Genomic DNA, 144,179 nt, shown 5'->3' on the forward strand with positions numbered 1-144,179 from the left:
CTTTAAAAAAGGAAAGAAAAAAGTGATGCGTGTTTGCGTGAGTGAGTAGTTACATCCAAGTTTATATAGATTGAATATAATTGTTCATACACATTAAGATTTTTTGGTTCTCAAATCGAAATTGTAAACTGTATAACTATGTTGTTTCATCGTGTTGTTCACGTCTTACAAGCTTTAGGGGATCACTCTTTTCCATTATACGTTCTGCATTAATACTTTTCTTATCATTCATTATACAATGAAAGTATGCGTTTTCGTATCATGTTTAAACTCACAACTCACTGGTAATAGTACGTTTTCATTATTTTGTATTATTAGTGTTATCATTTATATTGTACTGAGCTGAAAATAAATTTCATTTGCACGAATAATAAAAATGTATTCTTTGTGTTTTTATTTTGATCGAAATCTATAGATACACTTAAAAATAATTAAATGCCTATCCAGCTTCCGCAGAGCGAATGTGCACATTATGGCTTCCTCACTTCAGAGAGTGGGCGTGGCACACGGACCCCTGCGCTGCCGGTAGGTCTACGTATGTTGACTACCATTTTCAAACGTGTAGGCGTTGGTGTTGGACGACAGACCCGACACCTGTTGCACTTGTGCGAACGTCGGCAATAGGCAAAAGAAAAGAAGGAAGAAAATGGCTCCACTCGATAGAAACTTCGTTACACGGGTGGCATTGGTGAGTAAACAGTGAACAGTGACATTTGATTGTTTCTGAATTGTGAAATGGTGATGTTTTGATTGTGTGAAGGATATCTCTTGGTGATGGTCGAACAGGCAAACAGCGTGATAATCCTCTACTAGAGAGTGCGTATACAAAAGAAGAGTGCCCGTAGTGAGCACATCTTATTTTTTTTGGCTCTCGAAAATTTAAAAATTCGCACCCCCCCAAAAAAAAAAAAATAGGTAAAAAATCACGTGTTTTTACACGTTTTGTTCCCTGGGGATCCACCACTGATACAAAGCACTCTGTAACACATTAAAAACAAAGTTTACTTAACAGGTGTCAATCCTGTTGATTATTCCCATAGTCGTCATCCAGGTACTGAAGTAGTTTATCCGCAAATGAAACCATTGAAGTGGTGTTTTTGATAGGCTATTGGTGGGCATTACAATACATTTTCTTACCATGGACCCTACGGCAGGGTCCAATGTCTTACTAAGGACTAAATAAATAAATATCAAGGGTTTTCAATTGTATAGTAGGCTTATACAATGTACATGTATGAGTTTATAATATTTACCAAGCTAACAGTACATATAAATTCAAAGCATTTACGTGTATTCCCCCCTCTAATCCCCTTCACATACAGATCGGTGTGTTGATAGGCATATTTATGACTGATTCTACTATTGCTTGCAATAATGATGTCAAAACAGTAAGTATTTCTGTATATGAGACTATGCGACAAAATACGATGCTTGAGTAAACTTACAGATTGGTTAGAGACACCAGTCATTTCGATGGCGTGGGTTCGAATCCCACCGCTGCCACCAGTGTAAACTTATAACATTTTCTTTTCTCAAACTCTGCTCTTATACTGTACTCCTGTTTAAATCAATGTATAAACTATTGCTCTCCAGAAATAAACAGCTTAGTCTAATTATTAGGAGACGAACAAAAAATGATGTCTTGACTAGATCAGACCCCGAGTTTCACTGGCTATAATACTAACAGAAACTCAATTTAAACAGCTGAGAACATAGGTTACAATCAGAAACATAAAAATATGATAGTGCAACATAATAGAAGAACCCAGGGAGAAGGAAGAACCAATAGACAGTATGAAAGGGTGATCGTGAGGTATCCCGAATATAATTGCATGTAAATCAAATTTTTATGTGAAGATAATCTCTTGAGGATAGCAAGAAAAGTTCAATGTAACTTTCTGTGATGCATAATATGGAGCCATTGTGAAATATTATCCAGTAAATGTGAGTCTGGACTCTGAATTTGGGAATGGAAGTCTACAGCTTTCGGTTGTTCAGTGAAAATTATGAACTTGTGTAACTAGATGTATATATGTTGAGGGTGTTATTAAAATATTCAGGGCAATAGTAAAGCTAGTTTTTATCAATACGGTAAGCATTTAGAAAACAACCAGAGTGAAGGACATTACATAAACATACGTTGCAATATTAGACTTCTCTGAGTAAAATAATACACGTATATTGAATGTACATGCACCGTCCATACTGTGGTTGTATTTTTTCTTCTGATTTTTAAAACATGTAATGGTCAACTTTTTGTATCGTATGTTATATATGAGTTTGTATAAATTTGTCAATAGGGTGAGCATTACAAAATAAAATCAGAGTGACATTACGTAAACATACTTTGCCATATTAAAGTTCTCTGAGTAAAATAATAAAAATATATTGAATGTACATGCACCGTCCATACTGTTTTTTTTAAATATTTAAAAAAAACATGTTACGTTCATCTTTTTGTATCATAATATGTTATATATGTGTTTGTATGATTTTGTAAACCAACTGAATACTACTCTCATTCACATAGAGCTAGTGAACATAGGAGACACCCATTTTCAGTATATAATATCTTGAGATGTCTAGGATTATTCCAAGTTATTGTAAATTATGATAATTCTATGAAATATAATTGTAATTCTTCAACAGTGTCGGTACGATTGTCCGGCTGAAGTGGTACAAGAGCATTGCACATCAGAAAATGAGATACATTGCACTGTAGATGGGAAATGCTGCCCAGGCTACTTTAGGACGAAAAATAGGTATGATACTGTTAATTAAACGTACTATGTCCCATTTGCAGGCCAAAAAAAAAATGAAAAAGTTAAATTCCAACTGCATTTGAAAGATAATACTAATTTAGAACTTCCCTAAAAAAGGTAGGGCTTGAAAATGTCTTCGAGTGGGAAAATAACGACTTTCAGTTTTCAAATCGACTTCAGGGCTATAGAGCCCAAAAGTAATAGTCTTGATTTTCAGACAATTGTACCGAATGGTCATACGTTTTATGCTGCGCAAAGATTCAATCAGTTTAATCTTGGCCATCACAAGAAGTGGGTTATTGATGTAGACAAATGTTCATGTAATTTACAACTCTTTTCATGTATGTTATTACCAAAGAAGAAAAAAAGCCAGTCAGTCACTCAATAGTGTCTGACAGTGAAGTCTAGCAAGGAAACGGATTTCCTTGCATAATTTGAATATGAGGACACTGCTTACGTTTAAATTTCACAAATAGGACGTACATGACATATTCATAATTCCTGCAAAGTTCTACAGAATTTGAGGTTGGCTGCAAAAGGGACATAGTACCTTCAAGAGCCATAACTTTCTCATACTAATTCTATTTTGTCTCAAACTTAAAGAGTATGCTGTAAATTATATAGCAGCATGATTTTTACTTGCACGCCACTGTTTTATTGTATAAAAAAATTGTACACCTTTGTGCATGTTGTAGCTATATATATGTTGCAGTTATAGCTTGGAAAAGCTGATTCAGGGTCATGGCTATCTTTCTGTGGCCGTAGATCCATCGTACGTCGTGCCTAACCCAATCCCAACCCTTTTAGTCATATAGATACTTTAATATATGCCCTTTTAAGCAAACGAAAAATATATTCCCCACCACTGACCGACTTTGCGAAAATTGCTGTCATATTCATATTCTTGTAATCAAACAGAAATAAATAAATATATATATAAATACATTTGTACAATGATAGTTGTACAATGATAGAAGAAGCGATAAAAAAACGCAACTGATCTTTCCTTCTTTCCCCCTTTTCTTTTCTTTTTCCTTTTTCTTTCTCTCTCTCTCTCGCTCTCTCTCTCTCTTTCTCTTTCTCTTTCTCTCTCTCGCTGTCTTTTGCTGAGGGGGGAGGCAAGAAAATTTCGCCGATCCACACCTTTTTGACGGGAAAAGTTGCAAGTGATCCCCCCTACCTTTCATCTTCCTCTCTTATTTTCTTACCTCTCCTCTCCTCTTTCCCTTTTCTTCCCTTCCTTCCTTCTCTCTCTTTTAAATTTGCGGGGGGGGGGGCAAGGCCCTCGGCCCCTTGATCCGCGCCTGCTCATCTCCACTATCCTAGATGCTACAGACTTCTGAAAAAATGTTCCATTTAGATAGTCTGAGAGATATTCTTTCTTCTGTCACGTGAAAACACGGTCGTCAATTCATGCATATTGCTCCAATACGATTGCAGTAATTGTTATTATTATTATTATCATTATTACTATTATTATTATTATTATTATTATTGTTATTATTATTTTTATTATTATCATATTATTGTTATTATTATTAATATTATTATTATTATTATTATTATTATTATTCCATATTTGACTTTATCTTTATTCTGCAAACCTCTCAGTTGCCAAGTCTGCCCCGATGTTCATTTCATGCCTGATGTGAACGACTGCTGTGAATGCCTACCGTGCGTAGAATGTGATGGTATAAAGAATAACACTGAAGTGGTCCCCTGCTACATTACCAGCGATACCGTCTGTAAAATACAGGATGATCCGACACCCCGAGGAACTTCTGCTTGCCCATGGATAGGGTCTACTTCTACCCCTACTACACAGGTTCCAACTACAGATACTGAAGAATCCACAGTTAACACTCCAAGTAAGTCTATTTAGTATGGCTAGAGCCTAGAGTGTCAATGTCTGGAGTGCGCATGTACGTTCAACTGCGCAATTCTGACTAAACAAAATATGCAACCAACTCAAATACTTGTCTCTATTTTATTGATCTGTATTCATTCCCAAAACGAGTAAAGGGAGTGAGAAATGCCTAATGTTAAGTATCTTTTATCCACAAGCCTAAAAGGGCTATATTTCATGCAAAAAAATCCTTTGAATGCACTAATGTTTGTTAGTGCATTGGTGAGTGTGCACTGCATGTTAAGTCATAATCGGATAATAAACGAGACTTGTCGAGTTCTTTATACGGCTCAGGTAGCTTGGTGAAATGAAGTGGATATAGGAATGTACCGTATGTATGTAATATTAAGCGTAATCCAGATAGGATATGTATTTATTGTTATATTTTCTGTTATAATTTATGTTCATCATCAATTTGAACTGAAATTTTTGAACACATCTTTATTTCAATTGATAATTTCTGTTCCTTGTCAATTTTCATGAATATATTGTAATCTTTTATGTAATTCTGAGTTACTATGTAACCTTTGGATGTATCAGTCTTTGCACTGTTTTACAGTGATTTTTTTAATCAATTGTGTGTGTGTAAATGTACTCAGAAGAAAGTCCATTCTGTTCACAATTTGTTACATTTTCCATGCCAGGTGATCCACTGGAGAGTAAATCTGACTGGACATCACTTGAAATAGGTTTTTTTACGATTGTGGGACCATTCATCGTTGTGTTTTTAGTGATCCTAATGTGCTATAAATCAGGTAGGAGTGTAAAGTTATTATGTGTTTATTACATACTTAAAGGGAAAGACCACCTTGATATTAGGTTTATTTTAAAAGAAGCAGAACAATGACAGTAACAGGTCAGTGAAAGCTTGAGGGAATTCTGATTTTAAAAATAAGGTTTGATTTTTAAGTTGCGATCAAATTGGCAACTCTGTGACGTATCTTGGGAGGTCCCCTCAGTGGGAGATCCCCTCAGGTCCCTTCCCATCTGCTCTGTTCTGAATAAAATCAGAAATTGCTATTTTCCCTCAAGATTTTCAATCATACATGCACCCTAAGTATAATTATTGCAAATAATGTTCCTACACAACCCTATCATCAAAAGTTAAGAAATTGATTCTTTACACAGAACAAAATTGGAGATGATCTCGCAAGATACGTCACAGTGTTACCATTTTGTGTTTCACGGATGTTGTTTATTGCATACTTCAACATTTCATAACTCTCTACTTTTCTTTAACCGTATATGGCTCAAACTTTCACTTAATTTATTTCTCTTGTTTTCTGCTTTTAATACCAGCTACATTTATTAATAATGATAATGATGGTGGCTTTTTATAAAGCGCACCAGGTCCGTCAGGCATGACGCTCAGGGTGGACTTCCCCTTTAAGTGTACCAAGCACCAAAACATATTTTTGTTCTGTATGTTTTAACAGAGGCAACATGTGCCTTTACTATTTTTTTAATGCCATTCTTTATTATCTCCATATTTATCAACTGGTCCTTAAGTCCAGTTATTTTTTTTATATATTGATTTATATATTCTAGCTGCAAAAATTATTTGGAGGTGATTGGTTCACTTTCAGCTAATCTGAAGATCTGGTATTAGAATACGATTTTAAGAGAAAATGAAAGAGATTGTTTGGCCCATCAGAATAAATATGGCTTCTCATATAGCACCTCATTAGCCATCGTGCTGTGACGCTCATGTCCCTTTAACATCCTCCTGTTTATGACCAGATTTTTGCCTAGAATCAGGTTTCTCAAACGTCTTTCAGGCAAATTTTGAAGGTGATAAACGCAAAGCCTTTTTAAACGTCTTTAGATATGGGCATATCTAAAAACGCAAAAAGGTGTGTTTTGAATGTGACATACAGCCAGAATCACGATTCTGAGACATGATAAACGCAAAGCTGTTTTGAACCCCACATACAAATCGGACCTTCTCCGGCTAATTTCCGGTTCAGCGAAATAGTGCGCACCTTGTGCTATGCCTTAGTTGACCTCCGAGCAACTCTCTGCTTCCTAGCCTTTAAACAAGACGCAAATTTTCAAATAGACGCCGAGCGACTAAAAAGAGACTAATCGCGAAAACCTGAATGAACGCACGGTGCGAATTGTCCAGACCTGTGGCCTTTATCAATCTGGTTTGGATTTCTTATGTTAACCCTTGTTTCCGACTGGAACTCGCTTCAGAAAACGTAGTGTCCAATCAGCGAACGTATCCTCGCACGACGTCAGCATATAGTATCCATCACACACACACACACACAGTAAACTCTACGCAGTGCGAACATGGACCTACATACCTACTATACGTACGTGCTAAGACCACTGACCTCTACATGGAACGAACGAAGCCAACTGGGAGATCGCCGTTCTGATAGGTCAATAAATCCAAAGTAGGCGTATTGGCATGCTAATATGTATCTATGAATAATTCATGCGGAGCAGTGAAACCCACTTTGCAAAAGGCCTCGTGACATTCGTCACTCGGTCGCGCGTTCACCCGGGGTATCTAGACTCATCTCAGCCGCTTAGCCAGAGTCACGAGGCCTTGTCAAAAGGCTATTTTTGCATTCTCGCAAACAATTCCTCCTGTTCCTCCAAGCGTGAACACATACCACACAAAAGTGATACCAAATGATTTGGGATAACACACTCTTTCATAAGATGTATAATAATTTACTGTTCATAGAAGGATTTTTTTTAAAGCAATTTTCTAGGTGTAAACTTTTTTTGGGCGCACACGGTCGTGGGGTTCGATAGTGGGGTTCGATATGTACATATCTAGTGACAAGACCCGATAAACGCACCATTCGTGCGTCACTCGGTCGCGCGTTCACCCGGGGTATCTAGACTCATCTCAGCCGCTTAGCCAGAGTCACGAGGCCTTGTCAAAAGGCTATCTGCTTCCCGGCTCAAACGGCGCAAAGGAGCTGCGCAGAGACAAGGCCTTTATTTTGAATCGTGAAGAGACGATAAACGCGACATCCCGAAAATCACATTCGTATACAGTGTGAGTCCAAAAAAAAGTTTACACGTAGAAAATTGCTACTATATTTTAAAAATCATCTATAAACAGTAAATTATTATACATCTTATGAAAGAGTGTTTTATCCCGAATCATTTGGTATCATTTTTGTGGGGTATGTGTTCACGCTTAGATGAACAGGAGGCATTGTTTGCGTGAGTGCAAAATTCGACTTGCGCCAAAGTTGCTTATGTGATGTTAATTGGGATTTCGGTATTAATTCGGTCTTTGCAGATACAAATAACATCCCTAACAAAATGAATCATATCACACATATCAAATATCAAATATCAACAAACATGTTGTGCGTGTGTGTGTGTGTGACTTTGCTTCTGCAAAAAGCATATGCAATGCATTTCATTTGATACATTCAATTCATTATCTCACCCCGCTAATCCAAACATAATACATACTGTATGCATCACTTTGGCGCAAGTCGATTTTTGCATTCTCGCAAACAATTCCTCCTGTTTCTCCAAGCGTGAACACATACCACACAAAAGTGATACCAAATGATTTGGGATAACACAGTCTTTTATAAGATGTATAATAATTTACTGTTCATAGAAGGATTTTTTTTAAAGCAATTTTCTAGGTGTAAACTTTTTTTGGGCGCACACGGTCGTGGGGTTCGATAGTGGGGTTCGATATGTACATATCTAGTGACAAGACCCGATAAACGCACCCATAGTAACTAACATTCGAGCACATGAGGAACCTGTATTCTGGGCGAAGAGTGGCAAATGTAGATTAACGTCTTGACAAATGATGTAAGACCCGGGCTGCATGTGATGTGAATCCCCAACCATAATGATCGCAAATCAATTGAATGAACTATTCCTACCACCTCTGTAACATCAACAAAATGTTAGCATATAATGAAGAATTGCTGGAGATTCACAGAAATCACAAATACTTTAATGCAGACATTCATCTTTAGTTATCTAATATTACAGTGAAAAATGCAAGTCATGGCATATATTGTATGTAACTGCACTTGAGTAAAAAGTACTTTGTTTGATTTTTTGTGTGTAACATTGTGAATGCTCTTGTATTTTTCACTTAACTGCACGCGACCTTTGTACCGTTTGAGTTATTATCATCACAGATGGTGTAGATCACAGTGGTGAAGTGGTAGTTATGTGCCCCCCTAAAAAAAGAACAGTAAAGAGAACAAGTGGGGAGGTTCTAGAAAAGAAGATGACAGGACCCCTCCCTCAGACTCTACCTTTAACCATGCTCCCCCTCCTCTAGCTCCCCTTCTCTCCCCTCCTCCCCATGTTTACAAGGATAGAGGTGTCGTTATGCAATGGTTTTTAAGCTCTTGACTTGAAAAACAAAGGTCGTGGGTCTACTTCCCCACACAGCACTAATGTCCTTTGCCAAGGCATTAAAATCTACATTTTCCACGCCCTAGATCCGCCATCACTGGCCCAGGGGGCAAAGCAGGTTTTTCAGACACAGAATGCTACAAAAGGTTGTTCAGTACCGATGTGTCAAATTAAGGGGACCTCGCTGCTCAAATTCTAGCTGGGTTACCTTGAAAATATGCTGTTGACAAAAAATGATGGCTATTTTATCAAAAACGAAAAAATCACTGTCCATATTAAACAATCATACCAGGTAGATCCATTTTAGTACAAAATATGCCATTTGTAATTTTGTACCCCCCCCCCCCCAACAACAGTATCTCCACTATGATGATGGTATTACAAAAGCACACAAAATGATCTCGGTTGGTTTTAAAGGAATAAGTGAATTCTTGTTTCAGACCGCAAACACATGGGCCCGAATTCACAAAGGAGGTTTGTCGACAAACCTTGGTTTTCGTACGTCATATGACGCGTTTTTACGCGTTTTTTAAAAACCTGGTTTGTAAAAACGCGTCGAAACGCGTCATATGACGCACGAAAACCCAAGGTTTGTCAAAAAACCTCCTTTGTGAATTCGGCCCATGTTCTTTCAAGTTTGACACTCGGTTGTCATTATCTCACAAAAAATATTTTGTGTAGCGCCCTCTGCAACAAAACCATTTAAAGTTTGTGTTACCTTCAGGTCATGTGTTGTTGTACAACTTGTACGTGTTCGTGTTATGATCCAAACATTTCCATGATTTTACCAAAATCTAGCAAAAATGGATTTTGACATGACATTTTGAATACAATGTTGCTTTAAAGTGAATCATGTAGTTATTAATGTTATAATTTGAAACCATATATTCCTTCTATTTCATGCAAAGCAAGGAAGTATGTTCAAGCAGCTCATAGTTTGTTCACTATAATCCTTTCTTTTGGGGCTTCATTTTTTTCTTCTTGGATGCGCTATACATTGGCATAATTCTACAGAAAAAATACGTCGGACATGTGCTGCATGTCTACCAGGAGGTCAACCTGCAACTGCACCTGGAGGTCAACCTGCAACTGCACCTGGAGGTCAACCTGCAACTGCACCTGGAGGTCAACCTGCACCTAGAGGTCAACCTGCATCTGGAGGTCAACCTGCAACTACACCTGGAGGTCAACCTGCAACTACACCTGGAGGTCAACCTGCAACTACACCTGGAGGTCAACCTGCAACTACACCTGAAGGTCTACCTGTAACTACACCGGGTAGTCAATCAGCAACTCCAACGGGTAGTCAACCAAATGATATTGGGTTAGAGAATGTACATTTTTTTTGTAATTTGTAATCCCATGAAATCGTATCAGGACAATTACCCCCTGGGCAATCACCCCCCGGAAAATTACCCCCCGGAAAACTACCCCCCAAGGACAATTACCCCCTGGAAATTTACCCCCCGGAGAATTACCCCCCGAGGACAATTACCCCCCAAGGACAATTACCCCCGGAAAATTACCCCCCGGAGAATTACCCCCCGAGGACAATTATCCCCCAAGGACAATTACCCCCCGGAAAATTACCCCCCGAGGACAACTACCCCCGAGGACAGTTACCCCCCGAGGACAATTACCCCCCGAGGACAATTACCCCCGAGGACAACTACCCCCGAGGACAATTACCACCTGAGGACAACTACCCCCGAGGACAATTACCCCCCCCCCCCCCTCGAAACACCATTACCGCGGCCCGAGGACAATCACACCCAGGGAATTTGTAACACAGTGACGTATAATACGAGCTCCTCTTCAAATTGCTATTTAGAGAAAATGTCATGAACTTTCATTTTCTTAGTTATTTATGACGGAATAGATTTGTTTCGTACAGGGGTTGTGTATAAATTATATTTATATTCGTAGCTCACATTCAAAGCCCTCGTACCCATCTGCCAAATCTTTTTGCTTGACGTACATGTATCCTCCTAGGAGGAGATTTCACCCACCCCTCTCGCTCTGTATCCATTCCACCTTTGTGAAGTTTGACTTAATATGCCACGTGTATTGAATCAAATTCAATTGCCAGAAGATGCATGTATCAAATCGAATTCAATTGCCAGAAGACGCATGTATCAAATCAAAGTACGGAATTTACATTTCTTAGAAATTTAACAATACATTGCGCGCAGATGAGTACGCGTTAATACAGCTAGTCTCCCCAAAAATGGCCCAACAAAGAAATTAGGATGTAAGATATCATTATTTATGCATCCTCTGTAACTTTTCTAATCAGCTGATCGTATATTTGTCTTTGTATGTATAATGGGCCCTCATCCATGATCTATTCCAAAATTAAGGTTCTCTTCATGTTTATAAATGTAATGTTATATATATATATATATATATATATATATATATATATATATATATTTCTGTTGTCATGGTGAACTAAAATATGTTTTCTTGTACCGTAATTTATTTTGAAATAAAAATTGCCTTCAAGTTAAATATATGGTATGAACGGTGCCATATTAAAAGAAAATAAGTATCCGCACTTGGGTACATTCATCTCAATGATTTTGTAATTCCAGAGCAGCGTTTTTTCAACTGGGGTGCCGCAAGAGAATGTTAGTTACATGACAATTTTTTTTGGCAAACGTTGATTTTGTGAAAAACAAATATCAGAAACGGGTAGAGTATTTATTTTCATGAGAAAATAAAATGTAAACAAATAATAAAATGTCTTTCTTCCTCGCTCGCTGACAATATTTTGCGAATATATATCTTTTATTTCGACATTATATTGTTACCACACTCATCACAATTATAAACATGATGAATCAAGGCAACGAGAGGCCCGAATATCCTCATATTCGTGTATCAAGGTCATGACCGAATATTTCACTTTATATTCGTGTACATTCGGTGGTGAGGCGCCCGCATACCTTAAATCTGTGCTAGTGTGTTGAATACAACATTATGTTTTACCATTTTGAAAATGTCTTGTCCTTGTTTTTCTTGCTCGTTCACTAAATCAAGAAACAAATGTGCCCATACGTGTGTACATAGCACTTGACGAGTGCCAGAGTGATGCAAAATAAATAGTTTGTGAAGAATTTAAGATTGGGCGAAACTTTTCATTTCTTAAGAGGGCATCATGTCGAACAAAAAGTTGAAATAACGCTGCACAAGAGAAATCCTTCGTAGAAAACAGCAACCACAGTGTTGTTGCATACATTATAGTTAAAGAAAAATGTGTAGTAATGAGGAAGATCACGCGCAAGTATTTGAACGAATGTGGGTTCATGCACGGGATTTTATGGGCTCGTAGCCTTCACAGCATCTCTCAACGTGTCAGATCGTCTTTTGCTATTGAATCCTGATTGTCCCGGGGGGGGGGGGGGGAATTGTCCTCGGGGGCGGGTAATTGTCCTCGTGGGGTGATTCCTCAAGGGGTAGTTTTCCGGGGGGTAATGTCCTCGGGGGTAGTTGTCCTCGGGGGGTAATTTTCCGGGGGTAGTTTTCCGGGGGGGTAATTATCCTTGGGGGGTAATTGTCCTCGGGGGGTAATTCTCCGGGGGGTAATTTTCCGGGGGGTAATTGTCCTTGGGGGGTAATTGTCCTCGGGGGGTAATTCTCCGGGGGGTAATTTTCCGGGGGGTAATTGTCCTTAGGGGTTATTGTCCTCGGGGGGTAATTCTCCGGGGGGTAATTCTCCGGGGGGTAATTGTCCTTGGGGGGTAGTTTTCCGGGGGGTAACTTTCCGGGGGGTGATTGCCCAGGGGGTAATTGTCCTAGAACCCCATGAAATGACTGTTATTAAGGGTAGATACTTGACATTGTAAAACAAAATTCAAATGAGCGTTTATGAATGTGTGCCTGTTTAATTTTAAAGTAAACCGATCACCTGAAGAGAAAAAATTGTGTAAGGCTAGAATATATATATTCAACCCCAAAAATACTTTACCCTGCATTCTATACTTGTAGGCAAAGATATAAGAAGTATGAATAAAAGAAATGATAATATAAAACCCATTTTTTAGGCCTGACACAGAACCAAAGATGGAGTTGGGTTCCTTGCGTGCCGTTAATAATGTTAGTGCCTACGTAGTCTGCTCAACCAGACATTTTATTGTTCATCGAGAGTTTATTCAAACTGCAATTATCTCTTTGTAGAAGTAATATTGGAAGCTTATATTTTGAATACAGTAGAGCAAAACACACTTTGGTGATTGGTACACTTTAAAGCAACAATGGATTAGAAATTGTCACGTTCTTCATCTTGTGTGTCAAAAAAAAGTTTAAAACCAAGATCATTTAATTTTGATGAATCCCAAAATAGAGAAATAGGAATCCCCAAAGGAGAAGAGTTACATGTATGTCTGTATTGATTTAAAGCAACTGATATTGTTGCAATTTTGTTGCTCTTTTGTTGAACAATGATAACAATTATATTATAATAACTGCCTCCTATGGCCCGCCATTTGCCCAATAATTTTGTTTATTGCCGAATTGATTAAATGGCGCGCCCTAGCCTCCTCCCACCGAAGGTGGTTTTTGAGGCATTATGTTTTCGGGTTGTCCGTCTGTCCGTCCTGCTTTTTCGCTATCACAATATATGAAGAACCATTTTATGAACTGAAAACTTTATGATAGTATGTACCACCATAAGAAGACAATCTGATTAGATTATGGAGTAATTTAACTGGGCCAAAGGTCACAGAGATCAACCTCAACAAATTCCAACAATTAGCCTCATTACCACAATAGATATGTGGCTCAAAATATAGAAAGATTATCCTATTACATTTTGAGGCTAGGCTAGTAAGTCAAGATCTTAGTCTTCTGTTGACATTTCATTATAGATAATTTTTGTTTTCATCGTGATATGTCATGAATAATTTCATACATTTCCTATACTGAATTTAAGGCAGAGGCATACAAGAGACGCAGTCGCATTTGTCTTATTATTTGGTGCTTTACCAGTTACAACGTAAATGACCAAAGCGCTTATAATTGAAGTGTTTAATATTAACCCAGTCATCGCATTCAATTGCAATTCTGCAAATGGCAGTGAACATTCTACACTGGGTTAATTGGAGCATTTCCGCCAGTCGCCTGTTTAATACAAGTGTGCACATGCTAACTAAACCACAATGACGTTTACATCGCTACCAGGTACCCATTTAACACATGGGTTTGAAGAAGCAATGTAGATTAAATGCTTTCTCAAGGGCATACATGCCATGCGGGGGAGGGGGGGGGGGTCAAAACCATGACCTATTTCCAGTCAAGTGATTATACCACTACGATATCTCCCTGCTGTTGTTGTTTTATTGTTGTTGTGGTAATTATTCCAAAATATTTGCCAATTATTCTGTAATAATAAGATCAGATTTGTTTTTCTTTCTCTGCGCAGGGATAGTAAGGAAGTTGATGATCCGGATGAGCATGGTGAGCCTAATGAGCATGACCATTTGAATGCAGGTGATGCTCAGTCTTGACATTTCCCATTATCACTTTTATAGTCGATTATATCAAAACCTGATACACGGCTGCAAGATACATGTGTAGACTTTAGAAACCATTATCTTTCACCTCTTCTGAGTTTGCAAATATTTACCAAAGGATATATTTGTGAAGCAGACTTTTTAATCATACCTATGAAACAAACACATCCAGCATTTCTGAGAAATAGTTTCTGTACTTAACCTGAAAAAAACCTTCTAAAATTCTTAATTTGTCCTTAGACTATAAAGAAATAATCCAAGTATCCTCTGGAAAAAGTACTATATAAATCCAGTAAAAGTAAATCGTAGTAGTAGACGGAGTTGTAGTAGTAGTAGTAGTAGTAGTAGTAATACAATTAGTAGTAGTAGTGGAGGGTTCTAGGACAATTCCCCCTTGGAAATCACCCCTGGCCAATTACCAACGGGACTATTACCCCCAAGGACACGTACTCCTTGGTAGATATCCACCAAGGGCAACCACCCCCTTCCAGGAAAATTTACCCTCTCCCCCGAGGACAATAACCCCCCCCCCCCCCCCCCGAGAAAATTTAATACCAGGTTGGACTGCCACATTAATGAACAGGGGTAACTTTCTGGGAGGAGAGGGCGAAAAATACGAAGTGGAGTATTGTTTTATTTCTAATGTATTCTTTTGTTCCGGAATACATCAAGTTACTTTGAGAAACATATAAAATCAATTTGATATCAATTCATATCTCCCACTTAGGAAGAAATACATCTAAACCTGCATTCACATTTCTGCTTGTAAATGAATATATGAATTATAGCATTTTCTTGATGACATGAGCATACTAATTGTTATGTAACACCTTACAGGTATATCCGATTTCGACGTAAATGGTATCAAACTGTGCGTAAGACTTGAGGGAAAAAAGTCATGAAACAACAATTCAAAATTCCAAGCGGTTGCGGCGCAATCTTCAAAAAATGTCGAGAGGGGGGGGGGGGGGGCCTCCCAGCCCCCCCCCCCCCCCCCCCCCCCCAGTACAGTAAGGAGGTTTATGGCTCTCAGCAGTCACTTTCTCTTATATCTAATTCCTTTTCTTTTTGTCTCGTCTTTACAGGTGGAACTGGTAAGTAAGCAATTGCTATTTTTCAGAATCATTAAAAACATGTCTTTGATATACATGTTTTACCAGTGCATAGTTAGTAGAGAAAAGATATTTACATCATTGGAAGTTATTAGTTAACTTGTTCATTAATGGAACATATGGTGCTGCATTTATGAATCTTAAACAAACATGTTTTTGATAAAGATGCAGTCATGTTTTCATTGTTTATATTTAGATCAAACTGACGATGAAAATGATAGAACCCGGAAAGAGGTTGCGAATATCGTAGCATGTAAGTAATTTTACCACCTGTGAACACCCAACTGCCTATAAAGCAATACAAGATGGGATGGCACTTATTTTTTCTATTTTTTTTCTCCGTTTCCATTGTCATACAGTAGACTTACTTCTCATTTCTGTCTGCCCCGTTAGAAGCACATTGCATCAAAATTTCAGAGGTTAAGAACCTGGTTACTACTGCTGTTGACAAGTCTTGCCATTTCCCATCATCACCTTTATAGTCGATTATATCAAAACCTGATAAATGGCTGCAAGATACATGTGTAGACTTTAGATACCATTATCTTTCACCCCTTCTGAGTTTGCAAATATTTACCAAAGGATATATTTGTGAAGCAGACTTTTCAATCATACCTATAAAACAATCACTCCCAGCCTTTCTGAGAAATAGTTTCTGTACTTAACCTGAAAAAATACCTCTACAATTCTTAATTTGTCCTTAGACTATAAAGAAATAATCCAGGTATTCTCTGGAAAAAGTGCTATATAAATCCAGTAAAAGTAAATCGTAGTAGTAGACGGAGTTGTAGTAGTAGTAGTAGTAGTAGTAGTAGTAGTAGTAGTAGTAGTAATACAATTAGTAGTAGTAGTGGATGGTTCTAGGACAATTACCCCCTTGACAATCACCCCTGGCCAATTACCAACGGGACAATTACCCCCACGTACCCCTTGGTAGATATCCACCGAGGGCAACCACCCCCTCCCAGGAAATCCCCCCCCCGAGGACAATACCCCCCCTCCCCCGATTTTTTTTTTACCAGGGTGGACTGCCACATTAATGAACAGAGGTAGCTTTCCGGGGGAGGGGGCGAAAAATGAGTTTGCCCCCCCCCCCCTGCCCACTTTTTCAATGGGGGAGGGGGGGGGGCGACCACCCCGGCCCTCCGCTTCCGGTGCCTATGCTTTAACTTATTAATTCACTGTACCCAGGTAAAGCAGGTTTTTGAGACATGTATCAACGTGTGAAGGGGACCTCACTGTTCAATTTCTAGCTGGGTTTACCTTGGAAATATGCTGTTGAAAAAAATGGTGGCTATATTCTCAAAAATGCAAAAATCAATGTTTAGAACAATCGAAGACCTATTTTATTACAATTTTTTGTATTGAATGATGTTTTTATCTATGTCATCAGTTTATCATCTGAAAGCAAATTACTTCTACCTTATGCAAAGCAAGAATCATACAAAGCTCATAGTGTGCATACACTAAGTGTTTCTTTGGGGTTTCTATTTTTTCTTTCTGGGATGCGCTGTACATTGGCATATTTCTACAGATAGTAAACGAAGGACTGTATGCGATAAATGTCGGCAAGTGATAGATCAAGAAGATGACTCTATTATAAATGGGTAAGAGAATATCAGCTTTTTGTAATTTTCCATACAATTAATGTTATCATGTTTTAAAAAAAGTTATTAAGGTTAAATACTGGTCATATTCAAAAGAAATTGAAAAGATCGTTTATGAATTTAAATTTTTAAAGTGTACCAATCAATCATCTGAAAAAATGATTTGTGTAAGGCTAACAAATATAAAAAATCAACCCCTAAATAATTTGCGTGGCATTCTATACTTGTACGTAAATAGATAAACTGAATGGCGCGCCGTAGCCTCCTCCCACCGAAGGTGGTTTTGGAGGCATTATGTTTTCGGGTTGTCCGTCTGTCCGTCCTGCTTTTTCGCTATCACAATATCTTAAGAACCATGTTATGAACTGAAAACTTTATGATAGTATGTATCACCATAAGAAGACAATCTGGTTAGATAATAGAGTAATTTAACTGGGCCAAAGGTCACAGAGATCAACTTCAACAAATTCCAACAATTAGCCTCGTTACCACAATAGATATGTGGCTCAAACTATAGGAAGATTATCCTATTACATTTTGAGGCTAGTAAGCCAAGATCTTAGTCTTCTGTTGACATTTCATTATAGATAATTGTTGTTTCCATCGTTGTCATGAATAATTTCATACATTTCCTATACTGAATTTAAGGCAGAGGCATATAAGAGACGCAGTCGCATTTGTCTTATTATTTAGTGCTTTACCAGTTACAACGTAAATGACCAAAAGCGCTTGAAGTGTTTAATATTAACCCAGTCATCACATTCAATTGCAATTCTGAGAATGGCAGTGAACATTCTACACTGGGTTAATTCAAGGAGGATATTACAAAGCTTGTATCTCTTTGGTTAATTGGAGCATTTCAGCCACTCGCCCGAGTAAGTGTGCACATTAAACTCAACCACAATGACGTTAACATCGCTACCAGGTATCCATTTAACACATGGGTTTAAAGGAGCAATGTAGATTAAATGCTTTCTCAAGGGCATACATGCCATGCGGGGGGGGGGGGGGGTGTCAAATCCATGTCCTATTTCCAGTCAAGTGCACCACCCTACTACGATACCTCCCTTACTCCAAAATATTTGCCAATTATTTTGTAATAATAAGATCAGATTTGTTTTTCTTTCTCTGCGCAGGGATCATAAGGAAGTTGATGATGTGGATGAGCCTGGTAAGTCTAATGAGACTGATCCTTTGATGCAGTAGACAACGAGACATCAGGCTACTTTTAAATTCAAAATATCACATCCAGGTGGTGGGGAGTTTAAATCTAACTTGGTTGCTCAAAAGAGGTAATGTGAATACCGGTAAGAAAGAGCTTGAATCCTGAAATAATGATGTTCGCCCTTCCTTGAGCTATGATTTAAATCTGTCTTCTTGCTTTAAAAAAATTCTTCTTCATTTTAAAGTATCTTTATCCTTGGAAGAAGTCTGTGTGTATAGTATCGAATCGTAACAGATTGTTAAACAATTTATATATCGTATGTGGCCTTTTTATAAGGGATATATGCAAACTGATCCTAATCAAAGTTTTTTGCTAGTTTGTAAATGGTTAAATAAAACCAATGATTATAGAACAATAAACAAAATATATTAGAATTCTATGTTAAAACTCCATGTTATATTTTCAAGTATGTTTGCAGACATTTTCCTGATTTCTTGCCCTTATGCACTTACCTAATTTTAGATTTAATATAAATTAAATGCATTCAATTATTGATATCTCATTCGTCATAAATTAACTTTTCAGTGAAGGGTATAGTATGTCCTTTGAATAATGTACATATCAAAAAACAATTTAATGTAAAGACAGATGAATTCTATTTTTGAGACATGTTTGTTGAAAAAAAGTGTATTGTATTCTAAAATTGAATTATTCATACAAAATGTAAATTTGATGTGACGTGTTGCTGTTGTCGTGTTTTTTATAACTAAAAATGAAATGGGTATTGCTTGTTGATGAAAGCTTTGTGTGTCACATTCTCAAGAAACATGAATTGGGACAAATCAATTATTGACATACTTAAAAAATTGCAAAACATGGTATTAAGGTATGAATAATGTATTTGTTACCTTTAATGCATTGTAATTAGAGTGTTCCTTCAAATCCATCCTAGGTGCCTTATGCATTGGTGATATTTGTACTTATTCTCTTATTCACTTAGTTTAACTTACTTTTGCCAACATGCGCTTTGTTCACCGTGTATTGTATTAGCTGCCCGTAAATATTTCCTAGCTAAAATATAGGGAATTATATGTGTCTGAAATTGTATCTCAAAGAATAAGCAGGCATCCACAGTACTAATGGATAAATGGTGTGTGATGTATATTAATAAGTTCTAATGAATATTATTTCTTTTAAAGATTTCTGTTATTATTATATATCTTATTAAAGATTGAGTTCAGAAGTATCATTTAATATTGATTTGTTCAATATTAAACAACAAGAGGTTGAATTTTGTCCTTATCCGGCAACAAATGCTGCATTTTTGAAAATCTATAATCATGTGTGGATTAGATTTAGATGTAATCAAATATCAATGATTATAAACGTCTTCCATATGACTAATAATGAGATAAAGATCAATTGCGACATTCCCATTATTCATGATTGCTTTTTCTTTATTTTTTTTAAAAATTCCTTTGATTTCTTGATAGTTAAAAATAGTAAAATATATTATCAGGGAATTCGATACAAAAAGAGTTTTTAAAATGTTTAATTGAAAAACAAATCATGCTATACAAGGATGCATTGTAGTCTCATTGAAGTGATACCTGTGATATATCTTGCTCATATGGAGGATGGTTGTGTGTACAGTTGACGAAGGGATTAATAAAAGAGTAAACGATATGGATAGTGTCAATGTTTACAATATTTTCTGTCTTGTATATTTTTGCATCTTTTCAAGTTCTTGTCTATCTTTTTTCATTAGTTATTATTATTACAACTTTGTTTATATTTTTTTGCTGATAAGGTTCCACACATCTATTCTCTATCTGATGGATCTGAATTCTTTGCAACACGACGGAGCAATGTTTCTGTAACATACTGGTCTAGAATACCAAGTTATGATGAAAGTCTTTTAGTATATGATATGGTGTAAAACGTGAAAGGGGAAATCGAAATAGAGAGGGAATGCGGGACAGAGAGAGAGAGAGAGAGAGAGAGAAAGGAAATGTGCGTGGGGGGGGGGGGGGGTGAGCGAGAGAGAGAGAGGGAGAAAGGAAGTATGTGTGAGGGGGGGGGTACGTGAGCGAGAGAGTGATAAAGAGAAAGGAAATGTGGGGGAGGGGGTGAGCGAGGGAGAGATAAAAAATAGAGAAAGAAATTGTGTGTGTGTCTGTGTGTGTGTAGGGGGGGGGGGATGAGAGAGAGAGAGAGAGAGAGAGAGAGAGAGAGAGAGAGAGAGAGAGAGAGAAAGGAAGTATGTTTGTGTGTTCGGGGGGGGGGGGTGAGTAAGACAGAGAAAAAGGAAGTGTGGGGGAGCAAGAGGACTAGGCGAAGATAAGTTCTGTACCTAGCTAGCTAGGAGCAAGTTGATTTTACATTTTATTAATTAAAGATATTGTCTATATCTTATAATATGATAATAGAAACATCATTGATTAATCTAACACCTTATCTATCACTGATCTTTCTCTGCACCGTCCAATGCTAATGGTGTTGACTTGCTACACATTTCCCTTCTCTCGCTCAATTCTATTTCAGTCACAAAATATCAACTGCACCCTCTACGGTCACGGTGTCTGTCCAAAACAGATATTGCAGCTTTTTCTTTTTTTTTTTTTTTTCTTTTTTTTTCTTTTTTTATTTTTTTTTTTAAATAAAACCATATCACTATTAATTTCATTTCACCAAGGAAAGTCGCTCGTGGGCTTGATTTCCGAAGCCCACGCCAAAGCTATACACGAAATTGACTGGCGCAAATAATCTTTGAGATTGAAGAGCGCCATCTAAACGAAGAACCAACCAACCAACCAAGAGGTTAAACGTCACACGCACTCTATATGAAAAGCGTTGACATGTCAGACTGATATCAAATATATAATAAAATACGAAATAATAACATTATTTTGATCATTTTAATTGAAACGAAAAAATCAATTTGCAGTTACATGAATACATACAAAATGAATACACAATGGCATAACAAAAACTGTCACATTAATGAAGCATCCTGTATTTACACATAAGCATCACAAACGAGCACAAAATAGCGACAGGACTTCAAGCTAGAAAAATGCTAGATTTGAGATTGGAATGGTATTATCTTGTAATCAATTTTGTAATACCCTCTTTCTTTCTTAATACCTTAATACCTTAATTTTATAGTGCGCCTCAGAATAGTTTCATGGCGCAATATACATGTAAGTGCGTTATATTATTATCAATATTAATTATTGTTATTATTATCATTATTATTAAATCATATATATGGTGCTATAGGTTAATACAGCTATTAATGATTTTGCACTGAATTCCTGTTACTTTTTTTTTTCTTCCTGCTAATCCATTTTCTTCTTCCCTATTTGTTTTGGTCTTTTTCCTTTTGTTGTTGTCTTTTTCCTTTTGTTGTTGTCTTCTTCTTCGTCTTCTTCTTCACCTTCTTATCTACCTCCTTCTCTCATTTCTTTCTCTCTTTCTTCTTCTCCACCTTTTCCTTCTCTCTTCATCTCTCTTCTTCTTCTTTTTTCTTCTTCTTCTTCTTCTTCTTCTTCTTCTTCTTCTTCTTCTTCTTCTTCTTCTTCTTCTTCTCTCCTTTCTTTCTTAGTTACCATTGTACTAAATTCCATAATCTAATGTTTCCTTAATTTCTTTAATTGCTTTTTCTCGTATGACCTCTCGTTCGTTATACCATTAAAAAATAAAGTATTATTAAAAGAAGTAATCGAATATCACAACAGTTTTTATTTCAAAATGCTGCCGCCGAATCCCATTAAAGCAATTAAACAACAAGGTCTCTCAAATTAAAACGAGACATAAATTGAAATAAAGTAAGAGAAGGAATAATTAAAATGGGCATGAATTTGACCAAAAGTCTTTACCTTAACTTGTTGATCTGTTAAAGAGAACGAGAATAATTTTTACTAGAAATTATTGCAAAACAACCCTATAATAATTTACAATGGAATTCAAGACACGCCTCCTATTATTATTATCTCTTCTAAAATTTCATGTCCAAAACATTTTAAGAATTTATTTATATCATTTTCACAAATTCTCCCCTGAAATTGAACTAAATTTCCAAATTAAATTCAAGGTCAAATCACCTAATAGACCTTTACTTGTCTGCATTTGTTTTGACGGACTATTGGTAAACAATGAACAAAATAATCCAAATTAATACATTTCTCAACGAAAACATATTGACTTTCTTCGCTATTCCCGATGAAGACAGGGTAAAGCATAAGTTGCTGTGAATCTGAATACATTTGCAATGCTGCACTATATTTTGGCAAGAGAGGCATAATTCATTATATAATCTAAGATGACAACATCAATAGTAGTTGAGGAATGTCACGCTTTTTCATTTTTCTACGCAGCTATATGTTGTTAGTGGATTTATATAACGCCTTTTCCAGAGGATACAGAGCGCTGTCCCTTGGTCGTAGGAAAAAATAATTGCGGAAGTCCGAGTCAGTGTTCAGATGCTTTTGGAAGAAGTCAAATGAAGAAGGGGGTTTGTACCGATTATTAGTATTATAAACGATTAAAATATTCCAAATTCATGGGCAACAATGTGCTTTGAAGTCGCCAGGCTTAATGATCTTGAAATAACAAACAGAACAAAGACTCACTTGGACTCGGTCCAAAATATCGAAGTGACTACATACTTGTTCTGTGTCTTCAATACTTTACGTTTGAATACATTGCTTGCAGTGTTAGATAGAATTAGTATAATATTTTAAGTTACGAGCATGGATAACAAACTGATCAAATACATTTGCAAATGTAGCATCCGCCCTTAGCTTGGCTGCATAGTAGGGAGGGGGTGGGAGGGGGAAGGGGCGTAAAGCATGTGAGCTAACTAGCAGTATGTGTTTCACGAAAAGAACTAACTGGGGGGAGGGGCTCTGGTATGATGAAAAGTATGCCGACATATTTTGCTAATCAATGAAGATCAACTACATATTAGTTTGCTTAATTTGATTAAGAAAATGTCAGGGCAATTTAATTTGCTTTGCTCTCCAATTCAATTAAAATGCTTTCAAGAAGATTAATGTCGCGTATATCATTATTTCCTTCTCTATGACGTTGTGACTATCAAATGTTTAAAACTTGTGTTTATAAATGCAATGGGTACTGCAGGCAAATAGAAAAGGTATCCTGGCATAGTTCATGATGAATGATTTTTCAACCCACATACATACATTATTCCAGCAATCATTGGCTTCATATAGAATGATGTTTCCCGATCAAGTACAGCGAAACCTGTCTATTAAGACCACCCAAGGGAGACTAAAAGTGGTCTTTAAAGGCAGGTGGTCTTTATGTACAGGTTCCTTTAGTACATGTTTCAATGAGAAACCATTTCAAGGGAAACAAAAAATGTGGTCTTTGTAGACAGGTGGTCTTTTTATACAGGTGGTCAATGAAGCAGGTTGCACTGTATATACAGAACTATAGTTACTCCATTTCTGGCCTCAAGAATGAACTACTGGCGCCAAGGAGAATGAAGATAGCACCTTTCTGGGAGAGAAGATGCCAGTCTCTTATTAATCGATGTCCACTTTACAAACTTCTTCCAGAAATACTCCCTTTTACCTCCACTCTCCGGCCATGTCAAGTACGGCATATGTTTGTCCACGTAATACTTGACCCCGTACGGTAGGGCTATGTCTCCGGGAGGGTCGAGGAAGAGCAGGAGCACCTTCTTGAGTTTCACTCGGTTAATGTGATGAAACGATTGCCGCACCATGGATACGAAGTCGATGTCGGCAAGGGATGATTTACTGATGACGAACACGGTCTTGAAGCTTTCTTCGAGATCGTCTTTGAAATGATCGAAGACGAAGGCGTCCCGGTGCAGTGTTTGTCGCCATAGGTGACAGCGTGGAAGAAGGACAATCGCTCCTGCACCACCGGCTGAAGATGACGCTCCACCCACTCTCGATCGTCGTCATGGAAACGGATGTTGAGCGTACGGTGCTGCGGCGATTCGTCTTCGAGTTCTTTGTAACCACCGATGCGCATGCTCAGTACGGTGAAGGTATAGTCTAGCCAATCAGTGAAGGGGAAACAACAAGCTGACTGATCACGTGACATGGTGATTGAAGCCGATTCGGTGGATGTTTGTGGTTTCGGAGGTGATATGCGGGATAAAGGTGGTTCCACTTGACCTGAAAGTGGCGGCTTGCTTTTAGATGTTAGGTCACATATTGTTGCCAACGTAGGATGATGAAATTTGCAGAATTTTCTATAAAAGATGAAAACAAGGAGAGAAAGGAGGTTACGAAGAGTACATATACGAACACAAATGCGATCGGGGTGAGGCATCCACCCTTGTGAAAGGTAGAGAATGAAAATAAAATGAGGAACATGGATACATATAGAGATGCAACGTGTGAATATTAATGATCTCTGCCTCATCCTTTCCTAATAGACCGGTTTACTAAACAAAGGTTGTTCTTGACAACTTGAAGGCGCCTGATAAATGCCTGACATATCAACACAAAATGTAGGCAGGTTAATGGAACACCTCGTCACTAGGTCCCTAGGAAAGAATGATCCATAAATTTAAATTTCGATAGCTTTGAATTACAACCATCCCATGACTAAACCCCTCATTATGCCAATGTATATAATGTATCTCCCACATGTCTTCATATATACATATATAAATACTGCATGACTTCCATCAGATGACTGTTATGTATAGTTTTGATAAAAGACAGTGAGAGATCGGGGGGGGGGGGGTACGTGTCCCCTACCGTGCACTTGCTTGCTCGTCCGATATTTCATTTTCATTTGGGGGATGCAATATAATGACGATGAAATTTTAAAAGCCCTGTACGTCACCTTTTGACTACGTTCGAACATTAGAATGATATTATGTTATGTTACGTTTATTGAAATTACCCTCGAGTTGATTTCTTTAAAGGCCCACTGCACTACTTGCGCCCTCTATATAACAAACAATGACTAATCGGTGACCATTGGTCCCCCATGATCCTCTTTTTCTTATGTTAACTGAGAGCTGAGTTGATGAGATAACCACTGTCCAGTGACCTTGCAGGGCAGTCTAATCCCTCCTATAAACTACGGCAGATAAGCTTTAAAGCTTTTGCAATGGTGTTTCTATTGATTTCAGTCATATCGACAAGGCTGTAGTTCTCTCCAAACTCAACTCACTCCAACTACCAAAACCACAGCTATTAATATATTAATCTAATCTTGAAATCAAACAAAGCTTTTTGTCCGTTACAAAATATTCGTAAAGCCTAAATTATTTTACATTCACTGTTGAACATGGCAGAATAAAAGCGCAATAATCTAGTAGTCATAATTCATCACCAAATGCGAGTTAACCCTTTATAATCCAACCCACAACATGTGCAGTAAATCCTCCTCCACATAGACTTTGCTGGATCAAACAAAACATGCCCTTAATAGACTTGATTATAAATCAACTAATTACCACCATTCGTGTCTAGTATGAATCTATGATCAGAGATTCAATTAGAACATAAGCTTCGAATGGGCAACCATCGTTTTTTTCTCCAACCCTATCCAAATATCCCCAATTTATAAACAATAAACCGATCTGGCGTGTTCATCGAGTCATATCAAATTAAAAGCCCGTTTTCCAATTACGACCCTACGATCCTCGTGCGTCGCGGAAACAATGGAATAAATATTGAAGGAAACATCGACATAATTAATAGGATTATCTTCCCTCATACGCCTGTACATTAATCGTAATAGGATCAGTCCATCCTTGCCCTTTTCTGCGATCGCTTTAAATACCGGAATATTAATCTGGTTTATATTGGTCTTTGTTCCCCCTATGCTTATTATATTGGTTACGTAGAAAACGATTTAATGCGGTTTCTCTCTTTCTCTCTCTCTCTCTCTCTCTCTCTTGTCTTTGGCCATGATAGTCCAATATAATAGTCGCAGTCCCACATCGACGCTAAAATGTTAATGAAAAGATTAACTGTATCACAGCAAAAGTACAATCATTATTTCTTTGTTTGGGAGGTTGAGGGGGGCGGGGGGGGGGGGGTAATAATGCAAAATTGTAAAAGACCGTGCTTGTATAAAATATGAATTACAAGCATTTACCAGGTCTTCGCGATCCCCATCCAATATCAGTAAACATGTCATGTTAGCGATTTTAAAGGTACTGGTTGACTTTTGAGAATGGGCTTATGATGAAAACTTAAATCGAAAATTGATGATTTGAGAACACTATATAATTATAATGGCGATTGAATAATGTTACTCTGATCTTACACTTTATCGTTATGATATCAATTATGGTTGATTTTAGAAATAATGATATCATGGCATGAATAGATTGTTCTTGATAATCTCATCGAAAACCAATTCAATTTTTCTGTAGGCTACTAAACGTTTTAACATTTTTTGTTTAAACTGTCAGGTCAATGTTTATCTTTCATTCTAAGGGAAAGTCAGACAAACCTAAATAGTAATTGAGCTAAATTTACGAAGATGTGAAATATGTTGTAAGTAATGTCAATACATTATCAAATCTATACGAATTAGTCTAGTCACATGACCATCATATCTACCAAACAACATCACCAATAACATTTAAAACAACGTGTATATTGAATAAAGACAAGTGTGCTGCCAAATCTGAATTGGATCTAAATTCAAAGAAATCAACCGTGCAATAATCCATCGAAGTGCACACGGCACGGTACACTCTCTAATTAAATTCTTAAACCCGACATTTACTCGCATCGGCGACATTAGAGGGGGGGGGGGGGGGGGGAGGGGGCACAACCACTAAACCAGAATGGTGTTCACCCCGTGGCGGTGATGCAAATTTATATAAAATTGCCGAGAGAAAGCCCTCCCTTTTGAGTCTCTGAAATTCTTTCTAATTGGCTTTGGACAATTTAATCGAGAATACAGAGACACATTAATAACAGGGTGGCTGATTGATGATGGTATAATACAATCATGAAGATAAATAACGATAATGGTTATTTCAAATTGATGTCGCTTCAATATATTCAATGGCTAATATTCCATGAATAAATTGCCACTATTAGACTATATCCTTGCAGTCATAATGCCTATGACAATGAATGAATTCAGTAGTTAATAGGTTAAAACTGCCATGATGATGACAAACAAGTTGATTGATGAAAATAGTTATTTTTATGACTTTCAAAGTCATCAGGATATTTATTTATTCAATTATACAAGAGTAGAAAATAACCTGTATAAAGTTGTATACAAAACAATGTCATGCATGGTATCATTCGAATTGTCTTGTTCAATGTTGTTTCAATATATAATATTTTAACATGTTACTCTCTTAAAAAGAAAGAGTGAATTTTCACTCTATTTTCACTTTCTTGGGAGTGACGTCCGTGATCACTTGTTTAGGAGTGAAAATCGATTTATTTTAGAGTGCTCTCTAAGAAGAAAAGAGTGAATGTTCACTCTATTTTCACTACATTTTCACTCTCCAGAGGAGTGACGTCCGTGATCACTCGATTTTTTTTGGAGAGTATAATTTAAAGTAATCACCCGAAGAAAAGTCACGACAACTGATAATCATGGACAAATTATATGTAGATGGAAAGATTTTGTCTTGAAAAACACGAATAATTTGCTGGAAAATTATATAGATTTCATGTAAAGGCGAAGAAAAAAAAAAGAAAAAAAAAGATTTTGTGGGTAGCTGTGTCTCGCATTTGATGTCGCGAATCTTGACACTCTTCGAAGGCTAGGACCGCTGAAGGCAGAAAATGTGGATCTCAAATTAAAACAATTGAGAGATGATTACTGCGAGCCCCAAACATATTTTGAAGTGGGAAAATTGTTATATTGAATCAGTAAGACATTCCCTTCGCAATGATAGGAATTTATATTACGTCATATTATCTGTGAATCAAAATCATGATACTTTAAATCAAAGTCAGATTCACTAGATGATTCATCTTTAATGTACCAATTATTATTCCTGTTGAAGGAACTCACCTAACATATTACATGAGTTGCGGGTAAAGCGTAACTCACTGCAAAGCTCTCGGATCGGAGAGAGCAACCAATGGTTTCGAAATGTACAGGTGGAATTAATTGGCCAATCACATCTATTTCTTCTTCTTGGAAATGTGCAATAACTCAATAACTGTATATCGATTCGTTTTAAAGTCTAGGACTGGTCATCATTGATGACGCAGAAAGAACGAATTATCATGAATCACCGACAGTACAATGGAAACAAACGGTATATGGCACGAAATGATATAAAAACTGCGATGTTTGTACGTTATGATTATATATACATGTACGTTATGATTTAAATATCATGTCGATCGTATCAATTTGAAGAATAATACAAATTAAGTAGTCTAACCTGCTTTTAGCAACCACTTGCGCAGAGGGAACCTGTCTATAAAGACCGCATTGTTTTGTTTCCCTACCTGCAAAAAAGCCACGGTTTATTTTCTCTCCTTTACAAAGCTAACACGGCTATACATTTATCAGGCAGCCTTATCTTTTTTGTTAATGTAGTTGATAACCTTGATTTTATCATGGGCCATACATGTTCGCTGTGGCGTACCTTCGTGCCCTTCAGATTAATTGGGGAGAAAAGGGTTTAAACAAAAAGAGAAAGAGAAAGAGAGAGGGGGGAGAGGGAGGAGGAGAGAGAGAGAGAGAGAGAGAGAGAGAGTGAGAGAGAGAGAGAGAGAGAGAGAGTGAGAGAGAGAGAGAGAGAGAGAGTGAGAGAGAGAGAGAGAGAAGGGGAAGGGCGGGGTGAGGGGGAGAGGGGAAAAAGAAGACACTACAACCTAGGTCACTTCCACACCCTCCAATCTAATAATATCCCGAATAATAATCTGTGCATTTTTTTCATCGAGTAGTTATAACGACTGTTGTCCGGACCCCCAAATGCATATTTTTGAAGGAATATTTGTGTGGACGACGAACTATGGAATTGCTAGCTAAATAAAATAAACGCACAACCTGACATGGACAAAGAAAATAAATTGATTATGCTGTTAAATTTGCCATGGATCCGAAGCCACTCACTTTATAGATGGGAAGATGAAAAGCATGTTAGTTTAAAAATAAACCCGCACAACTATTACCTTAGCGGTTATATATAGTGAACTGCAAATTGTATATGGCATAGGTTCGAACCCTTAATTTCATAGCGATAACGACACAATTTTTTCTTTACAGTTAAATGTATTCATTGACATTGTAACTTGGAATCGTCTTTCCTTTGAAAATGAACGAAAAGTTGAAATGCCCATAATTATGATGGGTGCGAAAAATACAAACCTGACAAAGCATTTTGTTACTAAACATATCTATCAACATTACTGTTTAATCAATCGAATTAAGTAATTAGTCAAGTGGTCTAGCAATTATAATCACTCAGTCAGTAATGGCAACAAGTCAGAGATATAGATGATGACCACTTTTTGACTAGGATATACACATTTCCTTCTTTCTTCATATGCTCGTTGTGTAGATCATGGTGTGTTTTAACATTTTCCTGGAGCATTTTATCGAACTCCACAAAGCTGATATTTTCATTAAAACAAGTATGTAAATGCAGATATGAGCCGCTAAATGGTACATCTTTATGTTGAAAAATTCCAAACAACAACAACTTTTTAAAAATATAGTTTAACAGGAATTACGTGAAGATAAATATCACCATTCATTACTCAGCCTTTCCTCTCATCCACAATTAATAAACAACCGCGATTGAAGTATATCTACCGTTGAATTGTATTTCTGTACAGGAAGAATATAATGATAATACAGCATACTTACGAGTAATGTTCAGGCATGGAGGCCTCCTTCTGAGATGAAATAAGATGTCAAAATATATTCCGGCCTGCCTGCAACCCGTTCGGCCCCTCGAGGAGTCACCCAGATGAAAATATGAGGCCGCGCGCGTCTTTTGTTCGCTGCCTGCAGTCGTCTGCTAGCTGTCTTCAATACAAAAACACCCTGCTGAAAATACCCGGAGCTCATGGACGTGGCAAAGGTGGTATTATAATGGCGTAATATAAAGCGACCACTTCCTCATGCGTTCCACAGCTTGGGTTTAACGGTGAAATGCTACTTGATAGCGATGAAAACAAAAGTCGCTGGAACGAGAGCTTCAAAGTAACAACTAAAGGGGAATAAAACGATTCTGTCACTTATAAACACATTCGAAGTTTTGCCATGGCGCCCGGTTTTCAATTGAAATTCTAACGCGTGTCAAGCTTCGTCCATAGTAATCAACCCGTATGTGACTCTGGTTCAACTCCATTTCAATTTTTTTCTTCTTCTCTCTCTCTCTCTCTCTCTCTCTCTCTCTCTCTCTCTCTCTCTCTGTGTCTCTATCTTTCTCTCTCTTTCTCTCTCTAGCACTCACACAGTGGATTTCGTTTATTAATATGATTATGCGCGTGGTGGTCTGTGTAATAAGCAGAGTATTGTATTCAGTTTCACCCTCGGGCCGCTTGGCTGTGCTTTAGCTTTGACAAGTAGGTCTGGAGGTAATAATGGAAGAATGGAAGTCGAGGCATTGAATGATGGTGTCATAATATATAGTTCTGAAATCCGAAGGGCAAGATAATAAACATCTGAAAAGGATTTCTTTTTTCTTCTGCAGAGTGCGAAATCGAGACTTACACCAAACGATCTTTGCTTTTTGTATGTGCTTGTAAACATGGTCAATACAAAAAAAATCATTGCGACGGGCCAGAGCACAAACACACACACACACACACACACACACACACCCCAAATAAATACTAATACAAAAAATACAAAAAATACAATAAAAGAAAACATTGACATAATCTACTAAAGCCCTCGGTCTACATTCAGTCTCTCGGCCCTTCTATTGAAGAGTCTTCCCTTTTCGTTTTTTCACTTCTATTTTGATCCGTATACCTTTTTCCTTCTCTTCTCAATGAATTCTAGGGAGAAAACTAGAGGAAGATGGGGGGGGGAGAGGGGGTAGGGACCTTTGCTTTTGCTTCTTTCTTTTTATTCGGACGGAAAATTAGCCAATTGGATTAGCCTATATTAACTATATGTTAGTTATGATTCACATTTACCATGCCGAATCGCGTAGGGCCTACCATCATTTTAGTTCTGATTATGTTGTTGGTAAAGTATTATGTAACTGTCCTATGCATTTTAGTTTTTGTTTGTTTAAAATTGTTTATACAACTACTAAGCGTATATAGGCTGTGAGGCAGATTTTTGAATAAATATACCATTAAATAATTATCTATACTTGGAATTAGTTTGGCTGAAAAGAGTAGAAGAGAGAGAGAGAGAGAGAGAGAGAGAGAGAGAGAGAGGGGGGGGGGGGGAAGAGAAGGGACAGGGATCCGATACATTTACAAATTCCCCTCTCTAGTCCTTTTATCCTTGCTAATAAAGTACTACATGAACTTTAAAAAATGGAAAAGCTATAACATAGGAACGCATATTGCTTCCTTGTTAAAGCTGGACAAAAATGTCGGCAATTGTGTTATAAAATATAAATAAATAGATAGCGATAAGGAAAGAGGGAAACAATCGTTATAGGACTGTTTTTTTGTTCCCACCAGGGTATTTATGCCTAAGACACATAACATTATAATTAAATACTTTTTGGCTCAGCAGTTTTTACGAAACGTGTCAGGTAATAAAAATTTGTCAATCAGTAACTTTACTCAATTTGGCTCTAAAATATGGTGCGGTTTTCACGGTGGATAACTGTAAATATATCCGGGTTGTATTTAATGGATCATTTCAACTTGTCCATGATGTCAAGTTGCTATAGATACGTAGGTAGTTATGTATATTTTTTTAAAGATTGGGACAGTGTATGTGCGTGAGAGATAGAGATAGGAGGGACAGACTGAGAGAGAAAGAGAGAGAAGAGTAAGAGAGAGAGATAGAGAGAGAGAGAGAGGGGGGGGGGGGGTTATTTAGAATGAGACATACCTTTGGAAAAGATTTACATAGGATAAATAGAGAGAGAGAGATAGAAAGATAGATAGACTGAGAAAGAGAGAGAGAGAGAGAGACTGAGAGGAAAATGAAGAGATAGGGATATTTAATATAGAAAGAGAAAGAGAGACCAAGAGATAGTCGTGGTGGAAGGGGGGGGGGTGAGAAGAAAGAAAATATCAAAATGTAAAGAAATAAAGTACTGAAAAAAGGACTGATAACAAGGAAGTGAAAGAAAGTACTGAATAAAGTACTGAATAATGCACACACACAAAAGATTAAGTGAAGCGATGGAACGGTATGATGAAACCATGCCATCCTACGCATCATGCCATTTACAATTTTTGAAGAAAATCATTCTGGGTCCTCTTTATCCCTGAACTCGTATTTTCAGTCAAAACACTATTCATGTGGTGCCTTGAGTAAACATCTCTTTCATGTACTCCAGACAAGCTTAACAATACTTCTCTGTATTATTAAAGTTGCTGTGTCCATTGTGGAGGCCAAAAATATTGTATAAATACATTGGTATATCATAGGAGAAAATTCCATTTAATCAATAGTAAGTACCCCCTCAAAATAATCAGAGAAACTGGAAAATGATTTTTGGTGTGATAATCAAGCATAAGATTCTAAAATGAATTTCAGGTGGGTTGCGAAATAATTTGGTTATGTAGTAGTGCAAAACTCAACACTAGGGATCTATAACAATATCAATCTTATAAATGATTTTCCCTCAAATTGGTCTTGGGACTATTAATTATAATGCAGAATGTTATTCAAGCTGCCCTGAAGCACTGAAAGCAGTCATGAAATCACTTCTTGCTACATACCCATTCACTACAGTCTACACCTGGGTGGAGAGCGGCAAATGTAGATTAATGCTGAGCTGTGAACCACTTGATCCACAGTCCAGCCACGCCTCAACTAGACCATGATACCCTCTATATGATGTTTGAAATTTGTGCAACAATCATACACTCCCTTTAACATCACAGTCTGGTGAACAAGATCTATGTTTTTCTCTTTTATTTAATCTCACATTCACACAATGTGACTTCCGCATTGAAAAACACATTCATTCTTATCTACAAATCATACAAGTATCACACAATGAAACATTACAGCTCTTCATTTGTGCACAACAGTAGTTACTATGACAAAGCATAATATTTTGTTCTGTGTCAATACCATTTTGGAATGCTGGAGATTGTTATCAATGTATTGTTGTAGTTCATGTACATGTAATTCAACATGAATTCATTAAGAGAGGGTTAAATTCAATTGCAATCATCCAATTTAAATGCCATACTACATGTACTGCAATTCCATTTCCACACATTGATCAATTGTGGAGGAGGGGGGGGGGGGGGGGGTGGAGGGGAAAACAATCAAGGTTTTTTTTCTTCATTGAGAAACACAAATCAAGGTGATGTTTAAGTTAGACGATGAAACATGAGCATTCAACAATATGTTATACTATATAAAATAAATGATATACATAGAGACCAGCAGTGAACTGTAAAATCAAGGTGATTTTTATAATCCATCGGGTAAAAACCCATGTCTGAAGTCGGTATCCTTCTGGATTCACACAAATACATGAGTAAGTTAGCAATTTATATAATACTGTATTAGATAAACCTAAAAAGACAGGAAGGGGGGGGGGGGGTGGGTGGCTGATATGATGGCTATCCCCCCCCCCCCCTTCAGATCTCGACCATGGATGGACTGATCTTTGAGCATACTTCAACATTTTGTAATGATCAAGACTGCAACATCAGACTACAGTCTACAGTCTTTCGGTTTTTAACATTTTTATGTCAAATCAATACCAGCTAGTTTACATACGGTAGTCATTTTAGAGTTAAAGATAAAGTTGAGTACTGGTCATGTGATTGTATTGTGAAAGTAATGGTGTGGAATCGATCAGAAAAAGTTGATCATGTAGCATATTAAGTATTGCTGTGTACTGCAAGGTTACGGAATCATCAAAATGATAAAAATTTGGCCCAGTCTTGGCGAAGTAACAAGCCTTAACACACAAAGATGTATATGGGACTACACAAACATGTGGCATACAAATCGTGCCTCAATTTTAAGCAGCTACTAGGCATATTTATAATATTTATAATATGAAGGCATTTGAAGAGCCATGCTTTTCATGGAACATTTTTCTCTAATGTTCTTCCACACTTGCATAATAACAATGGAAACGCTCACAAATAATTGTTCACCTCTCCCCATAACTCAACCTTCTCTTTAAGAGTAGTCACAAACTTGCTTCACATAGGAACCTCATTACTAAGAGCTCTGCTATCACAAGGTATCTGTTATTTATTACAAGGTGATTTTTACCGGTCTCAGCTGTTTGTATATTTTAGGTCTTTTACCCTGATATAACAAGATTCCTGATATACAAGGTGATTTCTATGCTCCCAAGAACCTCGTTATAACAAGGTTCCACTGTGCTTGTTATAAAGATGTGTTCTGACAAAGAGAGAATCATAACATTAAAGGAAGTGCTCAAAAATAGGAATCATTTTTCCCAAATAGGAATGGTTGGCAGCTATGCTATTTAGACTTTTTTTTTTTTTACAGGAACCTATAATATACAAGCACTGCTTTTTAATAGGTTCCTCACATTATGAATTGAGAATCATTGAGACGTGCTTATTTATACTACAATTGTATTGTATAATTTTTATTTAATAACCGTACTTACTTACCGTAAAGAATATACTGTAGAGTTAACAACTAAATTATTCATACCCTTACCAAATTTTGAATTAGATAAGAATGTGAAAAATTGATTTGTATCAACGTATGTTTCTTGAGAATGTGACATATCAAAGCTTAAATCTAAAAGTATTTCACAATGGCCCTAGTTACAAAAAACATCAAATTTACAAGGGATATGAATACATTAGTTGTTAACTGTATATAACTGAATTTGCACTTTGCGAATTTGACGAATGTATAATCTTTCTGAAACACATTACTGACATTTATTCAAACAACAATTCATTTAAAATGACATGACTTTGAGATGAGTCTATAACATCACACACCAGCCAAAATGTATTAAACCCATCCCTGGCCTTCCCTTTAAAGTACATGAAATTCTGCATCGATGTTGAGTGTACACAGGAGATGCAGAAGTCTGTGACTCATTTCAACAATTCTTCTTGGTTTACCAAATAATTTCTATGGATGAATACCTCTTTGAAAGAGCTTAGTTTAAACCCACCAGACTGCAGTTCTGTCATTAAACAATCACTTCAAACATTGAGATCAGAAGCAAAATAGAACAAGATGATGAGAGGATTGCTACACTGGTTGCCATGGGTACAGGTCAACAGGGGCTGCCGGTAGATGGTAGTCACTGAAAGTGTCTCTTTTGTCTTGCAATTTGCATAATAATAGAAGATGCTACCATTTCTTTTTCTTTTACCTATGTATTGTGCAATTGAGAACAATAACCACTTTAGGTATCAACAAATAATAGTTGAGGGCGGGTCACACCAACAGTCCCTGTAAGGAGAGTCCCAAATGGGACAATTAAAATCGGTTCGCTGCTGCTCGGGGTCAGATGGTGCTCTTTGTGCGGTAACAAATCAGAGGTCACGAGCAGATGGCAGTGAGTCACTCCATTCTTATCAAATCCTAATTGTTGATGAACATGCTATTATATGCTTGCTATGGAAACAGGTCAACAGGGGTCTCAGCGCAACTCTTCATTCTGAGTATCCTCGTTGGGATTACTAGTTGCTAAGGTAAGAGATCAATGTGGCAGTTGAATCGAACCACTCTTAGTTTTTGCTATCCTCGTTGCTATTACTGGTTGCTATGGTAATAGGTCGGACCAAGGTCACGAGTACTTGGTAGTCACTTGTAATGTCCCTTCAATGTTATCATCCTCACTGCTACTACCGGTCATGAACATATGGCAGACACTCTCTTCTTGTTGCATTATCGGTTGCTAAGGTCAGAGGTTAGCAGGGGTCATGAGTAGATGGCAGTAACTTGGAATGTCTCTTCATTCTTATCATCTTCATTGTTGATGAAGATGAGGATCTCAGCGGTGCCAGGTTGGTGGCAAGGTGCAAAGCGTAGTCCAAGCGGATAGGCTTCTCCTCCACCGATCTAAAGATTAAACAGATGCATGGTTAATAAGTATGATTGTAGGGAATCTGTGGGATTTGTATGACCTTCCGACATTGCACTATACAGTCTAACCTGCTTTAGTGACCACCTGTCTATACAGACCACCTGATTACAAAGACCACAATTTTTGTTTCCCTTGAAACATGTACTAATGAGACCTGTCTTCAAAGACCACTTTTTCCCTTAGGCGGTCGCTATAGACAGGTTCAACTGTATTTGGGTAGTTGAAACTAGATATAGGTAACACATAATGTAAATATGCATGCAGATCTTCAGAGGTCATCTAGCAAATATGGATTTCCATGTGTTTACTACTTTTACTCCCTCTGCCACTCCTATAAAACTACTTAAAAGCTACTATAACTACAGCTAATATTCCTCTATACCTGTATAAGTACCTACTTCGAACACTCCCATTACTTGCTACTTCTACTCCTAATTAGTACTGTAACATATAAATGTAATACATATATTACGTGTATATTTGAATATGAAGGAAAAAAAGAAAGAACCCCCCCCCCCCCCCCCCCCCCATTGATCTATTCTTTTAGGGATGCAACCCAAGCTTCTCATCTTAAACAAAAACTAAAAAAATGCTGATTTGTTTTTACCTCTGATCTTCATGTACATGTGTATCATTACTTTTATTATTATTTGTTTTGATTTTGATTTTGATTTTTTAAAATAGATTTTCAATAGATTTTGCACTCTTAATCCTGACATAGTAAACTAAAGGAGTTATTTACCTCTATTCTGGTTTCCTTGAATTGTAACAAGTCATCTCTATTACATCTGACGAAGAAGACTTTCCTTTGAGGATAGCGGTGGTGTAGCTGATACGCTGTGACATAGGAAGGAAAGTGATGGAAGAAGTAATGCGTTATCATCTCAGTTACTCATTCTATCATAGGAGTGAGATGGGCGTTCATTTGTTCAGAATTAGGGCGTGGTCCGCTTTGGTTTTATCAGAAGTTTATAATGGACTTTGCTATAACTACCATCCTCACTGCTACCTCTACCAATATCATCATCAATTACTGTAACCATGATCATCATAACAATGATGATGATGATCATCATCATCAAATACTTGTTATCCTCCTTCTTCTCATCCTCTTCTCCCTCCTCCTCCTCATCACCGCCACCACCATCATCATCATCATCACTAACATTACCCGAATAGTGATTCTCCTATAATCATCACCATCATCATCATCATCATCATCATCATCATCACCATCATCATCATCATCACCATCGTCATCATCATCATCACCATCACCTCCACCACACCACCCCCCACCACCCCTACCACCACCACCACCACCACCACCACCACCACCACCACCACCACCACCACCACCACCACCACCACCACCACCCCCCCCACCACCACCACCACCACCACCCCCCCCCCCACCACCACCACCACCACCACCACCACCATCTCAACCATCTTACCTTATTTGATCCCTTGCCTCCTCCCACCGGTAGCTGGAGCTCAAATGACTTGGTGATGTAAGGTGCTCTGCATATCACTGATACCAACCAAGATCTAACCAACACATGGTACTCTATGTCTGGACACAGGACGGGTGTGTCAAGGAAATATAAAGGCATCAAAACCAAGCCATCGTTAGTAAGGTATGACATTACACTAGTGACATTTGACATGAAGATTAATGAGTACAAAATTTTAAAGATATGAACGAGAACGTGAAGAATAGTCAGCTCTGTCAGTTGAACTTCAAAACTTAGTGTTTATCAATGTATGCTCTTAAACATTTAAATACCCACCATGGTTAAAAAGAACTTCGTAATGATAAGAACTCCAATACACCATAGTTGAAACCTAAATTGAAGACATTTCAATGAAACTGAATTCAAGCATGGAGAGCTAAATATGACATGTTCAACCCTGAGGAAATGTTTCTGTGCTATCGCATTGTGCGATGCTCCGACACAGGCGCAATCCCCAGTACACACAGACAATAATACTGCTGCAGAGGGCATTTAAGTAATTATACTTGAAGCCCAATATCAAGGTAAAACAAGGTAAAAACATTCTTTAAAAAAAAATACAACTTGACACATAATAGTAAAGGATACCGACAACATTGATGAACATGAACTTGTTTCCCTTCACACGGGGGCGCACTCCAAGATTGAGTTCATGGACTGAGTTGGCTAGCAGCATGAAGGGATCACCAGGAGCAACCTAGGAAACAAATTACATTAAACATTTCAATTTAGAAACCTACAAGGATAGTTAATCGCCAATCTTTAGTTTTTCTGTCTCTAATATATAGTATCTTCATCCAGTTCTTGAGGTTTTGTTATTGTTGCATCCGTCCCCCATGTGTCTCTTCTCCTAAATTAGATCTTTTTGCTTGGCTATTTCTTCCTTGCAGTTGTAAACCTTCACCTTTTGGTCTGTCTCCTCTGTTACTCTCTCCCTCTCTTTCTTTCTCTCTCTCTCTCTCTCTATTTCTTTCTCACCCCACCCCCCTCTCTCTCTCTTTCTTTCTCACCCTACCCCCCCTCTCTCTCTCTCTTTTTTTCTCTATCTCTCTCTCCTTACATACCTTAATCTCATCAGGATGAAAGGTGAAGCACTGCACCTGTCTGGTGGAGCTAGCACCCTTTAGGACCAGTGTGATGTGTGCTGTCTGACCCTCTGCCACTCCCCCCCCCCCCCTTTCCCCTTCCTCTCTCTCTCTCTCTCTCTTTCTCTCTCGTTACATACCTTAATCTCATCAGGATGAGAGGTGAAGCATTGCACCTGTCTGGTGGAGCTAGCACCCTTTAGGACCAGTGTGATGTGTGCTGTCTGACCCTCTACACACGTAACATCTACTCTCTGTAGAGTGTGGATGAAGAATTCCCATGTCTGTAGCGGTCTGGACAAGTACTGGCTCCTACAAGGACATTGACGAAAGTATGGTACACTTTGACTTAATTTGTTTTGATTTATTTACCGACAGCAATACATTAATATATATCATACAATGATATTTACATATAAAAGAAGAGAAACTATTGGTTGGTAAAGGGGGCCAGATAATACCACATGTGCTAGTCGAGCCAAACCCTTAGAGCTAAACAAAGTATGTTGGTACAAGTAAGTTCAGAAACCGAAAAGCAACACTAAAGTAATGAATTTACCATTACACTATACAAAGTGATAACATAGAATAGAATAGAATTTTGTTTTGATTTTACATTTATGATTTCCTCTTATTAATCATGAAATACATGAACAGACAATTATGAAACATTATGTCTAATCAGTATGTGTAAGGCTTTAATACCAAGGCAACATAATCATTGCATACATCAAGAAAACAGATTAGAAGATTGAACTCACGAGTAGATGAGAAGATAGAACTTTCTGATAGAGGGCGACGCACCACACGCTGCTTTGAGAAAGATCTCATGAGGTTCTCCTGGCGGCTATACAGGCACAAACAAAGATAAAAACAACTAGATTTATACTTCAAAAAACTGTTCTTTCCTTCCAAAGTCAAATACAATTGAATATGAAAAATAGTATTAACAAAATTAGCTACAGAAATTATATATAAATTGTATCAATCCCATGGGATGCTCAAGGCGTCTAAAAAGTAGTTTTAACCTGGTTTAGCCCAGCTGCCTTAAGGAAATACAGGCATTCAAGTGCAAAAAATCCTACCTGGAGGGTGTTTCACAAAGACTAAGATTGACTTAACTATAGCAGGTTGTTCATGCCACTGTTTGCTCTCACCATTTACTGGCATTGGTCTCTCCAGGGACGTACAAATCATGGTCATATATCTACAGAATTTAGCTTTTTTGGTAGTTCATTATTGAAGGAAAAAATATTATCTAAAGATCATAATTGAGAGACCAATGGTGAGAGCAACCGGTGACATGAATAGCCTGTCATATTTAAGTCCAACTTAAAGTCAATCTTAGTCTTGCCAAAGGACGTTAGTGCCCCAGTGGGACTCAAACAGTGAACCACATGTTTCAAAGTCCGGTGACATATTCAAGTTTCAAGTTTCAAGTATTATTTCAATTCAAATCCATAAAAAACATACATGTATAAGATACAGATTATAGAAAACACAGAACACACACAAAATGGAAACATGTCTACAAGTATACCGGAATTATACAAAGTTAATCAGCAATATAAATGAATTGGGGAAACTTCATTAGACCATGACACCTCTACATCTAGAATTATGGCATATTCACGCTGAGCCTTTTAAGCATACATACTTATTAAGCATGCTGCATTTCCAATGTTTGTATCGTATAACATACAGATAAGTAAGTTTGTTTACATAGGACCATCATGGTGTTCTGCTACATGTATTTTCCTCATCCAAACTCGCCAGTAATTTTAAAGCTCAACGCCCACTTCTGCGATCCGATTTTCAAAGAAACAGCAATTACATTAGATATGAAATTGCAAATAAAAAAACTAGACTTACCGTTTTTTTAGTGTCACATATGACATTTGAATCACTGCACCTCACGTAGATACTAGTTACACTTGAAGCACCTAAGAGATGACAAACAGAAAATTATAAACTATCAACAGTGAGACAATAGAAGAGTTGAAGAAATACTTCCAAGTTCCAATTCTGTACTGATCAGCTTTTTTCTCCAACTTTTTAAAACTAAATTTGTTTTTGTAGCTATAATGTTTTTAATTAATTCACGGACATTAGTTGTGTTATCGCTAAAAATAATGTACATAGACAAAACGATTTGTTTAAATATCAATAAAATTTCCAAGGAAAAGCAAGAATTTTGAAGCTCTAAATATGTTGCCAATTCAAAGAGAAGCTGGAGTTCTGGTAATGGTAAAAATAACTTGTGGGAATTCTTATTCATTTTGTGTTAGTTTAGAAGAATGTAAAAGAATGTCCTGTAAAAAGATTGTTATTCAAATGACCTTATCTTAGAAATATGAACAATAACTGAAAATTTGGACCAAAGATTCATGCCACTCGAGTGTGTAGTCCCATATACCCAAATTCTGTGTGCAGAGCATTTAAATTTTTTTTAAAAAATCATTTTCATAATTCCACAAGATCACTTAACACAAGATCACTTAATTCACTCAAGTAACTGTAATTTATTATAAAGTGTAAGCAACTTTTCCCAATTGCTTCTAGAAAAATTCTTTCATACCATAACAGCATGATCAAAATTCAACTTTATCTTTAAGAATTTGAATGATTATTTTCCCTTTTCTAGCGTCTCACGTGTGACGTTCATTCGATGTACAGGCAAACCTGTCTATAGCGACCAACCAAGGGAAACACAAAAAGTAGTCTTTGTAGACAGGTGGCCTTTAGTACATGTTCAATTAGAAAACCATTTTCAAGGGAAACAAAAATGTGGTCTTTGTAGACAGGTTCCTTTAGTACATGTTTCAATGAGAAACCATTTTCAAGGGAAACAAAAAATGCGGTCTCTGTAGACAGGTGGTCACTAAAGCAGGTTTGACTGTACTAGCCCTAGTTACCTGAGGTAGGATGGAACGATGGAAGACGAATGGACTTTCTAAGGAAGGAATGTTCTGGCTGTTGGAGCCTGAAGGTTTGATCGATGACGTGGGGCTGGGGGTCTACGTTGAGGGATAGCACGGCTATCGACTTGTTATCTTGAGTCTTGAAGTAAACCTGAAACAGATCATATTATTTCATTATCAATGATCACGCTTGGTTTATTTATAATGAAAATGATGAATTGAATTCATCAAGTACCCATTTTTTGGAAGGTAGCGCAAATACATGAAGTAATAATACAATCTGGGCAGAATCTAAAAAAGAAATAAAAAAAGATTAAGAAGGAAAATTACATGTAGGGTGTACCTAAAGGTAATCTTGAATTTGTTTGAAATTACAAGAAAAAGTTGAAAATACAAAATAAATGAAATTTGCTAGACACAAGTTTTGTAGAAAATAAAGATAACCGAGTTTAAGAGCTACAGTACATGTACGAAAGATGAGGGACCTGTTTCACAAACCTTTTTTTTCAATGACAAATGACGAAAATCAGTGAGAAACCTGTTGTTGATCACCAATCATACGCAAGAATTTCACTATCTTTTAACAAAAACTGTCATTTGTCACTGATGACAAGTTTTGTGAAATGGGGCCCTGAAGACCTAGTCATTGATTGGTTATCACTCACTTTTATGAGCTGTGATTCCAGCGCTGAGTCTATCTTGTTATCCTTCCCTCGTAGCTGGAATTGAGATTTTGGTCCAACGTATGGAGTCTGAAAGGAACAGAAGTTGAATTTTCATAATATGATGTGACATGTTCAATATAAATAGTCAGTTCCGTCTACAATTCATTTATTTCATAAAATTACACAAGTGTATACATCAAGAAATGTGTACGCTTTATCTTTATCACTGACTCAACTACCATGAAAATGTATTTCATAATCATCACCATCACCCCCACAATTACCTTTATCGTTATCATTACCATACTTATCACCCTCATCATCATCATCATCACCAAAAATTCCAATATCAACATGACCATCACCCCCATCATTACCATTATCATCACCACCATCATCACCACCACCACCACCACCACCACCACCACCACCACCACCACCACCATCACCATCACCACCATCATCACCACAATCATCACCACCATCATCACCACCACAATCATCACCACCATCATCACCACCACCACCACTACCATCACCATCACCACCATCATCACCACCACCATCATCACCACCATCATCACCACCATCATCACCACAATCATCACCACCATCATCACCACCACAATCATCACCACCATCATCACCACCACCACCACCCCCATCATCACCATCACCACCATCATCACCACCACCATCATCACCACCATCTCACCATCATCATCACCATCATCATCACCATCATCATCATCACCATCATCATCATTATCATCACCATCATCACCATCATCATCATCATCACCATCATCATCACCATCATCATCATCATCACCATCATCATCACCATCATCATCACCATCATCATCATCACCATCATCATCACACCATCATCTCCATCATCATCATCATCATCATCATCATCATCATCATCATCATCATCACCATCATCATCATCATCATCACCATCATCATCATCATCACCCTCATCATCATTCTTCTCCTACTTACCATCAAACAAATAATTATCATTTTTAAGAACGGCAACAAATAAAGACATACTGAAGGTCAACTTACTTTTGTAGTACCATTCATTTTCTAATTATCATATTCCTACTTTTAAACTTGAATTTGAACTTTATTCGATACTTTCAAAGAAATATCATTATCTCTACCAAACTCACATTTGCAGTGATGGAGTCATCAGCAGTGAAACTCTGGAACTTGAAGGGTACATTGACCTCTTCCTTGGGTCTGAGGAACACCTTGATACCCGGTACGTCCCCCTTACCGGTAGAAGACCCTCCCTGGTTCACATCAAATAGACCCTCTTCTACCGGTGTGTTGTACATCTCAAAGAACGTCTTGAAGTGTCGCCATTCCTTGGGTTTGTGATCACGCTGAGGCATGGAATGACAATAAAATAAAATGAAAGTTGGATACTTTAAAGCTTAACTGTACTAGATTATAGGAGGGATTAGACCACCCTGCAAGGTCACTGGATATGTGGTTATCTCATCAACTCAGCTCTTAATTAACATAAGAAAAAGAGGAACATGGGGGACCAATGGCCACCGATTAGACATTGTTTTCTATATAGAGGGAGCAAGTAGCTACAAGTAGGACAGTGTGGCTTTAATTAAAACCTGTGTTGAAAAGGAATAAAGACATTTTAAGTGAACATACATGCTGCTTGGGACATGCAGATCTACAGTCCTCATAGACAGACTTAACCATTGAAATTGTTTGATGCTGTGCCCAAGGGACCTTGGCACAACAAACTTACTTGATAAAAGCCTAAAATTTCATAAGATCACTCGATACTGCTCTTCTTGGTCTCCTCATCTTTTTTATTCTATATTGTACTGTTATGATTATAATCTATTATATTTTGTTACATGTGATTTCTGGAATACAAATAAACTTGATACTTGATACTTTAAAAAATGAGAATAATAAAGCATTCTTGATCACCATGATATTATGGAGATGTTTCATGAAGATAATTAATCGTATGAACCCCCCCCCCCCCCCCCCATCAAACCCCCTCAATGCCCCTATTAAAACTCACCTGAGATTATCATGCTCCCATTGTATAGAGATGGTATGAGAAGCATTGTAGGGGTTCTTCAGTACAAACTCAAAGAACTCTGCCCTTCCAAACGCTGGATTGATGGTGTGTTCTGTCGTGATCACAGACTGTAGCATGCTCATTATGCCATCTTTCTTCGATCTTTCCCTGAAGATAAAAAAAAAGAAAGGATAAATAAAGCAAATTGATAACATCAAGTTGGAAGTTTTCCCATCGGTTGCTGCAAAACTGTGGAACCAGCTACCTACTGCTGTGCAGACGGCCTCATCTGTTGATCACTTCAAGAAACTACTCAAGTCACATCTATTCTGCTAGAAATTACTTTATTACCAGCCTACATATACTCTATACTTGGCTGATCTTTGAGAAGTGTCTAACTTTTGTTTTTAAGTGGCCCAAACATTGTGGAGAGTGTGTGCAGCGCTTTGTAACTGCAAGGAAAAGGCGCTATATCAAATATATTTTGGATTGGATTGGATTGGAAGTAAATTTTAAGATGTATACTGGTTAATAACTTAGATATTGCACTTTTTTTGCATCTTCTCTTGGAAGATATTGAAAAGAAGCATACAATGTAGATTAATGCCTTGTCAAAGGACATTGGTGCAGTGTCAGGGATTGAACCCACGACCTTTGCATTTGCGTTTGAACCTCTATGAACATTTTTCAAACCTGTATAACTCTATCGTCTTCAAGTCTCTTATTCTCTGTGTCTTCTCCTCTTTCTTCATCTGCAAGAACAAAGAGAGATCAGAAGATGGATGGATAGATAGAGAGATATATAAATATATATACATATATATACAGAGAGAGAGAGAGAGAGAGAGAGAGGCAGACAGAAAGAATTGCATTACAAATAAATGTGTTATTTTTCTCAAGGATTCATAACACAAATTTTGTCATTTTTTATAGAATTAGGTTGGTTTTATAAAGACCTCCTAAAATTTCTCTCATTGGTAAGATGAGTGATGCATATTTTCATTCCCAAGAAAGGTTGTATCCTTGCCCCCCCCCCCCACACACAAAAAAAAAAAAAAATGGGCTTAGAAGAAAAACTTGCAATTAAAAGCATGACCCAAAAGAGTGAGTTTCAATTGCCAAGTAATAGTTGCTTTAATTTCCAAGAAAGCTAAGTCCCCACCACCACCAAACAATGACTGCAACAAAATGACCCTTACGTGGCCACCAATTAGAGCATTTACACGTTACCGGTTATGGTGGCTCAGTGGTTAGAGCGCCCGCCTCATGAACGGGAGGTCGTGGGTTCGAACCCCGGCCGAGTCATACCAAGAATTATAACAATGGGACCTTCTGCCTTCTAGCTAGGCGCTCAGCATATTAGATTGGAGAAAGGTAGTAATAACATTATGTTATGCAGGGCCTGATGGAAGAGCAGTTTCATAACTGAGTGGCTACCCTGGGTAAATAAAACGTTATTATTATTATTATCACTAACTTTGAAATGCCTACCAGTAAGCTATTAGTTAGTCCATTATTCTCTCTCCCCTGGGCCTGTCGTAGTGCTTCCATACGGGCCAGCTTGCGTTGCTTTACATGGTCTCCTTCCCGATTCGATTCCTTGAGAGCCACGGTGGTCTTATCACGACGAGAGAAGAGAGCTGTAGCTAGCTCCTGGTCTGCCTCTGCCATGTGGGAGGCTAGGTAGCTACGCTTCTGCTTCAGGCTGGCCAAGCTCGCATCTGTTCAATGAGGGCATATATGATTTGGGGGGTGTTCACAAAGATACTAAGTTGAACTTATCTCTAAGTTAGACTTAACAATTATGGAAAGCCATTAGTATCCTTGAAAATGTTTTGTAAAAGTTATTTAAAAGGCATAAAATGTTGATTCAAATCATTCATATTTTCTATTATCATGGGAGATTTCATGTTCTTGATGTGGAATTTATGTAAAGTCTGAAATACTTGAATTTTGATTTTGAATATCTTATAAGGCTACAAATGGCTCTCCATAATATTTAAGTCCAACTTAGAGTTAAGTTCGACTTAGAATCTTTGTGAAACACCCCCCTGGTGTTTATAAGTAAAATGAAAGTCATCATTGAAAAGATTTGGTTCCATACATTCAGGCGTTTTATGAAATAGTTATATTCAAAGTTCTCTGCATATTTACATGTATAAGGCTGTTCATGTTTGAAGCCTGCTCAGCTGTTTGGCCAGCAATGCTCTGCAATTTTCCTTCACATCTAGATTTTTATTCCCAATGTCTAAATTTCATCTTAAATCTGATTGCAGTCTATAACTTCTTTCCATTAGATCAATTCATGCAAATACAGATGTATTTGGTGTTTATATTAAAGTAAAATGAATGCATGCTCCAGTGACAATTTCTCAGCAGTCAATGTCCCACAAGAACTAAACTTCCACATATCATGATCTCCTTCATTTCTTGAGAAACTAGATGGAACTTCGACTGCACGCAGTTGAATATGATGCCTCCGCCATAGAGCAATTTTACAAACCAAAACAGAAACAATTTTTAAAATTCAAGTTTGATTGTAATCCATCTGTCGGTTTTAATGATAATGCATGCACAAGCTATTTATAGGCATACTTAATGAGCCCCATGACCTTTGACCTGATGACCCTAAAACCTAATCAGTTGATTGCCTCTGCGAGATACATATACATGTCTTGAGTTCGATAGTATTCTGTCTATTGGTTCTCATGATAATGCGATCGCAAGCTATTTGTGGATACATGAGCCCTGTGACCTTTGACCTTCGACCTTCTGACCCCAAAATCTAATCAGTTCATTGGCTCTGCAAGATACATACATGACCCAAGTCTGGTAGGAATCCATCAATCGGTTCTTGAGATAACGCGATCACGAGCTATTTTTGCATACATAATGGTTACTCTACCTCTATCCCTCTATCTTTGAGGAAATAAAGCCCTGGGAAATTGTCACCTGAAAAAATATCGGAGCTAAAAAAATATATTGTTAAAATAGAAAATCTTATCTGTCCAGTGTTGTTCACTCACTTGTCTGTTTGGTGCCTGCATGAAGACTGCCCCCTAGGAACGCCCCGCTACCATCCTCCTGAACTATGACCTTGGTATCCTGGAGAGGCAGGGTCGTTGCCTTGATGACCTTAGCATCGACCTCTTGACCTACGTTTGCCAGTCGTAAGTGAAGGCGCCCTCTTGTGACGTTCCTTGATCCTACGGGTCGGATGCTTCCACCTCTATGCTGTGAATGGTACGGTGAAAGAGAGCACAGAAAATTATTGTAAAACGCCCCCCTCTCAAAAAATGAAATGAAAGCTCTTATTACCAATCATGTGAAAGAAAATATGTGATGATACAAATTTTGCCAGGAAACCGCCTACTAATTGATATATTTGGTAAACTAACATAACTATCTGGCCTGGATAGATATCGCATGGTCCCATATACATCTTACTCTATACAGTGCTTGTAACTTTGCCAAGACTGGGCCAAATTTCTTATCATTTTGATGATTCCAGAGACCTTGCAGTACACACCAATACTTATATGCTAGATGATCAACCTTTTTTGATCGATTCCACGTTTCTTTCACAAAGCAATCACATGACCAGAACTCAACTTTATCTTTAAATCATCAATGCAGAAGGAGCTGAACTTACAATATCACCAGTGAGTACGTAATCCTCGTCACTATGCTCTGTGGTCAAGATGTCCACTTCATTGGTCACTTGAACTGCCTCTCTACCTCCTCGAAGAAGATGCTGAAAGGATTCACAATATAATTACAACACATTCTTTAAAAATTACTTTCAAATTCTTATAAGTCCCCCTTTTGCAGAGTTGTGCAAACTCCAGGGAGTATTTTAATATATCCTTCAGATTTTGAGTGTGAAATTTAACAGTCATAGGTTCTGAAACTTCTGTGTGAAAAATGAAAATCTAGCGCTATTTTCAAACTGCTACAGAGGAGCTTCTTTTTAAATCAACAGATATAACGGTCAAATTAACTTTGAATATCTATTTACACCACGTCTGGTGTCACCAAATTCCTTTTGCACGTGGAAACTGACGACACTCTCCCTTAAGTACATGTATTGCGTTGAATACGGGTCAATGGCCTGGGTTCATGTTTACCTTAAGATCAACAGCCAAAGATCCAAGGAGGAGCAGAGAATCACCATCCCAGACATCTATGTGGAATGTCTGCTTCTCAAGGTAGTGCAGGAATAGTCTCGCTTCACCAGGCTTCAGGAAAGATGGATCAACATTGTAGCGTACCTGCATGCAGATAGAGAAAGACCGTCAGCATCCTCATCATCAATACTAACATCATCAAATACCATCCTTATTATCATCCTCCAACACCCAACACCATCTCCTCCTAATCATCATCATCATATCATCATTATCATCATCATCAACATCATCAACATCATCATAGCCATTTATTATTAATATCATCACCACAATTATCATAATCTCATCATCATCATCATTATCATTATTATCACCCCAACCACCACCACCACCACCACCACCACCACCACCACCACCACCACCACCACCATCATCATCATCATCATCATCACCACCATCATCATCATCATCATCATCATCATCATCACCACCACCACCACCACCACCACCACCACCATCACCATCATCATCATCATCACCATCATCATCATCATCATCATCATCATCATCATCATCATCATAATCATCGTCGTCGTCGTCGTCGCCGCCATCATCATCATCATCATCATCATCATCATCATCATCATCATCATCATCATCATCATCATCATCATCATCATCATCATCATCATCATCATCATCATCATCATCATCATCATCATCGTCATCATCATTATCTCACCATCCATCCAGGAGGACCATCACCCGGCTCATTACTGTCTTTCTTCAGCCTCTTCAAGATGAAGGGAAGACTTTGTGGATCAGCCGACAACTTTCCTTCAATTTCACCAAGTAATAACCTGAAGTTAGAAAGAAGAACAAAATGAAATAAAAATTAACTTTCTACTTTACCACGGTCACAACTTTCACCCTTTTGCAGAACGAAACACAGCCTGAAAAAAAAAATGGTTTCCAATACATCATCCTCCTATGTAGTGTCATAGAGAAACATGTGTATGGTTGGAATACTGAAAACTGAGAAGTTAATAGTATAAACATATTTGAATACATTCAATGCCCATTTATACTCAAATTCTAATTCTATACAAACTGGAAAGACAATTATAGGCTAAAAAATAATCTACATGTAAACTATGCATCAAGGAAGAAGAAGAAGAGAACAAGTTCTAGCATTAAGCGACATATGGTAGTGCAAGAACAGTGGGAAAAGGTTTTTACACCAACTATGCTCTTCTGTTCATACATCATGATTCACAGGCCTAACCACAAATAAGGAGTTGCCTCGAATGGATTGAAGAAAAAACTTGAAATGGTTGTGCTAAGATATTCAAATTACATACCTGCCAACATTTGCAAATGAGAATTAGGAATTTTTAGCACGGTATGCCTTTGAAAATAAGAAATCTGTACCCTTAACAGGCAATGGCACATGCAGCGGCAGTGTAACTGGCAATACGCGATAAAAAAAGCGAATACATATTCGTTGCTCAATCATGCAGCCCTTCAAAGCACGCGATACGTGAACTGTCACATAAAACAAGCTTAATTTGGCATAAGCAACAAAAAAAAAGCGGAATATTCCGGATTTTGGGGTCCTAAAATTCCAGAAAAACAGAATATTCTGGATCATTCATAAGGGTTGGCAGGTATGCAATTACATGTACCTTTCTGTTGTCACTGGTGGGTATCTGTAGAATTGGAATGTGAAGAAGACAGTCTTTGGCATCTGCTTCTGATTCACTTCAAATGAAAGGATTCTGTATCAAATATGAAAGAAAGAATACAAAAAGGGATTAAACAGAGTTATTAGTATATAAATAAAATCAAAATTAAAGCCCTGTCACCTGGCAATATGTACAATTTACATGCCTGATATAAAGTTATTTAGACATTGTTTAAGCAAACTTTTCCATATAGTTCAAGATTTTTTAAACATAAAAGATGACATTTTGAAGCTTAGGATACATGATCTGGAGGGAATTACTCTGAAGTGAATAACAGTAACCACTCACTTAAACCCTGAACCACACACCACATCTAAACCTAACCTGAAACCCACCTGCAACCCTAATCAGGGCTTGACCATCACAGGTGCCCGGTGAAAATGGACCTCACAAAAATCTACATGTAACTCTGAACCCCCTAAATTTCAGAACTGTTAAACAACAAGGTTCATGACCACAGGCCATACAAATTTCAATCTAAACCCCCTGTGAAAAAAGTAAGGAGCCCTTCTTAACCCCACACCTCGATGTTTTGATGAAAGAAAGCTGGAGCATAAGTAGCCAGGACAAATAACAGCTAGGTCATCTGGGCCCCATTTCACAAAACTTGTCATCAGTGACAAATGACAAATTTTATTATAAGTTAGTGAAGTCCTTGCTTCTGATTAGTTATCAGCAGATTTGTCACTGATTTTTGTCAATTGTCATTGAAAAAGGGCTTTGTGAAACGGGTCCCAGGACATTTAGCCATATGCTTTCGGAACTGCCAAAGTTGACTTTATGGTTTAAAACGTGTGCCCTCTCTCAATGTGCTTAAAACAAATTATATTCATTTTAGAGGTAGAAAATTTAATGACAACCTACATGTAGCTCTTAATATTAAACTAGATGATATTTCTATAGAGAGAAAGACATGTACAAAGTTCCTTGGTGTCTATATCAATGAAAAACTTGAAAATGATTTGTTATATTATATTCTTTTTCATGTGATGTTAACTCCAATGAATTGTGAACATGAATTGTGAACCTTGACATAGCCAGGAACTGGACGACGATCTCATTGCTCTGTAGTGGATCATTAATCTCCCGTTGAGGATTAAGCCGGGCATGGTCATTAGGATCAACAACCTCTGGGGCTTCCCCTCTCCTGTCTGTGATCTCTGGGAACCCCGCCTGGAAGAGTCTGGCGTACGCTGCTCGGCTGAGACCAGAACCCCTAGGGGCAAGGGAAGGAGAGCAACATCTTTAGAATACAACGGTCACACAGCAAAATGACTAAAAGACAACGGCTAATTGACATGATTCTCGCTATTTCGGGCAATTTAATTTTTTGTTTTGACGAGATGTCAGTTTGATATCAATGGTCTAGTTGGTGTGACTGGAATATTAGAACCCAAACAGATTTAGTTTCTTTGTATGAACTGATAATTTTGATGTGGTGAAGAAGGAAAGAAAGCAGTAATTGGTGTAAATGACTTACCCTTGCTGCACAGGACCAGTGGTGATGATGGGGGCGTGCACAGGGGTGAACGGAATCTCATCAAGAGGGTCACCGTGCCCTACAGGAGCCTAAAAACAACAATACAAAAGGAAAACAAGCATTTCAGAAACTGAAAAGAATAATCATATTGATCTGCTCTTCAAAATGATCTTTACATTTGAAATCTTTCTCATTTTTACACTCTTTTAGACTTTTAAATTGATTTTTTAATCCTACTGGACCCATCTGCAAACTTTTCTGGAATTAAAGAGAAAATCTTGCAATTTTGAAAAATAACATCCACATGTGTATCTCCGATATTAAGGCAGATCATCTCAGAGTTCCCTATAAAGTGCTGGGTGGTGGAACTGGGATCGAAACAACAGAACAATCAGATCCCTTGCCCCCCCCCCTCTTAAAATACCCACCTCCATATGCATGATATCATAGGGTGTCCTAGCCGCCATGGGTTGTGGTTGTATGGGAGGGTACTGTCCCCTCATACCAGGGGGACCCATATAGGGCTGGGTGGAGGGGCCGGTGGCGTACATCTGAGGCATGTGGTAGTGCTGTTGGGCGGGGCCCCGGTCAGGGGCGGTGGAGTGAGGCTGGAGATTGTTGAATGTGGAGTGGCTTGCTCCTATTGGTAACCTGCGGAAAATATAGACAGAAATCAACAATTAAACATTGAGTTTCTTTCAAATGAAACAATTAAAAGGCGGTAAAAAGAGAAATAGAGAGAATTAGAGAGGGGGGGGGGGGAGAAAGGGTGATAGAGATGGGAGGGAGGGGCAGAGACAGAGACAGAGACAGAGAGAGAGAGAGAGAGAGAGAAGGGGAGGGGGACAGAGGGAGAAAAGGGGAGGGAGGGAAGAGAGAAGGAGAGACAGAGACAGAGGGAGAAAGAAAATGAGGGACAGAGAGAGAGAGAGAGAAAGAGAGAGAGAGAGTGAGAAGGAAGGGAAAGAGAGATAGAGAGAGAAAGAGAGACATACAGGTAAAGACATATAGATAGCTTATTATACCACAACTTAATTATTACATCTTCTGTGAGGTGAAAAACAAATTTCTTCCAAGAAACTGAATGCTGACATTGGGTTTGGATTAAGTATGGCTGGTTTTTAAGTCTTTACACATGAGAGATACATATTGCTCAATCTAAAAATAATAGATCTACAAGGCGTAAAAAATTAGAATTCCACTAAGAAAAGTTCATAGAATGAACAATTTGTGATCAAAGAACTTGATGTAGGAAATAAAAACTAAATTTCTAAAAAAATAAAGACTAAATTTCTACCATACCTTGGAGATCTTGGTATGGGAGGTTTGCCCATGATTGAAGGAGGGAGCTCGTTCATCATCGATGCTTCTGTTCCGCTCGTCTGGGATGGCAGAGACTGCATGGATGGATACTGCCCTCTAGAGTTGGGTCTCAAGTCCTTTGGGAATGAACATAAAGATTTGATGAATGTATTGTATTGTATTTATTAAACTTCATTGATGTACATCAATATTCTGTTTATAAACATATAAATCAATTCACAGTGCAATGTAACATATTAATGAATGAAAGTAAAAAGAAAATTTGATATAAATGAAGAATTACCAAAGAATTACCAATACTGAATGCCATGGCTTCTTTCTTTGAGTTTCTCAAAAAATATCTTTGATGTACCGGTAGTGAAAGGACAGCAACAAGTTCAGATTGGATCTTTCTAATAATTTAGAGTCACCAAAATCCCCACTATCTATGCCATTTGCTTTCTGGATGTGGATTTATTTGTGCCACTTGGTTTCATAGAGCTACTCTTTATTATCTCATCAATTACAGTGTTTGTACTTTGCACAATGTTTAGGAATGCAGCCAATGTAGCAATGTAGATCACACAGAATGACAGAAATTTGTCTGTTCAGAAGTAGAAGGGTAAAGTCACCATTGTTTAGTTTAGTTTATGAGTTAAGGTTATTCTGGCTCCAAACAAGCAAAATAGCATGTTCTTTAATAACCTGGGGGGTGTTTCACAAAGATCCTAAGTTGAACTTACATGTATCTCTAAGTTGTACTTATCAATTATGAAAAGCCATTAGCATTTTGAAAATATTTTGTAAAAGTTATTTTAAAAGGCATAAAATGTTGATTTAAATCATACATATTTTCTATTACAGTATCAAGTAAATATCATGTTCATGATGTGGAATTTATGAAAAGTCTAAAAGACTTGAATATTTGCTTTTGTATATATATGTTTTTTAAGGCTACAAATGGCTCTCCATAATGTTTAAGTCCAACTTAGAGTTAAGTTTGACTTAGTATCTTTGTGAAACACTCCCAGGTCAACTGACGCACATTAGATTGATATTGGTCAAGTTACCAGAAATCATTGCTCATACCATTTATAACCAGTGCCGAAAACCACACAAGATTAGTTTACATAAACACCGGAACGATAGTACAGTATATATTACATGTGGATACATATAGAAGGTATTAACATCTTTTAATTTGCTACAAACATCAGGGCCCCATTTCACAAAAACTTGTCATCAGTGACAAATGACAATTTTTGTTATAAGCTAATGAAATCGTTGCTTCTGATTGGTTATCAGCAGATGTGTCACAGAGTTTTGTCATTTGTCATTGGAAAAAGGCTTTGTGAAACAGGTCCCAGTTAAAAAGGAGAAAAGATACAGGAAGCAAATTATGCCGTCTTTAAGAGTTTGTCAGACATTAATTGCTTTATGAAATGTGCTGAACTTACATTACCCCACAAGTAAAGAAAATACAGCATAATCTAAATCTTTTAATTAGATGGTTTAGCTCCACCAATGCACAGTGCATGTATTCAATATTCAGAACAGATCAGATAGAACAGAAGACAGAAAGAGGAGAAAGAGAGAGAGAGAGAGAGAGAGAGAGAGAGAGAGAGAGAGAGAGAGAGAGAAATGAGAAAGAGGGACAGAGAGAGGGAGGTAGATTGAGAGAGAAAGAGAGAGAGAGAGAAAGAAAGAGAGAGAGAGAAAGAAAGAGAGAGAGAGGGAAAGAGAGAAAGAAAGAGAGAGAAAGAAAGAAAGAAGAGAGAGAGAGAGAAAGAGAGAGAAAGAGAGAGGGAGAGAGAAAGAAAGGAAGAGAGAGAAAGAGAGAGAGAGAGAGAGAGAGAGAAAAAAAAAAGGAAGAAAGAAAGAGAGAGAGAGAGAGAGAGACAGGGGAGAGAGAAACTTAGATGCAGCAGAAAGGAACATTGTCAGTTATCATTTAACTCTTGTATAGTGTTACAGGAGCAGTGCTTTAGGAAAGTACACAAAGTTACAAATTGACTGGGTGTTTACATGAGTGGACATACATGATACATGTAATACATTAATATCACAATATTGTTACTTTACAGTGATAGTTGATAAAACAAGAGTGCCAAAAACGTTATCATGAGATACTTTACCTCAGTATCCAGCTATGGAAAAAGGCAAGTCAATATCAAGAAGGTACAATTAAATGAGATTCAGTCACAAAACTTATACATGTAAACTGACATTTGCAGACTTATTAAATAATTTATAACATTTGCATGAAAATGGAATATTAAAATCATTGTACGACAGATGAAAATGTCAATAAAAAGGGTAGTTGGGACTATTTCAAATGTGAATCTTCCATGATTTATATGCAATATTGATGATTTATACATTGTAGAATAAAAAATAAAATACTCTATCTGGTTTCTGAATCACTTTTCAACTGCTTAATATTGTATCTTTGTATTTAGTAATAATATTAATAACAATAATAAAATTGCTATTTGTTTAGCACTTATGGTTGGTGCTTTACTTGTAATAGGTCATTGGATTCATTGCTAATCTGCACATTATAGTGCACACTCTCCGCTCCCTGGGGAGTATTCCGGCGAGGCGCCATTTTACAAGCACACACATCATAATTCAACCACATTAATTTTCGCATCCTACCAGGTACCCATTAAACACCCAGGTGGAGAGTGGCAAATGCAGATAAATGTCTTGCCAAAGGACATGAGTGCCATGGTTGGACTCAAACCGTATTCATGTGATCCACGGTCCAATGATGTATCCACCAGACCAACACACCTCTACCGACAACCTTACAGATTGATCTTACAAAAGCAAATTCAAGTATAGGTCTCTTTTACATGTACTCAGCGACTGAATGAGTAACTTTTATTCAGCCATGTTTTAAAGATAAAGTTGAGTTCTGGTCATGCAATTGCAATTGTGAAAAAAAACGTTGTGGAATCGATCAGAAAAGGTTCTAAAGTATTGGTGTGTGCTGCAAGGTTCTGGAACCATCAAAATGATAAGAAATTTGGCCCAGTTTTGGTAAAGTTACGAGCACTGTACACAGAAAGATATGGGACTACATATATGGGACTACACAAACATGTGGCGTAAAAATCCGTCCCGATTTTTAAGATGTTACATGCCATATTTCAAATAGTAAGGCATTTGAAGAGCCATGCTTTTCAGGGAACACTTTGTATCTGATGTTCTTTCTCACTTGCATAATACAATGATAACGCTCACAAATTATTTTTCACCTCTTCCCAGAGCCCAGCTTTCTCTAACTCAAGAACACTGCAAAAGGATAAGGGATGGAGGACCGAACTGAGAGCTTACCGATGGCCTGTGTAACCTGGTAGCCTCTGACGGCACAGATGTAGACTGTGGACTGAGAGGTCGCCGTGATTCATCCTTCTGCAATCAAAATAAAACGATAAGGTTGTTGATATATTGAAAGCAGCAGATAATTGCAGGGAAAGTCCATCGGCAATTTTCGCAATGTAAATAGAATGTGAGAAAGATAATTGCCTAACATGAATATTATGATAAATGTACCAACAAAAACTGATGTTACTGATATCTGATTAAACCATGTTTGTGTCATTAGTGATTTCTATGGCATTTCCAGGCTTGCCAACATACATTGTTGTTTCCATATTTATATAACCGTAAAATCACAGCTTTATGAATAATTATGTTCTATCTGAATCATATTCAATGTACAAGTGATGTATAAATGATTCAGTTTAGGCTGGCTAGAAAAATGAGTGTTATTTGTCAGCTGAGACCCAGAGGAGCATTCAAGGTAATATCTAACAAATCAACATGGTCTCCAAAACAGTTACAAGTAAATTTGTTTATGTACAAATATATGACCCCCCAAAAAATAAGTCATTTATTAAACTCCAAGCAGGCACCATTTTACAGATGTTTACAATGACTTTCACATCCTACCAGGTACCTAGGTAGAGAGTGGCAAAAGTGGATCAATTATCATGCCACAGGACGCAAGTGCAATTATCTGGGATTTGAACCCTACATCCTTAGCTTGAGAGTCAAGTGAATGAACCACTATACAATCAAACCTGTCTACAGCAACTGCCCGAGGGAAACACAAAAAGTGGTCTTCATAGGCAGGTGGTCTGTGTAGACAGGTTCCTTTAGTACATGTTTCAATGAGAAACCATTTTCAAGGACAACAAAAAATGTGGTCTTTGTAGACAGGTGGTCTTTCTATACAGGTGGTCATTAAAGCTGGTTTGGCTGTACCATGACACCTCCACCATGGAGAATCACTCACCTTAATCTTGAAGACAAACTGAAGCTTTCCAGCCACCATCTTGTTCATCTCATCAGCGGACGGATCACTGCACTTATAGAACAGGATTCCATCAGGGTTTGGGACTGGTCCTCCACTAAACGTCAGGGTGACCTCAGACAAGGAGTCCTTGAACTTCGGGCACCAGGCAGCCCAGCGGACAGCGATGTTACGGGTCTGGTGGCGATTCATGCTTGCACTCAGCTGGTGGGTATTTCAAAGAACACAAAGACTTTTTGTTACCAATAATCACATATACTAGTAGTTGTCTTTTAATATCAAGATATCATTTGCATTGCAATAGTGTAACAAACAACTATTTATAAATACAGTATATTTCCTCATAATGGCTTTACACACAATGTTAAAAACAACTGGCATCAGCACACTACAACAATATCTAATTCACCTATCTATGGATGATTCCTGTGCTACTCCAAAGAAAATTGTGTTTTTAGAATCTAAATTACAGTCAAACCTGTCTATTAAGGCCATTCAAGGGAAACACCCCCCCCCCCCATGGACCCGTATACAGGTGGCCTTTCTAGAGAGGTCTTTCAAGACAGATGGCCACTAAGACAGGTTTGACTGTATCTTAAATGATCAGACACACGCAAAGAAATGAAAATGTAGCCCCTTCCCATGCGGTGGTAAATCATCAGACAAATACAATGTGTGAGGCTGCATTTTTACATTTTCAAATGTTGTAAACATACAGATCATTGATAACACGTATGGTGTAGCTACATATATGATTTGTTTTATCCCCCTTAAATTGCTTCTTGCCATTGCCAAACAAGAGATTTTGAGGCGGTTGACTGCATTAGTTACGTTTAAAAATAAGTTAAAACTGACCTTCTTATCACTCATGGAGTTTGGTATGGTGACGATGTACTCCATCATGAAGACGATGCTAAAGAGAGGGTCGTTGACCACTTCTGATAGCTTGATACTGCCCTTCACATGAAGTACAGATGTACCTTGAAGACTCTCCCTGAATGCAAATACACACAAATAACCAATATGCTAATCAAAAGTGTAATTCACTTGATATCCATGATTATGACTTTGTAATATACATGTATGCCAAAAATGCCAAAATTATGTTTTTGTTTTAAAACCGATGATTCAACTAAATAACAATCATCATCTTTACTATAGTCATCATCACTTGCCACCACCACCCCCTGCTACCACCACCAGCACCTGCTACCACCACCACCACCACCTGCTACCACCACCACCACCACCTGCTACCACCACCACCACCACCTGCTACCACCACCACCACCTGCTACCACCACCACCACCTGCTACCACCACCACCAATTGCTACCACCACCACCTGCTACCACCACCACTACCTGCTACCAGCACCACCTGCTACCACCACCTGCTACCACCACCACCACCTGCTACCACCACCACCACCTGCTACCACCACCACCTGCTACCACCACCACCCCTGCTACCACCACCACCACCTGCTACCACCACCACCTGCTACCACCACCACCACCACCACCACCTGCTACCATCACCACCAGCTACCACCACCACCTGCTACCACCACCATTTTCCACAAGTGACGCTGATGAGGTAAGCGAGTACTGGAAAGATGATTGAGAACCTTATTGTGTGCACTTACATGAACAGCACAACACAAGTATAACACAGCTTCCAGTATCATCAGAATTCATCACCACCATCATCATCAACACCACCACCACCATCATTGTCACCATCATCATTATCCTAATCATTGCCATGATCATCATCATCATATTCATCATCAAAGTCACCATAACTGTCATCATCATCATCAAAATCCCTTACCTGGAACCAGAGATGCCTTTTTTGCCCATCCTCTTGCTACCCCTATTACCCCCTCTGCTCAGCTTATCAGCATCCAGCATCATGATCTGGGGGGAGTCGACATACCCCCATCCATTGTGGATACCAACATGTAATCTCCTCTCAGCCACTTGGACCACTCCTTTATCCGATGTCACTTCCTCCTATGTGAAATGAAAACGTTTGCGTAAAAATAAAAAAATGTATAGGGAGTGTGATTTCTATTTTTTAACCATTGAGAAGAAACAAAAAACATTTCTTGTGTGTAATTTTTAAAAGATACACTTAAGTTTTCAAGAATAGTATAGGTCCAATGGAGTATCCTTGTGGCACACTTAATATACAGTATAGGACCAATCCCTGTCTCTCTCTCTCTCTCTCTCTCTCTCTCACACTCTCTCTCCCTCTTTCTCTCCCTATCTCACCGCTCCCACTCTATTATCTCACTCTTATTCTCACCCTAATATTTCTGATGACGGGTTTGCAGGCCTTCACTGACATCTTTCAGACATTTCCCTCGTCGTTTCTTGTATGTCTTTCTCTTCATGACATACTCATCAATCAACACAAACACATATTTTCATCTGAAGTTCCACATGTATAAATATATCTTTCTGTGTACATGTTTTTTCCAAACATCCTATCCTATCCTATTGTACAAATACCTTAATGGTTATTACATAACTCTAGCACAAAGATTCTTCTCCCACCCAGAACACAACTGGCTGGCCACTTTTATTCTAACAGAGTGGTCCAACCTTGGAATAATCTACCAGAAAAAGTAGTGTCTGCACCTACATTGGCGACTTTTAAGGGTTAATTGAGAGCCCTTCCCTCTGGAAAAGAGGGCTAATCTACCAATTCCCTTTGTTTTAATTCCCTAAAATTCCTTACCCTTAGAATCCTGTCAGAGTTGATGAGTTTACAAAGCTCCTCCTCAAACCTCTCGACATTAGGATGTAGTGTGACTTGAAGTTTATCAATGGTACACGAGACCTTCTTCACTGGCTTGGGCTTCCTCAAACTATCTCCTCCTTCACAAAGAAAAGCAAGAGTAAAAAAGGAAAGGGTCAAACACAACCATGAGGAATCTATATCTCGAGGGTTCAGTGACACACAGACGTAACTCCACTCAACCATTGAAGTTAATGGCTAGTGAAGCATAGACTTAATTCCTTAAGGCCCAAGTGCTCAGTGATACATAAACCACTTTTTATCAAAATGGCCACATAAAAAATGGCCTCGATATAATGCCATAAAAATTTGGGGGCTTGCCTTGAAATCTAAACAAGATGGACAAGTTTGACTTAATTGATCTTTACAAGTGTTTAAAAAAAGACTGATAATAATTGTTCATTTAAAAATAAGGATGTTTCCTACATTATCTCAGTCTCAGGGCTACAATAACAAAAGAGTTGCTCCCTTCAATTATTCTCTCCTAAGATGTCTTCAAATTCTGACTTGGACAGACTATTTGGTTAAGAAATACTCCAGAAGAACAAAAGCGATTACAAATAAAAAGATGACTGATTAAACATGATCTTTGATCAAGAGACAAGAGGCAGGCAGGCAGGCAATACACCAGTTTACAGTTGTATCAGTGCGCATGCGCAGACAGTTGACCTCGGGTCATTGGCCCCAAAATTGGGGCCAATAACCTCTGACCTCTGGTATTTATGCGTAAATTAAAATTGCGCCCATGCAAATGATGATGTGCGCGCACAACGCAGCGCGCAGGCAGTGATGTCATCATTATTTGCATGGGCGCAATCTTAATTTACGCATAAATACATGACTCCTAGGTCATTAGCTTTGTTTAAAATGGCGCACACAACTGTAAACTGGTGTATTGAACTCATTCTGCCAAGGCCTATGGTACAAGCACATGTTCTATGGCTCTGCAATTTGAATCAAACATTACAAAGTTACAGAGCCAAACCACAAAATGTGGGCAAATGTCATGAATATTTTTTTTAATATAAATGTAACGCTTCCTGGGAGAAATTTCAATTATTCAGTTGAACATATTTGTGGCTATCAAGAGAGCTTGGGTATTTGTTTATAGTTCATTGTGACTGTGCCATGGACCAGTGATGGCCTGGTGGTAGAGTCGCTACCCGGCAAGTAGATGCAGGTTCAAGTCCCGCTGGTCCCAAGATTTTTTCTGACTTGTTTTTCAATACAGATCGATCAATCAATTTTATTTACTGGGTGTAAGCCACATATATATGTTTAAATAAATGTCATGAATAGTTGAATAAAGCTACAGTTGTAAGTCATTCTTATTCATTTGGCGTCACCTGTGCCTGGAAGGCGAAAAGCGAACTGAATCACTATAACCCTTGGGTCTCTAGTCCTTGTATAACTGATTGGGATGTATAGGTGGACCTCTACACAGGAGTTTCCCTCTACTCTAATATGAATAGTACAGTGGGTTCTTAACATGCAAGGTGGTGACTCTTCTCTACACAGGGCCTCCATTTAACGTCCTATCCGAGGGATTACTTGTGTCCATGGTCTATCCCTTACCTGAGTTAGCATCCACTATGGTAACACCAGGGATGATGTCATTGCCAAGAGCCAGGATGTTCTCTGGGAGTAGGTGGAAGATCTTCTCCAGGTAGCGATGGGTCTTGATGGTAAAACACAGCTGACAGTCAGATACAAATGTGATGTTTGGATTGCCTGTGTGAAGGACAGTTGGAGAGTTGTGTGAATACATGTAGTATTGTTGAAAGGGGCAAGCTTAGATCTTTTTAAAGCACTCATGAATAACAAAGGTATTAGGCGAGGCAGAAGAGTTGATGCAGGAGTGTGAGCTCTCCCCTCTCCCCCCCCCCCCCCCCCCCTCCATGAAGTCACTGCCAGAATATACCGGTACTCACATAGCACGTTGTTCTTTTATTTTCATACAAAGTCAAAAGGGAAGGGGGATGGAGAAAGGAAAGCTGACCATGCAAAGAAAAGGTGGACAAATTGCTTAAAAGACGGAAGACCTTTGACCTTTGTTCTTTACCTTCAATATCATCATCCTGCAGATAGAGTAGAGCTCTAGGGGAACCATGGTAAACATCCACCCTCCTCACAGGGGCGGGCGTGGCTTGAGACGTGTCTGGTATATCACCTACAAAAAAAATATTTAAAAAATAAGGTAGGCTACATGTTGAGAGTTCAGTGACACAAAGACGTAACTCCATATTTTGCCAAAATGATGTATTTGATATCAAAATGTTCAGAAAAATGTGGGCTTTCCAGGAAACACAAAGATTTAACTCCACCCAAAACCCCTTTGAAGTCAATGGCTAGTGAAATGTAGACTGAACTCCTTAAGGCCCAATTAGTGCTCAGTGACACATAAACCCCTTTTTTCAAAATGGCCAAAATGGAGTTACGTCTTTGTGTCACTGACCCCTCGATGTATCAAAAACATATATTTTCATCAGGATACAATATCTGAGGGTGCAGGTGTGCTGTACAAGGTATACACCTGTACATAACAACCAATAAACAACATCAACAGCAATACAACAAGCATTTCATCATTCTTACTGTAATGTGCACAGCAGAAGGAGGAAAAAAAAGAAGAAGACATTTGGCAATTTCTTTCTTTCCATTTTTTGAAATTATGAGAAGACAGAATTAAGAAACAAAGTGAGAGAAGTGACATTGTGAGATGGATTTACATGTACGATTTAAGAGTAAAATGTACAATGTAGATGTAGTAAAAAAATTCGAAACTATAAATATTTCAATGTACATTTTAATACTGGCTGTGCATTTATATGTTTGAGCCCTTCTAGGAGACACAAGATGATATTTACATGTACACTGTAGACATACACAATGTCTCCAAAAAAAAAACTCTTTATAAAATGGTTGAGCTCTGTCTTGAACAAACACTGTACATTTATATATTTGGACGGCGCCAAGAGATTGAGTTACATTCTTAAAATCAATAATCAATACTACAGAATGCAGACAAATCATTGGCTGAACCATACTGTAGGCAAACATGCCAAGTGTAAAAATAATTCAGAGAGCCCATGCACTAAAGCGCAAGTTAAACTTGTACAGAGTATTGTATAGATCGATCGTGTCTGATGAGAGAAACAGAGTGTCAATGCTAAAGCCTATAATACATGTACAGGTTTGTAAGTTAACTGCCTTTTCAGCTCTCAGCATTAAGCATATTTTATGTACAGTCAAACCTGTCTAAAGCGACCGCCTATTAAAGGGAAACAAAAAATTTGGTCTTTGTAGACAGGTGGTCACTATGCAGGTTTGACTGTATATCTTTACATGTGCAGGTACTATAAAGCTAATGTCTGTACTAGTTAAGCCAGGGGGGGGGGAGGGGGATGGGAGGTAGACCTCTCTGCAAGGTCACTGGCAGGTGGTTATCTCATCAAATCAGCTCTCAATTAACATAAGAAAAGGGGGATCATGGGGGACCATCAGGCACCGATTAGGCTTGTTTGCTATATAGAGGGTGCAAGTAGCTATAGGTATAGTGCAGTGGGGCTTTAAATCAATATTTCCATGATATTTTAGAAGAATGAAATCATGAACTGATAATCAAAATCATCTTGATGAGGATACCTTCTTGGGTCATGTTATTTGAAAGAATGGTTTGGAAAATATTACACTGACTGGAAGAATCGAGGGGAGGAGGAGTAGGGGTACATAGAAAGAGGATTCTGTAGATGAGTAGCCTAAGGAGTGAGATTTCTGAAAGTGGAATTGATCTGAGGGAGAATGAATTACTTCATAGAATATGGGATAGAGAGTTGTGGCACTCCATGATCGCCTACGTCTCAGGACATGGCACGTAAAGAAGAAGAATAGGATACCTTGTTGGAACAGTCTAAGGAGACCCCATCCACATGCCATCTGACGAGGCCCTGTCTTGGCATCAGAGATGACTGCGATGATTTCCACAATCAATACAATATTAGGGTCTGCCAACGATGTGTGGAAGTAAACAGGCTGGAAAAGAGAAAGAAAGTCAATAATGACATGATTTAATGTACCTTGTAGTATGCCTTAAAGGGGAAGTCCCCCTTCTTCCCCTTTAAGGCGTATTCACATAATGTACACTGCCATAAACTGTGATGGTTTACTGCAGTGTTTTATTTTAGTGCGTACTGAATGATTGGCAAATGGGGAATAAATAAGTAGCTGTGCGCATTATATGTGTGTTATAAGATACACAAATGTGAAGTGCAGTACGCTATGCTTTACAAAAAAAAAAAAAACCTACTGTAAATGACTACGGTTTGGATGAGAAAGTCTTTAAAATCACTCTATTATCTACCAGGCATAAAACTATAAACTTTATTTCTTTTGCAAATTGGCTTAAATTTGAATCCACAAGTATAACAAATATACATGTACAGTACAGTTTTGTATACAGTAGACAACTACCGTAAATAATTTATACCGATGGTAAATTTAATGGGTTTTTGTATCCCCTTAACTCAAGAATGATAGGTATATTGGTTGAATTAGGGCCTGTGTTGAATACTTTTAAATGTACAATACTGTAAGCTGTTACACATGTTTATCACAAAAAGAAACATACATGTACCTGTAAATTGAGGCAAATTATTTTTCACATACCGGAAGTCCGGTACTTTCATTGTTTTGTAAAAACTAAGGGTATGAATAATTTGGTTGTTACATTGTAGCTGGCATGGCAACATCCTAACAAATATCAATATTCCATAAAAAGCAATTTAATAAAAAAAGCAAACCTAAGAGTATTCAATTTAAGTGCTCAACCAAGTACATGACCTTTATATTTATGATTCAATAAAATATCGCTTTCACTTTTCACAGGCCTAACCTTGATAAGTCAGTAATAATTTATTGGCTGTGTGAATTTACTGACAGTAATTGTAATTTCAAACATGTTGACGATACAATGCACAGCGAATGTAAAATGTCTATTTTCTGTATTCCTTTCGAAAGGATGTAGATACAGCATCTGTACCTTGCATCTACAGTGAATATGAAAGTCAGGTAACCTTTTTTTCAGTTCAAAACTTCAATCAAAACAGTTTCAGGTCTTCATGATCCATGTGCAAATGAATGATGTAGTTTCATACATAGTGTACAGACAACTATACAAACCCATTACATCCATATTCTTGTTCGTTATCCACCTGTGAAACAGGTTTTATGAAAACTGATATCAAGCAAACTCTTACAGTCCAGAAAAAATTATCATAAACAAATATTATTTGTAGTACAAGCAAACATTTAACTGATTGTTCAAAGTTACATGTACAGCACACATACATGTATGGGTGGTAAATAAAAGGAAAATCTTTGGAACCCCTTAAGCTAATCAATTTGTTTACATTTCTTCAAATTTCTCCCCAGCTGCCTCTCTCTCTCTCTCTCTAGCTGTTTGTCTATCTGTACATGTCTGTCTCTCTGTCTCTCTCTCTATGCTCTTTGTCTGTCTGTCTCTCTCTCTCTCTCTTTCTCTCTCTACATGTATGCTCTTTGTTTCTGTCTGTCTGTCTCTGTCTCCGTCCGTCCGTCTGTCTCTCTCTCTCTCTCTCTCTCTGTCACATCCCTAACACACTCCCTTGGTACCTCTTTCTATGCAAAGTATCTTCCTCTACCTCGATATCCTCCCCTTCTTCTCTCTAGATAAATATCTTTTAAAATCCTTCCTCTTGTATTCTCTCTTAATCATTGGCCTAATAATAACTTATTTCCATTCCTTACAAGGATGTGTATCACTACCACCTCAAAAGAGACCCATTTATAATATCTATTTTCTGCATTTTCTACAACTTCCTCTTTTACTTCTTTAGAGTGCCATAATTTGTTTTGTTTTTTATGTCATTTTTCTAAGCAATAATACAAATACTTGCAATATCAATCTTCAACAATGTTATGAAAAGAATATGTTCTTTTCTATTTTTTATATTTGTATATTGTCTTAATGACTCTTTAAACATATATGTATGCAATTTATATTTGTTGATGTACATGCATTTTCTCCAACTTCCTCTTTTACTTCTTTTCTTCATGTTTCTCCTCTCCGTTTTCCTGTTGACAAATCAATTGTAACTGTATTTTATGTTTGAAATATGCAATGAGTGTTTTATTTGTACACATGACCAATTCAGCCATTGGGCTGCAACACATGTTTTTTAATAAATCTTGAAATTGAATTGAATTGAATCTATGAATACACAATACAGTTTATACCATGTACTGTATGTTGATGCACATTATAATAAAATATTGAAATTTGTTGCATTTTTTTTCTTTCAGTCGTTCCCTGATACTTTGTACCCACATTGAGCTGCATACCATATCTTTAAATGGATCAATAAAACTGCCTGACTTCCAAACAACCACCTCGTCGTCGCTGGCAGAAAAAAAAATATATGCAAATATGAAGAGGCCAAACATGTTGCTTTCCCGTGTCTATTGACACTTTTAACGACAGGAACTTTGGACATGTTTAGCTTCCCTATCGTCAAGGAAACAGTCAATAACGTGACTTTGTTTGAATTGATTTGGCTTAATGAACGTTAACAGATGCATGTACATGAAGGCAATATGTACTAGCTAATCAAGATTGAATCGAAGGTTATTACTTTTTATTCATTACTTGAGTCAAATTATGTGCAAGTGCATTCATTAGGATAGAATCTGAAGAAGAAAAAAAACCATCCATTTAATCACATCATACCACTGCTCCTAATCATGGTATGCAATGTACATGCGCTGTAGTACAAAATATACATGTACCTTGGAATTCAATTATGACTTCCTGAATTTTGCCTGAACACAAAACCTATTGAAGGTAAAGACCAGTATTGGAAACGCCCCAATTTCTAAAAATGAAATGGAAGCTCTTATTACCATTCATGTTAAAGAATATGTTTTGACTAATACATGATGATACAAATTTTGCCAGGAAACCGCCTACTAATTGATATATTTGGTAAATTAGTATATCTATTGGTGTGTGAGAGATATAACGCACGTGTGTGTAGTCCCATATACATCTTTCTGTGTACAGTGATTGTAACTTTACAAAGACTTGGCCAAATTTCTTATCATTTTGATGATTCCAGAACCTTGCAGTACACACAAATACTTATATGCTAGATGATCAACCTTTTCTGATCGATTCCACAACGTTTCTTTCACAATGCAATCACATGACCATAACTGGTCTTTACCTTTAAAAGGAGCTGGAGGAGCAGAGCAATGTTGGAAAAGTGGATACAGAAAAATTGGATGAGTTTGAGAAGAATCCAGAGGTATCTTACCAGATTGCACTGTAGCCTTGGAGCATGGTTGGCGCTCTGTTTGCAAGCCTTCCTTGGCCCAACTAGGGTCCTACCAAAGAATCTCTTGAAAGTTATGTCAAAGAGACTGAAACGGAGTTGGTACTGCGTCTGCTTCTTGGCTTTTTCCTGAAAAAAGAAAGAACGACAAATATGATTTCAGTGATGATTTTCCACCAATACCTTAGTGATTCAACAAATTCAATTCACCCAAAAATATCAATGTGTTCAACTCGAGCAGTACATGTACATGTACCTCAAACTACATCCAACTTAACTATATCTCAGATATTAAATCAATAATTTTGATGAATGTATGTTTCCTACAGTTTAATGCAGTTCTGTGTTTTCATATATTTTCTACTTGTGTATATCACACTTTACAATGTACATAATACTATACAAGTATCTGAAGGCCTACCAAATTGACATGTACAGTACATGTACACTAGAGCTGCAAACAGAATCTACCTTGAATGAAATAATAATTGCCTAGTGCTTCCATCTCTAGGCAAGCTCTGAGGTCAAGATCAAAATATATTCCTAGTTTGTGATTAAAATCGGAATACCGTACTCTGATTTTATATTGTGTATTCCAGATTTGGATGACCCCTCTACTCCCTGTTCATGTACATGTAGGTTGTACCTGAGCTTCTACATCATGCGCTACATTCTCCACCGAGTGAACCAAGATGAAGAAAGGAACCCAGTTCTTATGGTCCACCGTCTCATCACCGTGGTAACGGACAGCAGTCCTACGGTAGTCTGCAGGAATAACTCGCTTCACAAGCAGCTCCTGCTTGATGCTTTCTATCTCCTCACAAGGCTGTAGGTGCTTTGTCAGAGGCGTTGCCTCACTAGCAGACAGTCTGAAGTGACGCGGAAGCGTGGAGAATTGACTGAAACTTGTTGAGCGCTGTGGATGGTGATTACTTGACTGAGTTAACAACCTGCTCTTATCCAACCAGACATTTGGAGTGCTTTTCCACAGGGCAAGTGTGGATTCTGGAGTGAGCAGCAACTGTGGAGGTTGTGATGGCAGAGCACTGGGTGTCCATGTTGAAGATTGATTATGCCTGGAGGTCGTCTGGCCCTGATGATGTCCAGTCTCACGTAGAGATTCTTCGCTTTCATCTTCCATTGTTCACAAGGGCAGACTTGGACACAAAGACATTGCTTCAAGAGACGGAGCACTTTGAACTGATCTTCAGTAGATGTGAACAGATGACACACACCCAGATACATTGGTAGCACGGTCTCATAATGTCAAAGGAGTTTACATGATTAAGAAGTCTGTAGTCACACAATTGAAGACACGTACATCATTGTAAGAAGTGACAATAAATGCTGCATCTAATGTATTGTAATCCCCCCAAAATCGATTGCTGAAGCCAAATTTTCATCTGATTCTTCAAAGTGAATACAAAAGCAAACAGATAACAAAAACTGCAAAAATGTATAAATTCTGATCATTAGAAAGCACAAATGATGACTAGAAATGGAAGAATTTAAGACCTGTATCATGACTACATGTACATGTAGCGTCAAGTGATGGATAAATGATCTCATGCAGATGTAAACGTAGAACTTCCAACTGCACGCAAACAAACAAGTTCTCATAAATCATTCCTCAGTGGTTGAAACACACAAGACGCCCATAAAGTTTATGGAGGTCCATAAAGATCCATAGCCATCTATTTATATACCGGTAACATGTCTGTGGAAATAATTGCCACACACGTGTATAAAATGCTAGTCAGAAGCCTACTGCCAATCTCCGTTTGAATGCACACAGATACATTCTCAGCTCCTTTTAAAATCCCACCACATGCTGGAGGCCCTACTCGAGGACTGAACAAACTTGATCGAAAATGCAGGCTGTTCTCACATGTTTACACAATGTATGTGTTTATCCCAGACTTCTCTTAAATGAGAGATGAGAGAAACCGTCTCAACTGCATCTGTCTTTATTTCCTACATGTACAGTACATAAGGTTTACTCTATTCGTGCCTCTCTCTGCTGTGTTTGATATCTAAGCTCAGTTCTAATAATCCAAGACTTCAGCTCTTCATGGATTTACCACTGATCTTCATATTATCGAAGGAAGCAACACAAGAAGAAGAAGAAGGTAGATCACCATTATGGTAAATCGATCATTGACGCTATCACAACCAGTTCTGCAAATACAAGTACTGTATTTCCTAAAACAAGTTCTTCCACCACATGTGTACTTAACCCAAATAGTCACAGCTGAATCGAACACTGATATCAACCAACAATGGAAGCAACTTAGGAGCAGATCAGGGACCCGTTTCACAAAGCCTTTTTTCAATGACAAATAACAAATATCAGTGACAAATCTGCTGATAACCAATCAGAAGCAAGGATTTCAGGAGCTTATAACAACAAATGTCATTTGTCACTGATGACAAGTTCTGTGAAACACCCCCCAGAAGACAACTATCATCCATTGAGAGCAAGAATGGATATTTAAACTGTATTTCAAGTACACATGCACATGGTCCTTCATGTACAAGTCAAAACCCTTTTGGCGCTCGACAGACGCAGCATGATCATTCCCTCCCTCATGGTCACCTCTTACATGCCAATCGATATCAGATTACGATCCGCCCCGCTCTCCAAAGGAACAACAGATTCACTACATTACACGCCTCATTGGGGCAAAAAGCTCGAAACACGTTTCTTCTTGCTGCTTCTCTGGTTGCCACGACAACCGAAATGCAACGGTTGGACTTGTTTACAAATGAAGATATTGAGATCTAGGCCATGCCGAGCACCGCCAAAATCAATAGAAGCAGTGCCACTGGCTGCATGAAAAGGAAATTTTAGTTGTAAAGGATGCCACTGTTCCACTGAATAAGGCTTGGCTGTCTCTTGACCGTCCCGTTATTTGGGTGAGCATCTTATTACTGTATTGTTACTACCACTGTAAAAGAGGTACCAGTACATGTACATCAATGTACAGTAGATTCTTTTCTTCTTTTTCAATTTGTTTAATTCAACAATAAGTTTGAATACAAAAAATAAGGCATGATTGCAGATATTACTGGTACTTAATTTTGTCAACATTATCAAAAATACAGTATCTACAATAAAATGTACTACTTTTGAATCTGTTTAGAAACCCTCATTCTACATTTAATACCAGAGAACCCTTTTTCTCTCCTTTTTATCAAAAGCTTCCAACCTTACTTTGTTAAATGTCTATAAATGGCATGGCACAGTTGTGCGTCTTAACCTGATATGAATACTCAACTCAAAGAATTATTCCCATTTCTCAGGTATACAAAGTTTGAACCAATTTGAACCAAATGTGGCTGCTGTATTCATGAACAACAATTCTCTTTGACATCGACAGCTTCGGGCGAGTGAAAAAAGATCAAGTACAAGTATCAATGCAGAAAGGATTGGCCTATTTACATGCAGCTATTAAAGTTACCTAATGACGTAATTGCCTGACAGATGATTGATAGAATGACCTGTTGTCATCAAATATTCAGTCAACGATTTTCCAATCAGTTGATTGCCTGAAAACATGCTGTTTGAGACTCCGTCTACATGTACATGTATGTACATGCTGTATTTTCATTATTAAAAAGCAATCTGTTGTATGTAGAATGAAGGGAATTCAGTATTATGACGAATTAGTTTTTATTACTGATAAAAGTAAATAATAGTCAGTATGAAAATTGTGAGGAAAGTCTGAAATACCTACAGTTTGTATATTACATGTATGTACATGTACAGTACATGTCGGGTAAGAAAATTATGGTTTTACAGATACAGGAATTGGCAACTTTAAGATTTCCACTGCGAGCATGTCGAGCATATATGTCTAATTAATCTGTATCCTTATATCTCTCTTCTTCATTCTTTGAAATGTTCTACATGTACTATGCATGTCAAAGTTTTGAGGTTTTTTTTTAGTTTTATTGATTTCACATTTCACATGCAGAAATAATAAAGTGAAGTTGAGATAGAAAGAAAAAAAGAATAAGTCCAATGATGGACAAGTACGTTTATAAAGAGCACAAATTATGCATTATTTTATATACAAATTTCTCTATTTCCTTGTGTTTTAAATTCTCCCTCTAAATTACTTCTTTCTCTCCTGCTACATTTGTTTTCATCTAAAATACTTATTTTTCCAGGAACCTATAATAAACGAGCACTGCTTTTTAATAGGTTCCTCACATTCTACTTAATCTATTAAGTATTATATGAATTGAGAATCATTGAGACGTGCTCATTTATACTAAACGTATTGTATACATGTGTAAGTATAATTTACCTGTACATGTATGTCTATATTTTGTGTAAAATGTGGAACAATCAAAAACTTGAAAACTTGAATAATGAAATGTTTTGCTTTGGAGAAAAATGGAGATCCGCTTGTGAGGGACATCACAACACTTCATTTAAAACATATCATTTTCGTATCTTATTTGGTTTTTCTCAACTTTTCAGTGATCCAATTCAATCATTTGTCTGCTATTATTGGGAATCTTGGTTGCTTCAAGCATACTCCTGCTTTCTTTAATAGCAGTCAGGTAAAGAAATCATCAAACTAAACCAAATGAAACCACCTTGATGCCAGGAGGGACTTTCCCTTTATCACAGAATTAAAGGTAAAGACCAGTTTTGGAAACGCCTCTATTTTAAAAATGAAATGGAAGCTCTTATTACCAATCATGACATGTGAAAGAATATGTTTTGACTAATACATGATGATACAAATTTTGCTGGGAAACCGCCTACTAATTGATATAATTGGTAAATTATTATATCTATCTAGACTGAATAGATAAAGGGTAGTACCATATACATCTTTTTGTGTACAGTGCTTGTAACTTTACTGAGACTGGGCCAAATTTCTTATCATTTTGATGATTCCAGAACCCTGCAGTACACACCAATACTTAAATGGTAGACGATCAACCTTTTCTGATCGATTCCACAACGTTTCTTTAACAATGCAATCGCATGACCAGAAGTGGTCTATACCTTTAACATTAACAACATTCCTTGCTTGTCTTCAAATGAGATGAAACAGGAGTCCTCAACCCTGTCTAAAACAGGTCAATACCTATACACTCTGATAGACCTCTAATTATCAATTGCTGCAGGATTAAAAATGAAACTCCAAATGAAATCCAGACAGAATGCTTCACACAGTAATTAGTCACGACAACACACCAAAGATTCTAAGATTCCACCATCAGACCCACTCCTAACATGCCTTGCAATCATACCAATGCCTGTAATTCACTAAAGGTACAAAATACTGTTACATGAATACAGTAGCAACTTCAATGTGATGTATCCTCATTTAGAGATCCTTGAAAAGCATTTACACGAATCAAACTGAAACTACTGTAGCAGTAGCACTGGAAATGAGTCACAGATTCCCTGCATAAATCACAATGAAAAAAAGCAATGCATGAGATACAAATATGTTCATGAACTTCCAACATTCACTGCATCAAACTTGAGACCAGCATTGGACATGAAATAAGATTGTCTTTCACTTTATAGCCTTGACTGTTAAGGAATGGAGCTTTGAGCTCATAAAAGGCCTGTTTCCATCAGCTCGAGATTGCCAAATATCCTGCAATTTCTGATTTGGGAAATAATCCCGATTCGCGTCTTCATCAGCTTTGGAGCTTTGGGCTCATAAAAGGCCTGTTTCCATCAGCTGGAGATTGCCAAATATCCTGCTATTTCTGATTTGGGATATAATCCCGAAGTTACAAATCGCGTCTCCATCAGCTCGAGACTTGACCTTGAAACTTGAAACTCAAGCTCGAGAAATTAGCTAGAGATATTTTGCTTAGCGTTTGCGCATATTGTGAGTCTTCGGGCTGGTGATGACGCACCGGACAAAAAGCGGGATATTTTGCAAAGTTACCCAAGATATCTTGGGAAGATTATCTCAACTAAATAACCCTCTAATTGCAACTTCACGCTGATAAAGACGCAAATTAACTGGATAATTTGCAATCGGGATAGTTCAAATAGCGGGATACTGTATTTGGCTATCTCGAGCTGATGATGTCAGGCCTAAAGAGAGATGTTTGACTATCAATCAAATCATACTGAATATTGTCATAATACAATAGTAGAAGGCACAGTGTTGATGGATACAGCAAACATCCCTAAACACACAATGTTGACCCAAAAGTAAGGCAAATATCATCTATAATGGTGAAGAATTGATTTTCCAAACTTCTATGACATGCATTGACAATTAAGTGTGTGTGAAAAGTGCAAAGAGTGCAAAGAGCAGAACAAATTGCCATCATAAATAAAATGGCATAACACGTACACCTGTATGTACAGTATCCACTGAACATTATAAGACAACAAAGTGTCTAAATGGACATGTACATTTTTTCATTTATTTTTTGTACTACACTACCTCTGCATTATCTGTTACCATATATCAGAATTTATATAAATTCATTTCATTTTTCTGAACCGACAAGGAATTTCTGCAAAGATAAATCTAAAGATCATCACATTCATTTTATTCATTGAAAATACAGGAATTTTTAAGCCAACATGATTGTTCATTCCCCCACATCATGCTGAGGAATTAGCAATCAGTGAAATCAATTTATTTTTTTATAAATATCTTTGAGGTTTGAGAATTTTGTCAGATTTCTTTGCAGGTTAGAGGGTTTAATAGTATGGACGGTATAGAACGAATATAATACCAGTAAAGTAACTTTTCATACAGTACACAAAATACACATTTTTTTCATCAACCTTCAACAATGTTACCGAGTCCATTTAAAGGGTAATTCTATACTGTAAGTTGACTGGGTTCAAACCCAAAACAAACAATTAAGGAAACGGGTTTTTAAGGATACTCAAGCAAATAATTAAAAAGTTGTAAATTGATCAATAGGGGCAGTTACACTGTCATCCAAACACGCCAAAAAATGCCAAACCGGAGCCTGGCCGCGATGTTACCAAGGGCAACTACGCTTTACCGGCAGACATGCCAAGCCCCAAACATTCCAAAACGAAGTGTGATCTTTTGGCGTGTTTTGGCGTGTTTTGGCGTGTTTGGCAAGTATAACCGCTCGCAGTTGTAACATCGCGATGTTAGGCACGTGACTTCCGGCACTTCCGGATTGTTACCCGCGCTCTTTTAAACCACGTTCTTCCCGTGTGATATTTATAGCATTTCCATCGTCGCGCGTGTTATCCGTTCATTCAGCTCCGTTTGTTCCAATTCCGTTAACTCATCCTTTATTCAATCTTCGTTATTCCCGTCTGGCCATATCTGTCTAGTAGTAGTATTTGAGTGTTTTGTTAGATTAATTAATATCACCATGGAAGGGAACAATTCCCATTGGACTGATATCGCATGCATGCGCATGGGATGTATCGCTATTTAGCTAGCTATAGCGCTAGCTGGAAATTGCGCGCGCTAAAAATCTTATAGCAGGCCGGGGTCAAAGGTCGGGAAGACTGCACATGCGCATTACCAACCGAAACACGCCAAAACATCGCTGAACAGCTCCGTCGGTGATGTTTCAGCACAAGTGTAACCGGGTGCACGAAACATCGCGACTTTTCAAAATGAGGTATTTGACAGTATAAATGCGCCTATTGATATACATGTACCTAAAGATAACCCATCGTTGTTTATCCAAATCCAAATCCATTTCCAGAACATTCAACATACTGTTCTAAAACTTAAAAATCAACAATACATGTACAATCAAACTTTACCCCCAAAGAATGTGTACAATGTACATGTACATCAGGGGCCTGGATTTCACAAAGCCTTTATTCAATGACAAATGACAAAAATCAGTGACAAATCTGCTGATAACCAATCAGAAGTGAGGATTTCAGTAGCTTATACATGTAACAAAAACAGGCTGGACCAATTAAGCAAGAGACATTTAAAAAATCAGTCATTGGAAGAGCATGAAGCAAGATATTATATTTCAAACATATATATATATATATATATATATATATATATATATATCAATATCCATATCTTGAAATGGCCAAATGAAGACAAACTTTTAAAGGCTGTCCAGGAGGCGGTATCAAATCAACATCGTACTCTGCACACACCACACGATGAATAAAGAATGATCCGTAACATTTCCGCAAGCTTTTTTGGAACGAACTGTCATGAAATAAATTCCACTATAAATCTTCCATGCAAGAAAATACTGATGAAAAAAATCCATGCAGGACTGCAATTAGATTTTCAGATAGAACACTTGCGTTGCCATAGCAAACTGAAACCACATCTCTGCAAATGCCACATACATGTACACAAAGCTGAACGAAGACACAATGAAAGTAGCATCCTTGAAATGAATAAAGGCAAGGGGGCTGTAACTTGACATCGGTCTTGCCCGCATTCTAAGTGGATGCGGGGAAGCGCATGATTGGTTTTGTCACAATCGGCAGAGCTACGTGTATGGTTGGTGGTTTGAATGCCCCCCCCCCCCCTCAGCCTCGTACTTCAACTGATAGGGTGCCAGAGGGCTGTCGGGTGAATGAATTACGACTGATGGATGGTGCCGAGAAGAAAGTCATCTCTAACATTGAGCTCATGATTATGAGCAAATCAGTTGTTTCTCAGCAACTGGTTTGTAACATCTTAGTACATGTACAGTAGGTCCATGAACACTTGACTGGTCACAAACCTGCTCCCAAATTAGTGAACATGATGAGGATGATGGTGGCTTCTTAATGCTATTTCTAGATCTTACAAATCGTCCCTATTTTCACGAAGTGACGGTAGTGAGGAAAATCGTAGCGCAAAGTGAATGCAATTTTTCTTCACTACAGTTACTTCGTGAAAACAGCGACGAAATATACTGTAGTAGGTCCAACAAGCATGCATGCATCCAATCCATGGAGTGTAGAGTACATGTACATGTGCATCATGACACATACATGTACGATTGCTTTGCTTGCCAACCAAAAATGTAATTGAGCAGTTTCAGTAACCAAATTCTGTGATTTAATTGCAATGACGACCTTCGTCATTGCCTTGTTTTCGTTCACATTCTGCCCCATTAATATACTTATCCTTATCCTTATCCTTATCGTCCGGAAATCCCATTCGTTTTGCACGTAGTGTTTGTTATTCCTAGTAAGGTGCTTTCCTCATGTCCTTTTTCATTTCAAATTTCATAGGCATAGTCTCTAGCATCCCATCAAGGTCACCTACTTTTTTGATTTTCGAAATCACTCGTGCATAACCGTCCAGGCGCCATTTTGTCCGTTTCTGGTCCATTTTAAGGCCTTTCTTTCTTCCTTCCTATCTCCACTATCCTAGATCCTACAAACTTCTAACAAATTCCTCTAGATAGTCTAAGAGATGTTCTTTTATCTGCGACGCATAACCTGACCTTCAAAATGCCATCTTCGTACTCAAAATTCAAATCTGAAACCGACTTCGTCAAAAATTTATCAAGTTCTTGAAAAATGGACCCCTAAATAATCTAAAACTGCCATAACTTTCTTATATGAATTTCGTTTTGTATTTGAATCTCACAGTATCTTTATCTCATAATTGCACATAGCCATGCAAAATTTTACGCTCCAATGGCTTTGCAAAACATAAATAGCGCCCTCTAAAGTTCTGGGAATTGGCTGTCTTTCTGTGGCCGTATCTCCATTATGGCTTGGCAAATCCGTACCCTTTTTTGGATTTAGATACTTGAAGATATGTCCTTTCGAGCCATATACAAAATTATATACCCTAACACTGAATGACTTTGAGAAAAATGCCCTCCAAATTCGCCATTTTCAAGAAAATTCCAAAATAACTTCAACTTGCTCTAAAATGGCGATCTTTATACCTACATCAATGAAACTTGGCACACATATGTATCCATATACATGACAACTGTCTGCCAAGTTAAATAAATTGTAATGCCCTCGTCGCAAAGTTATCACCAAAAATGATGAATTTACTATGCATTACGTAATAGCGCGTTTAATGCGTGCAATACATTGCGCGCAAATAACAATGGTGTCAAACTGACTGCAATGAAGTGCTCTTTCGAATGATACCAAGTATGGTATATGTTCACACAGAAGATTGTGAGTAAATCGCATTTGAACATAGGTCACTATACGAATTCCGCCGAGTTTCCGCCCGAATCTAACACGTATCGGCTATGACGTCATTTTTTCAGACTGCTTTTCGCCCCTTAAACGTCCTTTTTTTTCCTTGAAAATTTGCAGTGACATGCCGAGTTCCAATACGCAGGGCACCTCTTGGCCGGATTTTTGAAATTGGTCAAGGGGCCATTTAAGACGCCATTTTGCCCTATAAATCTATTTTACATCACGTGTTTCGAAAGGATTATCATAGAAAAAAAAGAGTGGTTTACAATAACAACCATGAAATTTTCTTTCTAATGATACCAAATACGGCCCATAAAGAGACGTAAAGAGAGAGAGAAAAAACAATTTAACTCCGGTCATAATACAGATCCTGTACGTTTTCCGCCCATTTATTACACGCATTGTCTATGGGGCATATCGGGTTCACGCTTTTGGCCCCCAGAACGATGTTTATTGCAATGACGAACATGCACCAAATCCCCTTGGTTTTTGCACGCAGTGCTTGCGAGCCCTTTCTAGGTTCTTTCCCCTATCCCAATTTCTTTCAAACTTCGTAGGCATAGTACCATCCCATCAAGGTCACTGTTGAGGCCTTTCTTTCGGCCACCCATCTCCAATATCACAGAAGCTATACAGACTTCGTGCAAATTGCTCTGGATAGTCCGAGAGAAGCTCTTTCGTTTGACACGTAGAAACATGGCGTCATTGCACGCACATCGTTGTGACACGATTGCATTTCTAGTTTAAGTGTGCTATGGTATTTTTTATTGTTAATACTTTTAACTAACAGGGTAAATATGTACAGTACATGTACTGTACACTGCTTGGACTATACATTTTTGTTTACAGTTTCAAATGCACATTATCATTATTTGATTTCAGTAATTACTAAACAAAATAATTTTTTCTTTGCCAAAATCTTACATGTACTGTACATGTAAATGAAGAAAATATGTAGATTTTTTTTTGTTTATATCTGAATTTTGCTTTAGGGCTTTCTCTTTGAGTGAGATGATAGAAATTAGGTTGACAGAAAATAAAAAATGTACAGTATGGGTAGTACAATTTATAATAATAATAACAATAAAATACAACAAATACATAACAAATAATAATAACAATACTAATTATAATGATTACATGTATATTATTAACAATAATGATAATAAATGGTAATAACATGAAGAATAATACTAAAATACTACTATGTACTACTAATAATGATTTGTACAGTATGGCACTGAATGCCTGAATCCTCTTGAAATTGAAGGCATACTTGCACAAAAATTAAAAATATAAAAAACAAGAAGAAAAATGTACATGAATGTATGTGTATGACAAGTTGAGAACCATGATGTCAATAATGTACCGGTATCATTCTTATCACCTAATTACATGTAAAATTTAATTTAAAAAGAAAAATTTTAAACTCTACAGCAAAAAAAAGGGAATTTACATGTACACATGTAGATAAATAAAACCCATGTTTAAAAGCAAATAATTCATAAAGTCCCTCACAGCATACTTTATCTTGAACATTTTCAGTTCCCCCCCCCCCCCCCCCCCCCCTCTAATCCATGTTTGTACGTGTACCGTAACCAACTTGATTGTTGTTCGTCCAAAGTTTTGACAATGCATTGACTTGCATTTTTGATTTCACAGCTTCATGCAATGCTTTAAAGAGCAACATCACTCATTGCATACATGTACAGGTATAACACTGTACCACAAAGTACACAAAGTTGTCCTGTACTTGAACTTGTATATTTTCAACTGGCATATTCTGGCCAATAGATGGCAGCAAGGTATATTCATAAATTCCATTGAATGAGTCTGTTCCATGATGCAAACATAATATGTAGATGTACTGTAGATTACACATGTACTGTATGTGTACATCGTACATCGTATATTCAGTGTAGATGTACATACAGTACATAACTTGAAAATCATACCTCAGACCAGGCCTTCTCAACTTGCTTATTAGAAGTGCTAAAAAGTATTTTTAGTTGAAGTGCCAACCTGTATGTTTGAATTTGTTGCGCGGGAACCAACAACGTGCGGGATCCAGGGGCATAGCCCCCTTGAAGCTGGTCTATTTTAGGGCTTTCTAAAGGCCCAGATGTGCCATTTTTAACACCTTTTTATTCTAAAATACAATTATCAGTCATGATTTTATACCGATGTGAAAAAAACTTTAGTAGGCCTACAATTCCTGGGTACAATCACACTGGAGGTAAATTTATAAGTAGTTATTTTTGCACAATAAACACAGGTAATGTCAAAAGTAAGTGAAAATCAAAAAACAAAAACAAGATGTTTCAAGAGATTGGCAATGTTGAAATTGGTAGCACATCCTAAGCTCATTGTTTTTTTTTAGAGCTCAGGTTGAAATAATTAAGAGTCGTATGAAATGGTAAAAAAGTTAAAAAAACGTTAAATTACCCTTTTTTTCCTGTTTGTTAAGAAGGTATTTTGGGCTTAACATCGACTGCGTCTCTGTGATTTTACTGAGTTTTTAATCCTAAAATATAATTTTTTAAAATATTTTTTTAAAGCAAAAGTTGCGCGCCACTCCGATTGACCACAAGCACCACCAATTGAGAAGGTCCGCCTTAGACCTTTGTTACATGTGTAGCTTTCTTTAGTTTTATCAGACAAAATTTCACACAGGCATTGATCATACATGCATGTACATGTACTATGTAGATCTACATGTACAGTACAGTGTATATATGTAGATCTAGGCCTCTACCAGGTATTTTGCAATATGAAGACTGGTTTGTAAGATATTCTCATCTTGTAAATATAATTTTAACTAGACCTAGTTGTTTATTGTTATTGCTTTTGTTTTTCATATTGTTGTTGTTGTTTCTTCTCTTCTCCATCATTCTCCTCCTCCTCTTTCTATTCTAAATCTACAACTTAATTGATCATCTTCCTCTCCTTTTTTCATCATTCTTCTTCCTCTGAACATTGGGTAGACCCTATATGTAGCAGATAAACAGCAACATGCAGATCTACAGTACATGTACATCCCTTCTTGCACCTCCACCACTCCACCACTCCATAAAGTTATCTCTCTGCATTTCTTGCAAATTTGCAATCAAATACTCTGAGTGTTGTTAATTTTCTTTACTTTAGTTACTCCAGTGTGTCTTGCATTGCCATAAACCAACTTTCGACGTACAACAGTTGCGCAACAGCATCCACTTAGACCTAACTAGATCTATTACTTGTTACTGTACTGTGGACAAATGAAATATCTTACGTTGATTATCTACTTACCAAATGTATTCCTTCAACAGCTTGTAAATGCAGACAGTAGGGAACAGTTGGATTCGAATCTATCTCATGTCTTCTTTCGCCAGGGGGGTTAACAAAGTTTGAATGCTTCACATACAAATCTTTCCATTGCATCTTTCCAGTCGTCATTCTGGACAATCAACAGCAAAAGTCACAAGACCTAGTCTAAAAATTAAATTGAATCTCCGGTATAAGCAGCAAGTTTCATTGCGAGATCGACTTTGGTTGTGATACAACTATCCTATGCGATCTTCGCTCTTCAGCCCAGCTCAGCTCAGCCTATCTACGTGCGTTGATCCTGGCCGGAATCACGTAGATTATTGGTATCCGAAAAAGGCCAATTTAACGGTGCCAATTTAATGACGACTTTATGAAACTAGCGATTCATTATAGTGTAAAAGGCATGGAGATTGTCGCCGAATGCGAATCCCACTGGTGCGAAAGAGCATTATTCTAAAAACGTATCCGAAGTATATTCATTTTTTTTTACAGGACAAGTTACGTAGTCTCTCATCCAGGGTCATTATTATATTTTTGTTTCTAAATTTTTCCTTTCTTGTTTGCTTCAGTGTTAGAGTATTTTTCGGATTTGTGTTGACCATCGGTCGAGTGCTGTAATAGTAAACAAATCCTGGCTTCATGCACGGTATCAGGGGCGGGGGGGGGGGGGGGGGGCGTTGGGCGGTGGGGGGGGGGGGTGGAGGCGGGGAACGTTTTTTTTGGGGGGGGGACACGTCTCCCCTCATTTTTTTTTAAGGGGGATCGTCCCTCCCCCCTCAAAATTTGAAAATGTGCCCCCGAAAAAGGTAGCAAATACTAAAGACTGCAACAAACTTAGGTTCTGGAGGGCCCAAAAGTGCAGCGTGTAGACAAATAAAAATGCAAAAATCTTTTCACTCGGAAGCTACGCTCCCTTGCATAATAACCTTCTAAATGTATAAGTAAATAGGCCTACTGAGCAAAACGAAGTGTGAAAAAAGTTTATTGCTTGTTTTTATACTATAGTTTTGCTAAGAAATGTAATTTTTTAATAAAACCAAAACTTCAAAAATCCGTAAGGGGTAGTCCCTCTCATTCACTATGCTCCCTCGCAATATTGATGGGGGGGGGAGCTTTGGGGAAGTCCCCCCCTCAAAAAAAATCATTCAAACGTGGTTTATTTCTAATTCGATACCAGTGATTTACAAATGTTGCTGAAATGGCATTTTCCCTGACTTTCCGGGGGCTCTGCCCCCTGGACCTTACGGTCCACTTGCTTCGCTCGGCTTGATCTACCTGATCGTAAATACTTTAGCCAGGACCTGAGTAACATGTAAGAGTGATGGTGATGCGGGTTCTTTTCTGCCCCCCCCCCAAACGTTTTTCCTCATTACGCCACTGCTCCCTCGTCCCTCGCATTTTGCCCCCCCCCCCCCCGGTCGTGAAAGGAAATCGCCGCCCCTGCACGGTATGCACCATTATCAAATTCGATCTAAACAAAATAATGTCACTGCATCATTCTAAATTCAGTCAGCCTCTTTTGGGCTGCCACGCAAAATAATGTGGAAAACTTTGCGACATTTTAGTCAGGATGTTAAAGCCCGTCTGTACTAGTTTGGCCGGGGGGGGGGTTAGACCACACAGAGTGGTCACTGACAGGTGGCTATCTCATCAACTCAGCTCTCGATTAACATAACAAAAAGTGGATCATGGGTGACCAACGGGCACCGTTTAGGCGTTGTTTTCTCTCCAGAGGGCCAATTAGCTACAAGTAGTACAGTGGGGATTCTAAAAACAGAAATAGCACGTATTAATATTTGTTCTTCTTCTAATTCCGATATTTACTTCAAGCTTGCTAATATCAACATTATTATTTGTATTCCCGATTTCTTTAGATTTCTTTGGATATATTGTTGTTGATTCTTAATTTTAGAAAACGGTCATTATTCATAAGGGTCATCATTCATATTTAATGACCCCGATTCATAATCGAAAATGAGGGTTGCCATCATAATTATGAGAAAAGGGTCGTACTCGCTATAATACAAAATCGGGTCGAAATTCATAGGCCTAAGGGTCCCTATTCATAATACGAAATAAGGGTCGCTATTCATAATACGAGAAGAGGGTTGCTAGTCATAAAAATCACATAGCAAACAAAATGATAAGAAAGGGAAATGTTGGCTGTGGCGTAGCTCTGGGGGGGGGGGGCGACACATGGCCCCGAATATTTGTCGCAAACATTATGAAAATTTACTTTCGTGACAAGACGAGATAGTTTACAAGCAAACCACCTCATCAGGCCCATATAAATAAATATGAATGTCTGACATCTGACTGTCCGAGTCGTCATCATAAGCGTAGAAGGCGAGGGGAAATATTTCATAATGTAGATGTGTTTGTTTTATAATGATCTATCTTGTTTAATGACAATTCACGTCAGCCTTACTCCTCGTTTGTTTTGTTCCCTTTATTGTATTTTTTTATTTTGTTTTGGCTATTTAATGTCATTGACTCTTTATATTTTGTGTGTGAACCTGTATGGATGCATACGTGTATTTGAATAATTAATACGTGTATTTTATCTGTTGCTTAGGATTTATCAGGTCTCGAATTAATTAATATTAACTTTCCTGAACCTGCATGCACATTTGTATTTACATTCCGTTTTTTTTGTGTGTTTGTTATGTATTCATCATTATATCCTGCCCCCTTGTTGCTACGAGGAGGGCTAGATATCCCACCCCAATTATAAACAAAAACAAATTCATCACGGCATTTATTTTTATTTATTTTTCGCACTAGACCTTATCAAAACCTTCTGACCCATCACCACAAGGCGTCGCTAGACCTTTTTTCAACGGGACGGAGAGGGGGGGGGGGTGTAGAGGCCACCGATTATCGACAAAACTAGCCACCAATATTATTACCGACAAATATACTAATGCCAATGTCCCAATATCAACACATTTCACCCTATAAACACGGGGCTAAGAGCTAAATTAACGTGTCAAAGATCTTGAAAGTTGTATTCATGATGTACGAAAATGGATGAATGATTGCTATCTCAAACTAAATGACGATAAAACAGAATTTCTCTTGTTAGGCTCCAGACAACAACTTTCCAAGATTGTTATAACTCATATACGTGTTGGTTCTGTGCACATTGCTCCTTCAGATAAGGCAAGAAATCTTGGTGTCATTTTCGATACAAGCATGTCTCTTGATGCACATATTTCAAAATGTGTGAAAGCTGCCAATTATCATCTTCGTAATCTTCGCGCTATAAGGAAATTTTTAACCCCCCAAACCACTCAACAATTGATTCATGCTTTTGTAACATCTCATCTCGATAACTGTAACTCTCTCCTTTATGGACTTCCTAAATACCAAATTCACAAACTACAAAAGGTTCAAAACGCAGCTGCCCGCCTTGTCACTAAATCTAAACGATCGACCCATACTACTCAAATACTCAAGAAACTTCACTGGCTTCCAATAGAACAGCGTATCAAATATAAAATTCTACTACTCACCTACCGTTCACTAAATGGATCAGTCCCTGAATATATTTTCTCTCTTTTTAATATCTCTTTAAGTTCTCGTGCAGGTATTCGTTCCTCTAATTCAACAAATTTAACACAATTAAGAACAAAGAGGAGTTGGGGAGACAGAGCTTTTACAGCTGCTGCACCCCGGTTATGGAACTCCCTACCCCATTCAATCAAAATGTCAGCCAATCAAAATGTGTTCCAAAAACAATTGAAAACCTATCTAATGTCTGAGTTCCTTAGTTAAGACGTAGTGTATTTCAAAATATGATGTAATTAACGTTGTTGAATTATATTTGATTATGTTAAATTATTTTCGTTCAATGTACTTACCTTGTTAGGCGCCTTGAGTCTCTCTTGGGGTGGATATGTGCGCATTACTTTTTTTTTTCAGTGCGAAAGCTTTGACATTTCATTAAATTGTTAAAGAAAGAAGACGATTCGTTATACCTTTCCCGACTCGTAATCCTATTCTGAATTTAGTTTTCCCCCTCCCACGCGGAGCGCTGAAGCTTTGACATTTCATTAAATTATTAGAGAAAGAAATTCTCAATCGCAGTTCCCGGCCTCTTCCGCTTTGCCTTTTTTTAATTATTAGAGAAAGAAGACGATTCGTTGTAGCGTTCTCGACTCTTAATCCTAGTCTGAATTCAATTCACCCCCCCCCCCTCCTCTCCCGCGCGAAGCGCTGAAGCTTTGACAGTTCATTAAATTATTAGAAAGAGAAGACGATTCGTTGTACAGTTTTCCATTCCTAATCCTTGTCTGAATTCAGTTCCCGGCCTCTTCCGCCTTGCCGTTTTTTTTTATTTATTAGAGAAAGAAGACGATTCGTTGTACCGTTCTTGATTCTTAATCCTAGACTGAATTCAGTTCCCCCCTCCCGCACGAAGCGCTGAAGCTTTGACATTTCATTAAATTATTAGAGAAAGAAGACGATTCGTTGTACCGTTCTCGACTCTTAATCCTAGTCTGCATGAATTCAGTTGCCCCCCTCCTGAGCGAAGCTTTGACATTTCATTAAATTCAACTGGGTTCTTTAATGTACGACTTCGATTCTGGTGTCCTTCCACAGGCTCTAGTCAGCATTTTTAAGAAAAATAGTCAAGTTCATGACCATGCTACACGAAATGCCTCTGCGTTTCACTTACCCCAAGTAAGGACAAAGTTAACTTTTAATACTTTGGTTTTTACTGGACCTAAATTTTGGAACTCTCTAGGCTCTAGCGTTAAGCAATCTGTTAGTCTCTCTTCATTTAAGTGTAAACTTAAGGTTTATCTTCTCGATAAATACTGTGACTCATAGAGTAGTTCATTTTTGTAGTTATTATGGTGCCAAGATATATTATGTATTACTATAAATGTAAATTTTCTTCTTGATATTAATATGTGTCTAACTGAATATTTTCAGATTGTCAACCTCTTATTCCCTCCCCCTGTTGTCTTGTGCCCGTTGTGTGCTGTGCCTATTGTCGATGTCCTGTAGTCTTCTATTATTTCTCATATTTTCTATTTTCTCCCGTCTTGTCTAGTCTCGTCTCTCGTTTTGTTGTTGTTGTTGTGTGTGTGTACACTTCTTGTTTTGTTATACCCCCTTTTCCCTATTGTATTCTTAGGTAGTCACAAATATCTATTCATCATGTTTTATCCGGCTCAGAGGGGACCCTAATAATTACAAGCTCTGCTTTTACCAGGGTCTCCTCGCCTTTCTTTTAGTTAACTTTGTTTTTATCATTGCCATAATTTGTTATTTTGCATTGTAAATGTGTTATGTTCCAATGTTATGCTCTGTATGTCATTTGAAAGAAAGACGAATAAAATCTTATCTTATCTTATCTTATCTAAATTATTAGAGAAAGAAGAGGATTCGTTATAATGTTTTCGATTCTTAATCCTTGTCTGAATTCAGTTTCCCCCCTACGGCGCGAGGCGCGGAAGTTTTGCCGCTTCATTAAATCATTGAGAAAGAAGACGATTGGTTGTACCGTTCTCGACTTCTAATCCTAGTCTTAATTCGGTTGCCCCCTCCCGCGCAAAGCGCGGAAGCTTTAACGTTTCATTAAATTATTTTAGAAAGAAGACGATTCGTTGCACGACTCTTAATCATTGTCTGAATTTTCAAAAATGTTTCTTTGTCCGATGAAAAGTCACAGTTCGTAGGGGGAAAAAATGCCGGCCGACCGACATAATACATCCCACCGAATTAACTTCTGCATTGATATAGTACACGAGGATCGAGCAAGAATAGGGACTTTTAGATTCGCACGAAGACAATAGGTCTATGCTACGCTCGACGTCCTTATTTAGCACTGCCTTGAATGGACGTCACACGTATTAGTCCACGCAAATCTAAAAGTCCCTAATACCGAAACAGCGGACCCCACACAGCAACATATCTATGCGTATGCATCATTCTTGATCTCTGGACGTGGCGACTCCACCAAACATCCCCTCTCTCTCTTACTTCCACCCCTCCTCTCTCTCTCCTCTCTTTCATCCCCCGTTTGTTTTCTTCTCTTTTTTCCCTTTCTCCTTTTCTTTCTTTTCTTTCTTTTCCTTTGTTTTCTCTCCTTCCACTTGTTTTATTTTCTCTTTCATTCTTCTCTTCTCTTCCTTTCTTTCTTTTCCTTTTTTTTTCTTTTCTTTTCTTTCCCTTTCCCTCTCATTTCCCCCTACCCTTTTCTCATTTTTCCCGACAGCAGCGCGATTTTACCGACAATATCTTGACAAGTGGGGGGAGGGGGAGGGGGTGTCTCACACCCCTTTTAGCGACGCCCCTGACCACACGTCCACTACCCCCAACCACATCCCAACAAAAAGGATGTAAATGTTTGGTTCATATTCGGATCGCATTACCTCTTTGTACGCTATACATAACGCGAAAACCTATATTTTGAATAGCGGTCCTTACGAATAGCGAGGTTACCCCCTCTTCCACTTCGTTTGCTTTGATTTATTAAGCCATTTGTTTTTTAAACTCATACTAAAACCCTTTAAACAAAAAACTCTCACTATATACCTATAAGGGACTGTTTTTTATTCTCCTTGTTGATGGTTCGGCTCTTTTGAAACAAAGCCATGGTTGTTGGAGGTGGGGGCGTAGGTTTAGGGTCTTCCCAACTGTTTATGGTAATTGTAAAACTTGCGTACTGCCCTCAAACTTTACAACACACACAACACACACAAAAGGTAGAAAAAGGAGAGAGGAAAAGGAAAGAAAATTAGAAGAAACGAAAAGAAAACTGGAGAAAAGAAGAAGGAAGGAATGGCTCTTTTCTCGGTTTCAAAAACTTCATAAAGCATTCATTCAAGGGGACGGAGGGCGGCTCCCCCTGGATAATGCTTAACATTTCCCCCACCCCCACCCCCCCCCAAAAAAAAAGAAGTTTATTACCCATGTCTATATTAGGGGAAGAGTCAATTCCGGAGCTCCAGTGGATGGAGCCCCCTGAAGCTCTTGATTTTTAGCAATTCAGAACCTTCATGATAGCTGTCTTGAGTGTCTTGGGTTTCGCGGGCCCACCTGCAGCCCCATGGAGAGTTGCAGCCCCTTCTGGGGTCCGAGAGCGAAGCCCCCTGTTATAACAATTCATAACCTTTCCCGATAGCCGTCACGAGTGGTATAGATTGCCAATAGAGCGTCTAGGTTTTGCAACAAAATGCAGGGTTTTCGGTTCAAGTGAAATTGGGGGCGGCTCTCCCAGGAAAATTTAGAAAATCTCCCTTCCCATTTCGAAATTAAAAAAATAATTGCTTAACCCATCCCTAACGGGACAAAGATGTGTGATCTCAAGGTACTCTAAAACCTTTCCGGGAGGGGTCTTCGGGCGGTGCCGCTATTGCTCTTGAGTATTAGCAATTCAGAACCTTTAAGATAGTCGTCTTGAGCGATAGAAATCTATCCATCAACATTTGCACTGGCCCTACCGGATTATTTTTCTCTCTCGCTCTCTCTTACAACCATAATTATGCTCTCATGAAGATAATTGTATAGGATAAAGGGTTGTCTTGGGAACCACTTGTAATCTAACGGGTAGGGTCCAGGGGCCTAAATCCCGGCAAAGGCTATGCCCCTTATTCCCGTCATAGACCTTATATGACGGGAATAAGGGGCATAGCCTTTGCCAGGATTTACAGGTAATAGACACCAATAACCTCTTGACTTTTATGCAATCTAGAACCTTGCAGAAGAGTGGTTGAAATTGCGATTGTTTGGAGGACTTGCGATTGATTTAAATAATCACAACTCTCAATAAGACGGGGCCCCTGGTCTGTATTTTGGAAGAAACGAAATATACAAGGACATACACACTTGCGTACTGATGGGGGGGGGGGGGGGGGAGGAGGCCTCAGGGGCAGTTGTCTCAAATAAAATTCAATCGAGGTTTATTTTCAATTTATACTATAGTGATTTACAATATTAATGTTGCCGAAACTTTCTATGCGTTTGTTTGAAAATGACAAATTCCCAAATGTACAGTCAGGCCCAAAGTATGCTTATTTCGAAGCCTACATGTCAGGGTCCGCAGAACAGCGGTGCCTGGGGACTCGAGCCCCCCCCCCCCCCCTCACTGTTTTGAAAAAGTATGTTAAAGAAAATAGAAAGAAAGAAAGGTGACCTGCCAATATCACAAATGAAGTATCAAAATATGCTCAACTGACCATAATTTTATGCCTAAAACCCCTGAGCTTCTAGAGGCTCTGCCCCCTGGACTCCACGCCAACTATTGACCTGACAGTGGTAGAAATTTGCCCATCTGACCGTAATTTAAAGTCTTATACCCTTGAGTTTGCGGGCATGGCCGGGCGCGCCGGAAGAACTTTGGGATTGGGGGGGGGGGGCAAATATTCCAGGGGGAGGGGCTCACCTTCCAGGCGTAATGAGCGAAAACGTTAGGGGGCAGAAGAAAAATATGCATCACCACCACTCTTACATGTTACATGCAGGCCACGCGGAACGTTTTTCAGAGTGGAGTATTAATGATCCGGTAGAGCGTAGCGAGCGAAATGACCCGAGCCTGCATAGGCTTGTGGCCTCGCTCTGGCGAGGGTCAGGGGACGGATCCACCGGAAGCTCAGGGTTTTTAGGCATAACATTACGGTCAGTAAAGCATATTCAGATACCATATTTTGTGACACTGGCAGGTCACTTAATGGCGGGTAGTCCAGGGGGCCGAGCCCCATGAAGCTCAGGGATTTTAGGCATTATTTTAATGACGATCAGATGAGCATCCGGGTCCCTCCTCCAGGGGCAGAGCTCCCGGAAGCTCAGAGGCTTTAGGTACTATTATTACGGTCAGATGAGCATCCAGGGGCCCGCCTCAGTCCCTTGGTAGGGTCCAGGGGGCCGAGCCCCCGTAAGCTCAGGGTTTTTTGTGACACTGGCAGGTCATTTATTCTTAGTTTCTCTCTTTGTTTCTTTTTCTTTTTAACATACTTTTGTTTAAGTGTGGGGGTGGGGGGGGGGGGGGGGGCTCGAGCCCCGAGCCCCCCGTTCTGCAGTCCCTGACATGTAGGCTTCTCGATAGGCATATTTTTTTCCTGACTGTATGTTAGGCAATTTGAAATTTTCAAACAGAAGCATAAAAACGCATAATTTACCCCCAAAATGAGAAAAATCAGTACACCAGTGCATAGGGCCTCATGTCTTATCGACCCTTTAATGAAAAAATACGCACGCTTTCCCATCCTCTCACAATATTTCCACGATATATATAGTCCTTCATTTATAAATAAAGGGGAATAAAGGGGAATGCGGAATGCTTTGAATTTTTTTAATTCCTGTTTACTTTCCTTTTCTTTGAATGGAATATAACTTTTATATGATTAAATTCAGGTATTATTATTATTTTTTTTTTTTTTTGGTTAAAAAATACAAACAATTTTTACTCCTTTAGAGGGGGGGGGGGGGGTGTACTCATATTAGCCTCGAAACCCCTTCCCATTTAAGGGTCATTTGGGTGATTTTTTTCGAAGAAAAGCCCAAAGACAAATCCATAATTTTCCATATGTTGTACACTTAGAGTTAGGAAAATGACTGTCTGCAGGAAGACTAGTTCGCTATCGAAGAACCATCTAACTTTTGATAAAATAGCATTTTTTCGAAAGATGAGACCTTAATCTTGAACTTCCATTAATCTCTTTAATATTTATTTTCTCTGAGCGCTAGCGGACCGATCCAAAGTTATCCCCCCCCCCCTCCAATTTTCCATACGTTGTACACGTAGACTTATGAAAATGACTGTCTGCAGAAAGACTAGTTCGCTATCGAAGAACCATCTAACTTTTGATAAAATAGCATTTTTTCGAAAGATAAGACCTTAATCTTGAACTTCCATTAATCTCTTTAATACGTATTTTCTCTGAGCGCTAGCGGACCGATCCAAAGTTATCCCCCCATCCCCTTCCAATTTTCCATATGTTGTACACTTAGAGTTAGGAAAATGACTGTCTGCAGGAAGACTAGTTCGCTATCGAAGAACCATCTAACTTTTGATAAAATAGCATTTTTTCGAAAGATTAGACCTTGTTCTTGAACTTCCATTAATCTCTTTAATACGTATTTTCTCTGAGCGCTAGCGGACCGATCCAAAGTTATCCCCCCCCTCCAATTTTCCATATGTTGTACACGTAGAGTTATGAAAATGACTGTCTGCAGGAAGACTAGTTCGCTATCGAAGAACCATCTAACTTTTGATAAAATAGCATTTTTTCGAAAGATTAGACCTTAATCTTGAACTTCCATTAATCTCTTTAATACGTATTTTCTCTGAGCGCTAGCGGACCGATCCAAAGTTATCCCCCCCCCCTTCCAATTTTCCATATGTTGTACACTTAGAGTTAGGAAAATGACTGTCTGCAGGAAGACTAGTTCGCTATCGAAGAACCATCTAACTTTTGATAAAATAGCATTTTTTCGAAAGATTAGACCTTGTTCTTGAACTTCCATTAATCTCTTTAATACGTATTTTCTCTGAGCGCTAGCGGACCGATCCAAAGTTATCCCCCCCCCCCTCCAATTTTCCATATGTTGTACACGTAGACTTATGAAAATGACTGTCTGCAGAAAGACTAGTTCGCTATCGAAGAACCATCTAACTTTTGATAAAATAGCATTTTTTCGAAAGATAAGACCTTAATCTTGAACTTCCATTAATCTCTTTAATACGTATTTTCTCTGAGCGCTAGCGGACCGATCCAAAGTTATCCCCCCATCCCCTTCCAATTTTCCATATGTTGTACACTTAGAGTTAGGAAAATGACTGTCTGCAGGAAGACTAGTTCGCTATCGAAGAACCATCTAACTTTTGATAAAATAGCATTTTTTCGAAAGATTAGACCTTGTTCTTGAACTTCCATTAATCTCTTTAATACGTATTTTCTCTGAGCGCTAGCGGACCGATCCAAAGTTACCCCCCCCCCCTCCAATTTTCCATATGTTGTACACGTAGAGTTAGGAAAATGACTGTCTGCAGGAAGACTAGTTCGCTATCGAAGAACCATCTAACTTTTGATAAAATAGCATTTTTTCGAAAGATAAGACCTTAATCTTGAACTTCCATTAATCTCTTTAATACGTATTTTCTCTGAGCGCTAGCGGACCGATCCAAAGTTATCCCCCCATCCCCTTCCAATTTTCCATATGTTGTACACTTAGAGTTAGGAAAATGACTGTCTGCAGGAAGACTAGTCCGCTATCGAAGAACCATCTAACTTTTGATAAAATAGCATTTTTTCGAAAGATTAGACCTTGTTCTTGAACTCCATTAATCTCTTTAATATGTATTTTCTCTGAGCGCTAGCGGACCGATCCAAAGTTACCCCCCCCCCTCCAATTTTCCATATGTTGTACACTTAGAGTTATGAAAATGACTGTCTGCAGGAAGACTAGTTCGCTATCGAAGAACCATCTAACTTTTGATAAAATAGCATTTTTTCGAAAGATGAGACCTTAATCTTGAACTTCCATTAATCTCTTTAATGTATTTTCTCTGAGCGCTAGCGGACCGATCCAAAGTTACCCCCCCCCCTCCAATTTTCCATATGTTGTACACGTAGAGTTATGAAAATGACTGTCTGCAGGAAGACTAGTTCGCTATCGAAGAACCATCTAACTTTTGATAAAATAGCATTTTTTCGAAAGATGAGACCTTAATCTTGAACCTCCATTAATCTCTTTAATACGTATTTTCTCTGAGCGCTAGCGGACCGATCCAAAGTTATCCCCCCATCCCCTTCCAATTTTCCATATGTTGTACACTTAGAGTTAGGAAAATGACTGTCTGCAGGAAGACTAGTCCGCTATCGAAGAACCATCTAACTTTTGATAAAATAGCATTTTTTTGAAAGATTAGACCTTGTTCTTGAACTTCCATTAATCTCTTTAATACGTATTTTCTCTGAGCGCTAGCGGACCGATCCAAAGTTACCCCCCCCCCCCCTCCAATTTTCCATATGTTGTACACTTAGAGTTAGGAAAATGACTGTCTGCAGGAAGACTAGTTCGCTATCGAAGAACCATTTAACTTTTGATAAAATAGCATTTTTTCGAAAGATCAGACCTTAATCTTGAACTTCCATTAATCTCTTTAATACGTATTTTCTCTGAGCACTAGCGGACCGATCCAAAGTTACCCCCCACCCCCTTCCAATTTTCCATATGTTGTACACGTAGACTTATGAAAATGACTGTCTGCAGGAAGACTAGTTCGCTATCGAAGAACCATCTAACTTTTGATAAAATAGCATTTTTTCGAAAGATGAGACCTTAATCTTGAACTTCCATTAATCTCTTTAATACGTATTTTCTCTGAGCGCTAGCGGACCGATCCAAAGTTATCCCCCCATCCCCTTCCAATTTTCCATATGTTGTACACTTAGAGTTAGGAAAATGACTGTCTGCAGGAAGACTAGTTCGCTATCGAAGAACCATCTAACTTTTGATAAAATAGCATTTTTTCGAAAGATAAGACCTTAATCTTGAACTTCCATTAATCTCTTTAATACGTATTTTCTCTGAGCGCTAGCGGACCGATCCAAAGTTATCCCCCCATCCCCTTCCAATTTTCCATATGTTGTACACTTAGAGTTAGGAAAATGACTGTCTGCAGGAAGACTAGTCGCTATCGAAGAACCATCTAACTTTTGATAAAATAGCATTTTTTCGAAAGATTAGACCTTGTTCTTGAACTTCCATTAATCTCTTTAATACGTATTTTCTCTGAGCGCTAGCGGACCGATCCAAAGTTACCCCCCCCCCCTCCAATTTTCCATATGTTGTACACGTAGAGTTAGGAAAATGACTGTCTGCAGGAAGACTAGTTCGCTATCGAAGAACCATCTAACTTTTGATAAAATAGTATTTTTTCGAAAGATTAGACCTTTTCTTGAACCTCCATTAATCTCTTTAATATGTATTTTCTCTGAGCGCTAGCGGACCGATCCAAAGTTATCCCCCACCCCCTTCCAATTTTCCATATGTTGTACACGTAGACTTATGAAAATGACTGTCTGCAGGAAGACTAGTTCGCTATCGAAGAACCATCTAACTTTTGATAAAATAGCATTTTTTCGAAAGATGAGACCTTAATCTTGAACTTCCATTAATCTCTTTAATACGTATTTTCTCTGAGCGCTAGCGGACCGATCCAAAGTTATCCCCCCATCCCCTTCCAATTTTCCATATGTTGTACACGTAGACTTATGAAAATGACTGTCTGCAGGAAGACTAGTTCGCTATCGAAGAACCATCTAACTTTTGATAAAATAGTATTTTTTCGAAAGATCAGACCTTGTTCTTGAACCTCCATTAATCTCTTTAATATGTATTTTCTCTGAGCGCTAGCGGACCGATCCAAAGTTATCCCCCCATCCCCTTCCAATTTTCCATATGTTGTACACTTAGAGTTAGGAAAATGACTGTCTGCAGGAAGACTAGTCCGCTATCGAAGAACCATCTAACTTTTGATAAAATAGCATTTTTTCGAAAGATGAGACCTTAATCTTGAACTTCCATTAATCTCTTTAATATGTATTTTCTCTGAGCGCTAGCGGACCGATCCAAAGTTATCCCCCCATCCCCTTCCAATTTTCCATATGTTGTACACTTAGAGTTAGGAAAATGACTGTCTGCAGGAAGACTAGTCCGCTATCGAAGAACCATCTAACTTTTGATAAAATAGCATTTTTTCGAAAGATTAGACCTTGTTCTTGAACCTCCATTAATCTCTTTAATATGTATTTTCTCTGAGCGCTAGCGGACCGATCCAAAGTTACCCCCCCCCTCAAATTTTCCATATGTTGTACACTTAGAGTTAGGAAAATGACTGTCTGCAGGAAGACTAGTTCGCTATCGAAGAACCATCTAACTTTTGATAAAATAGCATTTTTTCGAAAGATGAGACCTTAATCTTGAACTTCCATTAATCTCTTTAAATGTATTTTCTCTGAGCACTAGCGGACCGATCCAAAGTTACCCCCCCCTCCAATTTTCCATATGTTGTACACGTAGAGTTATGAAAATGACTGTCTGCAGGAAGACTAGTTCGCTATCGAAGAACCATCTAACTTTTGATAAAATAGTATTTTTTCGAAAGATGAGACCTTAATCTTGAACTTCCATTAATCTCTTTAATACGTATTTTCTCTGAGCGCTAGCGGACCGATCCAAAGTTATCCCCCCATCCCCTTCCAATTTTCCATATGTTGTACACTTAGAGTTAGGAAAATGACTGTCTGCAGGAAGACTAGTCCGCTATCGAAGAACCATCTAACTTTTGATAAAATAGCATTTTTTGAAAGATTAGACCTTGTTCTTGAACTTCCATTAATCCTTTAATACGTATTTTCTCTGAGCGCTAGCGGACCGATCCAAAGTTACCCCCCCCCCCTCCAATTTTCCATATGTTGTACACTTAGAGTTAGGAAAATGACTGTCTGCAGGAAGACTAGTTCGCTATCGAAGAACCATCTAACTTTTGATAAAATAGCAATTTTTCGAAAGATCAGACCTTAATCTTGAACTTCCATTAATCTCTTTAATACGTATTTTCTCTGAGCGCTAGCGGACCGATCCAAAGTTACCCCCACCCCCTCCAATTTTCCATAATGTTGTACACGTAGACTTATGAAAATGACTGTCTGCAGGAAGACTAGTTCGCTATCGAAGAACCATCTAACTTTTGATAAAATAGCATTTTTTCGAAAGATGAGACCTTAATCTTGAACTTCCATTAATCTCTTTAATATGTATTTTCTCTGAGCGCTAGCGGACCGATCCAAAGTTATCCCCCCATCCCCTTCCAATTTTCCATATGTTGTACACTTAGAGTTAGGAAAATGACTGTCTGCAGGAAGACTAGTTCGCTATCGAAGAACCATCTAACTTTTGATAAAATAGCATTTTTTCGAAAGATAAGACCTTAATCTTGAACTTCCATTAATCTCTTTAATACGTATTTTCTCTGAGCGCTAGCGGACCGATCCAAAGTTATCCCCCCATCCCCTTCCAATTTTCCATATGTTGTACACTTAGAGTTAGGAAAATGACTGTCTGCAGGAAGACTAGTCCGCTATCGAAGAACCATCTAACTTTTGATAAAATAGCATTTTTTCGAAAGATTAGACCTTGTTCTTGAACTTCCATTAATCTCTTTAATACGTATTTTCTCTGAGCGCTAGCGGACCGATCCAAAGTTACCCCCCCCCCCCCTCCAATTTTCCATATGTTGTACACGTAGAGTTAGGAAAATGACTGTCTGCAGGAAGACTAGTTCGCTATCGAAGAACCATCTAACTTTTGATAAAATAGTATTTTTTCGAAAGATTAGACCTTTTCTTGAACTCCATTAATCTCTTTAATATGTATTTTCTCTGAGCGCTAGCGGACCGATCCAAAGTTATCCCCCACCCCCTTCCAATTTTCCATATGTTGTACACGTAGACTTATGAAAATGACTGTCTGCAGGAAGACTAGTTCGCTATCGAAGAACCATCTAACTTTTGATAAAATAGCATTTTTTCGAAAGATGAGACCTTAATCTTGAACTTCCATTAATCTCTTTAATACGTATTTTCTCTGAGCGCTAGCGGACCGATCCAAAGTTACCCCCCCCCCCCTCCAATTTTCCATATGTTGTACACGTAGAGTTAGGAAAATGACTGTTTGCAGGAAGACTTGTCCGCTATCGAAGAACCATCTAACTTTTAATAAAATAGCATTTTTTCGAAAGATGAGACCTTAATCTTGAACTTCCATTAATCTCTTTAATACGTATTTTCTCTGAGCGCTAGCGGACCGATCCAAAGTTATCCCCCCATCCCCTTCCAATTTTCCATATGTTGTACACGTAGACTTATGAAAATGACTGTCTGCAGGAAGACTAGTTCGCTATCGAAGAACCATCTAACTTTTGATAAAATAGTATTTTTTCGAAAGATCAGACCTTGTTCTTGAACCTCCATTAATCTCTTTAATATGTATTTTCTCTGAGCGCTAGCAGACCGATCCAAAGTTATCCCCCCATCCCCTTCCAATTTTCCATATGTTGTACACTTAGAGTTAGGAAAATGACTGTCTGCAGGAAGACTAGTCCGCTATCGAAGAACCATCTAACTTTTGATGAAATAGCATTTTTTCGAAAGATGAGACCTTAATCTTGAACTTCCATTAATCTCTTTAATATGTATTTTCTCTGAGCGCTAGCGGACCGGTCCAAAGTTATCCCCCCATCCCCTTCCAATTTTCCATATGTTGTACACTTAGAGATAGGAAAATGACTGTCTGCAGGAAGACTAGTCCGCTATCGAAGAACCATCTAACTTTTGATAAAATAGCATTTTTTCGAAAGATTAGACCTTGTTCTTGAACCTCCATTAATCTCTTTAATATGTATTTTCTCTGAGCGCTAGCTGACCGATCCAAAGTTACCCCCCCCCCCCTCAAATTTTCCATATGTTGTACACTTAGAGTTACGAAAATGACTGTCTGCAGGAAGGCTAGTTCGCTATCGAAGAACCATCTAACTTTTAATAAAATAGCATTTTTTCGAAAGATGAGACCTTAATCTTGAACTTCCATTAATCTCTTTAATGTATTTTCTCTGAGCACTAGCGGACCGATCCAAAGTTACCCCCCCCCCCCTCCAATTTTCCATATGTTATACACGAAGAATTATGAAAATGACTGTCTGCAGGAAGACTAGTTCGCTATCGAAGAACCATCTAACTTTTGATAAAATAGTATTTTTTCGAAAGATGAGACCTTAATCTTGAACCTCCATTAATCTCTTTAATACGTATTTTCTCTGAGCGCTAGCGGACCCATCCAAAGTTATCCCCCCATCCCCTTCCAATTTTCCATATGTTGTACACTTAGAGTTAGGAAAATGACTGTCTGCAGGAAGACTAGTCCGCTATCGAAGAACCATCTAACTTTTGATAAAATAGCATTTTTTTGAAAGATTAGACCTTGTTCTTGAACTTCCATTAATCCCTTTAGTACGTATTTTCTCTGAGCGCTAGCGGACCGATCCAAAGTTACCCCCCCCCCCTCCAATTTTCCATATGTTGTACACTTAGAGTTAGGAAAATGACTGTCTGCAGGAAGACTAGTTCGCTATCGAAGAACCATTTAACTTTTGATAAAATAGCAATTTTTCGAAAGATCAGACCTTAATCTTGAACTTCCATTAATCTCTTTAATACGTATTTTCTCTGAGCACTCGGACCGATCCAAAGTTACCCCCCACCCCCTTCCAATTTTCCATAATGTTGTAGACGTAGACTTATGAAAATGACTGTCTGCAGGAAGACTACTTCGCTATCGAAGAACCATCTAACTTTTGATAAAATAGCATTTTTTCGAAAGATGAGACCTTAATCTTGAACTTCCATTAATCTCTTTAATATGTATTTTCTCTGAGCGCTAGCGGCCCGATCCAAAGTTATCCCCCCATCCCCTTCCAATTTTCCATATGTTGTACACTTAGAGATAGGAAAATGACTGTCTGCAGGAAGACTAGTCCGCTATCGAAGAACCATCTAACTTTTGATAAAATAGCATTTTTTCGAAAGATTAGACCTTGTTCTTGAACCTCCATTAATCTCTTTAATATGTATTTTCTCTGAGCGCTAGCTGACCGATCCAAAGTTACCCCCCCCCCCTCAAATTTTCCATATGTTGTACACTTAGAGTTACGAAAATGACTGTCTGCAGGAAGGCTAGTTCGCTATCGAAGAACCATCTAACTTTTAATAAAATAGCATTTTTTCGAAAGATGAGACCTTAATCTTGAACTTCCATTAATCTCTTTAATACGTATTTTCTCTGAGCGCTAGCGGACCGATCCAAAGTTATCCCCCCATCCCCTTCCAATTTTCCATATGTTGTACACTTAGAGTTAGGAAAATGACTGTCTGCAGGAAGACTAGTCCGCTATCGAAGAACCATCTAACTTTTGATAAAATAGCATTTTTTCGAAAGATTAGACCTTGTTCTTAAACTTCCATTAATCTCTTTAATACGTATTTTCTCTGAGCGCTAGCGGACCGATCCAAAGTTACCCCCCCCCCCCTCCAAATTTTCCATAATGACCCATAGAGAGTTATAGGAAAATGACCGTCTATTTTAACCTTAATTTTTCTAGTTTGATATAAAAAATAATATAATTTATTATTTTTGCAAACTATTCGTTTTTGTTTAAAATCAGGTTAATAAATAATTTATTTAGTTGCATTAATGAAATTTTAATTTAAGACCCTTATACTTTTTACATTCTTCAAATTGGTTTTCCGGCTGGAATCCGGCCAACTTCCATTCAATGCCTATCTATTCGAGCTCAGCATTCAGTGACCCTTGTCTTGGCGGGAGCTGTAGGGGTGGTTTAGCACTCGATTCGTAGCCTTCGAGGCTCCGTGGCGGCGTCCCTTGCGACGAGAATAAAAGGTCCTTTCTAAAGTCAGATTACATGGGGAAAGAGAACTCTGAACTTAAAAAATCAATGATTGTATTGTGCTTCATAGTATGAATCACACTAAGTTTGCACACAAATTGAAAAAATGTTGAGCGAAAATCGTTATTTCGGCCGTAATCAACCTTTGTAGTAAATTGTACAACGAAGAAAAAATGTATGTAATCTCGTATTCAGTCGTTTCTTTTGATTTTTTTCTTTCAAAACAACAAATATATTTCTAGTTTGTTATCAAAAATGATACTACATATCTTTAATTAATGTCATTTATACAACTAAAAATTAGAATTTTAATTGTGTATAGATTATGTAAAAGATAACAAATTATCAACATATCTCTTTTTTAACCATTATTATGTATGAATATGATTGTTCCCACATTCGGCCATGCATACTCGCTGCGGTTATTCATGTTCTGCCAGCCTAGCACCTTCATATGGATTTTACCCATACACCGTATGAAGGTGCTCAGTCCATTGACCTCTACCACTAGAGGTCAGTGGTTGGTACGGGTGATGCGGAGGACGAGGGGGGCAGTGGTGATGAAGATGATGATGAGAATGATGATGAGGAGGATGAGGGTGATGATAATGATCATGATCATCATGAGGTTGAGCATACATTTTAAGGTATAACAATAGTAATGATGGTGATCAATGATGATGGAGATTGAAGGAAATGATTAAAGGAGAAATGAAAACATGATTAATGCAACATTGTGATAACGTTGATTAAACTTGCCCCAATATACGCTAGGGGATTTTTTCTTTTCTTACTAGAGGTGAGTTGGAGGAGGGGGGGGGGGGGGGGGAGGTACTTGTGAGTACATACATTGTCTCCGGGGTGGTTATCCTGATGGAAATTCTGAAGATAGTTGTCCTGAATGTATGTAGTACACATAGTTTATAAATCAGCATTGTTTCCCCAAGGATGTTTGTCAAATACATGTTGGTAACTTACTCGATCATTATGTCCTGGATCATCAACACGATGTGTAATCCGAGTTTTATTCTACACATGTGATTCATAAATATGATTTAAGTATAATATTTTAAAAAATAGGCCTGATTATCAAGATTCAGACAAATCTGTAATTACTTAAATAGAACTGGAGGGGATGTACATGGGACTCACCCTTGAATTAAATTTAATAAAAGGTTTATTGCGTAAACATGCAAACAAAAATAATAATATAAAACAATATTTTAAGATAAATCTGTCGCGGCTAGAAGCCAAATTGCGGAAATTATCACAGTGAAAGATTGAAAACACCAAGTTCGGCTATTATCACATTGTTGTCACAGATAATAATTTAATTCCTTTTAATCGTCGATAATCTCAAAATAGAGAAACCACTTCTTCGAAATCCTTTGAAAGAGGTTGCGATAGAAGCCAGTGGCATACATACAGGGAAGGGGGGGGGCTCGGGAGCATGTGCGGGCCTCATTAATCGAGTGGTGAAAAAAAAATAGAAATACAAATTGAGAAAGGGAAAGGGATAAGGGGTAAAGGACGAGAATGAACAAATCCGGACCATCTCCAGCAGCCACCCCTTCTCATAAATAAAATCGCATTAAGTTTTCTCGATTAAGACCGTTGCCAACCCCCCCCCCCCCCTCCTCAATGGGTAGGCACACGCTACGCCACTGATAAATAGGGGCGATGAACAGGCTGCCTCAAGACGAACCTCAAGTCTGAATGGAACGGAAGCAGCGATTTACATGAATCAATTATTGACACCCTTCCCGCCTCGACTTGTCTTGTGTCATAATTCGTCATGTTCGCCGTTTTTTCGGTGATTCTACAAAAATGAGAAAGGACGTAACCGTGTTTTGAACTAAACACTGACGTAACAAATGCCTCATTTTATTCTGGCCAGAAAAGGTTGAGCAATAAAGTAGGCCTACGTGCTCTTTTCTGAAAGATCTTTGTCATATTAAAAACTTGTTGCAACAAAAAATTATCCTCATTACTATTTTTTAATGTTTTTTTTTTTTTTTGCAGTCGTATAGTGGATGTCACCAATGTATCAGAGCAGAGGCGATGATTTCTTGTCATGACCCGGGGGGGGGGGGGGGGGGGGGAGAGCATAGTAAACGAGAGGGGAATATTCATTTTTGTAGCACTAATCTATTTCTATTACTCTTAATCTTGTAAACATACAGTGTACACTGTATTTACGTGATACCAACGGAATACATATTTTCTACAATATTTACTTGTAGATTTTGAAGGATATTATATGCGAGAAAGCTTAGCGACCGCGCGAGAAGATTGTTGCATTTGTATTAGTTTAAACCCTGCACTCTTGGGCCTTCCAAAGCCTAAACGTGTAGTGTTGCAGTATTTAGTAAGTATTTGCTAAACAAAAATTGAGAGAACGTGTCACCCCCCCCCCCCCCCCCCCCCCCGCGTCCCCTCCCCGGAATCAGTATCACCGCCCCTGCACCATAGGAATACCAAATTTGCCAACTCTTTTTAATGTTTTAGGAAATATATCACTCGGTGTTTACTGGTAAAAATCTTTTTGTCCAATCCCCGTAATGATGAATAGGCATATGTTTAAGCCAACTTAATGGATTATTTAACATTTATTTCCACTTTTATTGTCTTCGTATGTATATTCTTTGCAAATAAGGGTATTACAAAATCTATATGTTACATTTGTGCTTACAACGCCTGTCAATTCAAATATTGTATTGTCTTCAAAAATCATGTTCGCATTATTTAATATGACACTGTAATGTTGAAAACATTTCATGATCGGAAAGCTGAGTGATCTTTGCCTTGATAATGATTCATGAAAGCCTTGCTTTCGTTCTAGGCATTGACTTACCTCTCATTGTAATGTAAACGTGCCAAAATGTACTGAGAGTCATCTGTATAGCGATGTCTTGTATTGATTGAATTGTGAATGGTTTCTTAATTCCAATGTCCGAAGACGGGAGCCAAGAAACTGAATATATGATAGCAGGCAACCTTCTTATGAGAATGCACAAAGTAAATTAGCGAATAATGTTCTCCTGCGCGGGAGGATTAGGCGCGTTCCATCTGCCACGGGTAATCCACATTGCCCGTTAACCTTGGCCTTCGGTTGTGTGCGTGCGTATAGCTAGTGCATTCAAACTACATAGCATACGGCAGAAAATTAGGGTTGAGCACTACTTGAGCGAAAAATAGTAAGTCACATTTTATCCGTCGAGGCCATGTACTTCCATACAATAAAATAATGGCTGTAAACTCTTATATAACAGACACCGAAACGGGAGTAGATTCATTACGCTATCAACCAATCAATTATTTCATCGGTGTATAGCTCTATCGGTTCATTTTTCACTTTTCAAAATCTTCACAATCATGGCGGCCTTTTGTGTGCTCTATTGTGTGATGTTTACTGTATTGGTTCTCATGGCAACGGAGATCAAGTGCGCAAGTAATACAAGTAATATATTTCCTCTATGATTTCCTATTATTTGTACAGCTAAACTACAAATTTTCTTATTTGTTTTTGTTTCGTTGTTTGTGTCCGTCATGTGTCTCTGACTCCGTTATCTTTCAAAATTCAATTATGTCGGAATGTATAAAGTTTAAATTATTATAGTACGAACCTACACTTTACAAGCATTGCTTCCAAGTATGTTCGTTTTTCATTTCCTGTAACTGAATAATTTTGCGTTACAAGTCTAAAAAAAAACATTGTCAAAGATATCTCAATGCTAATTTTTCTTTTATATCATTATGTTTATTTTTGTGATTATCTTGTCATTATGTATATTATGTGGAAAATGAAATAAATTCGCTCTGCATAGAGCGACTACTAGTACTATACTATACTAAACAATAGTATATTCCTACTGCTACCTCAACTGCTACTTCTGCTATATATTAATACTACTGCTACTACTGCTCCTCCTCCTCCCCTCGATCCTTCTTTTTCTTCATCTTCTTCTCCTTCTTCTACTACTATTTACTACCATTATTGTGATGAACATGTTTGCTTTATATCATCCCTCAGCAGCAGGTGTTGACATGATATTCATTGCTGATACGGGTCACAAGAAGGTGCTAGCTGCTACCTTGGGTGCTTACCGGTTCCGCTCATTGGTGCTTGCGGACATCGAGGTTTGGGACGTGACTTTCAGCGAGGTCAATCAAAAGCTTTACTGGGCCAGCAAACACAATGGACATATCTACCAAGCTAACGCCGACGGGTCCGGTGTCAAACAGGTGTCAAGTACATCCCATACAGGTATGAACAAGAGGGTGTTAACCCTGTGGTGTGAGTGGAACGGTGTCCGAGAAAGTGTCGAGGTGTTAACCACATGGTATCAATTAAACAGTGTCAAAAGCACATGATGTCAAAGTGTTTTACCCATATATGGTATCAATAAACTAATTCAGAGATACATAGTACCCAAGGGTGTTAACCACATGGTGCAAAAGAAACATTGTGTCATTAGACATAAAAGTAGGCCTATATATATTTTATGTCCCATTTGCAGGCCAAAAAAAGGAAAATGTTAAACTCCAACGGTATTTGAAAGATAATACTAATTTAGAACTTCCCTCAAAACGAAAGGGCTTAACAATATCTTTAAGGGGGAAAATAACGACCATTAGTTGATGAATTGACTTGGGTGATTGCAATCACTAAAGTAATAGTCTGATGTTCAGAACCTTGTACCGAAGTACTGCGCAAAGATTCAATCAGTTTAATTTTGGCCATTACAAGAAGTGGGTTAATGATGTAGACAAAATGCTTATGTACCCTTTACCGCTCATTTTTATGTATGTTATTACCACCCCACCCCCACTCCGGGGTCGGAATGACCGCATGCGTATTACCAAAATGTCCGGTAAAGGGGTACTTTTCGTGCGACAAAGTCCGGCCCGAGAATTGTAAGAAAAGGGGGTGTATTTGACTTTCACCCGGAGATTTCTTTAAATAGGGGATGTTTTTTTGTTTTTTTTCTCTCTCATCTCTTTGGACTCCTGAGAAATTATTCCGAATTTAGGGGGGTAAATTGAGCATTTTCCCGAATTAAGGGGGGTACATTGAGCATTTTTCCGAATTTAGGGGGGTCTCCAAGGCAGGAAAAGCCCGCGAAAGGGGAGGGGGGGGGGGGTTCGGAAATGTTGGCAGTCCTCAGATAGGGGGTGCTTTAAAAAGAGGGAACAAGCATATGCGTACCCTAAATAACACTGAGTGGGGGGGGGGGGGGCCGGGGTTATTACCAAAGAAAAAAAAGAAATTATCCACTCAATAGTGTCTGACAGTGAAGTCTGGAAAGTAAACGGGTTTCCTTGCATAATTTGAATATTAAGATACTACTTACGATAGGAGATACATGACATGTTCATAATTCCTGCAAATTTCTACAGAATTTGATGTTTGCTGCAAATGGGACATAGTACCTTTAAAGGTATCATTGGTACACGGGGTGCCAGGGTGTTAACCATAATGGAATCAGTAAAATGGTGTCAACGAAACACTTTGTCTAAGTACAATAGTTGGGGCAAGTAATAACTTCAGTTCCACTGTCGCCCAAAATACACTGGGTCCTGCTTGACAAAACAGGTTGCAATTACTCTTAAAAGCTACTGAAATCGTTGCATTTGATTGACTGAGAGGTTTAACAAAAAATTATGTGACACTTGGTTATCAATAACAAATGCTAAGATGATTATAAATTTGTTCTCACCCAATCAAAAAAGTTATGATTTCAATAGCTTATGATATGTATTGTAACTTATGATATTGATCGAAGTTTTAATTATGGCAATAGGATTGTTTTTAGTCCTTTATCGGATAAAAAGGGTTGCATTCTTTATTTGAGTGTTGAATGTTGTAACAAAAACAGCGAATTGAAAAAAAATCAATGACATTTTTCTTCTTTTCAGAACCAACATCGCTTTCGATCGACGAAACCAACCAGCAGATTTACGTGGCTTACAAAGGCGAGGAGCTGATCAGTAGCTTTAACCTCAACGGGACAGTAGTGAGGGAGACACCAGTGCACCCTGCTCTCAGTAAACCAGGGGCCATTCATGTTGATTCAGAGAACGGGTAAATACCTTAAAAATACCCTTTTACAGCATGAAAGTAACAACGTCAGCACGTTCAGGGGCGTATCTCAAAATCGGGGGATCGAGTGTGGGGGGGGGGGGGGGGGGAGTTGTCCTCCGTAGAGGACGTGAGATGGGGAATTGCATATATTGTATATAATTTGATTTGATCTGCCCCATTTCCAAATGGGCCGTAATGCAGAGGGGAGGAAGAGTGGAGGGGGTGAGAGAGAGAGGGAGAGGGGAGGGGAGGGGGGTGGACGTGCACACGCGTTCCTTCTCTGTATCTATACCACTGCCACTTCGGATAAATAAATATGACATCCAGTGGCCTAGGTACAGGAGCACGCGAGCGAATGATGATTTGTAAAAAGAGAAAGAGGGAGAGAGAGAGAGAGAGAGAGGTAGAGAGTGAGAGAGAGAGAGAGAGAGAGAGAGAAAGAGAGAGAGAGAGAGAGAGAGAGAGAGAGAGAGAGAAGGGGTGGCAGGGACGAGACCCCCGACATGATCGGCCCTTCAAGCAGTCTCTTTATAATTCGTTAATTTGCATTCAATTTACTGTGTATGATCCTGGCTCCCTCCCATTCAAATTATTCTGTAACTGATCCCGTCTGTTCTTCTTCTCACATTTTCTAGGTATCTGTACTTCACCCAGTTCGGACGGGTGGACCGATCACCGCTCTCCGGTGGGAATATCACCAACCTCCATTACAACAACGATCTTGGTGAAATCGAGGCAATGGCCGTCGATGTCGAAGGTATGAATCTCTCTCTCTCTCTCTCTCTCTCTCTCTCTCTCATTCCCTTTCCCTTCTCCCCCTTTCTATTTATCTCAATCTCTCTATCTTTCTCCTCTCTTTCCCTCTCTCTCTCTTTCTTTTCTCCCCTCGATCTCTCTCCCCTAGTTTTTTTCTCTCACTGCCTTTCTCTTTCCCCTCTCTCCCTATCTCTCTATCTCCCCCCCCCTTCACCCTCTCCCCTCCTCCCCCTCTCTTCAGCTCTCCCCTCTCCCATTTACTCTTTCCTTTTCTCTCCCCTCTCCCCCCCCCCCCCACCATCTGCCTTTCTCTCTCACCCCACTCTATATATAAATATATATAATAGGCCAGGGGGTGTTTCACTTAGACTAAGATCGGCTTTAAGTTGGACTTAACTTTGGCAGGCTGTTCATGCCACTGTTTTCTCTCACCATTTACTGGCATTGGTCTCTCAGAGGACGTAAAAATCATGGTCACAAATTTACAGAATTTACATTGTTTGATAGTTCATTATTGAAGAAAAAAATAATATCTAGAGATAATAATTGAGAGACCAATGGTGAGAGCAACAAGTGGCGTGACCAGCCTGCCATTGTTAAGTCTTACTTAAAGTTGATCTTAGTCTTTGGGAAGCACTCCCCAGGCGTGTTAACGAAAGAAATTCAGTTACAATTAAAAAGGGTGTATGTCTGTCTGTTCTCCGCAGCGTGACCTAGCTGGGTCACTAATTTCGAGAACAATAGTTGTTGATAATTATAAGACGAGTTTACGATGGTGACCGTTCGTACTAATCTCTCTGTCTCACCGGTGTCGTTTCTAGGTCAGCGTATCGTGATCAGTGATCCCGGCAATGGCCTAGTCGTCAGTATGAACCTCGACGGCTCCCTACCAAAGGTCATCAGCAGCCTATCCTCCAACTACAAGATCACAGACCTACAGTTCTACCAGGGCGACCTCTACGTTAGCAACGTCGAACGCGAGCAGCGGTCCATTTTGAAGCTAAGAAACGGAGTGGGGAGACCGGTGAAAGCCTATACGGACAACCGAGACGTACTCAGCTATCCAAGGAAGTTCCACATCGCACATGTAGACCTCTAGATGTATTCGTGGATAGCCCCACGGTTGTATTTATTCAGGCATTTTCGTCTGTCTTGATGTTTTTAAATAAAGCAGATCTCTTGCGCCATTCAAATAGCCCGTAGCACACGAAGCGTCTTTTCGATTGCGTCATTGCTTGAGAACATGGTTACGGCAAACACCCAATCACAAGTAATTCAAAGCATTGTTTTAAGTCTTTATTTTGTGTCCAATTTTGTTACGAGTTCACTCTTAGATTGCACGTCAATGGCAACGTCTGCGCTGACTCTTGTTCATCATTACTGTATTGCATTTTAAATGCATATTTAGGGTTTTGTGGAAAAGACTCATCAGGTATACATCCACCCAGTCTCCAGACTGACGTAATATACCCCTCTCATAAAGAATACACATCCAGCTATCCAAAAACACCTCTCATCTCCACACCCATATACTTTGGGAAAACGGAGCCACGTCCGGGCCTCTAAACTACAAGCCAAATAGAAACCACTTGCAGTAGTCAGGATGGCAAACTCTTCGTCAGATGACGGTGATAGAGACAAGGGACAGGCCAGCCCTCCAGCATCTAGGACCCGTTCTAAGATTTTTTAATCTAATTCTTCATAAATGTCCTGTTATCATGTTTACTCAGCAATAGTGACATACACAATGCTTGACATATATGTACTACAGTATGATGAAGTCAACAAAGAAATAAGTCTATATATTTTTAGGAATAATGCATTATACCACCACTCAATTTGGGTTTACTGTCTCTTTCTTTCTTTCAAAATCTTTCTGAATTTTAATTGTTGAACAATACGTTGATGTCAGTTGATATATGATTATTGGACCTGTGAAGTCCCATGTACCTTATAATTATGTTTAAATGCGATTGCTCTTGAGTGTTTTTTTTTCTTCATATCTATGTATTTAAAGTGCAGTTTTATTGTACACTGTCGCTCATAAAGGTGGAATATTTTAGTTTCACCCCAATTTATGGAATTATTTTAAAAATAATTTTAAAATAGTAGATCTAGATGATAGTATACATTCTCAGATTGTATTGACTAATAATTTGCCAATGTGTGTTTTGCGTGACTGCTAAAGCATGTGTATATTACTATGCTTATCAACTAATGGACTTACGCCCTTAAGTCATAAATGACAGTAATGAGGATTAATGCCCCACAGTTTGCAGTCACGCAAAACACACATTGGCAAATTATTAGTCAATAAAATCTGAGAATATATACTATTATCTAGATCTATTATTTTTAAATTATTTTTAAAATAATTCCATAAATTGCGGTAAAACAAATATATTCCACCTATATGAGCGACAGTGTACAAAGTATATATACATGTAACTATATTGTGAACCATTTTTATACCTGCCTTTTTTACTGTATGAAATCCAACTCATGGTTGCAATAAATGAATAAATAAATTAAATTATTCAAAATACCATTCCAAAAACAAAACGAATGAGACATTTTACATCATTAGCATGCTGAAATATACTGGTTGCTAATAAACTCTCTTTTTTAAGGTTCATCATCTGCATAGATTATTTTACATGAAGACAAAAGATGTATTAAAAACAGTACTGTGTGGTATAGTCTCTTTCTTGCATGCCATGGTTATCATGTTCTGGTTGAAGGTTTACATGTTGATAAAACAAGGCAGTTCAATGGGAAATATGACTAATATAATCATCATATTTACTTTTTAGTTCATTACTGTTTTTCATAAATATTTTGTGAGTAGAGTATCAGAAGCAAGTCAGTTTACACAATCTCATTGTAGGGTATTTCAATAATGTAGTACACAGTCTCAAACGCTACAAAGTTTACCAATGCTAAAAGGTTGTCTTCACCCAGGCAAACACGTAATCTTTGACTAAACAATTATCAGCTGAACAATACATGATAAATATGGAAATATCAATTTGACAAAACAATTTCATTTCTCATCATACAGATAAAATTAAAAAGAGCAACATTATATTGTATGATTATAGGATAGTTTGAAGTACCAAATACAATTATGATGAGAATGACTATAGAAGTAAAAACTAAAAACATTAAATGTGAACTAGTAACATTGTGTTTTGACAGAAAAACTAATTGTGGAAATGTAATTTCTATTCATATTCCAATGAAGGCATCCACCCCTGTAAATACAAACATTAAACAAAAATAAATAAACAAATTCTTCAATACAAAGATACGATATGAGGGATTCATAGAACTGAAATCAAAAACTCTAATATGCATTACTGATTTCTAAAAATGAGGTAGGTATACCTGATCAATAGCTGTTCTGAGCTATACATTTGAATATTAAAGATTTGTTTGCAGGAGTTCAGTACAATACAGTAACAGAAAACTGACACCGACATGGGCGTCGATCCCGGGGGGGGGGGGTGGGGGGATATATCCCCCCAATATTTCGGGTGGGGGGGGGGTGGCCTGTACAATCACCCCCCCCCAATAATTATCATACAAAATTTAAAAAAAATGAAGAGAAAAATTAATGATGAGAGCCCGATGAGAGTAGTTAATGGTTATTACTCGCAAGATGACCATCAATATACACATTTTGCCATAGGGCCTATCATTTTTATAAATGAGACAAGAATAAATTGAATTCTTGCTCATACAGCTTCATCAGGAATTGATGAATGTATTAAATTTATTCAATCAACAGCAAAATAGAAATGCAGTGCGCCAAATGCAAAGCCGCAGCATTAAAAAGCAAATGTAAAGCGCGAAGCGCAAAAGTGCAAAACAGAAGTAGAGAGTGGGAGAGAAAGATAATGAGAGACAGAGAGGATACAGGCGCGTAGCCAGGGGGCTGTGGGGGCGGTCGCCCCCCCCCAAAGAAAAAAACCGCCGGCCAAAAAAAAGAGAGAGAGAGAGAAAGAAGAAAGGAAGAGGACGTAGGAAAAAAAAGGACTAAGAGTCGAAAATGGTACAACGAATCGTCTTCTTTCTTTAATAATTTAATGAAACATCAAAACTTCCGCGCTTCGCGCGGGAAGGGGGGGGGGGGGGGAGAACTTAATTCAGACAAGGATTAAAAGTCGTGAATGGTACAACGAATCGTCGTCTTTCTTTAATAATTTAAACAAACATCAACAGGACCTGAATTTAGGGGTGGGGGGGGGGGACTGAATTCATACAAGGATAAAGAGTCGAAAATGGTGCAACGAATCGTCTTCTTTCTTTAATAATTTTATGAAACGTCAGAGCTTCCACGCTACGCGCGCAGGAAAGGGAACTTGATTCAAACAAGGATTAAGAGTCGAGAACGGTACAACGTATTGTCTTCTTTTCCTAATAATTTAATGAAATGTCAAAGCCTCCGCGCTTCGCGCGGGAGGGGGGGGGGCTGAACTGAATTCAGACAAGGATTAAGAGTCGGAGATGGTGCAACGAATCGTCTTCTTTCTTTAATAATTTTATGAAACGTCAGAGCTTCCACGCTACGCGCGTAGGAAAGGGAACTTGATTCAAACAAGGATTAAGAGTCGAGAACGGTACAACGAATTGTCTTCTTTCTCTAATAATTTAATGAAATGTCAAAGTTTGCTTTAAATCAATTCGTTGATTTTATAATCAATCCATTTCATTGCGATTACAACACACAATTAAAATTCGTACGCTACCCACAGAATATGGTAGCGTATGAAGGTGCTCAGTCCAAGACCTCTACCACAATGGATCGGTGGATGGTACGGGTGATGCGGAGGACGAGGGGGACAGTGGTGATGAAGATGATGATGAGAATGATGATGAGGAGGATGATTATGAGGGTGATGATAATGATCATAATCATGATGAGGTTGAGCATACATTTAAGGTATAACAATAATAATGATGGTGATCAATGATGATGGTGATTGAAGGAAATGATTAAAGGAGAAATGAAAACATAATTGATGCAACATTGTGATAATGTTGATTAAATTTGCCCCAATATACGCTAGGGGATTTTTTCTTTTCTTACTAGAGGTGAGTTGGAGGAGGGGGGGGGGGGTGGTACTTGTGAGTACATGCATTGTCTCAGGGGTAGTTATCCTGATGGACATTCTGAAGATAGTTGTCCTGAATGTATATTGTACAGATAGTTTATAAATCAGCATTGTTTCCCCAAGGATGTTTGTCAAATACATGTTGGTAACTTACTCGATCATTATGTCCTGGATCATCAACACGATGTGTAATCCGAGTTTTATTCTACACATGTGATTCATAAATATGATTTAAGTATGATATTTTAAAAATAGGCCTGATTTTAAGTAGTACTTGTATATCTAGATTCAGACAAATCTGTAGTTACGTAAGTAGAACTGGAGGGGATGTATATGGGACTCGCCCTTGAATTGAATTCAATAAAAGGTTTACTGAGTAAACATGCAAAAAAAAAATAATAACATAAAACAATATTTTAAGATAAATCCGTCGCGGCTAGAAGCCAAATTGCAGAAATTATCACATATGAAAGATTGGAAACACCAAGTTCGGCTATTATCACATTGCTGTCACAGATACTAATTTAATTCCCTTTTAATTGTCGATAATCTCAAAATAGAGAAACCCCTCCTCAAAATCCTTAGAAAGAGGTTGCGATAGAAGCCAGTGGCATACATACAGGGAAGGAGGGGGGGGGGGGGGTCCTGGAGCACGTGCGGGTCACATTAATCGAGTGGTGAAAAAATATAAATAAAATTGAGAAAGGGAAAGGGATAAGAGGTAAAGGACAAGAATGAACACATCCGGATCATCTCCAGCAGTCACCCCCTCTAATAAATAAATTTGCATTTAGTTTTGTTTCGATTAAGACCGTTGCCAACCCCCCCCCCCCTCAATGGGTAGACACGTACACGCTACGCCATTGATCAATAGGGGCGATGAACAGGCTGCCTCGAGACGTATCTCAAGTCTGAATGGAACGGAAGCAGCGATTACATGAATCAATTGACACCCTTCCCGCCTCGGCTTGTCTTATGTCATAATTAGTCAAGTTGGTCTTATTAAAGTCTGTTAACACTAATAAAGTAAGCCTACGTGCTGCTTTCTGAGAGAAATTTTCCTTCTGAAAGATCTTTGTTAAATTAAAAACTTATCCCCTCCCCCCCCCCCCAAAAAAAAAAAGTTCCTCAATACTACTCTTTAATCTTTTTTTTTTTTGCAGTCGTAGTGGATGTCACCAATGCCTCAGAGCAGAGGCGACGATTTCTTTTCATGACCCGAGGGGGGGGGGGGGGGGGGGGGGGGAATATTCATTTTTGTAGCACTTATCTCTTTCTATTACTCTTAATCTTGTAAACATACAGTGTACACTGTACTTACGTGAGCGTACCAACGGAATACAGATTTTCAACAATATTATTTTACTTGTACATTTTGAAGGATATTATAAGCGAGAAAGCTTAGCGACCGTGCGAGAAGATTGTTGCATTTGTATTAGTCTAAACGCTGCACTGTTTGGCCTTCCAAAGCCTAAACGTGTAGTGTTGCAGTATTTAGTCCGTATTCAGTGCTAAACAAAAATTGAGAGGACGTGTCACCCCCCCCCCCCCCCCTCCGTCCCCTCCCCGGAATCAGTATCACCGCCCCTGCACCAGAGGAATACCAAATTTGCCAACTCTTTTTAATGTTTTAGGAAAAATATCACTCGGTATTTACTGGTAAAAATCTTTTTGTCCAATCCCCGTAATGATGAATAGGCATATTATGTTTAAGGTAATTTAATGGATTATCTAAAATTATTTACACTTTTATTGTCTTCGTATGTATATTCTTTGCAAATAAGGGTATGTTACATTTGTGCTTACAACGCCTGTCAATTCAAATATTGTATTGTCTTCAAAAATCGTGTTCGTATTATTTAATATGACACTGTAATGTTGAAAACATTTCATGATCGGAAAGCTGAGTGATCTTTGCCTTGATAATGATTCATGAAAGCCTTGCTATCGTTCTAGGCATTGACTTACCTCTCATTGTAATGTTAACGTGCCAAAATGTACTGAGAGTCATGTGCAGCGATGTCTTGTATTGATTGAGTTGTGAATGGTTTCTTAGTTCCAATGTCCGAAGACGGTAGCCAAGAAACTGAAATATATGATAGCAGGCGACCTTCTTATGAAAATGAACAAAGGAAATTGGCGAATAATGTTCTCCTGCGCGGGAGGATTAGGCGCGTTCCAGCTGTCACGGCTAATCCACATTGCCCGTTAACCTTGGCCTTCGGTTGTGTGCGTGCGTATAGCTAGTGCATTCAAACTACATAGCATATGGCAGAAAATTAGGGTTGTGCACTACTTGAGCGAAAAATAGTAAGTCACATTTTATCCGTCGAGGCCATGTACTTCCATACAATAAAATAATGGCTGTAAAATCTTATATAACAGACACCGAAACTGGAGTAGATTCATTACGCTATCAACCAATCAATTATTTCATCGGTGTATAGCTCTATCGGTTCATTTTTACTTTTTTAAATCATCACAAACATGGCGGCCTTTTGTGTGGTACTCTCTTGTTTGGTATTTACTGTTTTGGTTCTCATGGCAACGGAGATCAAGTGCGCAAGTAATACAAGTAAGATATCAATATATTTCCTCTATGATTTCCTGTTATTTGTACAGCCAAACTACAAATTTTCTTATTTGTTTTTTGTGTCGTTGTTTGTGTCCGTCATGTGTCTCTGACTCCGTTATCTTTCAAAATTCAATTATGTCGGAATGTATAAAGTTTAAATTATTATCGTACGAACCTACACCTAACAAGCATTGCTTCCAAGTAGGTTCGTATGTCATGTCCTGTTACCAAATAATTTTCCGTTACAAGTCTAACAAAAACATTGTCAAAGATATCTCAATGCTAATTTTCTTTTATATCATTATGTTTATTTTTGTGATTATCTTGTCATTATTTATATTATGTGGAAAATGAAATAAATTCGCTCTGCATGGAGTGACAACTAGTACTATTCTATACTAAACAATAGCATATTCCTACTGCTACCTCAACTGCTACTTCTGCTTTATTAATACTACTGCTACTACTGCTCCTCCTCCTCCTCCTCCTCCCCTCGATCCTTCTTTTTCTTCATCTTCTTCTCCTTCTTCTACTACTATTTACTACCATTATTGTGATGAACATGTTTGCTTTATATCATCCCTCAGCAGCAGGTGTTGACATGATATTTATTGCTGATACGGGTCACAAGAAGGTGCTAGCTGCTACCTTGGGTGCTTACCGGTTTCGCTCATTGGTGCTTGGAGACATTGAGGTTTGGGACGTGACCTTCAGCGAGGTCAATCAAAAGCTTTACTGGGCCAGCAAACACAATGGACATATCTACCAAGCTAACGCCGACGGGTCCGGTGTCAAACAGGTGTCAAGTACATCCCATACAGGTATGAACAAGAGGGTGGTAACTCTGTGGTGTGAGTGGAACGGTGTCCGAGATGCATGGTGTCGAGGTGTTAACCACATGGTATCAATTAAACAGTGTCAAAAGCACATTATGTCAAAGTGTTTTACCCATATAATGGTGTCAATAAACTAATTCAGAGATACATAGTACCAAACAGGGGCGTAGACAACGGGGGGGGGGGGGGGATGAGGGGGATGCATCCCTCCCACCTCACAAGGTGGGGGGATGGCATGTACAATCATCCCCCCCCAGGTTTTGGGGAATGATATTTGCTTACTTAATAAGTCATAATGATGATAATAATAGTAATAATAATAATGATAACAATTATAATATTAATAATAATAGTAATTATGATGATGATAATAATAATTAATCATTATTGTAATTGTGTTTATTGTTATTAGCCGCATTCACACGGTGAAAGCCAATTCAGACGGTAAAAAAAAGAAAATCTTACAAGTATTTTGTGGTTATCTTGTGGTTTGGAAACCACAAGATAACCACAAGATTAAACAGGCGCGGATCTACGGGGGGGGGGGGGGGTTAGGGGGTTTAACCCCCCCCCCCTTGGGCAGCCAAAAAAACAAAAAAAAAAAAAAAGGAAAAAAAAAAGAAAGAAAAAAGAACGCACGCTGGAGAGAAACCCTTTCAAGTGCAAATATTGTGAGAAGATATTCAACTCATCTGGTTACTTAACCAAACACATGATAACTCTGGATATAACTGTGTATTTAACTGTCACTTGATTTAAAAAGACGTTATCATGCACTGCTTTTTATGGTCTCCATTGTGTTAATAGATGCCAGGAAACCATCACTTACGGGGTTCAAATAAACACCCCCCAAAAAATCGGTTCGCCGCTTCGCGGCTCGTGGACGATGCTCCGCATCGTCATTATTGGTCACCCCCCCCCTTAGCAAAAAGCTAGATCCGCCCCTGAGTCACCCCCCCCCCAGGAGTACGAACCTGTCTACGCCACTGGCTAAGATGATTATAAATTTGATCTCAGCCAATCAAAAAAGTTATTATTTCAATAGCTTATGATATGTATTGTACTCTCTAAAAAAATCGAGTGATCACGGACGTCACTCCTCTGGAGAGTGAAAATGTAATGAAAATAGAGTGAACATTCACTCTTTTCTTCTAAGAGAGCAATTTAAATTCAATCGATTTTCACTCCTAAACAGTGATCACGGGCGTCACTCCCAAGAAAGTGAAAATAGAGTGAAAATTCACTCTTTTTTTTTAAAGAGAGTAACTTATTTTATATTGATCGAAGTTTTAATTATGGCAATAGGATTTTTTTTTAGTCCTTTATCGGAAAAAAGGGTTGCATTCTTTATTTGAGTGTTGAATGTTGTAACAATTACAGCGAATTGAAAAAAAATCAATGACATTTTTCTTCTTTTCAGAACCAACATCGCTTTCGATCGACGAAACCAACCAGCAGATTTACGTGGCTTACAAAGGCGAGGAGCTGATCAGTAGCTTTAACCTCAACGGGACAGTAGTGAGGGAGACATCAGTGCACCCTGCTCTGAGTAAACCAGGGGCCATTCATGTCGATTCAGAGAACGGGTAAATAAATTAAAAATACTCTTGTACAAGATGAAAGTAACAACGTTAACACGTTCAGGGGCGTATCTCCAAATCGAGGGGGTTTGGGGTTTGGGGGGGGGGGGGGGTGTCCTCCGTAACGATCTTGAGATGGGGAACTGGGAACTATTTTATATAATTTGATTTGATCTGCCCCATTTCCAAATGGGCCGTGATACAGAGGGGAGTGGGTTGAGGGGGACGTACACACTCGTTTCTTCCCTGGTTTTATACCACTGTCCCTTCGGATAAATAAATATGACAAATATGGCGTCGGTACGGGAGCACGTGAGCATAGTCGAATGATGATTTTTTTTTTAAAGAGAGAGATGGAGAGAGAGACAGAGAGAGAGAGAGAGAGAGAGAGAGCGGGAGGGGGGGGGGGGCTGGCAGGGACGAGACCCCCAACACGATCGGCCCCTTCAAGCAGCCTCTTTATAATCGGTAGTCTTCGTTAATTCGCATTTATTTACCGTGTATGACCCTGGCTCCCTCACATTCAAATCATTCTGTAACTGATCCCATCTGTTCTTCCTCTCACATTTCCAGGTATCTGTACTTCACCCAGTTCGGACGGGTGGACCGATCACCGCTCTCCGGTGGGAGTATCACCAACCTCCATTACAACAACGATCTTGGTGAGATCGAGGCAATGGCCGTCGATGTCGAAGGTACAAAGTTCTTTCTCTCTTTCTCATTCACTATCTCTTCCCTTTCCCTTCTCCCCTTTCTATTTATCTCAATATCTCTATCTTTTCCTATCGTTCCCCCTTTCTCTCTCTCTTTCCCGTTCTCCCCTCTCTCTTTCTCCCCTATTTTTTTCTCTCACTGTCTTTCTCTTTCCCCTAAATCCCTAGCTCTCTATTTCACCCCTTTACCCTCTCCCCTCCTCTCCTCTCTCCAGCACTCCCCCTCTCCCACTCACTCTCTCCTCCTCTCTCCCCTCTTTCGAATCTCTCTATCTTCCTCCTACCGTTCCCCTCTCTTTCTCTCTCTTTCCCATTCTCCCCTCTCTCTTTCTCCCCTATTTCTTGTCTCTCACTGTCTTTCTCTTTCCCCTCAATCCCTATATCTCTATTTCACCCCTTCACCCTCTCCTCACCTCTCCTCTCTCCAGCTCTCCCCCTTTCCCCTATCCCACTCTCCCACTCTCCCACTCACTCTCTCCTCCTCTGTCCCCTCTTTCCCCTCTCTCATTCTTTCTCATCCTACTCGTATAATGACCAGGCGCGTTAACGAAATAAATTTAGTTGCAGTTAAAAGGGTGCATGTCTGTTTTGAACCCGCGGCTTGACCTAGCTGGGTCACTAATTTCGAGAACAACAATAATGTTGATATAATATAAGACGAGTTGACGATGGTGACCGTTTCTACTAATCTCTCACCGTTGTCGTTTCTAGGTCAGCGTATCGTGATCAGTGATCCCGGCAATGGCCTAGTCGTCAGTATGAACCTCGACGGCTCCCTACCAAAGGTCATCAGCAGCCTATCCTCCAACTACAAGATCACCGACCTACAGTTCTACCAGGGCGACCTCTACGTTAGCAACGAACTCGAGCATCGGTCCATCATGAAGCTAAGAAATGGAGTGGGGAGACCGGTGAAAGCCTATACGGACAACCGAGACGTACTCAGCTATCCGAGGAAGTTCCACATCGCACGTGTAGACCTCTAGGTGTATTCGTGGATAGCCCCACGGTTGTATTTATTCAGGCATTTTCGTTTATATTGATGTTTTTAAATAAAGCAGATCTATTGCGCCATTCAAATAGCCCGTAGCACACGAAGCGTCATTTTGATTGCGTCATTACCTCAGAACATAGTGATGGCAAACATCCAATCACCAGTAATTCAACGCACTGTTTTAAGTCTTCATTTTGTGTCCATTTTTGTTACGAGTTCACTCTTAGATTGCGCGTCAATGACAACGTCTGCGTTGACTCAGCCCTACGCCAGCATGAGACGCCCTCACGTGCAATGGGCCCTCTACGTCCGATGCACACGAAGCATCATAGCTGGTGCTGCCCGCTTCATAAAACTTTTTATCTATAACAAACGCTTTATTTCTATGATAAATTTGCTCACAGCCAATCAGATGCCTTGATTTCAGTAGCTTATAACAGTAGCTTGTAACTTGTTATTGATATCAAGTTTGCTCTCAGCCAATCAGATGCCTTGATTTCAGTAGCTTATAACAGTAGCTTGTAACTTGTTATTGATATCAAGTTTGCTCTCAGCCAATCAGATGCCTTGATTTCAGTAGCTTATAACAGTAGCTTGTAACTTGTTATTGATATCAAGTTTGCTCACAGCCAATCAGATGCCTTGTTTTCAGTAGCTTATAACAGTAGCTTGTAACTTGTTATTGATATCAAGTTTGCTCTCAGCCAATCAGATGCCATGATTTCAGTAACTTATACCAATAGCTTGTAACTTGTTATTGATATCAAGTTTGCTCTCAGCCAATCAGATGCCATGATTTCATTAACTTATACTAGTAGCTTGTAACTTGTTATTGATATCAAGTTTGCTCTCAGCCAATCAGATGCCTTGATTTCAGTAACTTATACCAGTAGCTTGTAGCTTGTTATTGATATCAAGTTTGCTCTCAGCCAATCAGATGCCTTGATTTCAGTAGCTTATAACAGTAGCTTGTAACTTGTTATTGATATCAAGTTTTATGAAACAGGGCCCAGATGTGGTACTGTATTGGCGCATTGTGTGGTCTTTGGCGCGTTATAATTATGAGAGTAATATCGTTCAAAAAAGAAAATATATAGTGCAAACATGTCTTTAAGTCACTAACATACGTCCTGAATCAATTAACATGTTTGATTAGCGGTAGATAACCATGGTAATGACGCAGGTGAATTGATGCACCGTGGGAAGCAGGTCCCGGAAGCGTTATTTTTTTCTGCGGCACAGATTGGGGTTAGGTGCGAGTTGAGCCTATGGGAAAGTTTAGGGTTAGGGTTAGGGTTAGGGTAAGGGTTAGGGTTAAATCAAGACCTCTTTAAAAAAAAAAAAAAAAAAAAAAAAAAAACCCAATCTGTGCCGCAGAAAAAAATGACGCGTCCCGGAAGGCCTTCATAAAAAACACGGGAACACTTTACACGCTCTCTAGGAAAACAGGAAACAATAAAGTACTACATACAGTATCACTGATTTCCGTCTTAAGATAATGACGTTGGGAACCGGGTTCATATCAAGTCAGCTTAAAAGAACATCCGATTGAAGTGAGATCGGTTCCGCTCAATTGAAACAATTTTGTCGTGGGCATGTGTTATCCATCAGTAATATGATCAATAGGATTGGTAATGTAGTCATCACAGTACGACAAAAAAAAAAACATGGAAAAGGATGACTTCTCTCCTAGAACTATTATCATAATTGCTGCCTAATGTGTATGATCGTTTGGTTTTGGTTGATTTTTGTCCGTATTAAAAAAAATATATATACAAACAAATTGTTTTCAATTCCCACTGCACTACTTATAGCTTCTTGTGCCCTCTATATTTCAAGCAATGCCTAATCGGTGCCCATTGGTCCCCCATGATCCCCCTTTTCTTATGTTAATTGAGAGCTGATTTGATGAGACAACCACCTGTACGTGACCATGGTTGAAAGTCTAATCCGTCCTGACCAAACTAGTGCAGAGGGGCTTTAATGAACATAACAAACAATCAAAATCACTTCAAAATAATGAATATGAATCGCTCTTTTCAGAGCCATTATTTGTTCTTCCTAAAGGTTCAGAATTGGTTTACAATTTGTTACTCATGTTCTTTCGAATTTACCGCTCGTTCTTTTCCTCATTTCCCCATGTATTGGTCTGCTCACCGAGAGAGGGTTACTAGGCCCTGATGTTAACATGATCATGTGTTTTTATTACAACAATTTTACCATTCGAAGATCCCTAAACTAATCCAAAGATTATTAATTTAAATTTTAGATGTTATTACTCCTCGGTCTTGAATTCAACGCACTTTAAACAATGACGAGTGCCTCCTCAAAAAAATTAATTTTAGATTTTTAAAAAGAAGGAAAAAAGTTAACGGAAAGGGGACACCAACATGAGATGATAGAGCTTCGTACACACACCTGTTTATTTCTATACACATAACGTATGGCTTTGAAGACATACAAAATAATGTGGAAACAATGAAGGATATTATCATGCCATTATGAAAATACGTCACTTTATTTTAAAAAAGTCATGTTAATGTTGGTCATTATTATTAGTTTGAAGTGCTCTCAAATCCGAAATCAGGTTTTAATGAATTGTATGAGTGATGTTGGTAATTTTATTTTGTGTTTATATAAAAATGAAATACTGTTTAAGTGTTTGCTTTTCGATGAAAACGGTGTTCAAAACCAATGTCATTGCCTTTAGCAGCAATTATCTAAAGGAAGCTTGAATCTATTAAAAAACAATATATTATACTAACTTGTCATACTGACGCGTTTTGTTTGTTTGTTTGTTTGTTTGTTTGTGTTTACATTGACATAAGCGTAATACGCTCCACGAAGATAACCATGAGTCGTAGGACTACTACTCTTGAAATCCATCCCCAGGTGAAATTCATTTACATTTTAAAAAGAAGAAGAATAAAAAGAGAAGGAGGTGAAGAAGAAGAAGAAGAAGAAGAAGAAGAAGAAGAAGAAGAAGAAGAAGAAGAAGAAGAAGAAGAAGAAGAAGGAGAAGGAGGAGGAGAAGGAGGAGGAGAAGAAGAAGAGGAAGAAGAAGAAGGAGGAGGAGAAGGAGGAGGAGGAGGAGGAGAAGAAGGAGAAGAAGAAGAAGAAGAAGAAGAAGAAGAAGAAGGGGAGGAGGAGGAAAGAAGAAGAAGAAGAAGAAGAAAGAGAAGAAGAAGAAGAACAAGAACAAGAAGGAGAAGAACACGAAAAAGAAGAAGTTGATAATGGATTTATGCAAAGTATTTATCTAGATCACATCATTAGTACACAATCATGACAAGTGGCCCCAGTCACAACTTCCCAAAGTTTGCGGTCATACCGGGTCACAATTTTATGCCTTACGGGAATACAAACTCCAGGGGCCCGTTTCACAAAGCATTTTTTCAATGACAAATGACACAAATCAGTGTCAAATATGCTGATAACCAATCAGAAGCAAGGATTTCAGTAGCTTATAACAAAAAATGTCATTTGTCACTGATGACAAGTTTTGTGAAACGCCCCCTGGACTTATTGTTTCTGTCGGTGTGCACAACATGTAACATACTTTATTAAAAGGAAATAGTCGAAAGTGTCCTCATAAAAGATACCAAAGTGTGTGTTTAAAGGTATAGTTCTTCTGTTTTTTAGACAAAAATTTGTAATAGGCCTACAGAGAATATGCTGGTTTGATTAGTCTAATCATGGACCTATAGGTTAGACATAGGTTAGACCAATTAAACATAGTATACTATGGTCTAATGATCGTTTAATCATGAATAATAATAATCATCAAATCAGTATGAGCCCTTATAGGTAGTAGACGAAATGGGCATTAGACTAACTGGTTATTAGACTAAATGAACAATAGAACAAATGATTATTGGACCATGTGGACAGTCGACGGGTTAGGTGTATGGGAATAGACTAATTGGGTAGTCGACGAACTGGTAGACAAAACGAAAATTCCCCAACATGCTTATTCCTGGAAAATGATTAGGATCGCTCATAACATCCTTAGAATCAGAAGCCAATAATTTGTTGAAATTCAAGACGTAAGCTTGCTTCCAGTAGACAACATCATAATTATATGAAAACTGTTCATGGCAGACTGGCAGCTAATGCAATTTGACATGTTTGATGCATACTTTTCGTGAAAATCCAACTGCAAGCAAGACAGCTTAAATTTTCCTAACTGTCCACTTTCGCGTCCTAATCTGAAATTACATATATTTGCCAAAATAGTATTTTAAATTCTAAATTGTGTGAAATTAAAATCGTAAGTAGCTGAATATTTTGATTCACGATTATTTTTTTGAATATGTAACTATATAAACTAGTTCTTTAGAAATTAACTGCATGCCTTTAAAACAAGGAATCAACTTATATTTGGACGTCATTCGACCTTCAATCTGGTGGGGAATTCCCTTTAAAAAGAAACAAGTTCAGCCTTCTATAGTTTCCAAGTATCGGGATATTTCCTCATTATAGTGCCAACATTCATCATACTAATAAAACATATTTTTTTATATTTAAGTGAACAGTTGCTAAAGAACAGACAGACGTTCATTTGTAGCCAAAATGTTCAACAAGATAGTCACGATCTTGGTCATCGCATCGTCAGCTGTGATGCTGCCGGTCCTACCGGGCTGCCAAGCCAGAGGGTGTGGATGTCCTCCATTTTGGACAGCCTTCCAGAATAACTGCTACAGGTAAGCATAAATACTAATAATCATAATAGTAATAATAATGATAGTAATAATAATAATAATAATAATGATGATATCGATAATAATGATAATGATGATGATAATGGTAATAATAATAATAATGACAATAGTCACATTGGTATAGCGCTCAATACTGCGTTTCTATAGTGAATGTGGATGTTCAAAGCGTTTAAATTGTAATTATTATATTACCCCGGTCATTGGATTCATTCGCTAATCTGCACATGAAAGTGCGCACGCTCTACTCCGGAGGACGTCTTGTTTTTTCGTACGCAAGCTAGCCCAGATTCACCGACCTCTGAAACAGAAAAATGCCTATATTAAAAAAAAATACCCCACACTTTTGAATGAAAATTGATTTGAAGAATAATATTATCATTTTGTATGTACTGTGAAATGTTAATTAGCTTTGAAACCAGAATAAGGGAGATACGCGAAGGTGAATTTGGGATGAATTTTGCTCCTCTCTTCGAACAGGGCCTTGATAGCCGTTTAGAATTCAAAAGCTTTTACGATTTGTCGGGGTTTTAATTGCACCCTAGCCCCGCGCCTATAAGGTATTTTTAGGGATAAAGGCATTTTTCTGTTTCAATCTAGGCTTGCTTGCGTACGAAAAAAAAAGACGCCTCTGGAGGAAAGGGGGGGGGGGGGATTCCGGCAGGTGCCATTTCACAACCGCACACATTGCAATCAAACCACACTAACGTGACAAATCAGTGACAAATCTGCTTATAACCAATCAGAGCAAGGATTTCCGTAGCTTATAACATAAACTGTCATTTGTCACTGATGACAAGTATTGTGAAACGCCCCCCCCCCCCCCGTTGCCAAAGGACATTAGTACCGTGGTGGGACTCGAACCGTGAACCATGGGATCTACATAGACTTATCCACTACAACGAAATCTCTATACCATGTGAGTCAAAACAAAGTTTACACTCAGAAAATTGACATTTGTTTTAAAAGTGAGCTATGAACGAAAGGTTATCATACATGTTTTGACAGAGTGTTATATCCCGGATCGTTTGGTATAATTTTTGTGTGGTATATGTTTATGCTTGGATGAAGAGGAGGCATTGTTTGCGAGAGTGCAAAAATCGACTTGCGCCAAAGTATCAAAGTGAGAGAATGAATTGAATGTTTTAAATGGCTTTTTGCAGAAACAAAGTCACACACACACACACACACACACACACACCAGGCGCGTAGCCACGGGGGGCCGGGGGGGGGGGGGGGGGGCACGTGCCCCCCTAAATTTCCAGGATCGGTTGCATTTTTTTAGACCCCTTTTTTTTTTACCTCGATCGATTACATGTATGTGCCCCCCCCCCCCAAACATCAAACTCTGGCTACGCGCCTGACACACACACACATTCAGATACGCGCGCGCGCAAAAATGTTCTTTGATATTTGATATTATTTTGATAGGTAAGGTATGAATAATTTTGTTAGGGATGTCATTTGGATCTGCAAAGACCAAATTAATACCCAAATCCCAATCGTTTTATTCAAACATCACATTTATTACTTTGGCGCGAGTCGATTTTTGCACTCTCTTAAACAATGTCTCCTATTCATCCCAGCGTGAACACATACCACACACAAAATGATACCAAATTATTTGGGATAAAACACTTTTTTATAAGATGTATAATAATTTACTGTTCATAGATGATTTGAAAAATAATTGGCAATTTTCTAGGTGTAAACTTTTTTGGACTCACACTGTAGATCAGGAGATTGTTAATTTGCAGTTTTCAAGAGAACGTTGAGATCTTGTAATATCGAGGAACAAAAATTGTAGGATTTGTCATTCATGTTATGTCCGTTTGGAAAATATAGAATGTGTATGGAAAGGATTTCTCTCGCTCTCATATTCAAAATGACACGAAATGGCTGAAGTGTTAGGGCCAAGCAGTGTTTCCACCAGCGTGTGAAGCCCCATATGACCACTTCCGTGTACAGTGCATTTGCTTTTTCTGCTTTTGGATATGGCTAATTTATGAATTTGTTTATTCCAAAACCCCTAAAGGCCCGGTCACACAGCCCTCCACGGGCGTATCGCGGCCGAATCACGGCCAAAAATTTCTGCCCGTGAAGCAGACGCTGTTGGACGCTTTGAGGTCGCGATAAAGACGCGATACAGCCGTACTTTACCCGTCGTTACACGCGGTAAGAAATTCACACGCGGTTGGCCGCGCGAAAAAGTTTTGGGCTGCCCAAAAATTTAGACCGCGGGTAATCGCGGGCGGTACACGTGGTACACGTGTTACACACGCGGTAAAGACGCGGTACAGACGCGGAACGAACGTGCTAGGACGTGCTACGGCCGCGGTTAAGACGTGGTTACACGCGGAATTGGACGCGAAATTTTAGCGGGTAATCGCGGGTGGAGCACGGTCATAGCACGTTTGTTCCGCGTCTGTACCGCGTTGTTATCACGTGCATTAGCGTGTGTACCGCGTGTAAGCGTGGTAGGCCGCGGTACCGCCGCGCTTTACCCGCGATAAGGACGCTGAACAGTCGCCGGCGTCTGTTCCGCGGGCATACCACGGGTAAACCGCGGGTAAGCCAATTTTGCACATTTTCCACCACGGGCAACCGCGGGCAAAAAAAAAAATCGCGAAATTTTACCCGCGATACAGACGCGAAAGGCTGTGTGACCGGGCCTTAAGTATACTCACTACATCATTTCATGTGTTTTTATTCATATTTTATTATTTTACCGCTGATTTCTTTGTTCTCTATCTCGTTTTTTTATGAACATGTATCTTGTTATATATGATTACAGTAAGACGGGAGCAGCAAGCTTGCCAATACAAGGGTAGAGTTCTGGCACTATAATGTTATACTTTTTTTCTTCTTCAAACTTAAGTGTTTTCGTGATTCTTGCTGAGCGGGCATGATAAAGATTCAGTTTTAGGAGAATATGAGCAAGTGAAGCAAGTGAAACAAGTGAACGCCTTCTTAAAAGGCAGTGTATTCTTCTGACACTATTTCAGATTTAAATTTGTAAGTTTAGAACAAAATTCTTTCAGATTCATTTGGAATATTGTCATCTTCCTAATTTCTCGCTAGGTATTTCTCGGTGAAAAACATTACTTGGCATGAAGCTGAGAAGCACTGCTCTGGTTTCTCCGTTCCTTGTTCTGATTTTGACTCTAGTCTTGGACATCTCACTTCTATCCATTCGAAAGAAGAGATGACCTTTATTTCGGTGCTTTACGAAAGCATCCGTGATAAATTGGTAAGCATTGCATTTCCCTTCTCTGTTCAAAGAAGAATTTAATTTCTTCCATTTTTTTTCTCACATTTACAAAGTATTCAAATAACGTTATAATGATGTAAATGGGTTTAAAATGCATAGTAACTTACTATAAAAGGAAGAGGGCGTAAATCTCATTAAGAATAAGTTTGTGTAAGGTACTCTTGTACATAGAAGAGAAAGGTGAAGAAATTCCGGAAAGAAAGGGAAATGGATTATGAGTAAAGATAAAGGCAGAGGCGGAGGAGCGACTTTCAAAGTGGGAGGGCATCATAAAAAAAGGGCACTTTCTGGGGAAAAAGGACACCTTCAAAGCAAAAATTTACATTTTTTTTTAGACATTGGTATATACCCCTATATTGTGATTACGTAATCAGGGATGATTTCAATATTTGTTTCTCTTTGTACATCATGTAAGATATCACTTAAGCATCAAATTTCATGTTAGCCACCGATCTGCATGGATTCATTATTGATAATGAAATGGCAAGATTGAAACAAATACGACTTCTATAATGATCCTGTAAACGGACGTATGATCAAAAATAAGCAGAGGTACAGTCCATGCAAGCGAGTAACGAGAAAGAAGTGTGTTAATCAGGGCTAGTTAATTCTAAAATCAAAATCTATTTCAAAATGGCGATCAAATCGAATAGGGGAATGAACCTCATTTCAAATCGTTTATCTGTTATACATATATTTTATTTTTTCTTGTGATAATAAAATATTCTTCATATTCTAAAATAATTCGTGCATTAAGGCATGATGGTAATTTTCCATAGGCCCATTTGATTGCCATCATTTGTTGTTCTTCCCCATTTTTCATATTTGTATTTGATTTATAGGTATTAATATGTAAACAAGGCACTCTCTAAAAGCTTTCTTTCTTTGCTTGTTTCCCCATCCCTTTTTCTTGCTTTATTCTCTGTTAAATAAATGCCGCACACTTCTTTGCATATAGGCAGGAGACCCCAGGGTATGGATCGGTCTGCATGACCAGACTACGGAAGCTAGCTGGGAATGGAGTGACGGCTCGAGCCTAGACTATGAGATCTGGGAGAGCGGACAGCCTAACAGCGCTCTAGGAGGCCAGGACTGCGCCGAGTTTCACTCGTCCAACGGAAATACGTGGAATGATCTAGCTTGTGATGCGCACGGTGACAGTGGATTCGTTGCGAGAGCTTATGTGTGTAAACTACCACAGTGGTAATGTGTGTAACGACCACGGTGGTAATGTGTGTTAGTGACCACAAATTGAATTTGAAATGGAAATTGAAATTAATTATATATCGTCCATTCGGAAATTTATTTTTCTTTGTTAAAAGTTAATACAGAGATCAATAAATAATCATAATCATAAACAGTTGAAGTAATGGTAAACTAAATTCACAATAGCTTTAGTTGGATAAGTTACATGACATAAGTTTCGGCATCACGATTCCGACAGAGCGAGAGAGTTGAAGAGGACCAAAGAAGGTAGGCAGAGGAGGTGGGTAGATCAGTGAAAAAAAGATATAGAGAGACAAAGTCAACATCGGGTCGTAGATGATAATACAAAAAGAAAAAAGATATATGGAAACATGGATATATGTGTAAATTACCACAGTGGCAATGTGTGTATTTTTTTTAAAGCTACCATTATGTTGATGTGTTTAAAGTATTATAGTAATTATATGGGTAAACTACCATAGTGGGAATGTGTGTAAACGACCACTGTGGTGATAGGTGTAAACTTCCACAGTATTGATGTGTGTAAACTACAACAGTGGTTATATGAGTAAACGCCCACAGTAGTAATGTGTGTAAACGACTTTATCAGTAATATTTGTAAACTACCACAGTGGGAATGAGTTTAAAGTATTATAGTAGTGATATGTGTACATATTACTCCGGTTGTCTCATTTTCGCCAGCACAAACGTAGCTACTTCGCGTATATAGCAGACGGCAATCGGCGGATCAGACGACACTTGATAGTGATATTGTATGTGAGATCGCTTAGCTAAAAATAAAATACAAGAATCTTTTCCATATCTTTCAACTATCATTGATATCTGATAATTAAACAGTTAGTAAAATAAACCTACCAAACTACATAATACAATGAAATACTTGACTAATAGTAGGGGAGTTTGATGTGGTGCACAATTGCACCCCTCTGTTAATAATTGAATAGTCCATGGTGTTCATGAATATTCATGTTTTTGCTTACCTCGGCAAATTGCTTGTCTATAATAAATGGAAAAATTACGGTGGGGAGTTGGATGAAAGGGACATAATGAACAAATCAGAACTGATCTATGATAATTCATGCTTCTTATCCTTCGTGTGCTTCACTTATAACCTTACAATCGCGTGGTAAATTGAGTCCAAAGTTCGACTTGTTGTACATGTGTTATATAGGCAATGGCGAGCTTGCGACTTATTTTGATCAAATTACGGTGGGTGATCTTTCAAAAGTCAATGGGACATGAGGGTTCCAATGAAAGAGCTAGTGATAACGTACGTCGGGGTGGATGTGCTTTTCGTTTAAACAAAAAATGAATTTTTAACGATTTTGGGGGATAAAAGTCCATAGGCTAACGTACATGTTAGGCTGCTGGACACTCAGGCTGCCGATAGGGGGCGTTCTCAAATGAGACTAAACGGAGCTATATGAACGGCCACAGTGGTAATGGGTGTAAACTGCTACAGGGTTGATGTGTGTAAACTACCGCAGTGGTAATATGTGTAAACTACTACAGTGGTAATATATGTAAACTACCACAGTATGATTACGTGCAAGCTACTAGAGTGGTAAAATGTGTAAACTACCGCAGTATGATTACGTGTAAACTACCACAATAGTTAAGTGTGTTATCGACCACACTGGTAATATGTTTAAAATACCACAGTGGCAATGCGTGTAAACTACCACGGTATGACAATGTTAAAACTACCACAGTGGTAATGCGTGTAAACTACCACGGTATGACAATGTTAAAACTATCACAGTGGTAATGCGTGTAATCTACCATAAATCGTGATGTTTGTAAGATACCATATTTGTAATGTGCGTAAACTACTACTTTGGTAATAGTCATTTGTAAACGACCCCATTTATATCCTTCACAAAGTTGACATAATACAATAAAATTGCCTGTAAGATTACAAAATGTTTGGCTAATCAGATGTATCATTTTAAGAATCCAATCAAAGTAGAAAATTAGTTTGACCTAAATTATGAATGTGTGAAGAAAGAGATAGGGATATTTGAGAGACGAGAGGGAGAGAGATAGAACGATAGCCAGATAGAGAGAGTGTATATATGTATGAGAGAGAGACACGAAGAGAGAGAAAGAAAGAAAATTAGTCCATTTAACCCGGAGCGGATTTCCTTCTTGTAGGTGTTTACAAACAACGAAACCAGCTCAGTCTTCTACGATTTCTGACGGTATTGGGATACATTTCGTTATCTTAGTGCCAACATCCGTCATATTAACAACTTTGTTTTTTATAAATGTGAAAACTTACACTTAATGGGCGTATACATTAAAAACAACGAAACAAGCTCAGCCTTCTATAGATTCTGACGGTATTGGGATACATTTCGTTATCTTAGTGCCAACATCCGTCATATCAAAAACTTTTTTTTTCATAAATGTGAAAACTTACACTCAATGGGCGTATACATTAAAAACAACAAAACAAGCTCAGCCTTCTATAGATTCTGAGTATCGGAATACATTTCCTCATAATCAGGCCAACATCCATCATATTCAAAACACATATTTTTCATATTGCTGTGAACACTTGCTAAAAGACAGACGTTTATTTGTAGCTAAAATGTTCAACAAGATAGTCACGATCTTGGTGTTCGCATCGTCAGCTGTGATGCTGCCTGTCCTACCGGGCTGCCAAGCCGGAGGGTGTGGGTGTCCTCCCCTGTGGACAGCCTTCCAGAGTAACTGCTACAGGTAAGCTTACATAATAACAAAATGATTATGTAAATAACGATTATGATAATAATGATAGTAATAATAATGATATTAATGATGATATTAATAATGATAATAATGATGATGATAATGGTAATAATAATAACTAGACTTTAATTCGTCACTTAGACGAATTAGGTGATACGTATGATAATGGTATACATAACGAATAATGCATTACACGATATATTATTTTGTAAAATGCTTCTCCCATTTATATGCTTCTCCCATTATGATCTATTCATATGTCAAGATTAAATTGTGTCTCCTTGATCATCATGGATCTAGGGAAGATAGATTGAAACAATATATGACCTTTGACCCTGTGCAGTAACCAGTTACACATTTGACTCTAATTTACATCATGAAGAACACCTTTTGACGATTTTATCTTATTCAAAGAAATGAAAATGTAATTGATAAATGATTATCATCATTATGATAATGATGATCATGATGATAATGATCATGATCATGAGCGCGATCATGACATCTTATTGAAAAAATGAGGGTTGATTTAGATAGCATATAGTCTCAGCTACAACTTACTCAAAAGTCAACAAAATCCAAGCAGAAATAACGGCGATATTGCTCGCAAAAGACAGGAATGTAGACTCCAGATTTGAGAAAAAGTCATCTCCCATAGAGATTACACGCAAAAAGTAATGGATTAAGTGAAAATAGGGTATTAATAAAGTAAAAAGGGTTGTTTGTGACATTATTTGCGATTCTACGTGTTTTAATAATCAAAGGAGATGGTACAGTGAAGGTCAAAAGGAAAAAAAAGTGAAGAAAAAAATTGTTGGAGACACCCGGACTCGAACCAGGGATCTCGAGATTGGAAGTCAAGTGCGTTACCGATATACCAAAACATTTCCCATAGCGATTACACGTAAACGGGAAATGGAATTCTGAAATCCTACTTTGCAAGTGAAATATGAGCATGATCCCGGCATCTAATCGAAATATAAAGGGCGCACTTGTGATAGCTCATTGTCTCAGCTACAACATATCCGAAGTTCAGCGAAAACGAAGCTAAAACAACAGAGATTTTGCTCGCGAAAGACAGGAGTGTAGAATCCAGTTTTGAGAAAAAGTCATGTCCCTTAGAGAATACACGTAAAATGTGAAAAATTGACATGCCTTCTTTAATTGCAAAAATACGCCATGATGCCTTTGTCAAAATGGAAAATTGTGGATTATTTATTTGTAGAAAATTGTTTCAGGTAGAACATATCAAAATTTAAAAGAAAATCAATCAATATTTACAGAGATACAATCAATTTTCCAAAATTATGCTGACGTCATAATATGCAAATTGAAATTTTGAGTTTGGAGGCCATTATGATGACGTTATGAGTTAATTGAGGGTCAAATGAGACATGAAATCATATCTCCAACTTATAACCTATCTAAATATGAAAAAATATTGGGAGTTTCTATCTATTCTGAAGAGTTACAAAGAATTTTGTATAGACATGTTTTTGCTCATGTATTGTGGATAAAGATAACGCAGGTCCGCGCGCGCTGTCAACTTTGACGGACGCTCATTGCGTTATTAAAAGGTGAACAAGTTATCAAAATGCTTGGAAAGATGTACCAAATATGATGATAGAGAACATTCGGCGATTCTATGTTGCAAAATGCTAGTACGCGCAAAAAACGCGCGCGCATGCGCGTTTGCGTGATTTTTTGTCAAATGCTCCATATGGCCTGAAACGTATGCAAAAAAAATTTGGGATGATTTGGAGCATTTTAATTTTTTTCGCGCGCGTAAACGCGCGTACGAACGCGCACGCGCGCATTTGCGCACGTTTATTGATCTGAAATTGACCGGATGGATATTGATCTTCTTCCTGATAAATATGAATGAAAAATTCCTTTCCGTTATGAAGATATGATCATAAGTTTATTTTCACAAAATGGCGCCTGGATGACGTCACGATAATTTTGAGTCTTTGAAAAGTCACGCAGTTCTAAGTTAGACTAAGATCTATCATCATGGCAAGTTTCATGATAATGGCTTTATTCAGTCTTGAGATATCCTGCGAACAAATTCGAGGAAGAATAATAATAAATAAATAAATAAATAAATAAATAATAAAAATCTTGACGAAATCAAAAGGTGATACGTCTACGTACGTATCACCTAATTATAAAAAAAATAATAGTACTAAATATGATAAAAGTCACATTGGTATAGCGCCAAATACTGCGTAGTGAATGTGGATATTCAATGTTCAATGTGGATGTTCAGATGAGAGATAGTGGTGCTAAGGTAGTGACTTCAATGCTAGATGTACAATTAAAGATAATCTGAAAATTTGAGTGAAAACGGACCATTATTCATTGTGTAAATTGGGAAAAACTGATCGATTCCTAAATTCTCCCAACTATATTATTACAATTTAATTACATTTTAGGTGAATGTAAATCGTCACAAAGCAATAAAATGGCTCTACATTCCATTCCAGACATTTAAGTGTTGACAGATTTTTTATAGCCTGTTTTATGTCTTTTTTTTCATGGAAAAACGGTTGGGAAAATTAAAAAATGGTTGGGAGAATTTACTGTTAATCACTGTTAGAGGGTGTCATACATTGACGCCTTCAAAGAAACCCATAGATATCTTCGTGGTTTGAGATTTTTTTTTCAGGATTTTCTGCTTGTCAGAGGGTTAGTACAGTAAAAGGAATATAGTAAGTAACATTTTATACACAAATTAAGCAATTTTGTCATCAACCTTCAACAATGTTACCGAGTCACTTTAATACCTGGTAAATGTAGATTATTGTCTTGTCAAAGGACATTAGTACCGTGGTGGGACTCGAACCGCGAACCAGGGGGATCTAAATTGACGTATCCACTAGACCACGACACCTCTATAGATCAGGAGACTATAAATTTTCAGTTTTCAAGAGAACGTTGAGTTCTTGTAATATCGAAGAATAATCTTAGGCTTTGTCATTCTTTTTATGTCTGTTTGGAAAATACAGAAATGTGTATGAAAAGGATTGCTCTCGCTCTCATATTCAAAATGACACGAAATGGCTTATTCGGCCAAGCAGTGTTGCCACCAGCGTAGCACTTACGTGTACAGTGCATTTGCTTTTTCTACTTTTGGATATGGCTAATTTCTTATGAGTGTGTTTATTCCAAAACCCCTAAGTACACTCACTACATCATTTCATGTGTTTTTATTCATATTTTTTATTTTAACTCCTTAACCATTTTATCGATGTATTTCTTTGTTTCCTATCTCGTTTTGTTATGACGAAGTATCTTGTTATATTTGATTAATGTAAGAAGGGTGCAGCAAGCTTGCCAATAAGTGGGTAGAGTTCTGGCACTATAATTTTAGACTTAAATTTCAGATTTAAATTTGTAAGTTTAGAACAAAAATCTTTCAGATTCATATGAAATATTGTCATCTTCCTAATTTCTCGCTAGGTATTTCTCGGTGAAAAACATTACTTGGCTTGGAGCTGAGATGCACTGCTCTGGTTTCTCCGTTCCTTGTTCTGATGTTGACTCTACCATCAGCCTTGGACACCTCACTTCTATCCATTCGAAAGAAGAGATGACCTTTCTTTCGGTGCTTCATGAAAGCCTTCGTAGTAAATTGGTACGCATTGCATTTCCCTTCTCTGTTCAAAGAAGAATTTAATTTCTTCCACTTTTTTCCTCACATTTACAAAGTATTCAAATTACATTTAAAGATGTTAATGGGTTTAAAATGCATAGTAACTAACTATAAAAGGAAGAAAGCGTAAATCTCATTAAGAATAAGTTTGTGTAAGGTGCTCTTGTATATAGAAGAGAATGGCGAAGAAATTCCGGAAAGAAAGGGAAATGGATCATGAGTGAAGATGACGGAAACGTTTTGCAACAAATTTCATGTTAGCCACCGATCTGCATAGATTCGTTATTGATAATGAAATGGCAAGATTGAAACAAATATGACTTCTAAAATGATAATGCAAACGGACGTATAATCGAGTATAAGCAAAGGCACAGTCCAAGCCAGTAATTAAAGAGAAAGATCTGTGTGCTGATCAGGGCTCTAGTTAATTCTAAAATCAAAATCAATCTAGAAATGGCGTTCAGATCGAATAGGGGTATATGGTAGTAAGTTTCCATATGCCTATTAAATTTTGATGTTGTTCCCCATTTTTGATAATTTATATTTGCTTTATACGTATTAATATTGAAATACAAGGCATTCTCTATAATTATTCTATTGTATCACCCTATACGGTATGAACTTCCCTATTTGGTTTCTCTCTCTCTCTCTCTCTCTCTCTCTCTCTCTTTCATACCCTTTCTCTCTTGTTTCCCCACCCTTTCCTTGCTTTATCCCCTTTTAAATAAATGCTACACACTTTTTTGTTAATAGGTTACATCCACTACCTATGTATGGATCGGTCTGCATGACCAGACTACGGAAGATAGCTGGGAATGGAGTGACGGCTCGAGTCTAGACTATGAGATCTGGGAGCCAGGACAGCCTAGCAGCCATAATGGAAACCAGGACTGCGTCATGTTCTTTTCGTCCAACAAATATAAGTGGAATGATCTTGCTTGTGATTCTGACGGCGACACTGCATACCATGGGTCAGCTTATGTGTGTAAACTACCACAGTGGTAATGTGTGTAAATTACCAAAAATTGAAAATAACATTGAAATTAAGTATTAATTGTCCATTCGGATTGTTTTTTTGATTGGCAAGACCTACTGAGATAAATTTACGGAAAAAAAAATCATAATCATTTACAGTAATAAATAACTAAATTCACAACAGATTTAGTTGGGTAATTTACATGAAATACGTTTCGTACAATGAGGATGAGTTGAAGAGGACCAAAGTTAGGTAGGCAGAGGGGATGGGTAGAGCAGTGAAGAAAAGATAGAAAGAGAGAAAGTCTAAATCAGATCGTAGATGATAATAAAAAAGGAAAAGGATATATGGATACATGGATTTATATGTGGATTTTTGTGTAAATTACCAAAATGGCAATGTGTGTATTTGTTAAAGCTACCACAATGTCGAAGTGTTTAAATTATTGCAGTGGGATTGTGTGTAAACGACTACAGTGGTAATGGGTGTAAACTGCCACAGTGTTGACGTGTGTAAACAACATCAGTGGTTATATGTGTAAACGCTCACAGTAGTAATGTGTGTATACGACAAACAGCAGTAAGAAGTGTAAACCACAGTGGGAATAAGTTTAAAGTAATATAGTGGTAATATGGGTAAACTACCGCAGTGGGAATGTGTATAAACTACCACGATGGTAATATGTGTAAACTACCACAGTATAATTACGTGTAAACTACCGCAGTGGTAATGCGTGTAAACTACCACAGTGGTGATGTGTATAAACTACCACAGTGGTGATATGTGTAACGACCACAATGTTGGAGTGTTTAAGGTACTGCAATGGTAATACTAGATGTGAACGACCACATTAGTTACGTGTGTAATCGAACACACTAGTAATATGTTTAAAATACCACAGTGGCAATGTGTGTTAATCTACCATATTCATGTTGTTTGTAAAATACCATATTGGTAATGTGCGTAAACTACTACTTTGGTAAGAGTCATTTGTAAACAACCCCGTTTTATATCCTTTACAAAGTTGACATAATAAAATAAAATTGCCTGTAAGATTACAAAATGTTTGGCTAATCAGATGTATCATTTTAAGAATCCAATCAAAGTAGAAAAATAGTTCGACCTAAATTATGAATGTGTGAAGAAAGAGATAGGGATATTTGATAGACGAGAGGGAGAGAGATAGAACGATAGGCAGATAGAGAGAGTATATGTATGTATGAGAGAGAGACACGAAGAGAGAGAAACAAAGGAAATTAGTCCATTTAACTGGAGCGGATTTGCTAAATTTCGTTATCTTAGTGCCAACATCCGTCATATTAAAAACTTTTTTTTTTAATGTGAAAACTTGCTAAAAGACAGACGTTTATTTGTAGCCAAAATGTTCAACAAGATAGTCACGATCTTGGTCATCGCATCGTCAGCTGTGATGCTGCCGGTCCTACCGGGCTGCCAAGCCGGAGGGTGTGGGTGTCCTCCTCTGTGGACAGCCTTCCAGAATAACTGCTACAGGTAAGTATACATAAAAAAAAAAAAAATGATTATGTAAATAACGATTATGATAATAATGATAGTAATAATAATGATGATAATGATGATATTAATAATGATAATAATGATGATGATAATTGTAATAATAATAATTATAAAAAAAATAATAGTACTAATGATAAAAGTCACATTGGTATAGCGCCCAATACTGCGTAGTAAATGTGGATATTCAAAGCGTTTACATTGTAATGATTACCCCGGTCATTGGATTCATTTGCTAATCTGCACATGATAGTGCATACGTTCAACTTCGGGGGGGGGGGGGGGGGGGGGGGGGGGGGGGGGGGGGGGTAAGGGGTAAGGGGTAATCTGGCAGGCGCCATTTTACAAGCGCACACTTGCCAATCAAAATACATAAGCGTTCGCATCCTATCGGGTCCTTTCCCATTTAAAGGGACTTAGTAACATTGTTCAGATGAGAGACAGTGGTGCTTAGGTATTGACTTCAATGCTAGATGTACAATTAAAGATAATCTGAAAATTTGAGTGAAAACGGACCATTATTCATTGTATAAATTGGGAAAAACTGATCTGATCGATTCCTAAATTCTCCCAAGTATATTATTACAATTTAATTACATTTTAGGTGAATGTAAATCGTCACAAAGCAATAAAATGGCTCTTCATTCCATTCCAGACATTTAAGTGTTGACAGATTTGTTATAAGCCTGTTAATAATAATATGCAGTTAACTTGTAGACAATTGCCTCAACTACAAGATATTAACATTAAGAAGAGAATCAATCAATTTTCCATAAATATGCTGACGTCATAATATGCAAATTCGTATTTTAATAATAATAATAATAATACATAACATTTATTAGGCGCTTAATACTGATGTTTCTAAGCGCACAGTGTTCCAAGGTCAATTATGATGATGACAAGATATACTTAATGTCAAAATGAGACATGGAATCACATCTCCGACTCATACTCTAACCGAATATGAAAAAGAATTGAGGGTTCCCGTCAATCCCAAAGAGTCATAAGGGTTTTGTGTAGGCATGTTGTTGCCCATATATGCTATGTATTACATGAGCACGCGCGCACGGACGTTTATCTTGAACGGACGCTCATTCCCTTATTAATGGTCAGACATGAAGGCAGGCTTATACTAAACACTCGGTTCGCGGCTTGTTGGAAAACACTCTGGTCACGGCTGGCTGGGCCATTTTTGTTTTTAATACTAATAGTGTCTTCAAATCGGCCCTTCGAGCTGGTAAATTCTTATTTTAGATTAGCGACTATTTTTAACCATTTTTCAATGGGGGTGCGTGGGGAAATTTACTTTAAAACGAAGTTGGAAGCAGCAAGCCGTGACCCGAATGTTTTCCAGCGCGCCGCGACCCGAGTGTTTAGTATAAGCCCCAAGGCATTTGCATTTAATTTGGTTATATTGGTTGGGACGAAAATGGCCTATTCGTAAGTAGGGGCGAATTTCAAAGTTTTTTGGTGGTGCAGCCCCCATGCCCTCTCGCGAATTTTTTTTCCGTACTCGAGAGGGCAAATACCCCATGTGCGCATGCGCGTGGACTTGTGATTTCTCTGCTACTTCCCATACGAAATGTACATGTATTCGCATCTACTGTGCACGATTCGCGTTCTACGAGTAAACGATGGCATAGTAGTCTTCAAACACAGACTCTGATTTGCCAGTTTGACAAAACAATTACGCATATATCGTGCGTAGCAATAGTACTAGTATTCAAGTCTGAGTAGTTGTATGATTCAGACATTTTAGTGCTTACAGAAATGCATCCCAAATTGAATAGCATGGTATAGTAGTCTGCAAGCACAGACGCTAATCGGACAGTTTGACAACATAGTGTCTTGAGTAGTGCTTTATATTCAAATATGTGTAGTTTTATGATTCAGACCCTACTGGTGCGTGTATTGGAAAGGCATCTCAACTTGCAGAGTGGCATAGTAGTCTGCAAGCACAGACGCTAATCTGACAGTTTGACAAAATAGTGTTATTCAAGTCTGAGTAGTTTTATGATTCAGACCCTACTGGTGCGTGTATTGGAAATGCACCTCAACTTATAGAGTGGCATAGTAGTATGCAAGCACAGACTCTCCTTTGACAGTTTGACAGAATAATATAGGCCTATTGTGTATTGAGTAGTGCTTTTATTCAAGTTTTCGTTGCAGACTACTATACTACACTCTACACATTGAGATGCATTTCTAACGCACGCACCAGTAGGGTCTGAATCATACATCTACGCAGACTTGAATAAAGTACTTCTCAGCACACTACTAGTATGTTGTCAAACTGTCAGATTAGCGTCTGTGCTTGCAGACTACTATACCATTCTATACAAGTTGGCGACTTGAATAAAGTACTTCTCAGCACACTACTAGTATGTTGTCAAACTGTCAGATTAGCGTCTGTGCTTGCAGACTACTATACCATTCTATACAAGTTGCAATGTATTTCCATATGCACTACTGGGTCTGAATCATACAACTACACAGACTTGAATAAGCACATCGCGACACATACGCATATTGATTTGTCAAACTGGCAAATCAGAGTCTGTGTTTGAAGACTACTATGCCATCGTTTACTCGTAGAACGCGAATCGTGCACAGTACATGCGAATACATGTACATTTCGTATGGGAAGTAGCAGAGAAATCATAAGTCCACGCGCATGCGCACATGGGATTTTTGCTCTCTCGAGTACGGAAAAAAAATTCGCTGCCCTCTCCCCACCCTACACCTATTCTGCAAGCGCAGACCCTAATTTGACACTTTATCAAAAAATTATTGTGCCTTGAGAGAAGCCAAGCCCAGCTGCCTACTGATACCTACTGGCAGACAGATTCAGACAAAAGATTGAAATGCATCGAGATCACCCTGTCATATTAAACGTTAAGCCCAGCTGGCAAATGGAACTTTTGAAGCTCCAATAGAATAACAAGCAATTTGGATGCAGAACAGAACTTATCAAACATTGTATACTATCGAACCCTTCACTATATCTAGTTCCCCCCCCCCCTTGGAAAATTAATGCTCCAAACGTGTCGATAGAATTAAGCGAAATAGTGAACAAACATGAAAACCCATTTCATTTACTTCAACGCAGTTTAGAATTGATCAGTACCAAATGGCCAATACAACTACACATCTATACAGATGGGTCAAAGGTTCCAAATCTTGGAATAAGTTCTGCTTCTTTTTATGTACCAGACTTTTCCTTTCAACAAGCAAAACGATTGGCGGATCACACATCATCTTTTAGAGCCGAACTGGCTGCAATTCTCCTTGCGCTTAATTGGCTAGAGAACCTTAATGTGTATGTTGGCATTGTTATTTTTTGTGACTCCATAAGCGCCCTGCTCGCTATAAAGGATGAAAAAGCTATTACATTTGTAACTGAAATTATTACATTAAGTACAAAATTATCGTATCAAGGAAAACACATACACTTAGAATGGATTCCTAGCCATTGTGGTGTACACGGAAATGAAATGGCAGATTTTTATGCAAAATATACTTTAAACCCCTGAGCTCCTGGGTTCTCGGCCCCCTGGACCTAACGCCAATAACATTGAAATTTGTAATAAATTATCCTTTTCTGAAATAAAGAGTATTATTACCAGCAAGTATATAAAACTCTGGCAAGACAGATGGAATAATTCTGATAGTTTTCTTAGACAGATACTGCCTACAGTAAATCAACCATATTTATGTAAGCTGAACCGATTTGAAAAAAGTATTCTCCATAGATTAAGAATAGGAGTGATAGGTTTGAACTTAGATCTCTTCAGATTGAATATACACTCGACAGGCCATTGCAATAACTGCATAGGACATATTGAAACTGTATACCACTTTCTCACTGAATGCCCAAAGTACATTATAGAAAGAGCTATGTTAAATCATGACACTACTTAACATTTCAGAAATAATTAAACAAAAAGCAATAGTTCGCTTCGTTTGAAGAACAAAGCGGCAGTATCAAAACAATTAATTTTTTTTTCTTTCTTATCTTCTCTTTTCCTTTTTCTTGCACCAATAAAGCCCACAATACTTGTAACTAATTTGACCATTTAAATTTCTAACAATTCGGTGGTCGCCTCCAGCATCACATGCCAGCTGGCACCCCCTCACCTATGCCGGAGTGACCTAGGTTACAACCGAAAGTCTGCGAAATGTACCTCAAAGACTGGTAAGATGGCATTTTGAAAAGGGTGTGGGTGATTATTTGAGCGCGCATGTGCGCGTAAACACAAGTACGTACAACTTGCTAGGTCATCTCTTTCCAAAATTATTAATTTATTGAAAACAAAAACAAAAATATAAAAGAAAATAAGCAGAAGGAAAGGGGATGGAAAGAGAAAGAATCCTAATAATAGTCATTTATGACATGAAATTGTACATATGCATATATATAAATAATTCATAAAATAGTGTGTGGCAAAAATAGTCAACTGTGACTGATTGCCAAACAAAATCAAATCAAGAAGAAGAAAGAAGATACATGTCAATATCAGGAGCAGCTATAGTACATGGCCTATGCTAGTCTTATAGTGCAGACTCTCTTTTACGACTGACCAAGGTTTGTGCCTGCAAACTACCCTACACCAGTGCTCGTGCCTCGTTCCTCATCAATGAAACATTATTTTCAGACTCATTACCCTTCGAGATCACAATGGACTCGTCCGTTCATTGTCTGTGTGTTCGTCACACTATTACTCCACTAAGTTGACGCAGCTCGCCATGGATGCGGATCATTTACTAGTTGTTTTCATGTTGCACCACCTGATTGCACATATTATGATATTTAATAGAGTAAAAAGTGAAAAGGGGGGATATAAATGAAGGTCATTCCTAGCTTATTTTTTTCTCCTGAAGTCAATTAATAAGTTTTCATCTTCACAATGCTTTGAAAACCACAAAGTATATACCTTCCCTGTCGCATGCAACTAAGTTCAAGGGTACTTACCACAAAACTTACAGAAAGTTTGCAATGCAGACACGAAATGAATGTACTTCATTCCGAATGTCTCAAACGTACATAAAAAATGTAACAGAAAGATGGTGAAATTCTATGAAATATCATATTATAGATAGAACCCGAATACTAAAGTTAAATCAAGAGGCACATTAGTAACAATGATTATAGTAATAATTATAATAATAGCAGCAATAAAATATAATGATAATAACAATAATAATAATAATAAATTATGATAATTTGTTTACCCAGTGAACCATCATCAGCATCAACATTGTTCTTCCTGAAGGCCCTGTAATTAAGATAAGGCCAGTTGCCAGGTACGTACCAGGTGGAGAGTCGCAAAACATCTTGCCAAATGACATTAGTGCTGCGCTGGGATTTGAACCTCAAACTTTGCATTGAGAGTCAAGTTAATGAACCATTATACCACAACACCTCCACGATATGAAGCCATACACTGAACCTACTACCCCAATAAAATTATTAACTTGACAAGAAATTCCTCAATTCCGTGCGCTCACTTTCTAAAAGGCTATTAACTATAACCATAATGCTGATTATGGCATGGCAACATTGCACTTATATTTAACCAAGCACGATAAATATTTTTCTATTCTCATTTTATACACTCCGAATAATATAACTGTTTTATTTTGACCAAACTTGATAAAATCAAGAATATAGCTGGTTTCAAACAATATTCCTGTGCTGTTAAAACCTCAGACCATCATTTGCACATTATGTGTTATCTTGTTTACACTTAAAGTGTCTTTTCATAAGGTAAAGGCTCCCAAATTTTAAATAATTATTCAAACACAACTTAAAATCCAGTGCCGTGATTTGGGCCCCGTCATTTAAGGACACTGGCGGTTTGATGGGGGGGGGGGGGGGGGGTGTAATACCGTTGAATGGAATACAAATGGCCCCAAGACCCCCATTACATGTTATGTAACCCTAACCATGTGTGTGTGTGTGTATTGGGTTTTTACAGACGTGTATCAATCAGATATGATTATTTACGTCTGGGACCGACCTTTAAACGTCACCATCCGAAAGACGTGACTCAGTTTCGAACCTGCGTCCTCGGCTGAATCAGTTTGTAACTTCCACTTTTTAGCTGGATTACAGGCGCACGCCACAACGCCTAGTTAACACACGCCTAGGTATCAAAGAGTGTAGCCTCGGTCCAGCCATTTATTGGGAACTGTTAGGGGGAAGGAAGGGGGGGGGGGCGCGGAACTGAAATTCGAATTACCAAGGGCCACGTACACCGTTAATGGGAAGATTTATACTTGTGTTATGGGAGGGTTTACTACCCCCCTTCTCTCTCCAGTCTCCCCCCCTTCTCTCTCTCTCTCTCTCTCTCTCTCTCTCTCTCTTTGTCGCGATTTAGTGGAGGGGGGTCACAACTTTAACATTGATTGCATTTTTGCATTTTAATACAGTGTCTCTTTCTCCTCATCAACTCTGATGCTTGGCCGGTGAAATCCCCATTTTCCATGAATCAAAAATGAACATTACTGTATATTTATTGTTGCATAATCATGCAGAAAGAAAGTTCACAAATGTTGTTGTATGTATAAGAAACTGTATAAGCTACAAAGCATGATGTTGAAGGATTGAATGGGCACCTAAACCCTGATCAGGGAGATGGATTAACGGCTGACTTTACAGCATATACTAATTGAAAGCATCTATTGCCAAGAGGGATGACAAATAAATGACTATTTCAGCAGATTTGCATGATAATTGACCCAGAATGTTTCCCCTTTATCCTGAGTGTAAAACATTGCCAATGCTTTGTTGCAGGCTTGGAGCTTTTCTTCGTCAGTTTGAGACGTGGACGGCTACGAACTTGCCAGAGTTGACGGGGACAATGATTACTTCTAACATGACAAAGCCGTTTTTCAGAGAGCTGGCGATGGACAAGGATGATAAGAATAGAACTCCACGTTACTGGTCAAGATGACAAGCTAATCCATTGAGTTTGATATAGTTCAATGGTCATGTTCAATGCGAGCGTCTTTGATCATTATCTGGTATAAATACCAACAGCCTTCACTGGATCTGCAGACTTGTCTCACAGAATTTCGTAAGTCAACACCACCTTCCTTGTCTTTCTCTTATTTGTGGTCATTCTTTAACTATGTTTTATGTCTAACAATATTATGGTTTAATATGAACAGTAGATATGCGCTCGGTTATATTTTCCATGTCCGTATCATTAGAAATAATGCGAGTTTATGTTTGGGTATGTAATTTCTAGCTAATAGTGAGTGATTGTTATTGTATATTGGCTGGAGGTGTTGGTGTCATAGATTTTCTTCGTCAAACGTTGCCTTAGTTTGTAGAAATCGTTTTCATGTTCATTTTGTTTTTTTAAGATTATTTAACACGGTTTATTTAACATGCAGGGGCCATCTAACCCATTAATGGTTTTAACTCTGAATTTTGTTTTTAATTTATAGAATAAGAACATGG

The 144,179-nt window shown here is 38.2% G+C and overlaps 6 protein-coding genes across 9 annotated transcripts; 3 read left to right on the forward strand and 3 right to left on the reverse strand.

Moving 5' to 3' along the window:
• Positions 1-21,960: 21,960 nt before the first annotated feature.
• Positions 21,961-30,766, reverse strand: LOC585009. Its single transcript, XM_003725202.3, has 2 exons — positions 30,260-30,766; positions 21,961-24,683 (listed from the first exon to the last, which is right to left on the reverse strand). Exons 1-2 carry the CDS (start codon positions 30,274-30,276, stop codon positions 24,149-24,151), a joined length of 552 nt encoding a protein of 183 aa, XP_003725250.2. The 5' UTR covers positions 30,277-30,766; the 3' UTR covers positions 21,961-24,148.
• A 5,697-nt stretch (positions 30,767-36,463) lies between these two features.
• On the reverse strand, positions 36,464-39,278 carry LOC115924456 (nephrocystin-4-like). Its single transcript, XM_030986549.1, has 5 exons — positions 39,181-39,278; positions 38,705-38,813; positions 38,057-38,175; positions 37,342-37,436; positions 36,464-36,574 (listed from the first exon to the last, which is right to left on the reverse strand). The coding sequence occupies exons 2-4, from the start codon at positions 38,790-38,792 to the stop codon at positions 37,344-37,346; spliced, it is 300 nt and encodes a 99-aa protein (XP_030842409.1). The 5' UTR covers positions 38,793-38,813; positions 39,181-39,278; the 3' UTR covers positions 36,464-36,574; positions 37,342-37,343.
• Positions 39,279-44,007: 4,729 nt separating this feature from the next.
• Positions 44,008-81,737, reverse strand: LOC594501 (nephrocystin-4). Of its 2 annotated transcripts, XM_030986547.1 has the most exons (24): positions 81,441-81,737; positions 67,994-68,140; positions 64,541-64,676; positions 62,707-62,814; positions 62,220-62,375; positions 60,585-60,724; positions 59,673-59,854; positions 58,692-58,830; positions 57,819-58,040; positions 56,855-56,932; positions 55,648-55,659; positions 53,513-53,649; positions 52,639-52,861; positions 52,211-52,299; positions 51,758-51,946; positions 50,671-50,763; positions 49,728-49,845; positions 48,983-49,126; positions 48,508-48,609; positions 47,882-48,089; positions 46,347-46,576; positions 45,549-45,607; positions 44,856-45,023; positions 44,008-44,184 (listed from the first exon to the last, which is right to left on the reverse strand). In XM_030986547.1, exons 1-24 carry the CDS (start codon positions 81,585-81,587, stop codon positions 44,118-44,120), a joined length of 3,294 nt encoding a protein of 1,097 aa, XP_030842407.1. In that variant the 5' UTR covers positions 81,588-81,737; the 3' UTR covers positions 44,008-44,117. The 2 variants fall into 2 exon arrangements, with proteins under 2 accessions (XP_030842407.1, XP_030842408.1); XM_030986548.1 differs by lacking the exon at positions 55,648-55,659.
• Positions 81,738-102,956: 21,219 nt separating this feature from the next.
• Positions 102,957-108,846, forward strand: LOC115924457 (low-density lipoprotein receptor-related protein 4-like). Its single transcript, XM_030986550.1, has 5 exons — positions 102,957-103,399; positions 103,973-104,206; positions 105,859-106,024; positions 106,660-106,781; positions 107,602-108,846. The coding sequence occupies exons 1-5, from the start codon at positions 103,315-103,317 to the stop codon at positions 107,877-107,879; spliced, it is 885 nt and encodes a 294-aa protein (XP_030842410.1). The 5' UTR covers positions 102,957-103,314; the 3' UTR covers positions 107,880-108,846.
• Positions 108,847-114,057: 5,211 nt separating this feature from the next.
• On the forward strand, positions 114,058-119,032 carry LOC105443672 (low-density lipoprotein receptor-related protein 1-like). The gene is made up of 5 exons (XM_011677136.2): positions 114,058-114,472; positions 115,060-115,293; positions 116,729-116,894; positions 117,462-117,583; positions 118,313-119,032. The coding sequence occupies exons 1-5, from the start codon at positions 114,385-114,387 to the stop codon at positions 118,585-118,587; spliced, it is 885 nt and encodes a 294-aa protein (XP_011675438.2). The 5' UTR covers positions 114,058-114,384; the 3' UTR covers positions 118,588-119,032.
• Positions 119,033-123,037: 4,005 nt separating this feature from the next.
• On the forward strand, positions 123,038-136,236 carry LOC583606 (echinoidin-like). 3 transcript variants are annotated; one of them, XM_011677134.2, is made up of 3 exons: positions 123,038-123,298; positions 126,395-126,563; positions 127,543-128,632. In XM_011677134.2, the coding sequence occupies exons 1-3, from the start codon at positions 123,168-123,170 to the stop codon at positions 127,789-127,791; spliced, it is 549 nt and encodes a 182-aa protein (XP_011675436.1). In that variant the 5' UTR covers positions 123,038-123,167; the 3' UTR covers positions 127,792-128,632. The 3 variants fall into 3 exon arrangements, with proteins under 3 accessions (XP_011675436.1, XP_030842413.1, XP_030842412.1); XM_030986553.1 differs by lacking the exons at positions 126,395-126,563; positions 127,543-128,632 and adding exons at positions 134,007-134,181; positions 134,953-136,236 and having other exon boundaries at positions 123,043-123,298; XM_030986552.1 differs by lacking the exons at positions 123,038-123,298; positions 126,395-126,563; positions 127,543-128,632 and adding exons at positions 130,245-130,535; positions 134,007-134,181; positions 134,953-136,236.
• The last annotated feature ends 7,943 nt before the right edge of the window (positions 136,237-144,179 follow it).

Source organism: Strongylocentrotus purpuratus, unplaced genomic scaffold (assembly GCF_000002235.5).
Source record: "Strongylocentrotus purpuratus isolate Spur 01 unplaced genomic scaffold, Spur_5.0 spur5_scaffold_16, whole genome shotgun sequence".
Lineage (NCBI taxonomy): Eukaryota > Metazoa > Echinodermata > Echinoidea > Camarodonta > Strongylocentrotidae > Strongylocentrotus > Strongylocentrotus purpuratus.

Bases quoted from the DNA above. Each gene is read 5' to 3' on its own strand.
- LOC115924456 (XM_030986549.1), bottom strand. From the start codon at position 38,792: ATGCTGCTAGCCAACTCAGTCCATGAACTCAATCTTGGAGTGCGCCCC. The intron at 38,176-38,704 runs GTATCCTTTACT...TCCTGTGTCCAG, and splicing joins CATGTTCATCAATGTTGTCG to ACATAGAGTACCATGTGTTG. The intron at 37,437-38,056 runs GTAAGATGGTTG...CCTATGTCACAG, and splicing joins GAGGCAAGGGATCAAATAAG to CGTATCAGCTACACCACCGC.
- LOC594501 (XM_030986547.1), bottom strand. From the start codon at position 81,587: ATGACGACTGGAAAGATGCAATGGAAAGATTTGTATGTGAAGCATTCA. The intron at 58,831-59,672 runs GTAAGGGATTTT...ATTTGCATTCAG, and splicing joins AAAGGCATCTCTGGTTCCAG to GGAGAGTCTTCAAGGTACAT. The intron at 48,090-48,507 runs GTAAGTTCAGCT...TACCATTCACAG, and splicing joins ACGTACTCACTGGTGATATT to CATAGAGGTGGAAGCATCCG.
- LOC115924457 (XM_030986550.1), top strand. From the start codon at position 103,315: ATGGCGGCCTTTTGTGTGCTCTATTGTGTGATGTTTACTGTATTGGTT. The intron at 103,400-103,972 runs GTAATATATTTC...ATCATCCCTCAG, and splicing joins CAAGTGCGCAAGTAATACAA to CAGCAGGTGTTGACATGATA. The intron at 106,025-106,659 runs GTAAATACCTTA...CACATTTTCTAG, and splicing joins CATGTTGATTCAGAGAACGG to GTATCTGTACTTCACCCAGT.
- LOC105443672 (XM_011677136.2), top strand. From the start codon at position 114,385: ATGGCGGCCTTTTGTGTGGTACTCTCTTGTTTGGTATTTACTGTTTTG. The intron at 116,895-117,461 runs GTAAATAAATTA...TCACATTTCCAG, and splicing joins CATGTCGATTCAGAGAACGG to GTATCTGTACTTCACCCAGT. The intron at 117,584-118,312 runs GTACAAAGTTCT...TGTCGTTTCTAG, and splicing joins AATGGCCGTCGATGTCGAAG to GTCAGCGTATCGTGATCAGT.
- LOC583606 (XM_030986553.1), top strand. From the start codon at position 123,168: ATGTTCAACAAGATAGTCACGATCTTGGTCATCGCATCGTCAGCTGTG. The intron at 123,299-134,006 runs GTAAGCATAAAT...ATTTCTCGCTAG, and splicing joins TTCCAGAATAACTGCTACAG to GTATTTCTCGGTGAAAAACA. The intron at 134,182-134,952 runs GTACGCATTGCA...TTTTGTTAATAG, and splicing joins AAAGCCTTCGTAGTAAATTG to GTTACATCCACTACCTATGT.